This window comes from Candoia aspera, chromosome 1 (genome assembly GCF_035149785.1).
Source record: "Candoia aspera isolate rCanAsp1 chromosome 1, rCanAsp1.hap2, whole genome shotgun sequence".
In the NCBI taxonomy this organism is placed as follows: Eukaryota; Metazoa; Chordata; class Lepidosauria; order Squamata; family Boidae; genus Candoia; species Candoia aspera.
The window spans coordinates 15,958,552-16,102,730 of record NC_086153.1 but is presented as its reverse complement, the minus strand read 5'-3'; the positions used below and the strand labels follow the sequence as shown (position 1 = coordinate 16,102,730).

The 144,179-nt window shown below is 41.3% G+C and overlaps 2 protein-coding genes across 2 annotated transcripts; both read left to right on the top strand.

The window, feature by feature from the left end:
* The first annotated feature begins 25,347 nt into the window (after positions 1 to 25,347).
* Positions 25,348 to 85,864, top strand: LOC134493520 (sarcoplasmic/endoplasmic reticulum calcium ATPase 3). The gene is made up of 19 exons (XM_063298131.1): positions 25,348 to 25,426; positions 29,576 to 29,680; positions 31,208 to 31,346; positions 33,281 to 33,361; positions 33,906 to 33,991; positions 35,817 to 36,281; positions 55,486 to 55,574; positions 62,628 to 62,730; positions 64,294 to 64,425; positions 65,486 to 65,611; positions 67,790 to 68,008; positions 69,657 to 69,992; positions 70,667 to 70,887; positions 72,266 to 72,468; positions 73,925 to 74,010; positions 76,548 to 76,681; positions 77,507 to 77,624; positions 78,140 to 78,257; positions 81,021 to 85,864. Exons 2-19 carry the CDS (start codon positions 29,642 to 29,644, stop codon positions 81,038 to 81,040), a joined length of 2,715 nt encoding a protein of 904 aa, XP_063154201.1. The 5' UTR covers positions 25,348 to 25,426; positions 29,576 to 29,641; the 3' UTR covers positions 81,041 to 85,864.
* A 14,065-nt stretch (positions 85,865 to 99,929) lies between these two features.
* Positions 99,930 to 130,861, top strand: P2RX1 (purinergic receptor P2X 1). Its single transcript, XM_063298120.1, has 12 exons — positions 99,930 to 100,121; positions 113,273 to 113,420; positions 115,146 to 115,217; positions 117,352 to 117,421; positions 120,299 to 120,395; positions 120,527 to 120,607; positions 123,290 to 123,431; positions 124,180 to 124,310; positions 126,276 to 126,366; positions 126,891 to 126,956; positions 128,589 to 128,690; positions 129,609 to 130,861. The coding sequence occupies exons 1-12, from the start codon at positions 99,985 to 99,987 to the stop codon at positions 129,663 to 129,665; spliced, it is 1,194 nt and encodes a 397-aa protein (XP_063154190.1). The 5' UTR covers positions 99,930 to 99,984; the 3' UTR covers positions 129,666 to 130,861.
* Positions 130,862 to 144,179: the final 13,318 nt, after the last annotated feature.

The following is a 144,179-nucleotide window of genomic DNA, read 5'->3' as shown; positions in this document are numbered from 1 at the left end:
TTGCTTTACAGCCCTGCAAAGGTCATAAATGCAAGGATTGGTCGCAAAGTTTATTTATTATATTTTTATCACTGCCCATCTCCCCCACACGGACCCTGGGCAGTTCACAATAAAACAATTTAAAATTCTTTAAAATCATAAATAATATCAATAGTCAGTAAATATAAATATAAATATAAAATATAATGAAATCCAAGTAATGGCAGATCTAATTCCACCCAAAGGGGACAAGACTGGTCCCGGCAACCAACCCTGAGAGTGGTTCTTCCTCTCCCCACTCCAAGCATGGTAACAAAACCAAGTCTTCAACCATTTCCTGAAGTCCAGAAGGGAGGAGGCTAACCTCACTTCCAGGGGAAGGATGTTCCAAAGGGTGGGAGCTGCTGCAGAGAAGGCCCGCCTCCTGGACCCCGTCAGATGGAGTTCTCTTGCAGGCGGGGTCCATAGCATGCCCTCTCTGCATGACCAGGTGGGATGGGTTGATGTAACGGGGATGAAACGGTCCCTCAGGTAAGCTGGCCCCATGCCATGTAGGGCTTTAAAGGTGATAACCAACACCTTGAATTGGACCTGGAAGCAGACTGGCACCCAGTGCAGCTCACGGAGCAAGGGAGTAATATGTGCTGATCTTGAAGCACCTAAAATCACCTGCATGGCTGCATTTTGGACTAGCTGTAGCTTCTGGATACTCTTCAAGAGTAGCCCCATGTACAGCGCATTACAGTAGTCTATATGGGAGATGACCAGGGTATGAGTGACCATTCGAAGGGCCTCTCTCACCAGGAAAGGGTGTAACTGGCACACAACACAAAGTTGCGCAAAGGTTCTTCTGGCCATGACTGCCACCTGCTCTTCAAGCAGGAGTCGTGAGTCCAGGAGGACCCCCAAGTTAGCACCAGGTCTGTCTGGGGCAGTGCAACCCCATCCAGAACTAAAGATGGCAAATTCCTAGGAGCCGAGGGGCTGTTAACCCACAGCCACTCCATCTTACCAGGGTTCAGCTGAATCCTGTTGTTCCCCATCCAGACCCCAACAGCCCCCAGGCACCTGGAAAGGGCAGCCACAGCATCACTTACTTCCCCCGGGATGGAGATGTATAGCTGAGTGTCATCGGCATATTGATGATACCTCATCCCGTGGGGACGGATGATCTCGCCCAGCGGTTTCCTGTAGATGTTAAAAAGGAGGGGAGAGAGTACCGACCCCTGCTGCACACCACAAAGGAGGGGCCGTGGGCCTGATCTCTCTTCCCCTACTAACACCGACTGGGACCGGCCCTGGAAGAAGGAGGTGAACCAGCACAAAACCACACTGGCCACCCCCAGCTCCCTGAGCTGACCCAAAAGGATACCATGGTTGATGGTATCGAAAGCCGCTGAGAGGTCAAGGAGAGCCAGGATGGATGCACTGCCTCCATCCCGCTCCCGCCAGAGATCATCCATAAGTGTGACCAATGCCGTTTCCATCCCATAGCCAGGCCTGAAACCTGACTGAAAGGGGTCCAGATAATCCACTTCCTGCAGGATCCTCTGGAGCTGCAGTGCCACCACCGTCTCAACCACCTTCCCCATAAAAGGGAGGTGGGAGACTGGACAAAAATTATCCAGCACGGTAGGGTCCAGCGATGGTTTCTTGAGGGGGCGCACCAGCGCCTCCTTAAAGGCAGCTAGAAACACCCCCTCCCGCAAGGATGTATTTACCATCGACTGCCCAACCACACATCACCTCCCGAGCTGCCTTCACCAGCCAGGAGGGACATGGGTCTAATTGACAGGTGGTGGCATTTACAGTCCGGAGGATCTTGTCCACTTCCTCAGGTCCAACAGGATCAAACTGGTCCCAGATAACTGGGTAAGTACGTTCCCCAGGCATCTCCACAGTTACTCTTTCATCATTGTCGTAACTGCAAACAGTCACTAAATGAGGCAGTCACTAAATGAGGACTACCTGTATAAAACAGCTTTATGACTTAGAGTCGTGTACGAACTTTGCCAAAATCATGGAGTAACAAAATTATCTTAACACCTTCTGTGTCACACATTAGAAGTTCAGAAGCAGAACAGGAGTTTGAAAGCCTGAAAGCAGAAGTTTCAGAGATGTGCCTGGGCAGGCTGTGATCAAGTCTACTAACTACTGTTGTTGTTTTATAGTCGAAACAACCTTTTCAAGCTCAAAATGGGTTGTTTTGACCATTTTGAAAGCACCTTCTGGTTGAAATAGCTGTTTCTAGTTTGAAATGCTCTCTTTCAACTTGAAACACTTCCAAAATGATCCGAACATCCTATTGGAGACCACTCAGATTTATAATGCTTTGTCCACTCCAGCTGATGCCCACTGATAGACCTGTCCCCCATGAATTGGTGTAAGTCCCCTTTAATCAATTTAAACTGGGAAAGGGTTTAGGAAGGAGGGGAAAAAAAATAAAGGGGTGGTAGATTTGATTGCCCAAGTTGAAGGAATATAACTTGGAGGTAAATATATGAATTCTGGCTGCCTTTCTGCTTTCTGTCCTTAAAATCAAAGTTAATGTTGGTTTTAACTTTGGGACATGGTAGATTCTCAGAAGCATTGAGAGCAGTTATCTATTTAATCTACTTATATATCTTGGGCTAGAGGGTGGAGGCAGAATGGTCAATTGAGTCATACACCGCGCCCCACCCCAGTGGGACCCAGATCTGTTTTAGGAGCAATGGCTTGGCTGTCTGTCAGAGTTTTGAAGCAGTGCCTCCACGTCCCCTCAACCCAAGCTATGTATGTGTAAATAAATTAAAATATTATAAAATGTCAAAAAGTCCTCCCGTGACCTTGCAAGTGGAATGAGTGGGCAAACATTGCAGCCCTAGAACATTTCACCATTTGGTGGTAGGCAGGGGTGGGGATCATAATAATATGTTCAGCTTCAGTTTCAATTTATTCTTGTGTTTGATTTTTCCAAAACCTGCTGTGACATGCCCATATTCTCTCTCTCTCTTCCCCTTTTCCTCCTCAATTGCAAAACCATTTTCTTTTACCTCAGGGATTTATCTGGGAGTTCCTTTTGTTGTGTTTTTGCTGCTGTGACATGGAGCTGGACGAAAGCTCCCTCTTTTAAAGATCTCTCAATAAGTCTATTGCTGGGGTTACTCAAATCATGATTTCGGAATTTGCATCTTTGACTTCCTACAGATCTAAAAGGAGGGAATGGGCTGAAGCTGAAAAAGGGCAGTCAAAATCCTGCATTTGCATGAACAGTACAGAGTTCAAGGGAAGGCATATGTTGATGACTGTGCAATCTCTTTTCCATTCTGGCCCTGCTGTCTGAGGAGATCTGCTCTGTTTTGGTCTTATCTCTAATGTCAAGCGATGAGCTGGGGAAATACTTCCTCCGCCCTACGTCCCATCCACTTCCACTCTGCTGAAACTTTGTAGGGCAGCTTCAGCTGACAGAGCCGTCAGGCTATTTAAGGAGTTCCTCGGCTGTATCTGACATGAAGGGAAATCCTGACCTTTTTAGACATATCACTTTTCTGCGGGGAAGCAGAGAAGGTTAACACCCAGGTTGGCATGCCAACTTGCAAATGCAACAGGAAAAAACAGGGCAGGGAGGTAGTTAGGAAAAAAAGCAAACACAGGAGACATAGTATAGCTGGACCTCACCCTTACTGGGTCTCACTCATTGCTATGGTTTATTGCTGGGGTATATTGCTTTGAATAATATATTTTTGCTATCACCATATGTTTTTTTTTAATCTCTGCTGTTAGCCCTTAGTCTGAATGGTTTGATTGCTTCATTTTAGCGTCTGTGGATTAATTTGAAGTGTTATTAATGAGGATCCCTTCCATTAATGGGCCAGTGAATAAATTTGGACCCTCAGAGCTTCCACCCTGTCTTCACATCAGAGCTAACTTGATCCAAATGAGGAACAGCGCTGCGGGGGATCAGCCGACTGAATGCGCAGCAGGCTGGCACTACAGTCTGGTGCTCTTGAGGCTTAGAGTTGGGGTTCTTCTAAGCTGTCCAAAGAAATACTGTAGATAGGGTTGACATACCAAGCTGCAGTGTAATGTTGCTTGTTTGGTTAGGATGCTACATGGATCTGAAGTTGATGGACTTATGGCTGCTAATAAAATTAAAGTGATGAATTTGTTCTGGCTCCAAGTAGGCTGTCTCAAATAGGGGAGAGAACAGCCTTGTTTGTTAACCCTGCAGATCTTGTTCAAAACCTGGGGACAGATAAAACTGAAGTAAGTGCTGCTGTATTCATAAATACATTGCTTGCTTGATACTGGATGAGAACTAAGAATCCAGAGGAACAATTGTAATATCCTGGAAGACAGTCGCACATCAGCCACAGCAAAATGGCAGACTATGTTCTTTGCAATGAGGAATTCCATTCCTTGGCATCTCCAATAAAAAAAAAATCAGGGAACAACCTACGAAGGAGCTCTTTTCTACTTTCTTCTGCTCAGAAGCTTTTAAACGCACAAGTGTGTGTGTGCATGTGGTTTCCAAGAGAAGTTTTAAAGTTGCGAGTCTCCCCACCTCTTCGTTATGAGCATCAAAGCACACATATATGCCTGGGCGTGCACACACACACACACACCACCTCCGCTTTCGTCTTTCTTAAAGATTTGCGCATGAACTATGAGCCATGTACCTTCTTGCACTTCCTGCATCACTCCTTTTTCCTTTTTATTTATTGTGGCACCACTTCTAATAGTTACTCATAAAGTCAGCTGTAGAAGAAACACAAATCTAGATTCCACAGTCAATGCATTCTCTATATTAGGATCAATTGAAAAGGCACAAATTGTGGACCAATTTTTAAAATCTCTTTATCAGGCAGCAAATTGATAAAAACAACAACAGGGGAATTAAGAGGAGAGGGAAGGGTTTACGCTGAAGTCTGCATGGCCAAGATCTTAGAAATAAAATTAAGTATCCTTCAAGTTGATCTTGACTCTTGGTAATTACATAGGTAGGTCTTTTTTATTTTTCTTGGCAGCTCTATGGATGTGGTTGGCCATTGCCGCCGTATGGGTTGTTTTTCAATTTCTCGGACTAGACTAAAATTCTGGGATTTCCTGGGTTTTCCCATCTAAGTAATAACCTGGCTTGGCCTGAATCTGCTTAGCTTCTGAGCCCATTCATGGTTGAGAAAAGGAGGTAGCACAGACATAAATGAGCAGGGCTAGTTTACAGCTCCATTCTTGAAAAAAAAAATTTAAGGAGATCCAGTTGTTACTTCTATCACTCTACAAACCAGCGGGAAAGAACCAGAATAGTTACTCCATTGCCTTTGCTGAAGGAAAACCTACCTTTGGCCTTTTCTCAACTAACATCTGGTCAACAACCATTTCCTTAGGCCAACAGTTCTCAACATTTGTATTTTAAGATCCAGCAATCCCATGGTTAAGGAGCCTAGGTCCCACCAAGATAGAAAGAACCCCCCGCCTCTTTTCCCAAGAGAATTACTTATATGCATGCACACCTTCAGTTACAGTTTTAGGGTACAGTAGGGCTTAAGTACATTCAAAAACTGCAGTAATATGGATGACAGTAAATTTCACTGCAGTGACTGTGAAACTCTAAGAGAAGAAATAGTTTCTTCCCTAAGAAAGATGTGAAAATAATTTGAACTTAGTAGTGAGAAGCTGTATCTTACCAGCTAGCATCTCAGTCAAAGGGAAACTAGATCTCTCCATATAGTAGAGCACTGTATTTCAACCTCAGCCACTTTAAGATGTGTGGACGTCAACTCCCAGAATCCCCCAGTCAGCATGGCTGGCTGGGGGATTCTGGGAGTTGACGTCCACACATCTTAAAGTGGCTGAGGTTGAGAAACACTGAACTAGAGTAATGCAATGCAATGCAGAGTTTGTCTCAGTCAAAAGAACATCTCAATACAGCTGTCAACAACGATCCAAACACTCAGCCAAAGAGTGACTTGCTGCTGTGTTCTCCTCTTTGCTCTCCTCTCTTCCTCTCTTGTGCATGGATTTGGGGAGATGGTTTCTGCATACCATGCACATACTCGCCAGCTGAGAGTTGCTACGTTACGCCACCTGCATTGTTTTCAGCCCAGGAGACCTGGGAAAGAATTGCAACCTTAAGAATGGGTTTCTGAGTTTTTGCTTTCTGTGGAGTCCTTGGTGCTCTCTGAGCCTTGTTGTTTTCTTGCAGACGTTTCATTGCCACACTAGGCAATATCTTCAGTGCGAACTGAAGATTCGCACTGAAGATGTTGCCTAGTCTGGCAATGAACGTCTGCAAGAAAACAACAAGGCTCAGAGAGCACCAAGGACTCCACAGTTCAACCCTGAGCTACAAATATTTTTGCTTTCTTCCTACACCTTCCCCATCTCCCCATCCCCTTTCCATCTGTGTCACAACTTCTGGGTTGTAATTCTGAGGGCAGGGATTCCCTCAGTTCTGATATTAGTAATCAGTCACTCTGAGGCTGCACTTGTGCAATAAGCTTAGCCTGATTATTAACCCATTTGGCTTTGCACAGCACATTGTACCCACAGCCTAACCCAAAAGACTGGATTTGCACAAAATGCCAAGCTGTAGACATCTTGACTAAGGTTATCACTAGCCATGTTTAACATGTGTAAATATAAATACGTAATTTTTACCCAAAGAAAAATACCCAAAAATTAATAATAAAAATACAAGTTTTGGAAGAGACAGAGATCAAAAGTAAAAAAGAAACCGTTTCTTTGTTTCCAAGGTTGGATAGTAGGTTTTAGTGGTGCACTTTTGTTGATGTGACTTTAGTTGTTTGTTTGTTTTGTGGCTCAACTCATAGTTTACAGGGTTTTTTTAAGAGTTTGTTCTAATACATAATGAAAGTTATTTTTGTGTCCTCAGGTAATATTGTGTCCTATTCAAATTTGAACTGAAGTTTTAACAAAGCTGACATTTAATACTTCTGATTGGAGAAATCAGATTTACATTAAGGCCCATTTATTGAAGCAGCATTCACTTAGAAAATGGTTTTGCATCATTTTGAAGCCATTGCTCTACGCAGCCAGGTGTTTGAATGAAATAGTGGCTGGGCGAATAGATGGCAAGATGAAACATTTTCAGGCTTTGGGCTAATCCACAGAGATTTATTGTGGCATAAAGAGGCTCCACCTACCATTTGCTGAGGACGTGTCCTCAGAATGGAGCTTCCATCTTGTAGGCAGCTGACTACTAAGGTAGGCTGAAGCTGGTACAAGGTCCTTTGGCATAAAAGTAGAACAGAAGAAGACCTCACATAGGGACAATCCATAGTGCGTGGGGAAGGAAGTTTGAAGTGACATAGTTAGGGCAGATATCTGCTCAGCTACAACTGGCCCAGCACCGCCTCCTATCATCTGAGCCCCTGGGCTCAACCTCTATTCAGCAGTGCTATTTCGGCTGCAAGAGAGACTGGGATTCTGGATTCCACAGCCTCATCGAAGCTTTATTTATGCTGTGATTTCACACAAGAATCAATGAAGCGATTTCTCAGACTCCAGCTCTTTACCACCACTTATCAAATGGCTGAATTTTGGGTGCAGAAATCCAGTTGACCACTAGTTGGCAGTCATGAGAAGCAAACACTCCCACTCTTTGCTGGCACCTAGTGGCTGATGGGTTGGTTAGCTGTTGGTTAATAATCATTTTGGGAAAATTACGTAGTTGGACTTGAGAGCATTCCAATGCTGAACATGTCTTTTACACACACTGAAACCCCGTTCTGGAACTCCAGCTCCAAGAATATTTATACAATGTCTGCATCGGCTGCACAAATCCTAGCAACTACTATATTGTACTTGAGAGAGAAACAAACTCTTTGATGCCATCTAGTGGTTCATAGGTGGAGAGGTCAACAGTCCTTTGGAAAAAGTTAGAAATGGTTGGATGGAGTGCCCAGACCTTTCAGCGCAAATGTTCTGTATAACGATTGGTGGCAGCTTTTTTTGTGGTTGCTGATGTTCAGATTTCAGCCAGAAAAAAATCACCGGTTGCTGTCCTTACAGTGTCACACATGTGTTGCAGATGCTCGTTAAGGGCATGCTGTGAGGACACTGTAATTTATGCCAGCAAGATTTCTTCCTGGTTTCAGGTTGGGAGGAAAACACAATGAAATTGCAGTATGGCTGAGTTGCTTACTTACCCATCTGTACCAAAGGAAGTTATTTTTGTCTCTTCTGAATTTCACACATGTCCACCTACTTGTCTGTCTTTTACAGAGATCTGGGCAACTCTGCTGATCTTTCCTTCAACTGTTGCAGCCCCCGCCATCATTTAGAAAGGTTGTAAATCCTTTGCCATGAGCTTTGTTCTCTAGTTGCACGCACACACACAAACAGCACACGTTAGGATCGTTCACGTAAAAGCTGTTGTGCAGCGCAGTGGATATTTAGCCCAGTTAGATCAAAACCTACCGGCTGTATTTGCAAAACATGCTAAACTTGGTTAGTATTAACGTTGGATACATTTTTGGTGGGTTAGCATTTGTACAAATCTAGTACATTTGGTTAGTTCATAATTCGCTATAATGTACAAACCCAGAAAATGGATTAATTCAGTAATGAGGTATGTGGTATGTGAACATAGGCAGCATTTAGGTAAAGAAAAGCAAAGGGATCCTAAGATATTTACAGAGTGGTACCTTACAAAGAAATATACATATACTGTAGATATGTACATTCCAATTAGACCAATGTTTATTTCATTAAATTTATAGAGAAATTTAGGGTGAGAAGCAAACAGAGATAGTAAGAGATGGTGCATTGTTTGAACCGCTGAGAGGGTAGAGAAGAAACAAAGGCCTTTCTTTTTGTGTGACTTGGCTTTGTTTCTTGAATTGTTACTTAGCAGTTCTGCTAATAGCTAAAAGAAAGAATATTTAATTGAGGTTTGGAAAGATGCAAAGCTTGAGAGGACTGATTAGTGATAAAAATCACAATGTTCATATGTAAAATGTCTAAAATAAAGGCATTTAACTAGAATTACTGGAGCATGGAAATGCTTCTTATTAATCAGTGCAGTGTTATGGTTAAACTGTTAGACTGTGAGCCCCAGGTTCAAACATCCATTTGATATGTGAGAATAAATGTCCAGATTGGAATACATTTCTTCAGTACAGGTGTTTGCCCAAAGCTTGCAACACCCTTTTTAACTTTAGGGTTAAAATGCCAAAATACCTAGAAAATGACTATGTTATAATGGAACATAGATACTTCTTCTTCAAGTATGTATAAATGAGTATAGATTTTTATGTAGAATATATGAAGCAAAATCCACATTAATAAAGAAATGGAACAAAATAGGTTTAATAATAAACACTTTAGAAACTGATACAGATTTTTAAAAAACTGTAAAAAAAAACCCTTCTTCAGCCAAATTCTGCAACGGAAAGTGCCCATATTTAAAATTAAAAATTCAGAGTAAAAAATTATTTAATGAGTTGGGCTCTTCCAAAAAGCCTTAGCAATTCCCATTGAAAGATGCATTTTAGTCTTCTTGGTGTTAAATGCATACAGAGATCTTGGCCATGATGAGTTAATTGGTTGTTGATGGTGGCCTGTACGGTAACCATGGCAACAGTACAATTTGTTGGCTTGTCGTGATTGAAAAAAGGGAATAATATTTGATGGTTTCTATCTTTAAAAAAAATGCATCCAAGTCTAAAACTTCTGATATTTCAACAATGACAGCATCAGCATGGAGGTTCAGCCACATCTTGTTTGATCCTCTCCAGGGTCACCAAGGAGAGATGCCTCCAGGGACTTGGTCATCTCTGGAGGCATCTCTCCTTGGTGTCCCTGCCCCTCCAAAACCAGATGGTGGCTACAACGGACAGGGTCTTTTCAGTTATGAGTCCCGGCTTATAGAATGCTCCGTCCAAGAAAGGATACTTGGCACCCACATTAATTTTTTTCAGCATCAAGCAATGACATTCCTCTCCCTCTTGCAGGAATGTTTACAGGTTTTTTAAAGTTCCATTTTGATTTTAACTGTCTATTCTACAGTACTCAGCAGAGGGGGTTTTTAAAAATATTTTTATTTTCACTTATTTTCTTCCTATGTTAAGCATCCTTGAAATCTGATTAGAGAATTCTGATTTTGGGGAGACTAAAAATAGTGGTCTTCTTCTTCTTCTTACCATGCTGGGTGGGAATTTTGAGAGTTCAGTCCTAAGTTTCTCAAAGTGGGGGAGATGGAGGGAGGGAGGGAGGTGTAGTATAGCATTGCTACTTTTCTGATACTGCTATACGGTGCATGTTTGGGTTTAAGTAAGGGCCACTGATGCATGGATGGAAAAGCATGGTTTACTTAAAAATACAAAACCTATAAAAAGAAAAGCAGAAGGGGAAAGAAGAAAGAAGAGCAAAACCAAAACAGTGGCTCAGAGCCAAATTGCAATCCTACTGTCAAAATCTAGATAAAACAATTTTTTTAAAGCTTGGTGTTAGAGAATTGTTGGTGAGACAACATGGTCACATCCCTTGGATTTTGCTGTTTTGCAAGCTGGAGACTACAACAGCTAAAATCACTCCTTTCCTTGAAAAATAAGTACTCAGAGCAAGACTTTCAAAGATGTTTTTAGATGGACAGGTTTCTGCAGAAATTCTGTCCCCAAATTATAAGGAAGTATAAACAACAGTAGAGCTGTGTTTCTGATAATAATTAGTTCGTACTTCAGCTCTCTTGTTCACATCCTTGTTGGGAGAAAAACATTATGATTTTAAGATGGATTTGATAAGATTTAAAATAATTGCTCACCCTCACAATAGAATCAGTGGGTGGAAATTTCAGGGAAAGCAGATTTCAGCTAAACAGTAGAACAAAACTTCCTGGTTGACTTTGCAACAGTTTACTTGGGGAGGTGGGGCTATTTAAACAAATAGCTTCATCTTTCAGGGAAGGTATGGGTTCTGCCCCCATTTATGTGAATGTGTGAGTATGTCTCCTGCTAAGACTCTAAACTAAAAAAACCTGGTAAAGAAGTGTGCTTTAAGCCCCCTTCTAAGTTGTATTGGGTAAAGACCAGCCTCAACTCCAACAGGTTAAAGGAGTTACAGTTAAAGGAGAGCCAGCTGTTGATGCTGGACACACAAATGGCAGGAACTATAAAATAAGCCCTCTAGAAGATCTAAGTGCTCTGAATGGGGCTAGATGGTTTTACTTATAATTTGGGCCTAAAGCTTTTTACATCATAGTGAGCAGTGCCTTCAGCTGAGCCAGAAAAACCATCATAATGCAAAATGATGTGACTTGGTATAGAACAGCTTCTCTCGTATATGTATATATACTTCATCTTTTTTTGGCCTAGAGATGTAAATAAAAATATCTTGATGAGGTACTGGAGAGACTATAACCACAAAAGAAATCATCACAGGCTGCGTCTGAATTTTTCAGTTCAGCAGACTGAAAATCTGCTTGGAAGTTGCCTTGGGAAAAGGTGTGTGCTTCTTTGCTGATAAAAATTGAGCAAAAGCTGGATGGCCATCTGTCAGGGAAGATGTGGATGGATCCTTATCTGAGAAGGACAGGTTGGGCCTTTGCAAGGATCTAAGATTACAAAAGGATTCCAGTGTTGGAGGACACTGGAATCCTTTTGCACCAGGTTGCACCAGGTTCTTGGTACTGAAAAACATTCTTCCCCACTTCATCCTATTTTATATCACATGCAGTCATTCATGAGGGTTATCTGTATGCCTAGAATGAGATATTGCAAAAAAGAAATCCCTAAAAGTGCAGCGTTTGATCCTTTAATCTAGAGCACCTTTAAGAGTGGGTGTTACAAGGGTGCACATGCCCATATAGGATGTGGTGCTTTGGGCCTTGCTGACCCCCATGAGGGTGGTCTCTAAATTCTCCATCCACAACCCTGTTTCCAGCAACTTCTGTAAAAAGTCAGCTAGGTGGATGTGTGATAAAGGCTGGTTCTCTTCCCTGGAATGAATGTTCATTAAGAATTCAAGTCTTCATTATGTTTATCAAGGTCAAAGAACTAGAAGGAAGTTGAACATCACAAAAGGAGAAAAGTGCAATTGTTTCTGGAGATAACTGATCTCAGCTACCTGTTCTCTCAGCCTAGATCTCCTGCAACACCCCACACAGAGAACTGCGTCCAAGAGCTCAAATCACAGCACATAACATAAACTAAAAACTTTATTATGTCTAGTTTTACTGGTATCTAGTTTGCTGTCTGGTTCCCTGATCTCCAACTCAGATTCTACAGGTTGGGGTTTCTTTTCTGAACTGCCCTCCAGCCAGCCCTGAATAAGAGCTTTGATGGGACAAAGACAAAAGGCATGAGCTTCATAGAGTTGGCCTCTCTCACTTTTTGAAAGTCCTGCCATGAGAAGAAAACTCCTACTCCTGATTGGGCCTTCAGTTTTGCTATTTTCATGAACTTCAGATGTGCAGATTGTTTATAAAGATGTCCAATAGCACTGGGTCAAGGACAGAATCTATGAGATCCCACTCAATACTTCCATTCTGGATAACACAGAATAATTTAAGAGCATTTTTTCAGTGCAATTGATCTGTCTGTTGCAAATCCACTACACCATTGTACCACCTAGTCTACATTTATCCATCTTGTCCACAAGGATATCTTGAGAAACTTTGTCATACACCATATTGAGATCAAGGCATTCCCTTGTTATGCCAAACTGAACACTCTATCATAAAAAAGGTATGGCTAGTCTCACTTGACTTGGTCTTGACTTCATAGCTCTTGGTAATGATAGCATTCTTTCCTAAATACCTGCAGACAGATTGTGTCTGAAATGGTCTAGCCCCTTACCCAATATATATGTTGTTAAACTAATTGATCTCTCTTTTCCTGAGTCCCCTCTCTTCCCCTTTTTGAAGATGGGATTGCACTTTAGACTCCACTTTAATCTTCCAGCACTTTACCTGTTCTCCAGGACTTTCCAGCATTGTATTCCACCAGTCGTCTTTATCTAAAAACCCCAGGGGTTGTTCATCTTTCTTGTAAGTTCCTGGAACAGCTCATTTTCCCCCCTTTTAAAAAAAGGCACAGCTATGCAAACAAAACAGGGAGAGAGGAAGAGAGCAGTCAAGATCAACCTGATGGAAATTGGGAATGAGGAACTGAAGGAAAAGTTGGCAATATGAAATTTTGCATTAAGCTGTCAACTTTGGTTGAGACATGACAGGTACCCCCCTTCTCTCTCTCTCTCTCACACACACAGAGACATACATGCACTCCCCCACACACACTTTTTAATTCTTTTTAGCATGTGTAAGATGTGGTTTCTCTCAATGTGTGGGCTGAAATGTAGATGGTTAAAATAACAGTTTATTTTTTGAAAATGTCTTGGCGAGAAGCAGTGTCCCCAAAATGGTATTTTCAGGGAGTACTGTTTTTTGTCGTGCCTGCGCCTGACAATTGCTGTTCTTCCTGTTCCTTTATAAATTTCAGTTCACAGAAAGAAGCATCCGAGTGGTAAAGTTTGAAAGTAACCTCTCTCCCTCCTGCTCTATTTTTTTTAAAACATTCCCTTTTGTCCCGCCTCAGTTTCCCTTCTCACTCCATTTGGGATGGCAATTTGCTTTCTACTCAATTTGGAAGCGTGTACAATGTTCATATAGAGCCACATAGCTCTTTTAATGGAGCACTAACTTGTTTGGTGAACTACCTAAATTGGAACTTCCTGAATGGCAGTTTTGAAGGCCACCGATGGATTCTCAAGTCTCTTGGATTGTCAGTATGTGCTGGTTATGTGGCTAGTGCACATTCTGCACTCAACAGGTACATGCAGGAAATGTCTTGCATCCTGGGAAACAGAGGAAGAGATAATGGGTTCTTGCCAAAGGCAAGCCAAGATGGCAAGCATTGGTCTCAACAGTTACCTAGAGTTGAGCCAGACTCAATAGCACATAATTTAATTCTTATGTCATAGAAACCCTGGATCATTTTTTGTCTCCTCTGAGCCCCACTTCTTCTTAGAAAGTCAAAATAGTAGATGGATAAAGACAAAGGTACGTTGGGGTGGTAGAAGCATCCAGCTTGGGTGGAAGGTCCTGAAAAGTAGTCCCATTGGATTGCTTTATGATAAATAGGTGTTTTGTGACTGGTCAGGCCCATCAGGGCAGCCATTTTGTGAGAACACCCGCAACAATGTCACCTCAGGTCCAGAGTGCCCAATGGTTTTAAAAAAAAAGGTTCTTCCTCACTTTCAGCATATATTGAAAAGGCTAGTGTTACTAGTGCAAAACTGGAATTCTTCCCTAAAACGAATTCTACAAGTCGACCGATCCACCCTGCATGAAAACAGTATCTGCACACAGAAAAATGTTGTGAACTTAAAGGGGGTAGGCTGGCGACATGAGCATTGGGAAAATATTTTAAGAATTGAGCAAGTGGTACAATCTGTGTTGTTGTTTATTCGTTTAGTCGCTTCCGACTCTTCGTGACTTCATGGACCAGCCCATGCCAGAGTTTCCTGTCGGTCGTCAACACCCCCAGCTCCCCCAGGGACGAGTCCGTCACCTCTAGAATATCATCCATCCATCTTGCCCTTGGTCGGCCCCTCTTCCTTTTGCCTTCCACTCTCCCCAGCATCAGCATCTTCTCCAGGGTGTCCTGTCTTCTCATTATGTGGCCAAAGTATTTCAGTTTTGCCTTTAATATCATTCCCTCAAGTGAGCAGTCTGGCTTTATTTCCTGGAGGATGGACTGGTTTGATCTTCTTGCAGTCCAAGGCACTCTCAGAATTTTCCTCCAACACCACAGTTCAAAAGCATCTATCTTCCTTCTCTCAGCCTTCCTTATGGTCCAGCTCTCGCAACCATATGTTACTACAGGGAACACCATTGCTTTAACTATGCGGGCCTTTGTTGTCAGTGTGATGTCTCTGCTCTTAACTATTTTATCGAGATTTGTCATTGCTCTTCTCCCAAGGGGTACAATCTGTACAGCAGCAAATTTGGTTTTTAGGGCTGCTTCCCCCCAGCCCAGTGGCTTAGACTCCTGTTCCCCTCATCTCCAACCAGCCACAGCAACTGACATTGCTGCCGTGCCCATCTCCTTCTGCAGCTTTCTCCACCAGCCATCTGCAGTCTCCTTTTTCTGACTCTCAAGGAGCTAGGATCTTGCCACGCTGTTTCTGCAAATCGGCAGAGAGAAGTGCTAACATCCAACTGCTTTCCTGGGCTGTGGCTTCCTTTTGTCGCTACCTGGGCGTGCTGTGAGACATTCTCAAAATGAATTAAGCTGTCCTTTGCAAGATTCAGTTGGTTCCGAGTCTCTCCTCAGTTTTTGTCTCCAAAGAGTGCTCTTAGTCTTTTTTCAACTTATTCCAGTTGAAAAAAAGCAGCATTATTAGTTTTCTTGTATTTTGTTACTTCCTCTTCTGTTTCCTGAATTTTCATGGGAATATAATCTTAATTGTCCTATTTGCCCCTTGTAACCGAGTTTCCTACACCAAGGGAATCTTGCCTGGTGCACACTCAAGCAACTGAGATATTTGTAGATTCAGCTGTGCCTCTAGACTGAAGACCATTTTCTATATTTGTAGTAGAAGAGAATATCTGCAGCTCAGGGCTGAACTGTGGAGTCCTTGGTGCTCCCTGAGCTTGGTTGTTTGCTTGCAGACGTTTCATTACCCAACTAAGTGACCTCATCAGTGCAAGGGAGTGTGGGGTTTGCTGCCTGTTTATATGCAGTAGCTTGCCCTGCCAGTTTTGGTTCTTCCTTGGTGGTTCCTTGGTTAGAGTATTGTTTTCTGCCTGTTTGTCTGAGCATTAGCAGCTGGAAGAGATGTGTTCTAGTCTTCTTCTTTCCTTTCTAGGTTTTTTTTATTGTCTCCTTTGAATGTACCTAGTTGGGTATTGAAATGTCTGCAAGGAAGCAATCAAGCTCAGAGAGCCCCAAGAACTCCACAGTTCTTATTTCTGTTCTTTGTGTCTCTTTAGTCATATCTCATTAGAAGAAGAAGCCAACCCAATGTTCTCCTTGTTTGATAACACAAACTTGAAGGCATCATTATGCGCTGAAGCTATACTGAGTTGTCTGTGAGGCTCTTTTCCTCCAATGCCAGCAAATGTCAGTGGCTTCTTGGCAGCTGCAGGGAGAAGGATTTGTCCCTCCTGCTAATTTTCAGCACCAGAGATCTTTGTCCTTCAATGCAAAGTCTATGGAGCAAAACCAATTATGGGGCTGCATATTAAAAAAAGGAAAGGATTAGGCATTCCATTCCTACTCACTCACCATGTTCACATGTACATGGTATACTTTGTCAGACTACTGTATTAACACATTTTTCTGGATTCATATAGTACTATTATAAACTGGCAAAATGGACTGAGTTTGCCCAACAGAATAAACCACAACAAAATAACCTAGATTTAGAAGTTGTGGAAATGTAGCTGCTAGATTTATGACCCACCTGGTTAGCTGTGTTATATGAACACAGGTGTTATTGTTTTCCCTGTACAGCCTGGCTTTGAAATGCTGCATCAAATGGTTCCTCAACCTGAGTTGAGAATGAGAGCTTTCATTCCAGAAAGCAACTTTCATTGATGGTTAAAGATTCTAGTCCCTATGACTGCAAAAATCAGTCTGGAGAAATCTGTTTACTGGTGCTGGTGAGTCAACACAATGTCCTGTGGTCAAGGTGGGGTCTCTGTTCTTCTTTGTTGTGACAAACAGGAACATATACGTTACAGATTAGTTCTATAGGCAAATATTTTTAACAGTTGCAACTTGTACTGTAGGTAATTGTGCTGTTTGGTTTACTGAGAGCTAATTTTGAAGGACAAACATCCCTGCCCATATTTATCCATTTCTCCATCACCTGCCTGCTATATGTTTGTTTATAAGGGATGCCAGTGTGAGGTTTCCCTTTGCTAAAGGATGTTTGTTTGAATTGGCAGCAGCTGAAATGTCAGTGCTAGTCAAATAGCAGATGTACTTGGCCTTCAAGTTTCCCAGGTGATTTTTTTTTCCAGGTTAATCTCAGAGACTTAACCTATGCATTGCTTTAGCAGATTTTACCATATTCATCCAAAGTTAAAATAACATTTATTGGTTGCTGATCCAAAAAAGAAGATGATCTGAGAGCAATTCTAATGGAAAATTTGCATATTTCAAATTGATTAAGCAGTGTTAGTTTAATTTAGAAAGCATTGACCTTTTCCTTGGTTCATTTATCAGGCTAAGCAGACACAGTGAGTTCATTGTGGTTGTAAACCATGTTTATGGTAGATGGGCTCAAGTGAAGGCCTCCGAAAACTGCATGTGGCCTGAAGACCACTGTTATTATATTTATTTTTACTAAACTGTAATCGACAACATAACAAAAGAGGGAACTTATTAAATACATGACTGGAAAGTTATTACCTCATTCACTAATTTTTGGAGTGGAGCCTCCCCCCAGCATGACACTCATAAACAAGTGTGGTTCTTAGTCCAGAAAAAGTTGAGCACCTCTGCTTCATGGCTAGACACGTAGTCTGGCAAACTGTTTTAATGCACATGCTCCTTACACGCTTGCATGCAACATCACAATGCAAGTGCAAAAGAGGCAGAGTTTGCATTGCAACACAGTGCTGCATATTTTATCCTTCGCCTCCCCTTGTGTTCCCCCCCACCAAGGCCCAGGAACCAGGTCACTATCTTGCAGCGTTAGCAGTCTTACAATGCGCAGTCGATTAGCCTAATTGGTTCCAAAATTTGAAGAATCTAAAAAGATGGCCTCCAGTTGGGTTAACAGCTCTGTACAGAATGGTTGTAATAGTTGACTGATGGGAGAGATCCAAAAGTGGGAAGAGGTTGTATCTAAAGGTCTGCACGATGCTTCTCCTTTTCCCTTACTTCTCTTGTGGTGGTTGGGACTTCTGGATCCAAACTTTCCTCAGCTTGCCTCTGAATGCCTGCTTGGCAGAAATCCTACATCCAAGAGTTGTATTTTTCTGGCAGGTAAAGAGTCTGTGAAGTCAAGCTTATTTTTTTCCAACCCATCAGTCTCCAAGAGACCACAGCATTGCTGCCTAAACTGGTTGAAATTGACTTTTTAATAACAGTGCTTAAATTGCGGTTGGGACCATCTTCCTCTTGCTTGAGAAAGGCCGGAAAAGGCCTTTGCTGATATGACACATACAGTTAAGGACATGTGATTCCACAGATATAAACAGTGTGTTTTTTCTGTTAGGGATTTCCCACCCTGCACCCTACCACTTACAGTACATACAGTCTTGTATGTTCTATCTCTTTATTTTGTTTGCATTTCAACCTCACCCTACCATCTCACAGCACTTAGGACAGCTGCCAACAATAACATCACAATTCAGATGATAACAATTGTGTGCCAACAAGTCATGGAGATAGATTTTCTCCATGATGATCTATCCTTAACCTGGTCCTTCAGCTCTTCCAGCAGTGCACACATTGCCACTGTAACTGAGTCCATCCTCCTTGCTGCTGGTCATCCTCTTCTTCTCTTTCTTTCCACCTTTCCCAACTTTAGAGCCTTTCCAGAGAGCTAGGTGTTCGCATAATGTGTCCGAAATAGGATAATTTGAGCCTGATCATTTGTGCCTTGCATGAGATACTGCTTTGATCACAGTTCAAATAACGTTAGTATTTTAAAGATTAAAATAACCTTAAACCATTAAAATGTTACTATTTAAAAATACAGGCATTCTAAAAATTATTTCAAAGTAGTTTTGTAGGGCCACCCAAGTTTTGGGAAGGCCAGGTGGGTCAACAAGTGGGTAGAACATTTAGTCCAACCCTCTTGGTGCAGGAGTTATGATGCAGGAAGCAACTCCGGGATCCCTGATTGGCCACTCAGCCTCTACTTAAACTTCAGGGGAGCTCACCAACTTCCAAGGTTTACTGCTCCACTATCAAACAGTTCTGACCAGTAGGACATTTCTCCTCCTGTTCAGCTGAGATCTCTCTCTATCTGGTTTCTACCTGTGGCTCTTATCCTCCTGTTCCTTAGTTACTCTTCTCAGCTCTGGTAATACCTTTTCTGACTAACCAATTTTATTCAAAGGCTCTTGTAAGCTGAAGTTCACTTCATCAGGTGCATAGAATGACTGGACTGATGTGGGGTTTGTATTGGGGTGTGGGGGAAGAAAGGTTGGTTATGTAGTTGCAGATTGCACGTGAGACGGGTTACAAGTACTTTATCAATTAACAATCGTAATGTGTTAAAAACCCATTGTGTTTGTTGAGATCTTCTGAGATTGGTTCTCCCACACCTTTACCCTAATTTAAATCCTATATCAGTCTAGCCACTCTACAGTATGTTATTTGGAAAAGATACTACCATACTCGTGATTTTTTGCATCCTTGACCAGTGTTTCTCAACCTTAGCAACTTTCAGATGTATAAACTTCAACTCCCAGAAATCCCCAGCCAGCATGCCAGTTTCTTCAACTTCCAGTTTCTGGGAGTTGAAATTCACACATCTGAAAGTTGCTAAGGTTGAGAAACACTGCCCTAGATTAACACAGGTCTCTTCTTACAGTGTTTCCCCACTCTGCAGGTCTTGTTGCCTGATGCTTTCCTACTCCAAGCCAACAGATTTCCATTCTCTCTTGCTTCCCTTTGTGGAGAGTACCTAGATTTTCCATCCCAAGCTGTTATCAAGGGTACCAGTTGGGGCAGGCAAAGCTGAAGAAGAGCTCAATTTTCTGGCTCTGTATGAGGCAGACATTGCTCCTGTGGTTGAAAGGTTTGATTCTTTCTGACCTCTTCTGGTTTTTCCTGGCAAGAGGAAATTAAACTTTCAATAAAAATGAGAATCTATTTGTTTTTCCCTTCCACAAGCCAGGCCTTTGCGGCGAGATTGAAGCTTGCCTGTCCTAACACTTTGTGGACAGGCTGGACACCCTCCCCATCATAATCTCATACCTATATGGCTAGAGAGGATGGGAGTATATTCCAATGCATATGAAAAGCAGTGGCTTAGCAAAGAAGCTGTAGTTCTGAGCTTGCCTACAAGGGTCCTTACTGAGTAAATATACTTAGAGTTACAGTGTAAGTATCTGCCAGGTGTCCCATGGGTTATCACCCTTGGTGCTCTCACTTCCTCTGCAGAAGATCAAATTGCTGCCTAACTGCAATGTGATGCTTTATTCTGTAGTTTGTCTGCAGTTGTGAGTCAGCTGGGGGCCTGCTATGAATAGTGAATTCATTCATTGAATATTAATCAAGGTGTGTGTGTGTGTCCATGTGTATGTGACAGTGTTTTAAGAGTGCAAATGAGCAGCTTTCTGGAACCCAGAGGCTTTAATTCTCCCCTTCTCAAAATGTAATTCGGCAATCTGCATGTAATATTTACTGTCACTTAAGAGGCACACGAGAGTGGGTGAATCTGCTGAGTATCATCCCATAATGCTTTTGAGCATTCTTGCCTATTCTCTTGTGTTTCTGTAGCAATCAAAAGATTTTCTTCAAAAAAGCTCAAAACAGTGTATTTAAAATGTCAATTCCCCTCTTCCCCCCACCCCCCTGAAATGTCATATTTAAGAGTTTGTGTTTTATCTCAGTTGAAACTCACGCATAATTATGATGCATTTAGATAGCAAAGAATTGTGTGGTTGGCATGGTATCGTATTACAGTGGGAGACCAGGATGGAAAGGAGGGTTCTAGGTTCAATCCTACCTCAGCCATCAAGCTCACTAGCTATCTTTAGATCTCACCCAGTGGCTTCATGTAATGTTAAATAGAAGAGGAGAGAGAACCAAACCCTGCGGCACTCCATACAAGAGGGGCCAAGGGTCGGATCTCTCCTCTCCTATCACCACTGATTGGTATCGGCCCTGGAGGAAGGAGGTGAACCAGCGCAGAACTACACCACCCACCCTCGACTCCCTGAGCCAACCCAAAAGGATACCACGGTCGATGGTATCGAAAGCCGCTGAGAGGTCAAGGAGAGTCAGGATGGATGCACTCCCCCCATCCCGCTCCCACCAGATATCATCCATAAGCACGACCAATGCAGTGTCTGTCCCATATCCTGGCCTGAAACCTGGCTGGAAGGGGTCTAGATAATCCATTTCATCCAGAATCCTCTAGAGTTGTAACACCACTACTTTCTCAGCCACTTTCCCCAAAAAGGGGAGGTGGGAGACAGGACGGAAGTTGTCCAACACAGTAGGGTCCAGTGATGGTTTCTTGAGGAGGGGGTGTACCAGCACTTCCTTGAAGGCAGCCAGAAACACCCCCTCTCTCAAGGATGTATTAGCCATTGCCTGAACCCAACCATGTGTCATCTCCCTGGCTGCTTTTATCAGCCAGGAAGGGTATGGGTCTAGATGACGTGTGGTGGCATTCACAGTCCAGAGGATCCTGTCCACTTCCTTGGGCCCAACAGGATCAAACTGATCCCAGATAACATGGTAAGTACCCTCACTCGGCATCTCCTCAGACTGTGCCTCATGCTTAGAGTCCAGCTTGGAACGGATCTGAGCGATTTTATCCTGCAGATGCCCAGAAAACTCCTCCACATGGCCCTATAGGTGGGTAACTGAATCCGCCTTACCCAAAAGGGAACAAGTGATCTTAAACAGATCTAGCTGTGTATGGCTTAGGGTTCTATAACCCAGGCTTATGATTCAACAAATCATAATTTTAAAAAACTAGGGTATGTCACCAGCTCATAAGGTTGCTATAAGGATTAAAAAATGGGGGAAGGAATGCTTTGTATGCCATCTTTAAGATCATGGGCAATTCAGAGTGCCAGTCATTGTCTCTAAAGCCTGATATAACTGAGGTTCCCATAAGGCTGTTCCCCACTATTGGCATTGTGAATAGTGCCTCTCCGGTTGGAATCAACTTTTGCATCCCAGGAGAAACACTGGTAACTACTTCTGTGTGCTATGCAGGGTGGAGAGTCATAGGCACTGCATTTCCATGTCAGTGCCAATAGTGGGGAATAGCCTTCTGTTGGAAATCAGGCTCACCCCCCCCCACCCGCCCCAGTTTTGACCTGCAAGAAAATCTTAAAAGCTGAGTTGGTCTATGGTGTATGAGAATGCCAAGGAATGATTAATCCATGGTTATGACTTTTGGATTTGTTTTTTGACCTACCGGGGAAGTTATAATTTTTATTCCTTATTGTGTTCTTATTAATGTAAACTTCCAAGAGTCTGGTGTTTTCAGTGGGTATGAAGGCAATAAGCAAATAAAATGTGGCTGTCATTCAGCTTATCCAAGTTCTCTTCCAAAGAGGTGAGAAGGCACATCATTTTGTACAAGAGTTTGCAAATATCACGTTTTTTTAAATCTCTAAACTAGACTGCCTTCTTTTGCTTGACTAGAAGCCCCCATCTGTGGGGGGCCTGGAGATGAAGAATGGGTTTGGTCCACTTGTGTGACTAGGCAGTAGCATCAGCACTGGGGTGGGCAGCTCTTTGAGGTCAACCAAGCAGTCAGAAGGTTAAGAAGAAAACCAAGAGGCTGAGATCAAGAAGCAAGTTGGGAGGGTCAGAGATCAGTCACAGATGCAGGAGCATACCGGTCTCAGAAAGCCCTTGAAGTTCAGGCAAAGTTTACCTAGTCTATATTAGAAACCCTGCAAGATAAGGAGATTTTCGCTGCTGACCTAAGCAACGTTTGGGATGAAACTAGTTTCACATCCATGTTCATCCCCAGTCAGGTCCTTTTTAGTAGTGGAACACAGGGTCTCCAAAAATTATCCTAATTTATGGGTAATTTATAAGGAAGGTAGTGATGATCTACCTTAAGCCACCATCCAGTATCATCTTTTGAACTGGATCCAGAAATAAATCTGAAATGAATACATTTGGAACAAGACCACAGTCATTTCATTTAAAAAGTGAGCCACTTCTTTGTTTACCAGCTGAATTTTCCAAACTTCCTTCAAGGTCAGGATTGCAATAACCTAAGTTGAGGTGTTGGGATGTCTCCATTGCATCAGGTATAGATCTGGGCTTGGATCTACAAATCATCCCAATTGTTTATGAACTGCAGGTCATTACAGTAGTTCTGCCCTTTGAACTAATATCTTGCACGCAGCTTACCACTGAGCCATAGCATTGCTCCATTTAGTGCATTTTATTTACTTATTCAATTTTTATGGCTGCCCATCTCAAATACATACTCTCAGTGGCTAATAATACTTTAAAACGAGATAAACAAAACTATAAATAACATATATAGCAGATGAGAAAGAAACACCCAGCAGCAATTAACATAGCCATGATATGGGCTCAGCCACACATTCAGGGCACCAGGCTTGATGGCAAAACCAGGTCTTCAAGCCTTACAAAAGGCCAGCCTGGTTGGGGTGAGTAGATCCCTGAAGTTTAATATTCACCCTTACCTTTCCAAAATGATATGGAAAATTCCTACAACAAGGGTAGGAGGATGTTGAAATTTGAAACACTTTCAAAACAATCCCATTGTATTTCAAGGCAGCCAGGTGTAATCTTTGCCCTTGCCAATAAACACAAAACTATAGAATGAAGACTTTCATTAGTTTATTTATAAATTCTCTTACGGCTTTCAAGGAGGGGAAAATATGCTTCAGATTATCCAGTTAAAAAGTTTTCCATGTCATAGTTATTTCAAGTCTGGCTGCAGTTGTTAGATTAGATGTGTTAGATTAGAATTATAAAAGTTTTGATAATCTTTTGTAATATTTTAGTAGATGCCAAAAAGAAAATGAAGGGCTTAGGCATTATAGAAGCAAAAGGTATGTAGGATGATATCTTGATCCAAATCTGCTTATATTTACTTGACGGGGAGCAGAAAAGTTTTTTCTGGCCTCCAGCCAACTTTCCTGTTATACATCCAGGCCTCTTGGACATGAAAGAGTGAATGTGGCACTTCGAAAAGCCTACGTGTAGGGCAATTTCATGCTATGATTTCCCTTTTATGTGTGGAATATTGACAGTACAACATGGGTTTAGCGGCATTGGATGATATATCAGTACACCTTTGAGACTGTCACGTCCATTTGTTAGTATCTAGTGACAATAGAGCTGAGTTGGGTGAATGGGGGAAATATTGGCTGCTCCCCCTCAATTTTGGCAGTTGCAAAATCATAGTTTACATAGAATAAAACATGGAGCTTCTGAAGGACTGGGCAGTTTGTATGTCTGCAGATCAATAATCTTCTATTCTTTTTATCCTTTCTTCCCATTGGCTGCGCTCTGTGGATCTCCCACTGGAAACCTGTAGAACTTCCAGCTGAAGAAGGTAAGGTGGATTCCTATTAGCCATCACTTGATTTTTGGTAGGAAGGGGAAGTCCCATGGGGTCTCTTGGGGGGCAAAGGAGAGAAAGCTGAGTTCACACCACAGGTCATCCCTGAAGTTCTTTCGACTGATCTTGGGATCATTGCTATCTTTTAAACAATCTACTTTGCAAATATGTTGTAGGTATGCTGCTTTTTGCCACCCATAGGATGAATAAAATTGTGATATTTGAGATACCCACCAATTTGATCTGAATGGGAAAAGGTTCATGTAGTCACTCTGAGAGGATCTTTATGTGGTGGGCATGTTTACCGTGAAGGGACGTGGTGGCGCTGCAGGTTAAACTGCTGAGCTGTCGATCGGAAGGTCGGCGGTTCGAAACCGCGCGGCGGGGTGAGCTCCCGTCGCTAGTCCCAGCTCCTGCTCACCTAGCAGTTCGAAAACATGCAAATGTGAGTAGATCAATAGGTACCGCTTCAGCGGGAAGGTAACGGCGTTCCGTGAGTCATGCTGGCCACATGACCCGGAAGTGTCCCTAGGGACAACGCTGGCTCTAAGGCTTAGAAACGGAGATGAGCATCGCCCCCTAGAGTCGGACACGACTGGACTTTACGTCAAGGGAAACCTTTACCTTTACCTATGTTTACCATGACTGATAGAATTCCAATGGTTCCTGCACACATGCGCCAATGTTGTGGCAGGAGGAGCTACAGTAGTCTGGACAGTGTGTGCCTGAATCTGAATACCCCATCTTGGTATTTCTCCGCTGGTGTTACCTCTCTGCATATAAAAAACTAGTGTTAGTGATTACATTCTAGCTTTCTCCCTGACATGTTAAATATTGGGTGTGCCAGGATTTTTATTGGTGTTCTTGTTGGGATGGATGGGGATATAGATATAGATATAGATATAGATATAGATATAGATATAGATATAATAAATACCAGCCAAGAGCAATCCCTTGTTTTTGAAGATCAGGCAAAAGTCCCCTATAGTCAGTGAGATGTATTCCCTAATAAGTGTACATTAGCTTGCAATTTTTTTCCTCTGACAGAAGAAATTACAACTATAGTCTTTTATGCATCCTGCCTTTTAAATACATATGTAAGGGGTATTTCTGGGGATGATTTTTATTATTCTAACAGGAGCTTTAAATTAACTTTGTAGGGAAATCACTTCTGGAGCTGATATTGGAACAGTTCGAAGATCTCCTAGTACGCATCCTTCTCTTGGCTGCTTTTGTTTCCTTTGTAAGTATGTTTAGCTCAGTCGGGATGTTGAATAAATAATTTTGCAGATTAATAATTTTCCCCATGAAGGGGGAAAAGAGGATCCACAGCAAAATAAGTTCTGCAGTAAGAGAATCTGCATTCTGAAGTTTTTATTTATGCGTATTTAAGAGGATTTTCCTCACTCAGGCATTTTTATGATTTAAATCTGAGTCTGTTAACAAGTCCTGGGAGGGTCAAAGAGCTGAAACCCTTTGAAGCCTGGTATTTTTATTCTGTAGACCTCTTGCTTTGCGAGGCATTGCTCACCTTTCACATGTGTCTATGCATAAGGGCTAGAAATTTTAAAAAATTAACAAGTGAAGCTTTTCAAATGATTACCTAGTAACCAAATTTTCAGCTCATAGAACACAAATACAGATGTTGATGCTGACCCAGTTCAGTCCTATCCAGAAAATGAGTTGCTAATCTTACAGAAAAAGCTTGATTTTTCTAGTTGGTTTTTCAAAGAAAGTTGGGCAGCTTGTCATTAGGGGTGAAATGTCATAGCAGCACAGAAAACTGCCATATATCAAGCCAGTTCAGTGGACCTCTAGCTCAGCCATGTTTGTACAGATTGGTGTGGTTCTATGTCTGGGGTGAGTGGAAGCTTTTATCCCTTCCTTTCGGTCAGAAGTTCTTAACCTTGGGCCCACAGATCTCTTGGGGGCCTATGGATAGATTTCGGGGTGTCTCTGAACTTGGATGCGAAAAAAAAATCACAGTTCTATTTTCACATCCAACTGAAATCTAGCTTCTTGTTCTATAATGTATATAGGCAAAGTAATGTATGGCTTCTAGACTCCAAAAATGTTCTTCAATTCGATAAATCTCTCTCAATTACTATACTTTAAAAAGGGTATTATCTTATTGATTTAATGGATTAATAAAGAAGCACATATATTACTTATGTATGTGTTATTTTTTAATAATTGAATAACCAGTAATTTGAGTATAATTGGTTTCCTTTATAATACAATCTATATGAATTTTCTTTTATGCATTTTGAATTTAAATACATTTTTCTTAGACATGATTGTAGGTTTTGCCAGGCTCTTGAAGGGGTCCATGATACAAAAAGTTCGAGAACCCTTGTTTTAACTGCAGATGCTGAGAAACTTTGCATGCAAATAACCAAAAACCTTGATTAGATTAATATGCAACATATCCTGAAAATGTACAAGGGCTACAAGATATAGAAGTATGTGCCTCCAGATTTTTGTTATAACATTTCATACAGGTAGTCCTCGTTTAATGACCATTTGTTTAGTGATGGTTTGGACGTACAATGGTGCTGAAAAAGCTGACTTATGACTGGTCTTCACATTTACGACCATCACAGCTCTTAAGAGCTCTTAAGAGAAATAGTATATCAATAAAGGTGCTAATGATGGACAGTCAAGGGAAGAAGGATTAAAGGTTCAACTGCCAATATAATATCTTAATGTCAGCCTGTGCCATAGTGTACTGTTGTGGCCATCCTGTCTCATGAAGACAATTTAGTAGTGTCCTTTTGCTGATCCACCATCTCTAGTCCAGCAAGGGTATACAGAGAAGCAGATAGGCATGCCACAACCAAGTATGTACTTTCAGAGAAGGGCCCTTTTTCAACTACATATATCCTGGAAATACTCATTTTCCTCTGTTTTCCCCCCTCCCGTTCTGCCGGATTATAACAATTTGAATAAGAAATCATGTATATCCTGCTGGGTTTCTGTTCTCTCTCCTCAATTTTATTTTATTAACGTCTAGGGCTTAATCCGATAGAAACTGAAAGCCCGCAAAGTGGATCTAGATGAGTGGGGATTCAGCGGTGCCTGTTCAATTCAGTCTGTTCCATTTCCAAATGTAGCATTAACTCAAGAGGGACCGTCTCCTTTGCCATCAGGAGAATGAAAATTAAACTCTGCAGCTGGCTAGCTGAGGAATATGGCCAGGAATGTTCAGCTGAAAGAGGAGAGGGTTAAAAAAATCCACAAACAATATTAGAGTCTTGAGGAAGCATCTATTTAGTAACTGCTGCTTTGAAGTATTTCTTTTGGTATCAGGTGTGTAGCTACAGGAGATTCCAGTCACTTCCCTCCACCTGAGAAAATTATTTGCTGGAAGAATTTGGTCTGCTTTTACCACCCACCACTTAGCTAAGCCATTTTTAAAAAGCCCCAATTTTCAGATTACATTTTCCAAGCTTTTTCTGCATGGTCAATGGAGGCTGCGGCATGTGGTAGGCTACATCTGGGCAGCCAATGGCCCTCTGGGCATTATTGAACTACATCTCCCAGCATGCCCCACCATTGACTCTACTGGTTGGGACTGCAGGAAGCCACAGCAAGAACCACTGCCTGCTGTAGACCATGGGATGGTGACTGAATGGAAGAACATTATTTTATTTTTATTTTTTCATCATCATCATCATCATCATCATCTTCATGTTTATTACAGCACTAAGGCCAGGCACAATAAAACTATACAATAGTAACCATCTTACATTAATACATATATATATATATAAACAAAAGCAATTAATGTACTACAATCCAAAATTAATTAAGAATGAAAATACTAAAATGAATTGAAATAAAATACTATGTTAAGAAATTCAAAATCTAAGTGATGGTGCGGCATATTGTGCAGATGGTAGTACAAAACTGGGCAACCTGGGAGGATATTTTGGGTCCTTGTCCGAAAGAAGTAACATTAGATAGGAGTCACTCTCCCCTGCCTGGTATATAAGGATCTGTCTAGAGTCCTTATATAGGGAACAATATAACAACATATGGCTTAGGGTTTCTATTGAGCCGTCACCGCATGGACATAGTCGAAGGTGCATAGGAGTACCCTTAAAATGTCCAAAAAGGACTGCTGAGGGCAGTGCATCCAGCCTGGCTAAAGTGAAAGCTTTACAAAATTTCAAAATTTTTATTTTTTCAATTTTCAATTTGTACAGGTGCTCATCTCACATGTGTGACTCTGGGAGGTTCACAACAATTAAAACGTCAACCAAAACAGCAAAATGCAAATAAAACCAAAATGTACACTGCACCCATATCCACTTTTAACAGGGAGGGGCATTGTCATTCATACTGGCCTCCTCAAAGCGTTTCTTTATTGCCTAGTTCAGCACTTCTCAAGCACCTGAAGGGATGTGATATAGAAGAAGTCCACAAGCTTTCTTTGGCCATGCAGTATGTGAGACTTGAAATTATTAAGAAACAGGAAAGCAGCCTCTGGTAGGACATTAGCAAAAATGTCCAGGTGGTATCAGCAGTTTAATGGAGGAACTACTGTAATTACCAAAGGAAGTTACGGGCCTGTCTTTACTGAATGTCTTCAAACAAAGGTTGGAGAGATGTTTCTCAGAAATACTTTAATCTAGATTCTTATGCTAAGCAAGTATAGCCTCAGTGCCCCTTTCAGATCCAGCTGCTATGTTTCTGTGCTATGAAAAATGTAGGATGAGGCACAGTGGAGCTGCTAGGGAAGGAAAGGGCTGAAAATGTGTTCCAGGAACCAGCTTAAATTAATTTAATTTAGAATCCCAATTTGAGGCATATCCTTGTGCCCCTTCTGACGTTGTTCCTCAGCCCCCTTCCTCCAACTTCTAGGGTGACATTTCAGGGGCTGAAAGTGCCTTCTGAGATTGGGGGAGGAAAGGGGATTGGACACTTTCCTTCTATGAAGTTCTTCAATCTGATTCATGTGAGAATCCAAGATGATAGATTTAAAGTATAAGCTGATCTCTCTCTGGTTCAAAAATAACTAACAAGCAAAATCACACTTTTTTAAAAAAAAAGTAGAACAGCAGGTAAGAATTCTAAAAGTTGCACCTCTTCCATGGGCAACACAAGTCTGTTTTCCCACTGCAGTGCTCCATATGTATGTATGTATATATTCAAGCATCCTCTCCCCATCGTAGGAGGACATGTTCTGTCTTTTCAGACAAGCTTGCTAATGAATAAAAACAATTTCTCCTAAACTACCTCTGAAAGTTACAGTTTTTTGGTCCATTCTTCTTTTGGGTGGAATGAAGCCCTTGGCTATGGCTGCCATTAATCTTGTTTGTTTTTTGAGATGGTTGTTTGAATTCTCCCTTCTCATCTTCCCCCTGCTTCCTCCTCCTTTCCTCTGCAGATTCTAGCCTGGTTTGAAGAAGGTGAAGAAACCACCACAGCCTTTGTGGAGCCTGTTGTGATTATTATGATCCTCATTGCTAATGCGGTGGTAGGAGTGTGGCAGGTATGTTATTGGGCTGGTCATCTGCCTGCTTTGATGTGTCTTCAGGTTGGATGCAGGCTGTAGCCAATGCATGTCAGCTTCATGTGTATTTTAGGAGTTATTTGACATAATTGCAAGTCTGGATCCAGTCTGTGTCAGTTTCACATATATTTTCCAAAAGTATCTGCCAAACAGACGGGAAAAATCTCCTCCCATCCCCACTCCCATTTTCTGTACTTGGAGGTACAGTATTTATAATAGAAGATGATTTTTTTGTAATGATTAAATAAGATTCCTCAATTTTCTCTTATCTTCCCTCTTCATCTCCATCCAGATGGTTCTTCCCTTCTCTTCTCCCCTCCCCTCCCCTCCCCTCCCTGCATGCATAAACATTTTTATTTATTTTTATACCAATTTTCCTTTACATAGTTTGTGTATAATATCTGAGCTGAATGCTGCCATGTACACTTTTGGATGTCGCAATCTTAAAAATAAATGTCGTTCTGCTCTGGATATTAGTTCAATTAGTTTAAGTTAGGGGAGTTTATTTAAAAACAAAGAACATTTTCAGCTCCAGCCTTGCATACTATCACCTCAAATTGATGCAAACATAGGAGAGAATGCAGTTTCAGTTGAACACATGCCAAATTGACATTGGCTAGAAATATATTTTTGGAAGTAAATGAGGTTACAAAAAATAGCTGGGGCAACTTTTTAAAGAAGGAAATTGAGGACAAATTTGTTCCAAATGTAAATATGCTTGCTTTCAGCTAATGTTTCCAAAATAGTCATTTAAAAGAAATTAAAGAATAATCAGAACAATCCAGTATGAAACAATAAACCAAAACAGGAGGAACCTGGTTCAACAACCTAACAGAACAAGTGCACATTTTCTATCTGTAGAACAGCATCACAATACGAGTCCATAGGGTTGCAAAGCAAGATACTGCAACGTTCCTGGGCAGTCACCAAAAAGGCCCTGCATGTGGCAGATGCCATCTGTATCTGGATGGGGCAGATCTTTTATTTGGGGTAAATCTCAACTGGAAAAAGGTTCTGTCATGGTTCCTGTTCCAATGTTCCTGAAACATCGTAACCAGTTCCCATGCCATGCTGGTGTTGACAGGTGTTGTTGCACAGGAGGGGGCTGCTACTGCTCCTTGGTGCCAGGCAGTGAGCTGGATGATGCGAGTACAGAGGAATGCATGTTTGGGTTATCTTGACTGGTCAAGGACGTTACCCAGAGACTGGCAGTAACCATTAGGAACACCTGCAGGGGGATGGGATTGTACTGACTTTGTGGGGATGGGTTTGAGATTGCTTCTGAATTAATTGGGAGAAATCCAGGGCTTTTGGTATTCTCGGCTTTGCCTGTGTTTCTGCACACTATTCATTATTAAATTAGATATCCATAGAATACCTGTGTGAGTCTGATTACTATTTTGAATGGGCAGTCATTACAGGTTCTCCCCAGAGACACCCAGATCATTCAGGGGACTGCTAATTTGGAAAAGCTCCAGTTTTAAAAAGCTGCCCTGTTTTTTGCAGGAGAGGAACGCTGAGAGTGCAATTGAGGCCTTAAAGGAATACGAACCAGAAATGGGGAAAGTGATCAGGGCAGACAGGAACGGAGTGCAGCGGATCCGAGCTAAAGACATAGTCCCAGGAGACATTGTGGAGGTAGCAGGTACAGTCTCAGCCATTGGCTTGCCTTGTGTGTATATGTTGGCCTGTGTTCTTATGTTGTAAGATCCACAAGGAAATATGCCTTCTGCTTATCTGCAGCCCAATGTCAGCAGCTGTAATTTACTTATCCTATAATAAGGTTAATTAGTTATTGGGAATATATTTTTCTCCAAGAAGTTAGTTTACCCATACTAGTCTGTGGCAGCAAACATAACAAATCATCACGTAGCATCTTGAATGGTGCAGTGGCAGAAGCTTTCATCCATGTCATAACACAATAAATTTGTAGTTTTTTTAAAAAGATGCCATAAGGTTTTTTGTTCTAGCTTTTTGGTTGTTTCCAGCGTGGGCATCCACTTTTATTAAAGGAGGATCACTTAAGGTAGTTGGCAAACTGAAACAGGAGCCTTGACAATCAGAAAGGATCATCAAAAGAGCCACTCCCAATACTAAAACTTATAAAAATAGACTGAAAGAATATTTACTAGCGTTGGAGACATTAATGATGAGGATGATTTATTAATATTGTGCTGTTTGTGTGTTTTATAAAGAGATAAAACAGATATTTGATTTAAGGATCTTAGAATCTAAAATAACAGAAAAAGGGGGTGGAGGCAAGAATATGTAATTATTCCATTTACACTTATGCTGCATAAGTACAGTAAGATATAGTATTATTCAGTAAGACAAAGATTAAATATATACAATAATTAACAGCACTTGAACAGGAACTAGTAACTTTTTCAGGCCCAAGTCTGGAAAATAAATAAATAAACCAATAAATAAATTCATTGTACAATTTCATATAATGTCCTGGGCACCCAAATAAAGAGCTGATTTCAGTGAGAATGCATGAGATTTTGACATCATCTTGTGTGATCTCATGAGATTTCAGTATTCTCATTAGAAATCTTCGTAAGATTTCAGTAATTTTTATTTTTATTCTGGAGAGACGAAGTTTGTAGACACCTGGGTTAAAATAAAATAAAAGCAAAACATGATTTGAATTCGAAGTGAGCTAAAATTTAAGAAGATCTTTTTTTTTCTGCAAAGAAAATGTCTGCAATCTTTTCTTTCTTACCCCATACTAGGATTTTCTGAGAATAGCGTCCATCAAGCTTATGAGGCCACCATTTCCTCCTTCCGGTGCATAGAGGGAAGACGTAGAATCTTGTGAGGCTGTTAACACAATTGCTGCTGCAGCTACTTGTGGCAACGGTCAAATAAAAAAAAAATCAAAGACCTTAGGAAAAAGAAATACTATATGGCCAATACTCCCCCCACCCTAAGAAACAAAAAATATGTTTTCCCACTTACAAAAATTGGACAGACAGTTTTGAATGGTTATGGTCATAGTTTGTGGTACTATTTTTGACAAAAATATTTAAAAATAACTGCAGAAGCTCTGATCTGGAAAAGAAATGCCATCCCATATGCTCTGCAGGGATAATTTTTTTGAAAAAAAATCAAAATTAAACTTTTCCTCCCCATAAGGTCTTTTCCTTGTGTGGTGCAGAGTGGTAGGCAGCAGTATTGCAACCGAAACTTTCCCCACAACCCAAGTTCGATCCCAGCGGAAGCTGGATTCTCAGGTAGCCGGCTCAGGTTGACTCAGCCTTCCATCCTTCCGAGGTCGGTAAAGTGAGCACCCAGCTTGCTGGGGAAGGTGACGACTGGGGAAGGCAATGGCAAACCACCCCAGCCTATAGTCTGAGAAAAGGAACAGGAGATAACTTACAAAGGAGTTGTAAACAGGTGCTACAGTCACATCTCTGCATTCTCTGAAGCATCTTTTTGAAATCAAATTCAAAGCACTGAAGATCCCTATTAAATGTTGCTTTGTAAATCTCTCATCATTTTGCAAATGACTGAAGCTGGATTTCAGACACACATCTTTTTAATTTCAAACTGTCTCATTGCCCTTCCATCTTTTAGTTGGTGACAAAGTGCCAGCTGACATCCGGATCATCGAGATCAAATCCACAACACTGAGGGTAGACCAGTCCATTCTTACAGGTAGGCATTCTATTCTACAGGAGGGAAAGTATTTGTGAACACATATGTAGACTTCAACTCCCAGAATTCCCCAGCCAGCATTCCCTATGCTGGCTGGGGAATTCTGGGAGTTGAAGTTCACACATCTTGAAGTTGCTAAGGTTGAGAAACACTGCTATAATGAAAGCAGTAAAATCCTGTAGTCCCCTTTAACAATGTCATCATTATTTGCATAGCAGGTATTTCCACAGGTTGAAGTTAGACAGGCATTCTTGTGGCCTCCAGATGGCATACTTGTTAGTGCAGATGGGATTTGTGGTCCAAAGCATCTGCTGAACACTAGATTCCTTATACCTGGGCTAGTAATCAGTAGAAATGAGAGAATGTAGATATCTGTCCTTTCTGCATTTCCTTGTCTTGCCCTCTCTCTTACCTCAGGGTCACTTCCTTGGTTGTATGTGTGATTTGTAACTCAGGTTTATTCCAAACCTAAAACGTCTTGTTGAACAATTCATGCTTGTCATGTGCAGGAAAAATGAATTTTTCACCCCTCTTTTTTCTGCAGGTGAATCTGTCTCCGTTACTAAACATACCGATCCAATTCCAGACCCGAGGGCTGTTAACCAAGATAAAAAGAACATGCTTTTTTCTGTAAGTGTCCTCAGCTCACCTTGTAAGCATGCCCAGCTTCTGGGGTGAAGCTTCCTGATCCACATGTCTCTGGAGAATCACTGTGTACGACTGACAAATGGTAGAAACCTAAATAGATTGTACTATCTTAGGCTATAAATAGGATTTGCTGTTTTTGAATGCGACCCAATAAAAAAGCAACACAGCCAGAAATAATTTCTATCTGATGTGCTACATATTGTTTATTGGATGTTTGCTATGGAGAAACGTTAAACAATATCTCCCTCTCTCTTCCCTGCAACTGCCATCTAGTTTGTTGCAAATTCTTTGCACTGTCCCTTCTCATTCGACTACCGTATATGAAGGCAAGCCAATCTCTTTAATGCCGAGAATTGCATTGCCTTGGAGGTAATCTATTGGAGGGTGGGCATAATTGAAGCCAGCAGTGGGTGATGTCACAGACAAAGAAGAACTTAGATGGAATTTTGATAAGTAACATGTAGACCAGTGTTTCTCAACCTTAGCAACATACTGGCTGAGGAATTCTGGGAGTTGGAGTCCACACATCTTAGAGTTGCCAAGGTTGAGAAATACTGACATTGACAAATAAATGTGGTTGGGAGGGAGGAGACCCCTTTTCTCTCTGATGCTTGCCTTAATTTTCTCCTTCTTTTATGATCTTCCTCTCAAGCAGCCAGCTGCATAGAAGGTCTGAACTGATCTCCTGCAGATAGATTTTGAAATTAATCTAAGAGTCACCTATAGCCCTATGGTCACCACTCTGATAGTCTGATCTTTCTGGTTGCATACCTTTTGATCATTGTTGGGTTGTATCAGAGGGCCCAACCTGGACCCAAGAGCCACCTGTAACTTCTGAAGAGTTGAATTATGAGGGCCAGTTCAGGTAGTCCTCGCTTAACAACCATTTGTTTAGTGACAGTCCAGACTTACAACTGTGCTGAAAAAACCAACTTATGACTGGTCCTCACACTTAACAACAGTCACAGCAGCCCTGGGCGCTTGGCAACCAGTTCACATTTATGACTGTCGCATAATGGTGACGTGATACCATTTTCGACTTTCCCAGCCAGCTTCTGGCAAGCAAAATCAATGGGGAACCGCATGATCTACTTAACAACCACGTGGTTCACTTAACACTTGCAGTGATTTGCTTAATGACCACCTCAAAAAGGTTGTAAAATTGGGACAGATTCACTTAATGACCGCTTAGCAGTTGAAATTCTGATCCCAATTGTGGTCGTTAAGTGAGGACTACCTGTATCAGAGCTCATCTGAACTTGGGGGGCTCTCCTGAATGGGAAAATGGGAGAAAATGTAAACAAGCATCTGTCATCAGTGGATAATATGAAGCCTTGAAAGAAGAGGAAATTCAAGACTTCTTCTGAGAGCAGCCCTGCAAGGGAACACAGTTTGAGAGCAGAGTGGGTATAAATCTGGACTCTCTTTCTTGCTCATTTGGAAACTGTCAGCTGTCTTTTAAGGATCCCATTTCTTGCAATACTGTATAGACAAGATGTAGTTTTTAGTCATGTTCATCCATGTTTCCGTGAGAGCCCAATCCTCAGAGACCTCTAAATGTTGTTACCAAATTCTAAGAACTTTTACATAACTGGAGAGTGATCATGTGAACTATGCTTAATTTGGATTAAATATACATGAAAATGAAAAATCAAGTTTAGCTGTTTTCTTGGCCCCACATACTCATCTACTTCTTTGTGTGAAACCCAGGAAAGCTGCTCTCAGGCCATGTGCAGCCCTTGGTCTGTCAGAAGTTGAGCAACCTTAGCAAGAGAACCTCATCTAACATGTCCTTTCTCCTCCCAAGGGCACCAACATTGCTGCTGGCAAAGCTGTGGGTGTTGTCATTGCCACTGGAGTGTACACAGAGATTGGGAAAATCAGGAACCAGATGGTGGCCACGGAGCCTGAGAAGACCCCACTGCAACAAAAGCTGGATGAGTTCAGCCAGCAGCTTTCTAAAGTCATCTCCCTCGTCTGCATTGCAGTCTGGGTCATCAACATCAGCCACTTCAGTGACCCTGTGCATGGCGGCTCCTGGTTTCGTGGTGCCATCTACTATTTCAAGATCGCTGTGGCTTTGGCAGTGGCTGCCATCCCTGAAGGACTTCCTGCAGTTATCACCACTTGCCTGGCATTGGGCACCCGCCGGATGGCCAAAAAGAATGCCATTGTCAGGAGCCTCCCCTCTGTGGAAACCCTGGGATGCACTTCAGTTATTTGCTCCGACAAGACAGGCACCTTGACAACCAACCAGATGTCCGTCTGCAGGGTGAGTCTTGAGCGTTGAGTTGTGTGGGATACTTGACCTCAGCTCCAAATTAATGTCTGCATTCTCAGTTTTTTGTGATGCTGCTAGCTTGGTTAATGAGCTTGATTATTTGAAGTGCTGCTTTTACTTGCTCTGCGTTTGCTAGTGTGCTTTGCCAGCAAAACCAAGTGGTTGGAGCAGCCAAGTATGTTTTCTACTGTGACATTTCTCAGCATCCTCATTTATAACACAGATGTAAAAACGGAGGCAGCATAGCCCTTATGGATAGAGCTGTACCACCAGGACAGTGCCTGAATGATTGGGGACAGAGGGAGACAAGCCCCATGCCCACAGTGTCATAGAATTGGAAGGGGGCACATAGGCCGTTGGGTCCAACCTCCTGCTCAGGGCAGGAATTCAAATCTTTTCCATCCAGGAGAAAACAGGACATGATAAATAGATTTATCTGAAAACTCCTTTGTTCCACTATTGATCCCAAACTGCTCCTGGAACAGCTTATGATTCAGTATCAAACAATATACCCCCTGTTCTTGGCCTTACGCACAAAAGGAAAAAAGGGATGGGGAAGGAAAAAAAGGAAAGGCTTCTCAGGCACCAGATTTTAAAACTTCAGAGTTCTTATAAGAACCAGCTGAGATGGAAACTGTTCAAGAGGACGAAGAGTCAAAAGAAGCTACAAGATTTAGGAGGTAATAATTCAAGCAAAGAGTAATTTTAGGTCCATAAGTCTATCTGGAAGCAGCTTTTCAGTGATTTAGATAATCATTTTTGCCATGTAATGGAGAATCTACTTGGATTCATTAAACATATGTGTTTATGCAACTGCTTTTCTCTCTTTCCTTCCAAGCTGGCCTGGGATTTTAAATCAAAATGCTGAATATATACCTGCCATCTAAAAGGGCTCAACATCTAAAATGTTGTGGCTTGAGCTTTGTACAAAATATGACCAAATGAATAGTTTGTACAGTGTGCAGGTCTACAAACTAATTGAGTGTTTTGGTGTTAAGTTCCATATTCCCCAACTTGAATGTTTCTGGTCTCAGAGCACATAGTTCAGGCTGCAATCCATAACTCTGAAATCTGTCCAACAAAGAAAGAACCTTGGCATATGCTTTGCAAGAGGAGAATGAAATTGCAGATCTTAAAGCAACTGATAAAGCTGTTCAGGTCACCTGTATGTTCCTGGTAGCAAATGTGTGAAAAAGGAAATGCCTACACATTACGTACTCGGACAAGCAACCCCCCCAAATTCTTCCCACTTCAAGGTCTCTGGGTCTGTCGAGGTTCACTGAAGGGCAAATTGTATGCACAGAGACACTTCCTATTTGTATTTGGTGCCCACCCATTATCCTAGAAATCCACCTCACGCAATGTTAGATAAATACATGTTTTGCACCACTTACTAAATTAGGATTTGTGTAACCATGGTTTTGTGAATCATGGATTCTCATCTGGTTTGCAGATCTCCAAGTCCAAATAGAACAAAGTATATTATGGTGTAGCACAATGTGTAACCCAGCCCATTTATCCATCACTGTTTACTCCAGCTAGCAACAGCTCTCAATAATTAATTGCAAAAACATCAGAGGCTTCTGTTTTTGTAACTCCAAGAGGAAAGGTAGGACAGCCAACAGGACAGTAGCTATGCAGATTCTGAGAAGGCTAGCTTCCATTTTGGCCTAATCCTCCAGAAAGTCATGAACCACCTGATGTGGTTGCAAGAAGTTTGCACACAAACAAAATAGCATGTTGGAGTTCCCTTTTAAAGCACACCTTGGTCACCATTTTTCTTGTTTTGTTTTTGTTCCAGCTGGCAAATGCAGTATTTGCATGATGCTTTTCTTTGGCATCAGGAGGCAAATTAATGCTTGGACTTGGGGGATGGGGGTGGCTCTTCACTGTTTCCTTAGCAATGCAGCCTCGTGAATGGCCTGCAGTAATTTTGTGCAACCAGTGTGGGGGAGGCAGCAGGCCGTTAGATGATGAGCTGATGGGGTCATACCCAGCAATGGAAGCATCACTTACTAATCTGGTGGTGGGAGGAACAGCTCATCTCTCGAGGAACCTGTTTTTAGCACTTGCATACTGGGGTGGCATATTCTTGGTTCTAGTACGACTGGAAGGCAGCAAATCGGTGCCTTGCCTCCCAAAAAATCACAGCGATGGGTGTCAGATGCTGCATGTTTAAAAAACCAAAATCAAAAACATTTGCACCCAGTTTATTTGCTTGTTTCTTATTTACTACATTTACAGAATGCAAGTCCTTTGGACGATAAATAAAGCAGAGCTTTCAGAAGCAATATACAACAGTAAAAGCATAACTGGATCATTTTAGAGTATAGGATCAAAGCAACGAATGTGGCTGACAGCTAGAGAAGAAAACGGGCACACATGACTTTTTACAAATGCCCCACTTTCAGTTTTACTGTACTCAGAGCAGCCACGTTACATTGTCACTGAAAAGAGGAAATCCCACAAATGTTTCTTCCTTCCAAGGTAGTCAAAATACAGTACCAGTACATTAATTGCTAATAAGTATATTACGGCGTAATATAGTAGTTATAACGGTTCAGTTTTCAGGACTCTGATAGTTGCCAAACACAGCGCTTCCCCCTTCCTAACCACAGACCCCCACTTGGGAAAAAGGCAGCCTGAAAATAGGTTTATGATCAAATAAGTTCTGGATTCTGCGAACATTACACTTTAAACATTTTGGACTTTATTTAAAATTAATAGCCCTACTAGACCATGGAGCTCACTGGGAGATGCTAGGCCAGTCACAATCGTTCAATCCAAACTTTTCTCAGGGGCACTTTGGAGGGATAAAATGAGTAAGACCCTCCTATAAGCCACCCTGAGCTTTCAAGAAGAAAGAGCTACAACATTTACTTGATCTATTGATGCAGATAGTTGCTTCACCTGGGGGAGAACAAGTCTGTGATGTGATATTTTTGGTCTAGTCGAGTAATTGCATATGGTGCGTTGTGGTGGGAGTATGTGGGTGGGCTGGTTATGGTGGATGTGGCATGTAACTTTGTTTTCAGGGAGGGGTCAAGGTAGCATAACTCTGATTGTGACAGACCAAGGGAGACATGGTGGGGGTTGCTGGAGGAGTTGCAGGGGAAGGGAGATCAACAGCTTAATATTGATCTCTGTTTCTAGCCTACTGACTCAATCCTGGGTCCTTGTGGTTGAATTGCTGGTGAACTTCAGCTCAAGTTGCTGTTGGTATCCACCAGATCCATTTTGATTCATGACTTGGTTGTGGATGAGTAGATGTACATGGTGTATGGTGGGTAAAGACAGGATATCACTCTCTCAGAGATCTGCTCTTCTGGTTTTCAAATCCTGCAACAACCATGAGCTTGAGGCCATAGGGTGGCATTGATCTTATGGGACAACTTATTGATGATCAGGAGCCCTGCTCTTGATTTGGCAAGATATTAGTCCCTACATGTTAAGTCAGGCTATAGAGGCAAAGGTAAACTGGGTAACCTTCTGACATATGACTGACCTGCTGTCCAACTGGATCCCTCACTGGACTTCTTGATCTAGTTTCTGGGCTGGTTTGAAGTTGTCTCACTTTGTGATGTTGGATAACGTCAGTCTCCATGCCCTCAGTTGAACTTCTTGATTGAATGTTCACCAACAGTATTTTTTTGATACTGTATAAATGGTGATGGGTATTTATTTGGTATTTATTTCTTTGAATACTAGGAAAAATTCTAAATACCATTGGTCTGAACAGCCAGGCAGCCTATTTAATAAGGGTTGAATTAGCTGGGGGTGTAATTCCTTGTAAAATCTGTTCCTCGGGAAGACGTGTTCTAGGGTTTCATTTCATCAGAAGCAATGGGGTATCTGTATCTACCATCCATGATTGCAGAGGGAAAGGCATTGAAGATGCTCTAGAGAAGGCCCGGCCATATTTGGGACAGGATAACTTGTATAGGTATTGTGTGGGTTCCAGTTTCCTTCTTTCGTTATAAAGTTGGTATAGCCTTGGGGCAGCTGCAAGGTTATTCTGGAGTTTCATATCTTCCAGGCTTTGTTTGATAGCCTCCTTTTCTTTATCCAATCTCATGGTTAAAAGGAAATCAGGAGACATTCCCAAATGGAGCAGCTTGTGGGCTACGGTTCTGAGCCATTTGGACTGGAAGATGTTCTATGCTAAAAAGAGCAGTAGCCCTGTAGAAGATAGATTAATTTTGAGCCAGTAAGAGGTCATTAATTGCCAAGCTCTATGCTAAGTAGTCCAGCCTCCAGTCTAAGTAAAGCATTAGGGACTTATCTTGGCATAGAAAACATGGTTCTAAAAGTGTGACTGAATTATTTCATATAAATGAAAGTTTATATAGGGCTGCAGTTGTACATACTTCACTTTTCCACTGTATCTGTGGAAAATGTACCATTTTTATTAGATTGCATTCATAAAGTGCTACTTCTTTATTGCAAGCAAATTTTATGGAGTCATTTGATTAATCACATGCATTTTGATTAATAAGCAAACCAGTAGTTCTTTAATTGAGTGCTAATTAACTAAAGACCCTGACACCTTGGAGAAGAACCAGTACAGTGTTCAGAGTCTAGGCCAAAACTAAGAATAACTGACTTGCTAAAATAGTTGATGGTTGGATTTTAGAGAGTCAAATAATGACTCCCTTAGCTAAATATTTATTATTCCAGACACTAAACAATCCTAGGATGAAGAAAAAAATTAATGTTTAACCTTCAGGAGTTCCCTTGTTAAACAGAGGCAAAAGTTTAATGGGCAGGAATATAGTTGTTGTTCATAAATTTGCAGACATGTTAAGAAGGTTAAATATTTGCCTGGGTGTTATGGAACAGCCCTTTCTCCAAGGGAGATTATATTTATTGCTAAACATGTTAGCTTCTGCCCTGCCTTCAGCACTATATAACCTGAGGCACTCCTGAAAAAAAGTTTAGTTCAATCCTGCTCTAGCCAAGGTGCAATAGCTGCCAGGCAGGGATAGACAACCAATGGCCCTGTAGACATTTATTTATTCAATGACTAGACCAGTGTTTCTCAAAGTGTAGTCTGAGGACCTCTGGGGGGGTCCCCCATGATCTTCTCAGGGGTCCACAAAATCAAAATTATTTGCCAGCATATGTTGAAAAACAATACAATATTAAAATCCCATCAAGCAATTGTGAGAAGTGGATGTGTCAGCCTTACAAGGTGGACCAGACAGGAAACACAACCAAATGAGCTAATTCTACTTTATTGTCAAGCTACATTAACAGAATCTTGCAAGTCTGAGAGTACAATTCTCCCCCTGTCTCCTTTATACCCCAAGAAATTAGGAAGGGTCTCTTCTGAGCCCCTTACCCTGCACACTGTCCAGCTGCGGGCTATGCTGTCTCTTATCTGACCATTCCCTAGGCAGCATCTCATTGCCTAGTCTCCCAAGGTCATTCCCACATACCATTACAGGAAGTGTCAGCGAATACATCAATTTTAATTTTCAATACGGTAAAATATAGATAAATATAACCCATACAAACAAATGCTTTTTTGGGGTCCTCTATAATTTTTAAAAGTGGGAAGAGGTCCTTAGAGAAAAAAATATAAGAAACACTGGTTTGGCCCATTCTAGGACTTTCAGCTCAGCAACATTTGGAGGCCACACATTTCTCATTGCTGCTGTAAGGCAATGAATGACGATAAGAGCCTGGAAATCTTAGAATCAACCCAGTTCCCCACATTGCGTGGATCACCTTGGCCGCAGCAAGACCAGTCATACCAGTGTTTCCAAAGTCATCACTCCCAGTGATACTCAAAGACACTGAAGGCAGAGATGGTTCAGGAAACCCTAAAGAGCAACTGTCCAGGATTTTGACATCAAATGCCATCCTCTACACTCATGATGGCAGCAGATTTTGCTTGAAATATTATTTCCCACAACAGGCTTTAAAAACAAGAGTATTCCAGAGGGGCTGCTAGTTGACCTCAGAAGCAATGGCCAAATAGAGGAAGTGGCCACAGTGGGTGGCCAGGCTGCCAGTGGATGTGGATGAAGACAGAATTGCCTGGTTCACAATGAAGGTGATCTGGCCACTAAGGTTTCTTACACTTCAGTTTTCCAACCAACTCTCCATCCCGCTAAACAGGGATAACTCTGCTCTGATGTATCTGCTCTATCTGACACTCTTTTAAGAAATCTAAGAGATTTTTAATGTTAAAAACAAATGAGCAAAAGCATAATTGTCCAACGATCTATTGTCAGTGATACAAAATTCAGTCTTGCCAAGCAAGGTGAAATGGCAGGCAGTGCAATGATATAATTTAATGTTCAAGCATGTGCATTTAGAGCAGGTGTGGCAACTTGTGGTCCCCGCCTTGTATGTGATGCAAGATAGATTATTATTATTTTTAGTTAAATTTGTATGCTGCCTGAGTCTGGGCAGCTCACAAGTAGATTTGACGTGTATGTAGCATATGCATCAAAAGTTGCACATCAGCCATTATTCTTGTAAGGATTAATATCAGCACTTTACACAGACCCTAGAAATGAATCAGTCACTAAAATAAGGGATGTAAAACTAGAACGTATGTGTCTATCTTGACATCTCCATTTTCAGTCTATTGTTTTGAAACTATACTTAAAGACGTGTACGTATTTTATCAGAAGCAAGTCCCACTGAGCTTCAGTCACTCTTCCAGCTGTGCACAGAGGGATTGTATTGTAAGTGTTTCAGTGCTTCATATTTGTATCCACAACTCACATACCTGTTCTCCCAACAGAAACTCAGAAGTATAATGAAGATCCCGGCGTGATAATATAATGGTGTGTTGAATAATGGTGTGTTGTTATTGTGGTTTGTGGTTTTGATGATTTTAAGCTTTAAATTACACACACTCAATAAAAGTTGGATGTGACCTGGACATTTTTTGCCAGGTGATGAAACTTGTAGGTATTGAATAATCTCATTTCTGGCAGTCACTGAGTAAAAGCAAAGACCTATCGAGAACATTTAGGTAAAGCCCCATTTTATTTTTCAGGAAATCCTAAGTGCTTTTGGTTTCTTGGATTTTGCTGGAAGTTCTGATTTATCAAGCTGAGCTTTGCTGTCTTAAAGATTAAATTGTCTCAAGTCATTAAAAATATTCAGGTTGATAGATTCTGACCTGAATTAGTCCCTGCATTTGTGAATTCTCTTTGTCAGAAATATTGGCTCAAAGAGGCAGAAAATCATTACAATATCAAAAAAAATAAAATATAAATCCATCTCCCCTGATAGTTTAATTACATCTCCTCCAACTATTTCAAATTACAACTATCAAACCCCCTTGCCATTGGTTGATTGATGGGAGTTGAAGTCTAAAACATTGGGAGAGCTACAGGTAGCTTATGTCCAGAACAGGTAACTTTTTAATGTATTCAGGGAGAAGGGGGAGGGCCAAATTGATGTGTTCAGTGTTGACATGGCCCCATCATTCAAGCAAGTGGTCAGGATTCTCTGCTTTTTTTCCCCCTTAGTTTTGGGTGTATTTGGTGAAAACAGATGGCGTGGTTTCTCAAACACAGGGAGTGGTGGGTCTGTGAATCGGAATAAAAAATACTTGTACTACAGGCTGCCCACCTCTGTATAAAGAAGTATTTAATTGTATATAGTGATTAGATTGGACAACATATGAAGACAAGGATCTGACAAACCACTTACTTGAATGTCTTTGTTTTTATTGACACTGGGCATTAGACAGCCAGAGTAATGCTTGGTTAAGACAGAGTTATGCCTAGTGTTTTTCTTCACATCTCTATGCAAAGGGATAGAATCTTAAATGAAAACTGAAGGTTTTGGGAGATGCAGGGGTGTCCATGGGGTGTGGTCAAAAATGTCAAGAGGATGGCCATGACAGTACACATAAAAATAGGTGGAGTTTTGATTGTACCTTTGTCTCTACCTTCTTGACCTTTCTTTTTACCAGACCCTCCAGACATCCATGGAGAGATGTCTTAAAACCTTTGGCTGTGATGCTGTGCCATAGCAGTATATGCAAAGTCCTGGGTATCCCATATAGGTTGACCTTAGAAGTTTTTCTATGCGTGAAACTACACTTTCTTTCTAACAAAAGAATCTATGCCCTTGGATGTAAATAGTTAAAAAGACTATTTAATGGCTGAACTTGTAGGTTGCCTTCCAGGGTGTGCTTTGCCTTTTATCTCAGTTTGATCAATCGGTTTAATTCTTCTTCTTCCCCAGCTTAGTTGCTACATGAATGTGTAGGTTGTGGTCAGCAGCGTGATTCACCCTCCCTCTCCCTCTCCCTCTCTGATTTCATAGGCAGGACTATTTTTATTTAGTGCTGCTTTGTCAAGGAGACAGTCTTAAAGGTGTGTTGAGAAAAACCACATGGTACCACATTCCTAGACATACCACTTTAAAAGGCAAGGGAAGAACTTCATTTTTCAGTTTCTTCCTATCGGAAACTCCTTGTCTCCTGCCTCCGGCAAATGCAAAATGCTTCGTTTACATTTTGTCTATGCAAGATGTTAGAGATGGTCATCTGTCAACTCCCACGTCTCTCAAACAGAGATGGGCATCCTGGGCCCCTAAGTTAAGAGCCCTTTGTATGCTGCCAGTTCAGACCACCAGTTCACGAGCTGCCCTTCCTTGCCAGCCTAGTCCCTTGATCCATCTGACATTTTATATTTCAGAGAGAGAAAACCTCCAGCAACCTGTCAACAACTCTGGGCCCACCCACTACCACTGACAAACTATACCTAAAGGAATGTGATCTTCAGCTAAAACAACAACAGTGCAGGTCACCTTTGTTCTACTGTAGTAGATTTCGTTCCTTTCCTTAAAAATAAACTTTTCAAAACCTGCTTTTCACAGCACGGCCCTCCTTAGGAATTTCACAGAGATGCCTGAAAAAGTCAGATGAATAATTTACCAGGCATGTTTCCTAATTAATGAGCAGAAATAAAAGCAAAAAAAACCCCCTCAAGAAATCTGTATCCACCTATGGGAGGCAGACATGTTTAAGAAGTCATCCAAATCCTTTTGAAATCAGTGGGCATAGCTTTGTGGGAAGAATTCCTAAAATTTAAAGCCCCTGTCAAAAAAGTCCTGTTTCTGTGAATGGTATTGTACAGTGTTTCTCAACTTTGGCAGGTTTAAGATGTGTGGACTTCAACTCCCAGAATTCCCCAGCCAGCATGGCTGGCTGGGGAATTCTGGGAGTTGAAGTCCACACATCTTAAACCTGCCAAAGTTGAGAAACACTGGTGTAGTAGATAGTAAATGGTGAGCTTCAGATCTAAGCCTCTAAAATTGATCTTAAAATTAGAGCAAGATTATAGTTAGAACTGTTGATAATTCATGCCATTTTCCCTAGTATATATTTACTGAAATTAAAGCAGTGCTTGATGTTTGATTTTATGATTTGGAAAGGGCACCAGAAAGCCCCAGTTTCAACCTGAAAGTGAATGCCTGCTTTAAAAATCTTCACATCATTTTGCTGCATAGCAACCTGTTCTCCTGTTGACCAGCTCATACTTCTGAGCCTCTTCTGAAGGCTGAGTTTTGGGCTACATTGCCCCCAGGAGGCTTCCTGCTCCACCTAAGGTTTTATTTGTTTAGGAAAGATGTTTCCATTTTTTTTAATGGAAATTTATCTTAAATTTTAAAATATTGTATTTATAAAATTGGCATCCTGCCCTGCAAAGCAGGTTTTCCAAGGCAGGTTTTCCAAGACAGTCTAAAATCATCAAATAAAACCTAGACGCTTAACATATACACAAAACAACCCAGTCATTGGAATACATAGCACTAAAATTGTGGAGCAGTAAAAGCTAGCATGCTTCCAATATCATCTGTATTTCTAAGAATGCTTCTGGCCCTAAATAGTCCCCAAAGCTATTTTAGGATATCAAAATAATGGACAGCTGTAGTCCAGTGTTTTTTTTTTGGAAGTGTGCACACATGTCTGAAAAAAAATGGAGCAACAGGGCTCATCCTGAGGGAAAAGTGCTAGAATTGTGGTAAATTGATGTTTTGTTACTAGGTACATTCTCTATTATACAGAACCATCATCTCTGGGCTGCAAAAATCTGAATAACCAATAGACGGCAGCCTAGGATCTCTCTTTCCTGCCACCTAGTGGTCATCTGGATACTTGCAGCCCAGACATGGTGGCCCTATCATGATAGCCATTTAGTGAATTGGCAAGATTCCCTCTCCCAGCAGTTGTGTTGTGCAAGTGCAAAGAAAACATTCTCCATTTCCAAATACAGCATCCTCATGAGATCAAAAGGGAATCTGTTGCCATAGATTACATCAGCTTTCTCCCACCTGATGGGTGAGGATATCAGCTCCCACAATCTCTGGCAGCATGGCTGTACTGGCTAAGGATTATGGGGGCTGGAATCCAATATACTTATATGGCACTGTTTGGGGAAAGACTGGGCTAAATTTCTGCTGTTGGAATTGGAACTGGTTGTTGGTTTAGGGCAGTGTTTTTCAACCTTGGCAACTTTAAGAAGTGTGGACTGCAACTCATAGAATTCCCCAGCCAGCAAGCTTTCCATTTTTGCTGGGGAGAATTGGAAAAGGTGTACATTCATAGCCATGTTCCTCTCTGCATTGGCTGTCGCATTCTTAGCCAATATTTCTAGGCATCATTTGTGTTTCTGGCTGTGTGATTGACTTAATCCTCCTCCTCCTAATCTTTTAATCTGTTCTGGAAAGCAGAGTAAGGGAGCCTTTGTGTCTAGCTGCCTCCTGGCGGCCTTTTTGATTAACCAAATTGCTTCTATCTTTCTATTCCAATCCCCACCTAATTAGCAAGGTGTTTACTGTATTTCTTTGAAAGGATGCTGATGCTAAATTTAAGTCAATTCATCCCCAAAAGAAATAATAGTCAGAAAAGAAGTGTAGACACAGACATGAACCTTGGACAGTGCCCAGCTTTCCTACCTCTTTAATCTTTTGCCAATGCCAGCTGAACCCCTCTACCCATGATAAATGGGTACAGGTGGCACATTTATACAAGTGTGTGCATATATTTTTGTACATACGTATTTTTCCAGGAAGCTGCACTAAAAATAAACCCTAAAAAATAAAATGAATGAATACTAATTGGATTAATGACTACCAATTAAAATCAATTGCTTGTAAAGTAAGCTACCCACTGACGACATTAATTTACCCTTATCTGTGCGTACTAACTATTCTCTCTCATGCACACAGAAACATACATGGGAAAGGAGGGGAAGGGGAGGCATGAACCGGAGAAGGAAAAGCAACCTTGTTTAAGCCTTGCAAAAGGGGTTTGATTCATTAAGCCAATAGTTCCCCCCCCCCAACAGTTCATCTTTCAAGGCATTCACTTTTGCAAAAGCTGTTTGTAAACCATTTTCACTTTTTGTTCATTGTTTTGTTTTCAATACACCCCTCCACTTCACAGGTTATTATTTGGGGAAAAAATACCCAGGACTTCCTTTGGGTCAATATACTACAGGTAGTCCTCAACTTACGACCATTTGTTTAACGACTGTTCAAAGTTACAACAGTACTGGAAAAAGTGACTTATGACCGGTACTCGCACTTATGACCATCTCAGTATCCCCGCGACCATGTGATCAAAATTTGTGTGCTTGGCAACCAGCATGTATTTTTGACAGTTGCAACGTCCCAGGGTCACATGATCACCATTTGCAACTGTCCAAGCCGGCTCCCAATCAGCAAAATCAATGCAGAACTGTGTGATTTACTTAACAACAACAGCAAAAAAGGTCATAAAATTGGGTGCAACTCACTTAACAACCACATCGCTTAGCAACAGAGGTTACGGTCCCAATTGTGGCTGTAAGTTGAGGACTGCCTGTATTTTAAGTATACACTTTAATCTGCTGTGTTGGTGATGGGTGGATAGTAATAAGATGGGTGGAGGCAGAGGTGTTGCTTCAAGCACTAGTCAGTATATCACATGCTGGCTGGGGATGCTAGGAGTTGTAGTTCCAACATACCTGTTGAACACAGGTCAAGGAAGCTGATTCTGGGAACTCCTGCTGGGATGATTTAGTCCTGACAAAGGACAGTATATCCCCAGAAAGTTGGCATGGGGGTAGTCCTTTCTAAGAGGCTGATTAAATAAAACACAGTTTCTGCCTGTGTGAATCAGGTCTGTTTGGATCACACATGGTTCAGAGAGCCCATGGTAGTATAATGGAGCAACTCCATCTGAGTGAAACTGCAGCTGCTTGGTGCTTTGAAGGTTGTGAGAAGGATCTCCTACCAGCGTCTCTAGATGAGTGAGCAATTTGGTACACCTTTTCAGGTAGATGGGCCCTTGTGTGTATACAGAAGCTGCATGTAGATGGCTAGGCTCTAGGTCTCCAGTGGTTTAAAAAAGGGCTCTTGGATAATCAAATACTTTCCTATCCGGTTTGGGGATTAGCTGTCTGCTATTTCCGCCCCTCTGTTTACATTCTGATGAAAAGTGGGAAAGAAACCACATGGAAGGGTGCAGACAAGAGAACATGATCAGAACTCTCCGTGCTGAACTTTCAGCCTCATCCTCTCTTGCCTTCGTGCTTTGTTGACAGAAGAAATAGTATGCAAAGCTTGGTTGCTATGGGATACAGAACTCCTTTCCATACATTGTAGGCCAAACCCTGAAGTGGGGTTGACTTCAAAATGTCCAGGCTGGTGCAGGAATAACCCGAGCGAAGAAAATACAGGGAGGGATGTGGGGTCAGAGAAGGAGACTGGTTTGCTGAAGTGGGAAATCCTACTGTTGGAAAAAATAATTATTGCACAACTGTATGGTTTAAGTTGGGATAAGATACATTAAGAAAGAAAGAATAGCATGCTTATAGATAATGCTACTGGGTGAGCAGAATAAATATAAAAAATGTAAATCTCTGAATTCACTATGTGCTGTGTGTTTATTTTGAATTATGGAAATACTTTTGTGAAATTCCCATTTACTTACAACTGATATGCTCAGCCATAGCCAGCCAGCCTCACCTGCCAGAGATCACGTAACTCCTCGGCCTTGCAATTTGTTCCAAAAAACACACACAGCATTCGAAGGTATGGTAGCTCGGTTAAAAGCCACAAACACTGACACAATGAGTTCAATAACAAATCAACAGGGATGAAAATGCAACATTCAAAATATGTTGAATTAAAATGCCTAAGAGAATCAACCTCCTTTGCCTGGGCATCAGATGAGTGTTTCAGCAGAAGGGAGCCCATAGCTGGAGGGCTAAAGAGGGTGACCGATAGAAGAGAATATCTGTAGCTCAGGGTTGAACTGTGGAGTCCTTGGTGCTCTCTGAGCTTGGTTGTTTGCTTGCATAAATCACCCTAAAGAGGTGATCTCAGCACTGTAGTAGCATCAACTCATTCAGGAAGCAGTGCTTGAAATGCCTTTCTACCCTGTACCCCTTGTAGGTTCAATTCCCATTGCTTCCAAGCTATGTAAATGTACATTTAATATCATTTTCTTTTAATTCATGACCATGTATACTTCAGCAAACTAAAACATCATCTCAAGTTAGTTAGAAGCCACTATTTTGAGAGAGGGAACCTCACCTTTGCTTCCAAGCTGATGGTACACAATCTAAGTCTGCTATTAAAGGTGAGGATATTGAGAAGAACAGATAAGGGAGATCAGGAGTGTACTTTCTGCATGGAATGTGTCTCTCTGCATGGAGCTAAGCCACAACTTCCAGCAACCCCAGTCATAGGCCACTAGTGAAAAATGTTGGGAGCTGTACTTCAGCAACATCAGGTAGGACGTAGGAGAATTTAGAGCAGGGGTTGGGATCTTCTGTGGATTGCTCTGTATTTATTTTTTCCTTTCACGTTTTTAAAAATTGCAGTGCTGGCTTTTGTTTTCAGCAATTAAGCATCACATTGCCTTCCCCCATTAATCATATTCCCTTCACTGCTTTCTCATTGTTTGGAACATTAACCAGGTTTCAGCAACAGTGACAGCCCGATTTCACAGAGCAAAACCTCCACAGGGATCCCAAGAATTTGTGGGATAGGATGGCAGGGTGTGCTACACAAACCTATAGAGTTGTTAAAAGTTTGCTTTTACCTGACTAAGTGGCCAGGTCGTTTCATTCTCTTCTGGGCCAGATCAACGCAAGTCCAAAAATGTGGTTAAAGAATCCTTGGGTGCTGGAATAAACCTGCTAGCCTAACATTTAACCAAAAGCTATTTCCTTTCCATTTCCACATCCCGGTTCTGTTTCTGCTCTCTGATGTCGGTCCTTCAGGAATCTAGAGACTGTATTATGCAGTTCAACTTTTTCACTTATTCCTCACAGATCTTTGTGTCCAAGCCCCTTGTCTTCCCAGTCACTCTCTTTTGGCCACATTGCAGCTTGTCCATGGGCTTCTTAGAATACAGCATTTAGAACTGGTCACATACCCAGATGTGGCAAAACCAGCAGAAAAAGCACCCCTGAAAGCCTTAAGAGACTCCCAGATGGCAACCACCACATCCCCACTCCTGCCTTGGAGTCTCAGCTGATGCCACACCTGAAACCCAGCTGGGCACATTTCCAAGAGGGGAAACCTCCCCCCCGGACCCAACTGGTCTCGGCAATACACAATTAAGGGGCAAAGTCTGATGATAGAAAAACGGCTGCATTCGTGTTCTTGTAGAACCCTAGGATTCTGAGGAACACAGTCTGAAAAACTCGATATTATCACTTCATCTGCAAAAGTGTGGTAAAAATAACCTTATTTGTGTTGCTCCATTTAGTGTTCAGGTCACAATTTAGTAAACTGCCAGATTTTGCATTTTCCCAAATGCTGCATCTCAACGCTGGACAGTTTTAAGCATATCAGCTCATGAATTTAAGGCGTTATTTTGGGAGATTGTAAGCATTTTAGATAAACGACAGCAGAAATTGTTATCATGGGTACAATAGTAAAAGCCATAAATCTGAAGAGGCTCAGAGGAAAAAAAAGAACAGCTCTCTCCTCGTTGCTCCAGAATTTGACAAATGTGGGAACTCAACAGTGAAAGTTCCCATGCGCTGGGAATTGCTTAATACTCTGATAAAAGCAGAGCAGATTTTGACACGAGCAGGAATCAGATTGCATTTAGTTGCAATGACATCAGCTCTTTTTGCTCCCTAAGTGCAATGGGGAAGCAAAATGAGGCTTTATTTCCCCACCCACTGATTGTCCTTTGGTAACCTGCCCTTGGCCTCATCTCTCAGTATGGCAAACGGAGTTTTAAAGAGCACAGCAAGGCCAGTTCCAGGCCTAGGCAACTTAGGCAGTGGCCAAGGTACCAATTTTAGCGGGCGCCAAAATGGAAAAGACTTCCAAAATACACAGTATGAATATACAATCTGATAATCTTTCCTCATTGCTTTAGAATGTTTTATTTCTACATTTTTTGAAAATGCTTACCCTGTCATGAGTGCCGTTGAGCTGAAGACATCAGCGCAATGGCACACATGACAATAGCAAGGAAACAGGGGAAGGGGCTCAAGATAAGTAGCCATCAACTCACAAAGACTGAAGGTCAAGAAACAATGGCTAAACGGATCGCGAGGCACACCCAAGCTGTTAGCGCTAACGCAACGGAGATCGCCCAGCTGACAGCAATCACCGGAGGAATAGAGAAACCGATGATGGGCGATCCCGGAATGCCAGCGGGGCCTCGCAACCCCTCACCTACCGGCAGGACAACGTGTTGGACAAAGGGGGGTGACGTAACCGCGAGTGAGGGGGCGCTGACCGGCGCGAGGTATTTAAACCCCGCACCGGCGCGCTCCTGTCACTCTCAGCTTTTTTTCCAATCTGCATCTACGCTGTGAATAAATCAGAGCCTGTTCCACAGAACCAGTGTCTGAGAATTATTCAGAGGTAGGCAGCGCATGACAACCCACAAAGTTGGTTGAGTGGTAGTGAACAGTACACTAATCAGACATTGCAAGTCACAAAAAAGGAATTATTATTACAGCTATGGACCTCAGGAAGTGATAATATTACCGAAGCAAGACAAAGATCTGATAGGAAGGTCCTGAGCGAACGAGTCACATGTCTGTCGATTGAAGTTCTACCGGGAAAAGCAGTAATGGCGCACACTGTGTGCCAGTGTGCCCACTCAAGGGTTAAATATAATTTTGCAGAATTGTTGCCATATGAGAACAATTGGCGCTGATGTAATTAAAATACAATACTGTGATTCACAGTAAATAGGGTGAAAATGTCCGAGGAAAGGAAAAAAAATTGGGGCTGAAAATCCTAAGTGTAAAGCTCAAAACTCAAAGAAAAAAGAAACAAGGGTGCCTTTTTGAAATTTGTAACAAAATCAGAAGTTGAGCCAAACCATGGGAGTGCCAGAATATAACTTTGCCCAGGGCGCCAAAGTGTCTAGAGCTGGCCTGGGGCACAATCTGCCCTCCAGAATAATGCCAGGAGGGACTATGTGTTCTGAACCCATATTTTACCCCCGTTTTACCAGAGATATATCTCTATTAGGGATGCTTTGGACCCCCTCCATGTTTTTTTTATAAGCTTTCATCTCCACCCACAGAGGGATAGAGAATTGACTGGCCTTGCAGTTTGCTCCTTGTTCCCTGATTTTAGAAATGGAAGTTGGATATAGCGGAAAAGGAGCGTTTTTCTTTCCAACCTTTCGTAGCAGAAAGGGCAAAAGGCTTTGTTTGCATTTGGCTTTCTGGAAGGATCCTTAGCTGAACGGCAGGGCGGCAACATTTCAGAAGGTCCCATCCCACTGTGAGGAATTCAGTATAACAGTCTCTTTCAGGTTTAGGGGTGGACAACTTCTGTTAATCTTTCTAAAAAGATCATCACACTTTGGTTCCACTAGATGTTAATTGCATGTAAGCAATTAACAGCATGCACAGTTATTTAAATTTCAGTGGCTGCTGAACAGGATCGCCCTGTTGTTCCTCTGTGCAAAGGTCTGCAAGATGTTGGAATTAACTCTGGGATTCTTGTCAAGACTACATGGAGGAAACATGCTCCTCATGCACTGTGGTGGAAATTAAATCTCTGGTGTGAGGATCTAAGAGGCTTTGGATGGCCTGCTTACCAGAGGGCTGGATGCATTTGCCATGGCAAGCTGAATGAATGAACTTGTCGGTATCTCCTTCTATCTTTCCAATACAAAAAATCTCATGTGTGCTGATAAATGCAAGAAGCATAGGATCCACTCACACATGGACATACACAAAAATGGCAGTTCATGCCAATTACATGCAGCCACTTGAAAATATCTTAACTTTGGATAATTGTAGCAGCACCTTTTGAGGGCTTCTCTAGAGACCATTGATTGATTGATTATGTGCCATCAACTTGTTTTTGACTCCTAGAAACCACATAAATAGATCTTCTCCATGACAATCTGTCCCTAACCTGTTCTTTCAAGTCCCCCAATGATACACTTGTTGCCACTGTAACTGAGTCCATCCACCTTGCTGCTGGTCATCCCTTTCCTCTCTTTTCTTCCACCTTTCCCAGCATTAGAGCCTTTTCCAGAGAGCTGGATCTTCACATGTCCAAAGCAGTGAGCCTGGCCATTTGTGCCTCAAGTGAGAACTCTAGTTGATTTACTAGATGATCCATCGCTTTATTATCTTGGCTGTCCACAGTATTCTCTGGAGTCTTCTCCAACACCAAAGTTCAAGTGCGTCAATACTCTTCCTATCCTGCTTCTTTAAAGTCCAACTTTCACTTCCATTGAGTGTCACTGGAATACCATGGCTTGCACAATTCTGATCTTTATAGGTATATATCTAGAGACCAAAGGTTTTCTGAAATTCCAGGCTTCTTTGAGTAGGCTGTTGCATTAATCTATCATAACAGCAAGAATTAGGGTGCTTGCTTGCAAAATCATCTTCTGACAAATTTCTTCTTGGCTTATCAAGTTTTGCCTTCAACAGCATAGTTTGCTGAAATAGCACTAATAATGTTGAATTCTGTGGAATCCTTGCTAGGTGAAGAACAAGCAGTGAGGAGAAGGTGTGGCTAAGTACTAGACTAAGACCACGGAGATCCAGGTTCAAATCCCCAATTAACTGTGAAGGTCATGGGATGACCTTCACCTTGACTGTTGTGAGGATAGAATGGTAGAAAACAACCAACCAGAGCTCCTTAAGAAAAAAAGACTGAGAAAAAGAAAGACTATTTATTTATTTTTCAAAGTTTATTACCCCCCATCTCCCCCGAAAAGAGGGACCCTGGGCTGTTTACAATAAAATTAACATTAAAACCATAAACTTATAAAATACAAATACAAAGTACCAAATATAAGTAGAAGATAAAAATAAGTATAAAATCCAAGTGGCAATGAGATCTAATTCAGTGGGGAGGGCTCTATGGCGCCAGCCACCCCCAGGAAGAACTATTCCCCTTCCCACCCCAGGCATATATAATAAAATCAAAATAAGATACCAGCATCACCTCACAACAGCTGTATGCTAAGAGCTAGTTGTCACAATATCTATATCATATGAGCAATATTAGAGACAATATAGCTTTCCTTACCACTGAAGGTTTCATTATGCATATCCCTTGCTTGTGAATGCATAGGCATCTAAGTGGTCATTGTGGGAACAGAATACTGGACCAGTAGACAGTTGGCTTTATCCCACTTGCTACTTCTTACCTCCATATAGTTAGTGCTAGCAAAGCTTGAACGTGAACTCTGAATGCAGCCATTGACTTCGTTCATTTGTCACGCTAATCTGTGATTCCATGACACATACAGTAGCTGATCCCTTTTCTCTTCCTCTGGCATCTCAGAAGATCAAAAGCTGCTGTTATTATGTCCAATCTGGGAAGCGCTTGTGGTTTGAGCTATGGTTTAATTAGGATTATAAGACACAATTTGAAGCCAGTTTGTTCAGACCAAGTGTAGTTAAAGCTAATCATGGTTTCTGCCACTGCAGATATATTTGGCTCAGTGTAAGTCTCATGGTTACTATGCTAGAGAAGGTTACACCAGTGGGGTGAGGGCTGTGTGTGCAAACGTGAGTATCATTCATGTAGTGTAGTGATTATATCTGATTGCAGGCAGGCTCAGATGCGATGTCTTTATCAAAATTGTCCCCTTTTTCAGTGGCAAAGCAATGTACAGATGCTTTAAAACCACTTCTGACTTGTAAATGGCCCTTCAACAGTGCAATCTTCCAATTGCTCACCTCTTTCTTTCTTTCTCCCTTTGTTGCAGATGTTCATTGTGGAGAAGATTGAGGACAGTCACTGCAGTTTGCACGAGTTCACCATCACTGGGTCCACATACACCCCTGAGGGACAAATGTGAGCCTGTGGCAATTCTGTTCATTTTTATTATTAAATGAGAGATGTCAGCCAAAGTTTCCAAGCCAGGTTATCTGCAGTGTGTGTGTGTGAGTGAGAGAGAGAGAGGACAGAGACAGAGAGAGAGAGAAAAGATGGTGGCCATATCTGCACAATTGCCACACCCCTTTTTTACCATGTACCACGTTGAGCACATGTAAAAAGGACCAGGACTTAGATTTAGAGTCATGGCTGCCAACTTGGCATTTTTCGGCCTCCCTGTGGGCACCCCTGTTTCCAAGTCATCTTTGGGAAAGAACGTCAGAGAGTCGTTTTAGGCAACCTCAGAGGAGAGGCAACCTTTTACAAGTCCTCCAGTTCTTTTCCATCTTAGATTATGCTTTAGTATGCTGTGCGAACTGTGCCATTTGTGGCTTGTTCTGTAACTGATGCTCAAACAACCCAGGGTTAACATGATGTGCAAATCCACTTGACTGGTTCTTACATTGTCAAGGATACACTGTAACACAGTGCTTCAAGGAAGTATTTGACATTGTATTAGACAGCTCCATATAATAAATCATTATCTATTATCCAGTCCAAGGAAAACTTGGACTGTTTAAAACAAGGTTGAAAAAATGGTGGCCCTTTTGTGTTTCAGCTACCACTATGCCTGTCCACTAGCCATACTGGTCTGAGACTGATGAAATGTGGAATGAAACAATATCAGCACAGGTTTGAAGGAACTCATGAGTGTAGTACAAGCTAATGATACCATTTCTAAAAATCATACTCCTTCAAGCATGATAAATGCTTCTGATTTGCTAGCCAGTTACAAATCCTGGTTTATTAGTTTAGATGTGCTGCTGAATCACTGTAATCCCAAACCATGATTGAAAACCCATTGAAGCCATGGTTTCTGACAGTGGATTGGTTGGCTGAATTACCAACCATCATCTAGATGCTATGAATGGTACACCTGCCTTTCTTGTTCGTTTGCACTTTCAGACTAAAGAGCTGTAGGAGCAAAAGTGTCTGGGCTTCATACTAGAAGCCTCAAGACCTCCGCTTAAGGGGGATTTATAGCTTTATATTACAGTGGTTATGTTCACTACTGACTACTAGGAGGCACTATGCATTTTTGTTGGAACTTGTCAGGCATAGATTTAAAATCTTCCCAATGTGTTTGTAGATTGGTAGATTGATTGATTGATTGATTAATTGATTGAGCCTTTGAGTCAGTGTTCTCCTGGCAACTGCCTGGACAAGTCCCTGCAGTTTTTTTGGCAAGATTTCAGAAGTGGTTTGCCCTTGCCTCCTTCCTAGGGCTGAGAGAGAGTGACTGGCCCAAGGTCACCCAGCTGGCTTCACCTCAGGCAGGATTAGAACTCACGGTCTCCTGGTTTCTAGCCTGTTGCCTTAAACACTACACCAAACTGGTGCCCTTTCAAATTATATTAAAAAATTAACATACAATTCATTTTTTTTTTAAAAAATTGCTGCGGCTGTCAGGTGATCGTATTGTTTTCAGTGTGCTAAGCTGTTTCGGCACCTGTTTTCGGAAAGTCTGGTATTGCCAGCAAATTTAGAACCTGCAGGATGGATACCGAAGCAGGAGGACATTAAAAGAGGTGCCAGGACCGAAGCAAACAGCATCGTGTTTATTTAAATTGTCCCCTTTAATTACATACAGCACCAGGGGCCCTCCTCCATCTACCACGGTGAGCCTGCGTGGTGGGAACGGTCTCCAGAATTCGACTCACAAAGGGGTTGCTTTCGTTGGGCAAGTTTTATAGCCTGCAGCCTCTCTTTCCCCCACTACCCCCAGAGCTGCTCAGCTGAGGCATCAGCAAAGGAAGGCTGTTCATCTTAATGAGGATTACGTGTCTTGCAGGCCCTGAGCGCCTGCTATGATAAAAGGGGAAAATAATTAACTGATTGCGGTTGGAGCGAAAAGTTTGTTATCTCACAGCTCGCAAAACTAAATAGGAAGAGCTAGCTTGTCTAAGCAGCCTCTCTTCCAGGTGTTAAGTGAAGAATACAGGTCAATCGCAGGACAGCATCCTTATAGAACTTTTTAGGGTTCCCCCCCTCCAAACCTTGTGTGATCACACATGCACACATAACTATACCCAATAATATGACAAACTAGTATGCACTATTTATTTATGGCCATGTTTAGCCTGCTTTATATTAAAGTCAATCCCAAAGTAGGGTGCAGTAAAAAAAGCCAGGAAAACTATCCACAATTATGAAGTGAAAACCATAAAAGAGAAGCCCCGGGAACAGTTAACTGACCCAGGATCATAAGCTCAACCCAAAGCCTTAAGCAAACAGGTTGCCTTTAGTGAACACCAAAGCAAATTAGTCTCAGCACCAGACAGAACTGGAGAGGGGTGACATTCCATAATTGAGGTACAGTACACCCCACAAAACTATGTTAAACATGAACAAAAAGTAAAGTAGGCTCATCCCCAAGGAATGAATTCAATCAAAGAATGGCATGGGGGCACAAGATTAAAACATGTTTTCCACTGTACCCACCACAAACTTGCACCCACCACAGTTGCTTTATGTATAAAATAGTTTGGACTTTGTGCCAACATGTTAATTTAAGGGATTCACTTTTCATCTCTATTTTATTTTTGATACAAAATACTCTGATGACTTTGGAGATGCAATGTTTTGAGTCCTATGTGCAGCAGTTGCCAGGGTAAGATACATTTTGCACAGCTTTGAATTATTACTTCATTGCTGTTTAAAGTCCATGGGAAACTACAAGCAGAATAAATTTCCACCAGAGAATGTGTGACAATTTTTTTTTTCCCAGCTCATGTATTATTGAAGGAGCTGAAACTGGCTATATTCCTTCTATCTGCATTCCTTGGATCTGTGGGAATCCACAACTCCCACCCCAAAGGAATATACAAATAATTGTGATAGAAAGTTGGATTTACTATGTCAGAGATGGCTCGTTAGAGTAGAGAAATAATTCTTTTGAGCAGGGTCCAGAGAAAATTGAATCCATGAACGAAGGAACAAATAGCAATGGAAAACTTCAATATGCAGTAGATGACCTACTTACATTATCCCACGTCACAGAAAATTAGTTAGGATAACTCTATCCTGTCTTTCCTTTCTCTTGACTTTTAGGATGAACAAGTCTGCACACTTCGATTTTTCTCAATTTTTCATTTTTTTTGCAGTCTTCGGTTCACCTTGTCCCACTCCGCATCCCCTGTTTGAAGGGTTTTAACTGCACAAAACTGTATACATTTTCCTTGTATTTCTTGCAAATACACATTTTTATGTATCTTGTTTTAATCAGATTTTTTTTAGATCTGAACGATTTTCTGAAGCTTCAGTACATTGGCATGTTTTTTCTCTTCTGATTACCTATGTACATGGATGAAACATTACAGAAAAGTCAGCTCAATGGCATCATATATCAAAGTTACTTTTCTTCAGCATTTTACTGATGCATCCAGGTGCATCTGTGTGCTGGAAGTGCATCATACAAGTAGAATGCAGATACTACTTGTTCATATATATGCATTTTATCAACATATATGAGTATAAAATGGTGAGAAAAGGAAACATATTTTTAGAAGCACCTTAGAGATTGACATCTCTTGCATTTACTCAGGGGTTACCACATGTTCTATGATGTATATACCAATTTTTCCCCAAGTTAATGTTGACCATAAAAGCAGAAGATGGTGAACTATTAGCTGCTACAGTTTGGAGCATAGTGCAAATATGTACAATTTTCCTATTTTTCCCATGTCACCATTTGTTGTGCAATGTGCAGAATGATCCTGACTCCTGATTTGCTAGGTGGAAGAGTTGGGATGGGGTGACCTGCACACACCTTCAGTGATGTCCAGGGGGCATATTCATATGGACCACCCCCAAGATGCTCATGCAATATCCTATGTCATCCTTTTACCAGTGGCTCCCTGGAAACAATTATAGAAGCCATGGGATCCAGTGGATCCCAAGGTCCTCCACTCCTGGCATGTCCTAGGATGAAGTCCATTGCAATGTCTGATAGGGGAGTATTTAATGAGAACAGAATTTTATAAATCTCCAGTAAAACCAGTCCCCTTAGTTCCCACCGTGCAAACCAATTGGTTATGAAGTGTTACTCTGTCATTTCAACCTCCACATCCCCCCACAACCCCCTAGGGTTCAGAATTGTTCTATGACTCTGCTTTTGCTGTCCAGGAACATGAGTGTCTGCAGTGGGCAAATGACATGTTGTGGTGAAGTCACTCAAATGTTTCAACTGACATCCTTGTATCAGATATCGGGCTTCAAGTACTTAATCATGGCATTTGCATGATGGTCATGTTGCATGATGCTCGTGTTGACATTTGGTGTCATGATGATTGGCTGCAGATGCTGCTCTCCAAAAAAGACTTAAATAAGCTCAGTGAAGCCTTACATAAAATTAGTAGCAACATGATTTACCCAGTGGTCTTCCTTATGAGATTCTAGCAAATAAGGCAAGGCAAAAACTCCCTTGTGTCCAGCTTGACTCTTGGTGACTTCATGGTGAAGTCCATGTCGTTTTCCTGGCCACAGTATGACAATAATATGCCATTACCTTCTTTACATGTTTTTTCAACTTTCCATCCAGCTCCAGCCCCGTGATTTTCTCGTGGTCTCCTATCTGGATTTTAACAGACTCCAACTCTTAGCTTTTTGTGAGACTTTTAGGCATTTTTGAAATAATCATAAGGGCTTAGAAATAGGAAAAAATAGGACTGTGATTCCCCCTCCCCACTACCACCCCACTTCTGCTTCTCTAGGATCATTTCAGCACAGAAAGGTGTTAATTTGCCTCTTTGGGATATGTAAACTTTTCTTTCCTGTGAAGATTCTTGTGTGCCTTTAATTAGCAAGTTGCTTTTCCATCACACATACTTTGTCCGAAACATTTGTTAATGTCTGGGGAAAGGGTACAATTTGTCAGTCACATAGGAACTGCTCACTGACAGACTGGCAGACAGCCTTCTTCTGACATTCCTTCAAAAAGGCTCTTTCACAGGAATCTGTTTGGACAAATGTGTGTGTGCGTGTGTGTGTGCACATGGGCTAATTTGAAGCTGGCCATCCCAGAAGGAGTTGTCAAGAGGTAGGCCTTCGCCTAGGATATGGACAAAGCTGTCATTTTATGCAGCAGCCACAGCTCAGAGGCAGAGCGTGTCCTTTGCAGCAACCTCCACATGAGAGAGATGAGGAGAAAGACGGTCCAAAACCTTAAGAGAGCTGTTGATGATCAGCAATATACCTGTGAGGTGATTCAGTATGAAGAAGACTTCTGAACATGTGTAAAGGGCATTTTGGGGCTTTCAGAATAATTACAGACTAGTGATGCTTGTAGTTCCCTGTAGTAACATATGGCTGCGAGAGCTGGACCATAAGGAAGGCTGAGCGAAGGAAGATCGATGCTTTTGAACTGTGGTGTTGGAGGAAAATTCTGAGAGTGCCTTGGACTGCAAGAAGATCAAACCAGTCCATCCTCCAGGAAATAAAGCCAGACTGCTCACTTGAGGGAATGATATTAAAGGCAAAACTGAAATACTTTGGCCACATAATGAGAAGACAGGACACCCTGGAGAAGATGCTGATGCTAGGGAGAGTGGAAGGCAAAAGGAAGAGGGGCCGACCAAGGGCAAGATGGATGGATGATATTCTAGAGGTGACGGACTCGTCCCTGGGAGAGCTGGGGATGTTGACGACCGACAGGAAGCTCTGGCGTGGGCTGGTCCATGAAGTCACGAAGAGTCGGAAGCGACTAAACGAATAAACAACAACAAGTGATGCTTGTAAAGGATCACCAAATTGCTGATCCATCTAATCTGATTGTCACTAAATCCCTGAAGTCTCAGGTGGAGGGATGTTGGCTGAATGTCTTTAGATCAGCCTTCCCAAACCTGCTGTTCTCCATGTTGGATCTCAACTCCCAGAATTTCCAATATTGTTATCGACTATGACCGTATTGGCTAGGAATCCTGGGAGTTTTACTTCTTGCACATTAGGAGGACAGTAGGATGATACTTGCTGCCAGTGACTTTCCAGAGTTTTAGATTAGAACTTCCTCGCATCTGGAGATGCTGTTGGCACCTTCTCCTTGCAGTGCTTGTGCTCTACCATTGCGCAAATGTTCCTTTTCTATGAATTTCCTTATCTTGATTTGGGATCCATCTAGCTTAGTTCTGTCCTCTCTGACTTGGAAACCGGTCTTGCTACCTCATATTCCTTTTGGATCACCATGTCCTCCTTCCCCCTCACTTATGGTTTCACATTGTCCTGGAGAATCAAATGTTGTAGCGTTAGCTGGTTGGTGGCATTTTAGAAGAGGGACGTGCTGGTTGGAATGGTTCTTCCTTTCCCCTGCTAAGAAAAAATCAAATAAATAAATCCAAACCCAGATAACAGAAAAGTTGATATATTTGGAAATAAAGTACTTCCAGAAGCTGGAAGACATTTTTCTAACTGTAGGTGGTCCAGTTATTCTGAGATACATCTTTTGAAACAGGAGATAGCATGCTTTTCCTGTCTTACCTATAAGCATAACAAAATCCTACTGGGTCAGTCTCCAGGGTCCATGCTGAGCCTGGAGAAACAACACCCAACCTTATGGCCCTGGGAAGAAGGCTTCATATTACTGTTGAAACAACGGCCCTGGGTCTCCATGGCTTCTGCTGGTTCCAACATCTTCATAAGATCCACCATTATGTTACAGCTTTTCTCTTTTGAATTCAGTTCCACAGTCAGGGCTAAGGTCCTGCAGTTGGCTTAGGCAGGCAAAAGTTTAAAACGGTATTTTGTAGAAATACGCTACTGGATGATTGCAGGGACAGATTCCCTGGCAGATATGGAACTTGTCCTAAGTCTCATTGACTATTTTCTTCTAGGAAAAGTAGGGTAAGGTATACTAATATAAATAAATAATTAAAAACCAGTGTACTGCCATGTTATATTTATTACTGCATCTTGGTTGCAAACTATATGGGTAGATAAAATTTTGCTTCCTTTCCCCTCCCTCCCGCTTTGAAATGGCAGCTTAAAGAATGACCACCCAGTTAAATGTGGAGAATTTGATGGCCTAGTGGAACTTGCAACCATTTGTGCCCTTTGCAATGATTCCTCACTGGATTACAATGAGGTGAGTGTTTTGTTATTAGTGTTACGTACCAAATCAGTCAAATCAGGAGCAAAATCCTACAGTAGTTCGGGCTAATGTTCCTACTTGGAACTGCCAAGTCTGCCTGGGGCTGAAGGGAGTTGTGATCTGGGTCGAAGAAGGCTTCACTTTTAAAACTAATTCTCCACTTCTTTTGATGTGCTAAAATGAATATGTTACAAGTGTCAATACCTTAATTTTCAGGAAGAAAAAGAGCATGCAAAAAAGTATATCCTGTTATGTTGTAAAACCTCAACATATTTTTAGAAGTTCCATTAAAAAGAATTTCCCAGTAAAGGTTATAATCTGTTTGGATGTAAGTGTTAAAACATTGATAGTGCACTTCTTTACTAATCTAAGTCCAAAGGAAACCCCCATAGGTTCCATGAATTTTGCAGCATGTAGATGAATTGCAGCCTGGTTAAACCCTGTACTCAGTCGCATGGAAATGTGTCACAAGTCACAAGTTAGTGGGGTTTCAAAACTTGATTTCCAGTCAAATAACTCAAATGATTTTGGTTTGGGAAAAATGTTTGACAATATTAGTAGAGTAAGGATGACTCTATTAATATCAATATCAGAATCAACTCAATATCAGAAGCATTTTGCAAGGGTTCACTCCAGCAAAGGTGTCCATTGTGAAGGCAAGGGGGAGCGGGGAGCATCAGATGACGAAAGCAGCATCGTGCCATCCTGACACAAGCTCCGCCCCTTTTGTCCATGCTTTATGATGTCACACACTTGCACAAAAGGAGTTGCTTATGGTGCAAGGCTGTTTTCATCCCTTTGATGAAAGCCTTTGATCCCACTGATGCCTCTGAGTCCAATTGTTTGTCCTTGGCCCAGCAGAATCACAAAATAGGGGAAAAGGAACATGTATCCCTCACCACCAGGATTTCTCAACCAGGGTTCCATGGCACCCGAGGGTTCTGTGAGAGGTCACTAGGGGTTCCCTGGGAGATCACAATTTATTTAAAAAAAAATTCAAATTCAGGCAACCTCACATTAAAGAGGCAAGTTTCATTCTTTAGTTTAGGAACACTGTTAATGCATATATACAGACCTACCCATGAAACGAATATAATAATTTTGCAATTTCTGCCTTATATTTGAGCCTGAATGTGCAGGGGTTCCCCGAGGCCTGAAAAATATTTCAAGGGTCTCTCCAGGGACAAAAGGTGAGAAAGGCTGCTCACCACTGTTTTTGTATCTGGACCTATTTAGAGCTGATGTGTAAGCTCACAAGAGATGATTTCTAGGAATGTAGCCCCTGACTTTTTTTTTAAAAAAGACTTGTCTGTTCCATCATCTCATGTGCAGAATTAACATATCCTTTTAGAAATTATTATTTCCTACCTGCGTGTTAAGTAGACATGCTTAATCGGATTCTTGATTTCACCGTTTCTGTTCTTGCTTTTAACACTGAGATTCAAACATCCTTCCTCACCAAACCAACATAATCACTTCTAACAAACAAGGCTGTAATGCTTATCATGAGGGGTCTCTTGGTTTTGTTTTAACCACACCTTCCCTTTCTGCTCCTAGTCCAAGAAAGTCTATGAAAAGGTGGGTGAAGCAACAGAAACAGCCCTGATTTGCCTTGTAGAGAAGATGAACGTATTCAGTACAGATACCAGCAGTTTCTCCAGAGTAGAAAGAGCCAATGCCTGCAGTACCGTGAGTAAGGGGTTTATTTATCCAGGTAGAGACAAAATAAATTATAGCACAGTATTTGCAATCTTTAAATGGGGACTGAGTTCACAGATCATGTTCAACCATGGCTGGCCCAATGAAAGCCTGTTCCTAGGCATAAACTGCAGCTCTGCAGAGGAGAAATGGGTCAATTCCAGAGCACTAAGGCATTGCCAATTGCTGTTTTAATTGTTATAAGCTGCCTTGAGTGCTTGCATAATGGAAAAGCATGGCATAAATCCAATCAGTCCACAAATAACTAAATATGAAATTTGGTGATTTCTCGACGCTGGTTGGTAACCCATTCAGTCCATTGCTATGCATAAATTAGCCTTGTAAATAAATCCAGAGTTGTTGTTAGCTTGCAAATTATTTATTATCTGTTAGAAGTGCTCCATAATTCTTCAGATAACCCTCTTAGTTTCAGTGCTGGGTGCAAAATATTTCTAGGCTGTGTAACCAAGTCACTGTTTCAATGCCATAATGCTTTGGTCTGGCAAGAAAGCTCTGCAGCTGGAGTTGGCAGCTAGTGAACCAAATGCATTTCCAGATCATGCCACTAAACTTTGGCAGCAAAATATCAACGTTCAGATCATGGTATTTTCATGAAATAAGAAGCAGAAGAGGAGGATTAAACTTTTGAAAAGCTTAATGTGGCTTTTTTTTAAAAAAATCCCTCCTGTACTGTCCAAAGGGAGCAGGCAAACAGAGCACTGCTATTGGCACCAGCCAATATTTTCTGTAGGATATACTTTTGTCCAGACAGAGAAAACAAAATGGCCCTTTTACCTTTCCCCCCCCCCTTCTAATCCTTTAGGGCTGAGAGCAAGTATAATACCCTGAAAAGAACTTGCATGGTGTAGACACTATATTTTGCATTCCAGACTCAACTCTGTGTGTTTTGTGATCTATGCTGCTGGAATGCCTATTTATACCTGTAAATTTAAAAATTGCTCAACAAGAATATTAATCTATATTTAAGGAAAATTCCTCTGGCTGGGATTCTGATGGTTCCCTACCTTCATTCCACCCTCCCCCCCTCCAGGTGATCAAAAAGCTGATGAAGAAGGAATGCACCCTTGAATTCTCCCGCGACCGCAAGTCTATGTCTGTGTATTGCACACCTGTGGCCTCCAGTCACAATTCTTCAAGCAGCAAGCTCTTTGTCAAGGTAACAGCTGGCACCAGGTCCCGCTGTGGGGAAGGCATAATTAGAGGGCCCGCTGCTGTAGCTTTCTCAATGCATTGAGCTTGACAGGTAAAATGGCGGTGTGGTGATGGTGCTTCACTTTCCAGTGAGACAGGTGCTGGCTTGTCAAAGATTGCTGCTATGGATCTTTTGGAGACATAGACCTTAGCAAAATGTTACAGGGCAATGTCCCTGTCCAGAATCCAAGCCAAGAGGCCAAGGTGCTGGTTGTCACCTTTAAAGCCCTAAATGGCTTGGAACCAGGTTACCTAAGGGACTGTCTTTTCCCAATAGTTTCTACCTCTCCAATTCAGTCTGGCAGGTTGGGCATGTCGCAGGTCCCATCAGCCAAGGGATGTCGGCTGGTGGGGACTAGGAGGCGTGCCTTCTCTGCTGTAGCCCCTGCCCTCTGGAACATTCTCCCTCCAGAGATCAGGATGACCCTGACCCTGTTGGCCTTTCATAAGGCTTTAAAGACCTGGTTAGGTACTCGGGCCTGGGGCCCCAAATGTGTTAAGGGCCCTGTTTCTTGGCTATACTCTTAATTATGGGGATAATTTTTCTCAGCTGCCATATATACTTATTTTTGTATTGTATTGTAATTGTTCTAACTGTTTTTATAATCGTTTGCCACCCAGAGTCACTTGGTTGAGATAGGTGACTATAGAAATCAAATAGGAAGGAAGGAAGGAAGGAAGGAAGGAAGGAAGGAAGGAAGGAAGGAAGGAAGGAAGGAAGGAAGGAAGGAAGGAAGGAAGGAGGGAGGGAGGGCGGGCGGGCGGGCAGGCAGGCAGGCAGGCAGGCCTTTCTCCAGGATGCTCCATTCCATCTCTTCCATTTCTCCTTCTTCTTCTGAATAGTCATTGCTTAGTCCTCATTACATGTTCTAATTTGGTTCTTCGTCTCCTCCCGCCCACCCTTAGGATAGTTCTCTTTATTTCTAAAAATATTTTATATTTCTAGAATTTAGATTCCCTCAAACTCACCAGTACTTCCCTCTAATGCATTGATGGAGTCTTTTTGGCTGGCTAAGAACTCCAGCTGCAGAGTGAGTTTGCTGTGATGTATCAAGAAGAGGAACTCCGTTACGGTCTAGACCAGTGTTCTCAACCGTGGCAACTTTAAGATGTGTGGACTTCAACTCCCAGAATTCCCCAGCCAGCATGCTCTAGGGGACAAACTCTGCCTGTTTTGAAGAAAAAAATGTTTTTCTTTGAGCAGGGAAATGATGTGTGCCTTTCAGATTTTTACCACTTCAGTCTTCCTTTTCTCTGATATCTTTTGACACACAAGCTGGTCTTTTAGATCCTGAAAAAAAAAGGTTTGCCTTTCAAAATAAATGTTGGCTCAGCTTCCAGAGATCCCCTTAATGCCCTGAGTTTCCACTAGGGGGTGCTCTTTGATCAGTTTTCTTTTTCTTTTAAAATAAATTTTATTAAAAGATTTACAGAAAACATAAAAATTAACACAAACTAATAAAAAGTAAAAGGAGCAAAGAAGGAAAAAAGAAAAAGTGCAGAAAGACAGAACAAAAAGAAATAGAAAGAAGAAGCTTCCAATTTCTTCTGCAGCAAATAGAAGTACAATTACAAAATTAATTCTTACTCTATGATTACAGACTCTTTGATCAGTTTTCAATGCAACTTCAGCACAACTTATTTGGAGAGAAAATAGGCATCCTGCACTGAAAACCGTATCCTTCATAAACTCTAGTCCTTTTTGAAAAGGTCTAAGCCAGTGGCTGTTCTGATAAATTAACTATCCTTTGCATGAAGAAATACTTATTTTTCACATGGGGTGCACATCGGCAACGTGTAACCTTTTTCAGGCTAGGAATCACCTTTGGCCTTTGAGTAGTATGCAGGGCGCCACATTCCCAAATGTAAGCTAGTCAGGTCAGAGACAAAAACTAAAATGGATTTTTAACTTCCAAGTACATTAAATACCATTAATTTCTTTACTACCCAAGTATTTAATAATTTCCTCTTCTATTACATGAATAAATGACATTAGACTAAAACTTGTGGAGAGTTGGCAAAGCTTCACCCAACCCAAGATCTGAAGGCTTAAAAATCACACACAGTTTCCCTAAGTCTTTAATAGTTTGCCTGCTTGATCACCTGGTTCAGTCCAGACATTTCATTTCTTTTCTTTCTTAAGGGTGCTCCAGAAAGTGTCATTGAGCGCTGCAGTTATGTCCGTGTTGGCACAAACCAAGTCCCCTTGACTTTTTCCATCAAAGAGAAGATACTTTCCAAGATCCGGGAATGGGGTACCGGCATTGACACTCTGCGCTGTCTTGCCTTGGCGACGAGAGACCATCCACCTCGGAAAGAGGACATGCATCTAGATGACTCCAGCCAGTTTGTTAACTATGAAGTAAGTAAGACTGGCTAGAGGGTCAGGGTGTCTTTATAGACCATAAGTTAAATATCAGCCAGTAGGATGATGCAGCTGCTAAAAAGGCAAAGGTGACTTTGGGGTACATTCACAGGGTATAACATCCAGATCATAGGAAGTAATCATCCCTCTCTCCTCTGCCATGATCAGACTGCATTTGGAGTACTGTGTCCTCTCCTGGGCACTACAGTTCAAAAAGGACAGGGACAAGTTGGAGTGGGTTCAGAGGAAGGCTACTAAAATAGTGAAGGGTCCGGAAACTAAGCCCTATGAGTAATGGTTAAAAGCTCTGGGTATGTTTAGCCTACAAAAAAGACAATTAGGAAGTGAGAGATGATAGCAGTCTTCCTATATATGGAGGTCTGTCTCATAGAGGAGGGAGTGGACTTCCTCTCGGTTGTCCAGAGGGCAGGATGTTAAAACTACAAGAAAGGAGTTTCGGGTTAGACATCAGAAGGAACTTTCTCACTGTACATGCAGTCAGCCAGTGGAACAAGCTGCCACATGACATGGTGAGTTCTCCTTTGCTGAGGTCTTAGCAGAGGCTGGATGATCATCTGTCAGAGAAGCTCTGGTGGGTCTTATATTGAGCAGGGTACAGGTAGTCCTCACTTAACGACTACAATAGGGATTGGAAAATTGGTTGTTAAGCAGTGCAATCATTAAGTGAATCGCCATGTGACGATCCGATTTTATGACCACTTTTATGACAGTCATTAAGCGAATCATGGGTCATTAAGCGAATCCAGCTTCTCTAATGGACTTTTTTGCTGGCAAAAAAGGTCACAAATCGTGATCATGTGACCGCAGGACACTGCAACTGGTCGTAAATGTGAGCCAGCTGCCAAGCACCTGAATTGTGATGACCCGACCACTGAGGTGGTGCAATGGGTTGTGACAGTTGTAAGTGTGAGTACAGGTCGTAAAGCACTTTTTCCAAGGCCGTCATAACTTCGGACCATCGTTAAACAAACGGTTGTTAAGCGAGGACTGCCTGTATTGGATTGGATAACCTCTGTGGTTTCTTCCAGCTCTGTGATTCCATGAGGGGAGTTCATGATATTGGCTTACAAGAAGTCCTCCGAAAGAGATGTCTTTGTACATTCGAAAGCAGAGGCGGGCTGGGTAACCTTTCAGGCCAAAGGGAAGGCAAAGCTGCACCCCCAACGTAAAAGCAAATATGCTCCCCTTACAAAATCTATCCACCCCCATAAATCTAAACCAGCCACAAATTATACTTAAAAGTTAAGTCTTTTAAAGACTTCGGTCCTGTAAAATAAGTTTGTCACTTAAAAATAGTTCACACCAATACATTTCAAGAGGAATTGTGGAGGGGGCCTCTGAGTGTATTGCTGGGAGGCCTGTGGCTTACCCATTTCTACTTTAAGGCATCCTCCTCCTCCTGGAACTGTCTAGGTGTGTCAGAATCTAATCAACATCCCAACTGAGTTGCTACCTGACTAGTTTACTCTGAGGAGCAGGGGCCCCATCCAAGGCTGGTTCCCATTGGTTCAGCCCCGGACACCTCCTGCCTTTTGGGACAAGGCCTTCTCCCTGTATCCGAAGTTTAGAAAATAGAGAATCAAACGTTTGACCTATGTATTCCTCCATTCCCTTTTGCCCGCAGACTAGGTTGACCTTTGTCGGCTGCGTGGGAATGCTGGACCCTCCTCGGAAGGAAGTGGTGTCATCCATCGAAATGTGCAAGAAAGCGGGCATCCGTGTCATCATGATCACCGGAGACAACAAAGGAACAGCTGTGGCTATCTGCCGGAGGATTGGGATCTTCTCAGAGAGCGAGGAGGTGGCGAACAAAGCCTACACGGGCAGAGAATTCGACGATCTCTCCCCAGAGGCCCAAAGCAATGCTTGCCGTTCAGCTCGATGCTTTGCTCGGGTGGAGCCTGCGCACAAGTCCAAGATCGTTGAATACTTACAGTCGTTCAATGAAATCACAGCTATGGTGAGTTCAGATGCTCCCTCTTCTCTTCTTGGATCTCACCCTCCAGATTTACCCAGAGGTTTTGGAAGATAGCTTGGCGGTATAGATGAAAGGCGAGATATAAATCAAATAACCAAGGAAATGGGGTCGCGTATATTCCTCACGTCAATTTCCCCCTTCCTTGGACCAGAATCCATCTATAGTCTAGCCTTTACATCTGGTGCTATCCAGATGTGTTGGACTTCCATTCCCAGAATTCTTTCCTAGTGGGCATGTTGGCTGGGAATTTGGGGAATTCCTACTCCAACACACCTAGAGGGGACTAGGTAAGGAGAAGCTAATATAAATCTATCCGGTTTAATAACAGATCCAAAAAGATAAGAGAGAAAGTAGTAGAGAATTGTCTGTCATTGCCATAGATATTGACAGGCTAGACCAGCGTTTCTCAACCTTAGCAACTTGGAGATGCGTGGACTTCAACTCTCAGAACTGAAGAGTTCACTGGGAGATGAAGTCTACACATCTTAAAAGTTGCCATGTTTGAGAAAGACCGGGCTGAACTGAAGCTTTAGATTTTGAGTTAATTTATCTTCTGGTTTTCTGGAGGCATCAGGCTGGCCAGGGTTGGGAACAGTACACAAACAAGACACTGGATTAGGCAAATCTTTGGGCAAAATTAACTTTGCTTTCCCTAGACTGGTGATGGAGTGAACGATGCCCCTGCTTTGAAGAAAGCTGAAATTGGTATTGCAATGGGCTCTGGAACGGCTGTGGCCAAATCAGCGGCAGAGATGGTTTTGTCAGATGACAATTTTTCTACCATTGTGGCTGCTGTGGAGGAGGGCAGAGCCATTTACAATAACATGAAGCAGTTCATCCGCTACCTCATTTCTTCTAACGTTGGAGAAGTAGTCTGGTAAGAGCATTAAGGCAGAGTAAAATAATGAAGGGTAGAGAACTACCAAGTGTTATGGGACTGCAGATTTCATCCATCACAGATATTGGACATTCTGGTTGCAGCTGATAGGAGTAGGGTCCTGGAACACTGGGAGGGTGGTATGTCCCCCCACATACAGGTAGTCCTTGCTTAACGACTACAATTGGGACAGGAATTTAGGTTGCTAAGCAATGTGGTTGTTAAGTGAATCTTTGGCAGTTGTTAAGCAAATCACAGTGGTCATTAAGCAAATTACATGGTCAGTAAGTGAATCACGTGGTTTCTGATTGATTTTGCTTATTGGAAGCTGGCTGGGAAGGGTGAAAATGGTGATCACATGACTGCAGGACATTGCAACCATCATAAATGCATGATGGTTGCCAAGCACCCGAATCATGATCACATGACTGCGGGGACCCTGTGAATGTCATAACTGTGAGGAATGGTCATAAGTTGGGTTTTTTTCAGTACCGTCATAACTCTGAACGGTTGCTAAACAAACAGTCCTTAATCAAGGACTACCTGTATAGGCAAGTGAGTTAAGAAGTCCGCTGGAAAATTCAATAGAAACAAAAGCAAACTATGTCAAATATTGTTCTTGGGAGACATTCAGCTCAGAACTGGGAACCTCTGCTTTCATTTAATTTTAAAACTGTAAGTGTTCCATTTGAGCTGGTGCACAGAAGGCTCAGGGAGTCCCCAGATGTGGGGGGCCAGGTGTGCACATTGTAATTGTGAAGAATTTTTCTAGACACTCACGAAATGGCTTTCTAAGAGTTACACACCCATTTACAAAGTTGCTTGTGGCCAGCATGACTGATCACAAGCCCCCATTTCAGAGAAGTCAAGCTGGTGAGGCTGAGAGCTCCACCACTTGTCCAAGAACCTGAGCAGAAGGTAGAGGTGGTGCCTGGAACCTGAAACATAAAAATGCGCCTTCGCTGCTCCAACTTGAAAATACCTTTCAAAGAAAGTGAAGTGAGCCCAGACTACATCTGGACTAGTTAATGCTGGCTTGAGTATCTTTGATCTGATGCTTCTGTCATTGGGTTTTGTTGTATAATTTGAATCTGCTGGCTTGAAAGTACAGTGTATTCCAAGTGTATTTGCATACTATGCAAACATTGTGCCAATGTGTAAGACTGATGTCGGTTGCAGAAAGCAGCTTTTTAGGGTACACAATTGTCAACTCTTTAGGCCCTTCTCTTGGGTGCTGTCTAGCTCTGTTTCAATTTATAAACATTTGCCAAGGATTTAAACAGAGGTGGATTCTGGTTTACTCTGAAAAGGTTAGCCCTGCCCTAATAAAGGAGAAGAAGCCACCTGGTGAAGGCCGTTCCTTGTATTCCATTTTCAGCATCTTCCTGACAGCCATCCTGGGCCTTCCTGAAGCTTTGATTCCAGTCCAGCTGCTTTGGGTGAACCTGGTGACCGACGGGCTGCCGGCTACGGCCCTCGGCTTTAATCCTCCTGACCTTGACATCATGGACAAGCTGCCCCGGAATCCCAGGGAGCCTCTTATTAGTGGGTGGCTGTTCTTCCGCTACCTTGCAATTGGAGGTGAGAACATTGTTTTGATGGCCATTTTGGGTGCCTTCCAGATGGGTGGGTTTCAAATCCCAGAACGCTCCAGCCAGCATGACTGTGGCTGGGAATTATAGATTGTGGAGGAAGCCTATATTGTGGAAGGCAATTTTACATGTACAACAACGGTGGCAAGTTATAGAGCCCAGCTTTGGTTTCTTTCTTGTAGAAGCCCTCTCCCGCTGATCTTGCCACCAACACCTGGTGACACATAGTCATAGTAATGAAATGAGTAACTGTAAGTCATATACCCACATTTCAATTTTTTAAACTCACAAATTACAAAGTCAGGAAATTTCAATTCTTCCTGTCTCAAGGGACATCACTGAGTCATCACCCCACTCCTGTAGACATCTGCAGCAAACCAAAATTACCTGCACTTTCAGATCCATTAGGACACAAATTCTATCCTAATATACTCGCATATATATACTTGTGTCCCAACATCTGACAGAAGTTCATAAGTCACAGGCTTTGCGTTGTGTTGCACATTTTATCACTAGCCTCTCTTGGATTTCATGCATACTCCCTGCTGTCCTCCAAAGTGGATTTTTTTTAAAAAAAATCTGGTTCCATAATACTTATATTATTATTATCATTATTATTGATCGCACAGTCAGCCAGATGTTTTTTAGACTGGATTTGTCATTTTTATCCACCTATCAAGTCCTACCCAAGGACCTGGTATAGGCAGATGCTGTTGTTTAATGGTGTTAAAGGTATTGCCGCAGGAGTAAGCTACTCCAAGTAAAGCGTTGTTGTTGTTGTTGTTGTTATACAGGCCACCCAGGCTCGTTTGGGATTGGGGCAGTTAATAAGTACTATAAAATGAATGCAGATAAATAATGGTTGCCTGCTGCTTTTCCATATCACACTTAGGAGTGTTTCTTTGTCTCATGCAGAGAGCTATCACTTGAGACCAGCTGCATCCAGAGACAATTAAATATAAAAGGGAATTAGCATTATATAGGTGACACGGGAGATGATTTCAGAGTACATCCCTGATGGGGCTGGATTGTGGAGAGCCTTTTGTGGCGGCTGAGGAAGAACCTGTCCTCATGTTGGAATGCACACCTTTGAGAATAGCAACAAGCAAACCCTCCCTTTTCCAGCCCCTCATGAATATTCATGAATTAACCCTTTTTAGTCCCAATGCAATGTTGACCTGGCTGCAGTACCCTTTCAACACCTTTTTTAGATACTGGAATACTGGAAAGGTTTTAGCTGCTTAGATTCTTTGATGAAGCAGGGTACAGAATGAATGAAGGATGTCAACCGACCATTTGAAATGTGCCTGGTGGTGATGGTGGTTGGAATGAAACTGGATAGAGTGAGTTGGGTGGGCTTCTGAGATGAGCATCATATCACGAAGACCAAAAAGCTATTTAACCTGTTCCCAGTTCCTTTGTTTAATTTTCCTTTTCCCTTGCAGTTTATGTTGGGTTTGCAACTGTAGGTGCAGCTACTTGGTGGTTCTTGTACGATGCTGAAGGACCTCAAGTTACCTTCCACCAACTGGTAAGTTAGAGATCTAAATTGAGAAAAACACAGTTCGCATCTTTATATCTTGCTTTAGTTCCAGAGCCAAAAAAGGTGCTTCAGAGTGAGTGTGGATGCAACATCACTAACGTACTGTTTTTTATCCAATTGTTTCAAGAAGGTGAAGGTATTATTGTTAATTTATTTAGACAGCTGATATGAGACTTAGATTTGTTTTTTAGTTTATTTGATTCAAGTCTCCCATAGGAATTCCTTTGCATCCAAGGAATTTGTTCTTTATATCTGCTGATTGTCATTGAATTGTGGAAACAACAGGAGTTTCTATAATGGGGAGACTTTGAGGATGTCATGGAGGCAAAATTTACTAGTTGGATAAACAGGGGAAAACACTAATTCCTACTTTTGCTAGAATATGAGGCTTTTGATTGTTTAGCCAATGTGACAAATCTCACATAAGCACATGCAGAAAGAGGAGAGGTATAGTCATCAAGCTTGCAGGGAACTCCATCTTTTTACTGAAAAATACAATATTTAAGGGGAAGAAAAACAGTTCTGTGAGGACCAGATAGACTAAGTCAATGTTTCTCAACCTTGGCAACTTTAAGCTGTATGGACTTCAACTCCCATGCTGGCTGGAGAATTCTGGGAGTTGAAGTCCACACAGCTTAAAGTTGCCAAGGTTGAGAAACACTGGGCTAAGCAGTTGTGAGGACACTACAGAGAAAATTAAAAAGAAGAGAACTGGAGAACAGAACAGAATAGCTGGAATCTGGAACAGGGAGCACATTTCATTGCAAACCTCATTGTGGATATTATATCAGGAGGTATAAAATGGCAGAGCAGAGCTGCATTCTGATCCCATGACCTTAATATGCTTAAATAGGTACTGCCTGTGTGTCTTGAATGTTGTAAAGATGAAACGCGTCCATAATGTAGTCTCATTTAGCCCCATGTGTGCATTTGTATGTAATCACTTGCTTTCCTACAAAAAAACATTCAAAACAGGGAACAAAAATAGGTCACAGTTAGGTCTGTAAATATTGCCATCCCTTGCCTTTTTATCTGGGAATGAGTCCTGAACGTACTGAGGTTAATTTTTGCGTATAAACCTAGAGGATGTCACTCCCAGCTGATTAATTGGTTGGAACAATTAACTAAAAATCTTGGACTGAGATTTTTAAAAAATAATTTGTTTTAAACTGAACTCTTTTAATAGTTAGTGCAGAGGCATCCTCTCTTCCCACTCTTATGAGCAAGAAAGCATCCCTGCAGGAAGACATATAGCATCTAAAAATCAAACACTGGTGTTTTTTTTCCTGAGCTTTTGTGTTAACACAAAATAGGGGCTTCTTGGGGGTGAGTTGTAGAAATCTCCTAGGATAATTACACCATTCTTCACTCAGTTTTAGAGATGCTGTTAAACTTTGTTTTTCTGTCCCACATGTTTTCAGAGTTATTTGAGTTTTGTTAAATCTTTAGATTTACAACCTGTCTTTCCTGCAGGAGCTGAGTGCAATATCCATGGCACATATCCTTACCTTTTGAAAAGGTTATAGTATTTTCCTATTGCTTGTAATATTGGCTGCGTGCTGAAGTTTATGTTTTTATTTATCATGCTCTATGGACGCCTCCTGGTTTATGATACAGTGATCAAGACCATAATATAAAATACTGTTTTCCAAAGTGTCAAGGCAGTGATCAAGTGCCCAGACAACTGGTTCTGTTAGATCCAGAGACAATGATCACACCAGTGAGTAAAGAGATCTTAAGCTTTATTATTAACTCAAGCAAACAGATTTAAACAGAAACACAATTTAGGCAGATTAAGCAGAAACATGAAAAGTATAACATAGCAAGCAAGATGATAACCAATCTCCCTTGCAGTTGGGAGATCCAATAAGGTGACAGTGGAGAGACCCCAGATGGCCCAAGTAACACAGCTCCTGGTACCAAGGCCCGTGCCCACGCTCAAAAGCGTAAGGGGCAATCTTAAGTTTTAACTTAACTTTTTATCAGAGTTTGGCACTAAGACCTCATGACTGTTTCCATGGCACTGAAGCTGTCAGATCCGACCTTGACCAGATAGTTCCCGGAGTCTGGGAACTATACAGATAAGCTAGGGCTAGCTTAACAATCTTGAGGTCTTCACACAACTATGTGAAGATTCCTCCCCACTTTTCAAGCAAGAGTGAAAAACAAGCAGGTAAAGTGTTGAGCTACAACACTGTCAATGAAGATTCTCAGTCATCCAGGTGGAATTGTCTGTAGGTTGAGTCATGGCAACTGTAGCTCAGAATGAACTCTAAATTTTGATAATTTTCTTAAAATATGAAAGAGAAATCAAAATACGTCACTTGACTCCTCGAAATACAATGGTCTTCTGCATTGCCACATGTTTTCATTAAAACAATAATAAGATCTCTCCCGTAATGACCGTCCCCAGCAACATTAGAAGTCTTCACACCACTGCAAGCTTTAGAACACCTTAATCTCCAAGCCTCACCTTGCAGCAGTCTTTGCGCTGTAGCCTTGTGGTTGTGTTTTTCTGCTCACAGAGGAACTTCATGAGATGCACAGAAGACAACCCCATCTTTGAAGGCGTCGATTGTGAAATCTTCGAATCTCGTTATCCAACCACCATGGCACTCTCGGTGCTGGTGACAATTGAGATGTGCAACGCACTCAACAGGTATAGTGTCCCCAGCTGGGTGTCTCTTGAAGAAGAAGAGCTACACACTTAGGCTAATCTTATTTTTTGAAAAAGGCTCAATACATTGAGACCAGGATTTAGAGTAGAGCTTTCCCAAGAAATCTTGAAGCTGGCGTGTGTTCTTGTGGATGCCTCTGCAGTACATGGATATCTATTGTTAATCAAAACCAGCTTGCATAGATATTTTTCTTCCATGGCATAAATTCTAGAAATCACTGCCTGTCCAATCACTGGAGAGAGTAAAGAGAAGGTCATGTCTGACAGCACGTTGTGGAGAGCAACGAAAGAGCAGCAGTTATTTCATTTGTGCTTGTTTCGTAGAATCGTAGAATCATAGTGTTGGAAGGGACCTTGGAGGTCTTCTAGTCCAACCCCCTGCCCAAGGCAGGAATCCTCATATCATCTCGGATAAATCCATTGGTTTGGTTTATTATGTTTCTTGGTTTATTTCCTGGGTATTTTACTGCCAGGGATGGGTTGAGATGCTGGTGGGGTTTTCTACCCAAATAACTTGCCAGGGTATTGAACGTGTCTTGTAGGGGCAATGGAACTTGTTGCCCCTTTTCAGGCTGCAACATATGTTGGAAGACCACTGACATAGTGACCTTCTTTTAATAATTATGTAGCATTGGTGTACCTTGTGTGGTTGTAGGTGCTGAGCCATCAACTTTGGGTAAATAATCATGATCACTTAGAATTGTCTCCGTTGCCTCAAATGATGTAGAGGGAAAACCAGATCAATGTAGATGCCCCCCAAAAGCTAAGGAATTGGGGATGCATGATTGGCTTCTGTCTCTTCCACAGTGTGTCTGAAAACCAGTCGCTGCTCAGGATGCCCCCCTGGCTGAACATCTGGCTCCTGGGAGCCATTATCATGTCTATGGCCCTGCATTTCCTGATTCTGTACGTGAAGCCATTGCCTGTAAGTAGTGTCCCTCGCACCCAAAGTGGTTAACTGGCTGAGATTTGGAAGGATCTCACTGAGCCACATCTCAGCATCTCCATTGCTCTCTTTGGATTCCTGGTGGCAATGGTCAGCAATGTTGGTCTCAGGATCCCAGAACTGCTTCTGATCACAGTGCAGAATTTGGGGGCCAAAATTGCCAAAAAACCAGCAGCAGGGCTCCCTACCATTTTGAAGCAGGAAACGCACAAAAAAAAATAGTCTACAGTAGTAAAAGAACTCAGAAATGCAAACGAACCCTGGCTGCACCCAGGCTTTCTACCGTTGCCATATGCGTTGTGGTCCACGCCTCATCCCCCAAATATGGGTGGCTCCTGACTCCAAAAAGTTGCCCATCTTGAAGTTTCTTGGTGTTTTAGCAAGTCTGGGAGTCCTTCAGTTCCTTCTCTTTGGAAGGCTACATCAGCAACAACATTCCCAGGCTGAGCTTTGGAGGTAAAGGACGTGATCCATATCATCTTCTTATCTTGCAGCTGATCTTCCAGGTGACCCCACTTAGCTGGCCTCAATGGGAGACAGTGCTGAAAATCTCTTTGCCAGTTATCCTGCTGGATGAAGGCTTGAAGTATCTCTCCCGTAACCATTTAGATGGTGAGTGCCCCTGTAGCAGATTGCCCATCAGCTTCTTGGCTTGTTAATTGTGTTGATGTAGTGCACAAACCTGAATCACAAAGGTAGAAGACACAGTGCAAAATAAACACCAACACCTTCCTGATCTAACTAAGATAATATTTTAAATTATGGCCTTCCTCTGCCAGCATTGTTTTTTGGAGCTGTTGTGAGCGAGCAATAAAATAAGTAAAAACATGGAGTGGGGAGAGATCAATAAATACCAGCCAAACAGCAAGTGTTACAACAGAGCAACTAAAAGAATGAAATACAGGTAGTCCTTGTTGAACAACCACTCATTCAATGACTGTTCGAAGTTATGACAGTGCTGAACGAGCAGACTTATGACCAGTCCTTGAAGTTGTGGCCATCACAGCGGCCCCATGGTCATGTGATTGCAATTCGGGCGCTTGGCAACCAGCTTGCAATTATGACAGCCACAGCATTCCACAGGCACGTGATCGCCATTTGCAACCTTCGCAGATGGCTTCTGACAAGCAAAGTCAATGGGGAAGGCAGGAGGTCGCTAGTCGTGGTCATGTGACATTGCACTTAACAGCCGTGTGGGATTTGCTTAATGACTACAACTGGAACTGCCGTTGTAAGTTGGTGTGGTTACATGACATGCTTTATGACTGCATCACTTAGCAACAGAGTTCCTGGTCCCAATTACCATTGTTAAGCAAGGACTACCTGTAACTCATCCAGCTGGCATTTTGAAAGACCTGTGAAAATTAAATGATCTTAAATGGCAAGACTAGAAGTCAGCAGATTCTCCTTGGAGAAAGAACTTAGAGAATGGGGAAAGTTTATGCAGGACACTCACAGCTCCGCTTCTTATTCTCGGATGCTACAGATTGTTTCCTAAGTCTGGGTTGGCTAGCAAGAACACACTACAAAAGAAACTGGAACCATCCCAGTTTCCTGTTAAGTGAGTTTATGGAAACACTGGGAGCTGCCTCATATGAGCTACATCCATTGATCTATCTGGATCAATTTTTTTCTGTAGTATTGGCAACCCCATAGCCCATCTACACCTATATGAAACCAAAATTATTTTCTCCAAAATGCATGTCACTCAAAATCTCATGCAATTTTGGAAATTTTGGCTGTTTAGCAGACATGACTCAGGACCTGTAACAGTTGTTGACCTGTGGTTTATAATCACTGGCAGCATTCCTCCAGAATTTTGAGCAAGATTCTTTTCCAGATCTGCACAGCTATGCTAAGAATTAAACCTGAAACCTTCTCCATGCAAAGGATATGATGCACTCTGCTTATTTGGCTCAAGGATTTGTTGGGGGGGAGGGGGGTGTTCTTTTGACCAAGGAGAGTGCCGTCTGCAACTTGGTCTTCTTTGTAGGAGAGCATCAGACTCCACCAGCAACTTGCAGAGTCTTCTGAAAAGGATAGAAACTTTAAGGAAGGTACAGAGAGCCCACTCTGTGCCACTCTGAGATCCACAGAGCAGTTTTCCAGGCCAGCCCTTGGAAAGGGCAAGAGTGAGCCATTCATTTAGTAAAGGGCTAGTACTCAAGAAAATAGTCAACTAACCAAAAGATTGCTTGGGAAGTCACACCATGTAACACTGCTACTGTGTAAGTTGTTCTAGTTGCCAGTCAGCTTCTGGGTATAATTCAAGATACTGATTGTCACCAATAAAGCCCATCAGGACAAGGCCTGGTTATTTATGGGACCACCTGTCCCCGTTACTTTTGCACGTCCAATAAGTTCTGATAGGGTTGGCATGCTCTGGGTCCCGTTATTCAAGCAGCAGCATCTGATGGGACCCAGGAGACATGTCTTCTGTGTCACTGTGCTTGCCCTGTGGAGTAGCATCCTTGCCAAGATCTGGATAACCTGCCTTCTGAAAGGCTCTGAAGGTCTCACTTTTCCCCCAGGCACTGAGTTAGGAGGTTTTGTGAGCCCATTTTGATTGGTCCTAGTTGTTTGAATTGCTTCTAGTTCAGTATGTTTTGTTTTGTTTTATTTTATTTTTCCCTTGGTTGTCATTTATTGCTTTTAATTGTGTATGCCACCCTGGGTCACATGTCAGATGGGCAGCTATGTAAATGGAGTAACTAAATAAGGCTAGAACTCCCTCCCATGATATATTTTCTGGGTATGAGATGAGTGTGTTTGTGTGTGGTAGATATAGAAGAATTCTGTAAGTCCCCAAGAGTCAGACTGAGAACAATCCAGCCATCAAAATCTTAGTCTTTGCATCTTAATAATGCATTAATTTTGTCCCATTTGTAGAACCAAATTAAGAAAGAACTTAGAGCACTTTCCAGCATCACTATCTAATCAGCTGCCCGTTCTTGAGTTGGGCAAGAATTCCTGGAAATGCCAGTGTATGAAATGACATAAAGCAGAGGCTTAATGCAAAGTTTCTGACCCCTAAATTTCCCCATCCTTCCCCATTAAGTTAGTTATCTTGAGATAGTGACCTGCTTCACCTATTGCTTTAAGCCATGATTTGCTTAACTATAATTCATTGAGCAAATGACCATAGCTAGGTTCACAGCATGCATTACCCCAAAACCAAACAAACCACGTTATGGCATAATGTAGTGTCTGAATCTATTTAATGAGATAAAAATGTTTTCTGCAAAGAAAATCCTTTCTTTTGTTGTGGTGCCCATTCACTTCATTGAATTGTGTCAAGTTAAGGAAAGGTCAGAGCAAGTGTTAATTTTTTTTAAAATAAAATCTTACAGTTGTTTCCTGTGTCCCTGTCCCCAGGCAAAGAGACCAAGGAATGACCAGCACAAAAGAAACTCGGTTTCTCCGCAAAATGAATTGTAGACTCTTACCTGGGACTGAAGAAATTGCATGCTTGAACATTTCCAAAAGACATCAAGGAATATGCATGTTTTTGAAGTCTCGGACTTAATGCGGGTGAATTGTCAAAAGAAATCAAAAACTGATATTTTTGTTTTGTTTTTATTTTTACTTTTGTTATGTAGCTGGGTTGTTTTTTCTTGTATATAGTTGTGCAAATACTGGACAGTTAAATTATGGCTGGGGAGGGCGGGTAGAGTTTACTCTTTAATGGAGGCAGAATAATTCAAACCCTTAGAAATCTTCTTCTGAAGATTTAATTCCTTTTTTATCTCTCTTTTTTCAGTGCCCTATGAACTGCATTTTTCTTTTGAAACAAAGTTTTGTGATAGTTGGGGATGAGATCTAATAGAGTTCTTGTCAAAAGTAGCTGCTGGTGGGGTGACTCTGTCCTTCACTAGCAAGACCCTCTTTTGACACAGCCCTATAAGTTTTTATAGGAGTCAGGAAGTACCACATGACTTGAGGTAGCCTATCAGGTTTTTTGAGAAATATATTTGGCCATCTGATTGGTTACCATATAGTTCATCAGGTCTTACTAGAGACTGGCTGCTGAAATCATGCTTGGCTTTGAGTAGATGCCTGAATTCTAGAATTAGAAGTTGGCTGCACTCTCGTGCTTGCAGGCTTATGAGAAAGAAGCACTCCTGGGCAGAGAAGTTCAGTATGGCCTTAACCATCTACATCTGCCGTGTTTCGTTCTTGTGGGAATCCTTTTTCTCCCACAATTTTTTTCAGAGCTTTATTTTGTGGAGGGGGATGTTCAGCTTCTTGTATACCAGAAAGCTGAATTCAGGAGTAAAGAATCAGTGTGGAAAGCCAGTATTTTAGAAAGGAAGATTCTAGTCTGGCCATTTCCCTGCTATGCCAATTCTCCATGCATAGAAACCCTCTTTTTGTGTAAGGTATTGCCTGGAGACAGGTCTACCCATGTTTGTGTGAATTTAGACCGTAAGTATATATCTGGTTATCTCATTACAACTCAACTCATTGATCCATTTAGCCTATCTGACTAGTAGCGGCTGTCATTTTCTTGCTTGCTGCCTGAGATCTTTTTAACTGGAAATACTGGAGGCTCAATCTGTGCACTTCTACAAAGAAGGAAATACTTTGCCACTGAGCTGACATACTATCTTTGGGTAAACTATGGCTTCATCTTGGCTAGTATTAGTTTCTCCGTGAGAGACAGCAGCTGTCCGAAGTGGCCCACAAAGATATAATTGGGTGCCATAAGACCAGAATAATCGTAATGGTGACTTCCTAACAAAATGACAGCATGATTTAAATATCAGCATCCCCTTTGCATAGTTTATTCTTCATAGGTCACTCAAGATGAAAAAGTGTCAAGCAAATCAAGAGTCTTGCAGTGAAAAAGGCCCAGAAAAAGTTCATGCGTTATATGGCACAAGACAAAGCAACTCTGTCTCTCTGCATCCTAAGACACAGATGACATTTATGTAACTTATGTCTGTGGTCCTTGAGTATTTAGGGGGTGCAAATTTGAGGCCAGAGTATGCATTCTCATCACTTATCAAACTTGGCTGTCCTTCAGGCCAGGTGCCTGGAACTGTGTTCAGTGCGATCCATAGTTCGTACAGATGTAACGGGGGGATTAATGGCATGGGTGCCTGACTTTAAATTCTAAACATGGATTTCTGTGGAAAGCTTCCACACTTTAGCTGGTTATTCTCACAATAGCAGCAAGTTCAGGTACATGGAGAATCATAACTGATGAATTCCAGCCTTTGGAAAGAAGAAGAGATTTCAGAAAGGTCATCTTGAAGCCTGTTTTTGCAACATTGCAAAGCTTTTTTTTTCCCCAGGGAAAAAGTCCTACAGTAATTATTGAAATGAAGTGTGGATGTCCTACCTGTCAACATTTTTTAAAGAACAGTAGCTAAGAGCAGATGATGATGATGGAGGAGGAGGAGGAGGAGAATTAGATTCATATCCCGCCTTTTCTCCAAGATTACAGGGCAGCTTACATGAGCTTCTCCATTTTATTCTCTCAGCAACAATCCTCTGAGGAGGTAGGGTGGGCTGAGAGAGGACAACTGCCCCAAAGTCAACTAGTGAGGTTCCATGACTAAGGGGGACTAGACCAACTTCATACACTGACCGTCTAATGTATATTGAGTTCACCTCTTTTTTTGCGCACAACAGTTGATTTTTGAAATGAACATAATTTTGAAGGCAAGTACTTTAGAAGGCTCTAAAGGCTTTTTCCCACTGCTGTGGAAATGCTTCCTACCCCCGTTTGAGTCAGCGGGAAACAAGACTCGCAGAATACTGACTGCCTGTCTTGCCTCTTTTTTCTGTCACAGCCAATCATCTGACTTTCTTGGAAGATGAGGGGTAATAAAGCTTAACTGACTTTATGTCCCCAGACAGGGGAGAAAATGCAACTTTAGCACAGTATATCTAAGGATGGCTTGAGGCTGGCAACATCAAGGGGACAGGACATATTTGTGCAGGTGGGGAAAGGCCCCAATTGTTTTTCCTTATTTTTTTTCTGCTTCCAAGTTCCAATGGCTACTGGCTGTTATGTGTTGTAGCTTATTGAATTAGATGCTTCCTGAGGCTATGTAATATATTAATGAGCTTTAAAGATATGTTTTCACTATGCATTTAAGCCCACTTCAATCTTATTTAGTTATTCTCATTTTCAATCTGAAAAACCTGGAAAATGGAGTATGGCGGAGGAAGAAATTGTCTGCACATGGCAGAACTTCTGTCCCCTGTGTTATTTGTCTTGGTGTGATTGGTTTGCTTGCTTGCTGGTTTCTCTCTTTGAGGGAGTGACCTTGAGTTTACATCAGTTCCACTTTAAATGTGCTTTCTGGGGCTGTGTTACTGAATGGGGGGCAGTTACCATGAAGCCAGCGTGGCATCATGTGAATCTAGGCATTTGCATCGCCAACTCAGGGATCTTTCTCTGGCACTTGTGTGTTTCTTGTATCTGGGCAAAGGTTTGTCTTGAAGTATTTGGAGTCCTACCCTGAATATGTCTTTTGTAATTAATTTTACATCATTCCTTTTGAAGGGGAAAAGAAGAATGTTTATACATGGTGTAGGAAGACTCTACGTCCTGGCACTTTTTTAAAAAAAAGAATGGTCTCTTGAATCATTGAGGCACATTTCAAAATCTTCCTAGAAAAGTCTAATTGTTTATCCTATCAGCTTTCTTAATAACAACAATAAAGATCCAAGTAGTTATTTTAAGCAAGACAGGCTTGTCCATGGTATTCAGAGGGAGTAAAAAAGAAGAAATAAGTTAGTGCCTATGGATGTTCAGTCAGAGCCCACCCCTGTTTTATATGTGTCAACGCACATAAAAAGGGCAGGGCTTTGGATGTGAACCTGTGGCCACCATCTTGACTTTTTTGACTCTTCCCATCTCTTTCAGATGCCCCTGAGCAAAGAGCAGCAGAACTGTGAATTATGCATAAGTGTGAGGGCATTTAGTCAAATGTTGAATTAACATTTTTGGTAGATGAAGTTTCCTAATCCCTCTACCTCTTTGTTGTGTGTGATGAGATCTACATCTGTCATGCAACAGGAAATTAAAATCACAGGCGTGCTCCGTTGAAGGCACAGGAGCACTGCCCGAAAAGGAGATGCCAACTGTTGAATATGTTGCATTTCTGTTCCTGATTTCTTTCTTTTGGTAACCTTGTTTATGCTCCGGTAGTTTTAAACCATCTTGTCTGGAGCAGGGATGACTTCTGTTCAGAAAGGGCCCGTTTCTATTCAAAATCAGATCTGGAGAACTTTTTCTGCAGTTCTCCTTGAGTATGAGGTTCTCAGCATCATCTCTAAAAACAATAAAACCTACAGTCCCTGATGAAAGCTATGATACTTAAACATGTATCTAATATGAACAAAATGTGATGTGTTTGTTTATGTTACAACATGCCTATATTCCTATATACCTGGAAATTCTTCCCTTTGTACATAGTCAGGCTGAGTAGGGGTGGATAAACTTGTCACTTCTGATTTCATTTGGCTTCTCTTCTTCTTCCTGTAGTATCATGTTTATTTCATCCTGTTTCATCCTCGTGAATATTTTTTATTAAAATTCCACAGGAACATTTTTGTACACTTCCCCAATATGCGTGTTTTTGCACATACTTTCTTAAATCGCTGGACTGTATCAAAAACTTTGGGAATGTGCAAATATTGACATACAACTACATTGTGGTTTGTGTCTGGGTGAGGAAAGAATATATTACATTGTAAACTGAACAGATTTTTCCTCCTGACCTAACCCTTACTGAATGCCACTGCCCACATGATCTTGGCAAGACTAAGTCACCCACTATTTCCGCAGCTCAAGTTTTTACAAAATAATTTCAGCTAAAAATTTGAAAAAATCCTGACATTGCTATCCATTTAAAAGAGATCCCACATTGTCTGCTGATTCACAGATACTGTTTAAGATGACAATCGTTTAGAAATCATACACCACCACCTTTCTTCCTTATCACCAGCATTGTATAAAATAAAATATTTCTAAGATAGGGAACATTGCTAAGCCTTTGAGAATGTATAGATTGAAATATACTACTGAGCTGGCTGAGCTGTACAGAAAAGAAATTCTTGCATGAAATGTTGTTACTGTATTTAATATATACTTGTATTCAAGAAGTTTTAATATGGAGCTTTGGGGAAGGGGTCACCTTTATAGATACGTGTGGTTACCAGAAAGTTTTAAGAAACAGAAAGAAAACGTATTCTTCACTTTCCGAATGTCTCATGTTTCTTTTGTTCTACTGGCAAAATCCTTGGCTTTACAGTATTTTTTCCAGAGTAATTTATTTAGTGTAATAAAACATTTTCTATCCTACTTTTCAATCCCTCTCCCCGTCCGTGGGCACCCATGATGTTCACTTTCAGAAATTCAGCTCGTCTCTAATAAGAGGTTTACCAAACCAATAACAGAGTGAAAAACTGCTAGAAGGAATTTATTTCCTCTTTATAGTTAAGAGCTTTATTCAACAAATAAATTATACAGAAATCCATAATTCCAGTCCATTCTGTGTTGCTCTGATCTCACCTCAAGTTCTGTTTCCAGAAGGATTCAGAAAAGAAGAACAAGTGCAAAGATGGTCAGTAAGAATTATCAGGTGACCAGCAACTAAGGCTTATAAAGAGACGTTAAAGGAGCTGGACATGTTTAGCCCTGGAAAGAGAAGATGGGTGTTTGCATGGAGGATATAATAGCAGCCTTCAGAGAGCTGAAAGGTGGTCCCCCAGAGAGAGTTCAGACCTGTCCTCTATCTTCAAAATGCAAGATAGGAAATAGTGGAGCCAAATTACACAAGGGCAGATTTCAATTGAATTTTTGGGGACAAAACAACTTAAGAGCAATGCCACAGTGGATCCAGTTGCACAGAGAGGCGGTAGGCTCACTGACTTTGTTCAAGCATCTGTCTGGGATGCTTTAACTTGGATTTTGACACCGAGCAAGGGACTGGATGTGATGGCCTAAATGGCCTCTTCTAATTCTGTAATTCTGCCTGAACAGTTGAAGTCAATGGTGTTTCTGTTAAAATCAATTAACACAGCTTGGAGCGGGTTCAAGAGTTATGGATCAATTGATACCAATTTTTCGAACCTGATGCAGAATTAATAAATGGTTATGCTTTCATGTAAGTCCCACAACAAGGATTTGTTGAAGTCTTGCCGCATTTTGAGGAAGCTAACAAGGTAGACATTGTCATGATCGCCGTTGCGATGTTTGCGACATCATAACGGCTCACATGACAAAGTGTGGATGCGTGTCAATGGCTGGAGAGGTGCGGGTGATAAACCGGACAAAGAAGGTAATGGGGTTGGGAGATCTACTGAACAAACAAGGTCCCATCACCCGGTAGTCGGCCATTAACGCCCCTGATAAAGAAAGGATCAGGGCGAGGTTCGGAAAGGCGCGTCCGGGCTTTCGAGGAATATTGAGGTCTAATTGCCCGGTAATGGACCATTACCTCGCAGGAAGATAAACAGGGCAATGCCCGGGGCGAATGGGGCTGGACGACCTCTCACCTATCAAGTCTTGATGGCCTGTCACTCCGTGGAACTCGTGGGGCACACCCGGGGAGTGTGGGGGTGGAGCGCTGTTTGGCGCGAGACTATTTAATTCAACTTTTGGCACGCTTCCCTCACTCTCAGCTTTTTACTGGTGTGCATTCTATTCTAAATAAAAGCCAGAGCTTAAACTTGATTTAGAGTCTGAGTCTTTTATTTGGTCTTAGGCATTCCTTACAGACATTGAATAGAGACACGAAAAAAATCTGCATTTAATGTTAAATAAATATTACAAGGGTAGGTTGCATAAGCACTAATCTTATCAGTATGTTCAATTTTATTACGGTCACTGACCAGTACAAGATACAATTCTATAAACATATACACATTAGCCTTAGCCTTAAAATATGAGCCATCTGATTTAAAAGAATTTTAAATTTGAATTTACAAGTTCCAATTAAATGTTAAAATACATTTAGATCACAATGTAAATGAGTCCCTTAATCAAATTTAAAAACAACCTTATTAATTTGCATTATCATGACTAATATTCTATCAAATATAAGTGTCTATAAAAATATATGTAAAATATTAAAAAGAGTAATAAGAGTAAAATACAGTATATAAAATGTGATACATAGAGCACAAAGTTATTGCAAGGAGTACATTACTACATTATCAGTAGAACAGCTCACCCAAGTTATACAGTACAGACCAATTTTTTAGGAAGAGAAATCTGGCTATGAAAAAGTTATCTGATGATACAAATTGTTTAAAAAGATTAACACAAAAAGGGACTGTGAAGGGCTCTGAAGGAATCTCTCCAAACAGGTGTATGCTTATAAAAATGGTAAAAGTGGTTCAGTGTTAAAGCCTGGGCAAGATGTAACATCTATTTAGCAGATCTGCAACAGGTTCAAAAATTATATACTATAACAAGTGTTTGTGACTTGATTCCTATCAAGCTGGAATGAGTCACTACGTCGCATGCCAATAAATTCATTAAAGACTTGGAGGAGGAGGCAGAGAAAATGCTTATCTGATTTGTATATAAGACAAAACTTGATAGAATATCTGTTACTGTAGAAGACCCAAACAGCATTCAGAACAATCTTGACAAGACAGAAGTGGATGGAAAATAACAATGAAATTCACTAGAGACAAACACCAAGCTTTTCGTTTTGGAAAAATAAATCCAAAGCGCAGGTATAGCAAGGGGAATACCTGGCTTGCTAACAGTATGCGGGGAAAAAGAGCTGGGAATTTAATTAATGAATTGGAAATTAGTTAGTTGATCATTTGTGGGCAGAGAAATAACTATTTAAAACCTCCCTGGCAAGTTGGAAACATTGGTAGAAAAACAACATTTTATCTCATCTCTGATCTGTGCTTTTCCATGCAGCAAAGTATCTTAGTCCTGGGAAGCAGCGCATTCTGCCTCTTATTTTCCCAGAGGACTAGTTGATGATGCACAGTTAAATGCAGGCTTAAATAAATTAATAAATCTTAGTAATATAATTCATGCAATGCAAATATAAATATAATTAAATAATTCTGTAGCTGCTCTGATTCTAGGCACTTAGGTTAATGAAACTGGCCCCGAATGCTCTATTACAGAATAAGGAGTCACAAGTGCTACCAGTGTTAATTTATTGTTTTAGATATACCGGTTATCTCCTTTCCTGTTCCTTTCCCTCTTTTTATCTGCCCTTTTATCAACTCCCTCTCACTTCTCTTAACTGCCTCCCCCCACCACACCTTTTCTTTCTCTATTTCTTTCAATACAAGAAAAGTGGCTAATCCCTACAAGAAAGTGGCTAATCCCTTTATTTGAATTATATTTGTTTTTTTTAAACCATTTATAAAGCCACCCATCTTACAGCAGTGACTCTGGGTGACGTACAAAGATTAAAACCACCATCACAATATAAACCAATGTTTCTCAACCTTGGCTACTTTAAGACCTGTGGACTTCAACTCCAGAATTCCCCAGCCAGCATATAATACATGGCTGACTGGGGAATTCTAAGAGCTGAAGTCCACAGGTCTTAAAGTGGCCAAGGTTGAGAAACACTGATATAAACCCACAATGCCTGGGGAAACAGCCAGGTCTTCGGAGCCTGACAAAAAGCTGGCGGAGGGGAGGGGGCTGAATTTACCAGCAATAACAACCCTTTCATCACATGGAGCACTACTGTTCTACGACTTCTGTGCTTGCCAGAAATTTGTTATTCTTTGCTATGAAATCATTCCCCTACTTGCAGACCAAAAAACTTTAGTCCATCTGTCACCGCCTCTCATTCCAGTTTTCACACTGCTGGTTCAAGCACAGGAGTTATTCCAAGGAGACAATCAGGTGGACAAGAAAAGGAGAAAAAAATATCTGAATGAACCAACCTGAGTGAGGATAGGCAGAAATGTTTGCAAGCTATGGACACAGTTCATAGATTGATGATGATGATGATGATGATGATGATGATGATGATGATGATGATGATAGCAGCCACAGACCTCTAAGCTGTTCCTCAGCTTCTCAGAGCAAGACAGATATAAAAATAACCGTAAAGACACAAAACAGCGTGATGGGTTCCTGTTTGTCATTAATTTGAAGGGAAGGGGAAGTGCATTAGACTAAGATAAATTGAAGCAAGTTTAGAGAGATAACAGTTTCTGTGCTGGAGGAAATTTGGTCAGTTGACAGCTGGAAGGGAGCAGAATGAAGAAGTTGTCCTAGATGGCTGCAAATGGGATTAGATTAGTCCTTCTGATCACATTTATGCCAGCCTTCATAGTAAACACCATTTGTTTTCATTGTTCCTCAAATAGACATTCTGTTTTTAAGACTGCATACTTTTTCATGCAGCTGATTCTGTCTGGGACTTCTCCAGATATGGCTGGAAAACTCTTGCCTAAAATCCTGAGGCTGCCAGTCATTTTTCGCTAAATGGACTAAATTTAGAATGGCTAACCTCATAACTTCCACCTTCCTTTTCTCAGGTCCATTTATCTTTCCAGTTATTTCTTCCTACTTACAGCTTGTCATAAAGAACAGTGGCAATGGAAGACTTTTTCATGGGAAAAATAGATCAATTACAAAATATATAGAATCTTGTATGCAGTGTCTGAGCAAGCATGTACTGAAACCACACAAAACAAGACAGGAACCCCACAGCAGTGTTTCTGAACCTCAGCAACTTTAAGATCTGTGGACTTCAACTTCCAGAATTCCCCAGCCAGCCTTGCTGGCTGGGGAATTCTGGGAGTTGAAGTCCATGTATCTTAAAGTTGCCGTGGTTGAGAAACGCTGCTCTACAGACACAATATATCTCCCAAAAGGAAGAGAGGGGGAATAACTTTTGTATCAACTGGCCAGGTAGACAAAAATGGGTTGGGGGATTCTAAAGAGTTCTTTGTAGATGAATCTCAGCTTTCCAGGCTGTGCTTCCATCTTTGAACTTCTACAGGTCATAGTATCTGTGTTGGTTCTCCCCATGCATGTTAACACTGTGTTAACACTGTGTTCAGGTCTACCACATTTTCTTCTTGTTTGATATTTCAGTTCCTTTCTCAAAGAAATAATGTCATATTTATTAGCACCTGGCATGCAGTCATGACAGATAAATGTTTTCTTTACTTTGTCTCTGTTTATGAGCAATAAATTTTGCTAGTTGATGGTTTAATCTGTACTCTTCAGCTCTCTTATCTTCTCTTATCTATTCTTCCTTTGCTTCCCTTTTCTGGTCAGCTAGGAACAGAAGGATAGAGAGAGAAAGAGCATAGTAGGATTCATACAGAGAATAGAATATATAGAGATATAGATACAGATACAGATATAGGCACTGTATAAATATACTGGTAGATCTCAATTAGTGCTGTTAATGAATCCCACAAAATGGTCACATTATTTGAATTCGCACTATTCAAAGGGATATTTCTATGGAAAACACGGTAATTGGTTCCAGCTCAACAGAAATAGGCAACAAAAAAAATTAAACATAAATTTTTATATGTATAAAAATGGATGGATTAAAAACCCTAAATTTATGGTTAAAGTCACAGAGTAGTTGTGGAAAGCAAAATAAAAACCAAAAAATCCTAGCATAGTCTCAGGCATTCCAACATCTCATCCTTTTTTAGCATTGCTATGGCCACATTCATGTTGCTCAATTTACATCAAATTTTTGCTCTAATGTAATAACAAGCCTCTTCTTTTTAAACTTGTACTGTTTTCCTCTGACGGAATCTTCCTTTTCTCCATTTTGCATACACAGAGATTAGTGCAACTGTGCATGCACTAGCCTCAATTGTGCATGTGTTAGCTTCACATTAACTGAACTGTGGGTCACATTAAACATGACCTGGTATCAATGTACAATTTGCACTAAATCAAATATCACATTATTCAAACTTGTACTAATCATGACCTACCTGTATCAAGATTACAAGTTTACATTTCATATGTTCATCTTTGTCCACTGAGATCTTCAGATCATCTTGTATATATATTTTTAAGTATTATTACTCCTCATCTAAATGGTTGTCCCACCTTCCCTGATATTGGTCTCTGATCTTCATGATAGTTTCCAACCCCACTTCCTTAACTTGCCCACCCCAAAACACACATCTTAGTTTTGTAAACTTTGGGTCAGAAGTTTGGCATAGCATTCACAGTGTTGTTTCTTAGTAATACAAATATGTATATTGGTTATAAATGGAGATGGAAGGTTGTGGAGAAGTAAATGAACTAAAAATTGCAATAAACTGAGAGTACTCTCATTCTGGAAATAATTTTATAAATTCTCTTAGTTTCTGTTCCATTCAGTAAAGAGTGGAATGCAAACCACTCAGAACGATAAATGTCAGGAAGAGGGTGAGAACTGCTGAATCCGAGGATTTAAGGCATGTGCCCAAACCACATACAACATAGAGGACTTATGATGACTTTAAAAGGAAGTAATGCTTTGAATAGGGGAAAATGGGACAATTCATAGAATCATGGTGGGGAGTATGAAATTTTCAGATACTTCAGGATGGCAGTGAATGATCACTGCTTGTGATCATTCAAGCTTTTCACAATTTGATTGAAGTACCTGTTTTAAAAATAGTCACATTTTCTCATTGGTTGTTAATTTTTTCAAAAGTTCATTCTGATAACTGGCCCTTGAAAGTTAGCTACTTTTCAACATTATGTTATATTTTTCTTTGTTTGAACTAACTTTATGGGATTTTATCACCACGATAACAAAAGCCTTAAATGCAGTGATAAGCCATTTACAACCAACATCCAGACTTCGATAGGTGTGTGGAAAGTATATCTCTTCCCACCCAAGACAAACAAGGGTTTATACTAGACAGCTGTTGCAGATTGCACATGTACCACCCTATTTTCTCTGAAGTACTGGTTATTTAGCAAAAATAATAAATTTGAGACAAAAAGTAACTTAAGGTCAGAATATATGTACGACAAACGAGAGGCTGAGAAGACATACATTTCGTCCCCCAAAGAAAACTAGAATTGCCCATATTAGGTGCATTTATTTCAAAGGCATTGTTTTTGCTTTCAGAATAGGTAGTGATTTCAAGTAAGATTTAAAACACAACTCTGCGAAGTATGCACAATTCCTTTTTTAAAGCACTGGTTCTGCTATTTTTATTAGGATTGAGTCACCCAAGTATTTTTCTTTCCTTTTTCCAAAATAGAATTTGGCTACATTAAGCAATAGAGGGAGAAAAGGTAGAGGCAGTGAAAGACTTTATATTTCTAGGTGCGAAGATTACTGCAGATGCTGACTGCAGTCAGGAAATCAGAAGACGCTTAATCCTTGGGAGAAGAGCAATGACAAATCTCAATAAAATAGTTAAGAGCAGAGACATCACACTGACAACAAAGGTCCGCATAGTTAAAGCAATGGTGTTCCCCGTAGTAACATATGGCTGCGAGAGCTGGACCATAAGGAAGGCTGAGCGAAGGAAGATCGATGCTTTTGAACTGTGGTGTTGGAGGAAAATTCTGAGAGTGCCTTGGACTGCAAGAAGATCAAACCAGTCCATCCCCCAGGAAATCAAGCCAGACTGCTCACTTGAGGGAATGATATTAAAGGCAAAACTGAACTACTTTGGCCACATAATGAGAAGACAGGACACCCTGGAGAAGATGCTGATGCTAGGGAGAGTGGAGGGCAAAAGGAAGAGGGGCTGACCAAGGGCAAGGTGGATGGATGATATTCTCGAGGTGACGGACTCGTCCCTGGGGGAGCTGGGGGTGTTGACAACCGACAGGAAGCTCTGGCGTGGGCTGGTCCATGAAGAGTCGGAAGCGACCAAACAAATAAACAACAACACATTAAGCAATATCTCTTTTCTTGACAATAGTTTGGCATTATTTGTGAAACAATTGCCCTGTTGGTTCATATGGTTCTGACTTGATGTCACTTCCAATCAGTTTCATGTGTCTAAATAATTCTCTAGGAGTGTCAGCACCTTCACTATGTCTTCCTTGTTTTGGGAAACATCAGCTCAATGATTACTTGAGATATTGACCACATTCGCATTGGCATTCTGCTGTCATTAGCAACGTCATGATATCATGAGCAATGTCATAAAGTAGACAAACATCTTCTGCTTCATTCTCCAGTTCACTAGAAGCTCCTTAATTGGCTGGGAATCACCCATATATTAATCAGCAAAAACGGTTAAGCCCTAGTCTCTCCCTACTCATACAATACATTCTATAATTTTACAATTCTAACATTCTATGAATTTTGCCCTTCTAATTATATTTTTAAATTCTGAATCAATATTCTTTTAATAAATCTCTAAGACTAACATTGTATAATTCCCTGTGCCAGGAATATTACATTAATTATATAAACATATGTTAATGTTGTATTTCTGTTGTTATACGTCACTGTTGTTATTGCAATAACTGTAGTTGTTAGCTTTTGTACACCACATAGCCTTGACTGAAGTGGCTTGCAATAAATAAATAATGAAAACTCAGCAGGATCAAGGGAAAACGCTACTTAACAGATTCAGAAAGAGGCAAAATAGGATTTTTACTAGCACATCCCTTTTCCTGTTTTCAGTCTAAACACTAAGAAGAGAATATGCAAAAAAGCTAATATTTTATCTATATGTGCATATTTAAAGTTCACAGCTATGTATGTGGTATCTTAAGAGAGTTAAAATAAAAGTTTAACCAAACCATTTTTGAAACAAATTCAGTTTACCTGTTGTACCTGTCACTTACAGCACTGTTAGCAATATAAACAAAACAGTTCTTCATCTTTGTATTATATGTTTAAAATCCACACTGTCAGAAACATATATTCAGCAGAAATGAAATAAGAAGTGGGGTTCAGGGGCAAGAAAAAGTTTTAACAGATTATTAGCGGGAGACAAACAAGGTTGCTTTGGCAAAATCTGAGCATTTATAGCACAATTCAAACAACAACAACAAACACAAAAGATGGCTTCCAACAATTAGTAATGTATGCGACATGAATCATAATTATCTTGGTAAAACATCGGAAGGAGTCTGGTGACACCTTTTCCCACTAACACATTTTATTAAAAGACATAAGCTTTTGTGACAAAGGTGTGACCAGACTCTGATTTTTTGTCAACATAGACTTAATATGGCTCTCCTCCTACAATCATTTTTTTAAAATTACTATTATTATTTATTTGAATTTTTTGGCCACCCAACTCCAGTGGACTGCTGTGGACTCATCCAGTAGACTCCTCATCTTAGTAGGATTCAATAAACAGGGGGAAAATATTCTGCAAACTCCTAATTCTGTGCAAGTTTGTACAAAAGAAGAGCTGAGTTGAGTAACAGGAGAAACGGTGGTGTGTTAAAACTTTTCATCCTAAGATACAAGTTTCTCCTCACATCCCCACAGTTGTAAGTTCTCACAGTCAACATTAGGACATTGCTCTCACACCATTTTTAAAAAATTTATCTTAAACCCCAAATATTTGGTTACACAGCCTTCTGATAACACTGTGTCACCAGCAAGACTCCTACTTGATCTGCAAGAATTCTCTTCCTTATAAATACTATATGTCAAAGAATATACTACTATGAGAAGTAGGAATGAACAAAACAGAGGGGGAGAAGACCATCCTTTTACCTCAAATTCCCTTGTTTTAATTGAAAACATCTGCCCACAGAAAGCTGTAAACAAAAGATAGGATTAGCAAGGAGAATGCCTTTAATAATACCTTTAAGCCCAAGAATAGCACATTTATTAAAGATAATTGAGGTACCAGAGCTTTGTTGCTTATTTGGCTGTTTGCATAGCAACAGTTCTGCATTTAAGCTTACCCATCTAAATCTGTAAAGGAGCTGAACAAATCCATTTAGATCTTAGATTCCACCCCCATCCTTGGGCCTCCTACCCCATGGAATACATTCAGGAGATGCAGGGCGGTGTGGGGAAGAGCAGACATTTAAAATGGTTGGAATTGATCATTTGGGGCCTGAAGGAAAAGTGATGCAGAAACAGAGATCAAGCGATAATCAATCCCTCCTCATGACACTGGCCAGGCCCCTAAACTTGAAAGAATACCTGATAACTATCAGATCAGCCTGCCAAATACAGACTCTACGGAACCTGATAACCATCATTTATGATCTAGGGATCAAGTAAGGCTTTCTAAAGAAAGCTCTAGCCAAGTGAAGACATGAATTGCAACCATGAGTATGAAATGTAGCCTTCTAAGGAAGGTTGAGTGGACCACCATGCCGAAGTGGTGACAATGAGGAAAACAGGACATCTAAATATAACTGCAAGGCTTTTGGTAAAAATGCAGTCTCTTATGTAACAGAATCTATGACCTTATCCAGCTCATTCTTATGGGAAACGTACAACAGTCTCTTCACTGAGGAACCATATAGCCTAAGCCTAAACTTTATGAGTCAGACTGGGCTAACTTAAACATCCATACCTACTCCAGCAGCATCTGCTACGGAAAAGTTGTTCAACAAGAAATTTCTTATGGAAATTTAGCCAAAGGTGGCCTAGTCACAATTATCCATGCTTTGATAATTTTCACTAAACTACCACAATGCATTACACATGGGGTTGCTCTTGAGGACAGTTCCAAAACTACACCTATTTTAGAATGCGACTGCCAGCTTTTTGATGGGGTCAAAGGAAAGACATTATTAAGACCATACAAGGAATCATCTTATTCTCTTGGAAACATCTTATTCTCTTTTGGACTCGGGGATATCCATGAGAGGGGAGGGGTCTCAAAAAAGTCAAGATGGTGGGTACAGCTGCATGCTCAAACCTTAGCTCAACCTTAGCAAGTTTAAGATGTGTGGACTTCAAACCCCAGAATTCCCAGAATTTTATGTCCATTGCACACATAAAAAGAAGGTGGGGCTTTGATCATGCCTTTGCCCCCACCATCTTGAGGGGGCCCTGAGCCCAAAAGAGAACAAGGTGATGCTCAACTACAGATTTATAAACTGTAACCAAAAAACCCCCCTGCAAATATCTCAGTGGGGATCTGCCCATGGTACTACCACAGATTAGAAAATACTGTTGTCCCAGCAAAAGAGCTAATAATAAAATGGATTAACTAATTAAAGTTGCAATTCTGCAAGACTGAAATTAAACCTTGTTGAAATTGATGGAACTTCCTTCTGCATAGACATGTGCAGGATCACACTATAAATTATGTAATTTGCATCTCACACTCTCCTCCTCTTCCCCACCCTCCATTTCACTTCCTTTTGCAACCAGTCTCTTGCTTTAGGTCATTCTCTTGTCTCCTTCTGAGATTTTGTAATATTGTAGAAAAGGGTTGTAAAGTTCACTAGATGAAAACATCACCTAGAAAACCCCAAGTATTGCAGTGCCCAGTAAGAGAAATAGTCTTTTAAGAAATCATTTTAAAAGGCTGTTTGGTGTAATTGTTCCTCTCTCACTCAATAGGAAAAGGCTAAAGCACAGAATATTTGTTTCTCAACAGAATTGGTTACCTCTTCCTGTCACCACAAAGTGTTTTAAAACAGGGTTTTCCCCCAGGCACTGCTGCAGATTAAACAAACTCCTAAATAACCTATTCATTTACTTAGAAGCACTTTCTTGCCAGGCACATTTCTTTTTAAAATTGTGTTTTCATCTGGATAACTCAGAGTTCATTGGCTATATGAGTTTTAGGTGAAATGTACTGATTTCATCTCTGCATTTATGGATATTGGGAAGGGAGAACATTCTGCCAAAAAAAGGCCTTCTTGCATTAAATAAAAGCCAGATGCTCTCAAATACTGAGAACAAGAATGCCACCATTACAAGCATCTGGCCTGCACATATGAAGAGCATTTTTCGCATGAGATCAGCCATCTATATTTAACAGAAGAAAACATCTTGGTACTGACATATTAGGATAGTGCTGTACTAGTACATATGGCCACCAGTTTATGTCTTATCTTTGATATATTTTAACCTACTTTGCATACTTTTTAAAATTGAGTATTTTATTCTATTTTACATGGTATCACAGGTATGCAGAGGCTATGCCTTGCAACTCCAGAAACACATTGGATAAGCATACAGGTAGTTGTCACTTAACAACCACAATTGGGACCGGAATTTTGGTTGCTAAGTGAAGAGGTCATTAAGCGAATCCGACCTGATTTTACAACCTTTTTTGTGGCAGTTGTTAAGTGAATCACTGTGGGCATTAAGTGAACCATGGGTCATTAAGTGAATCACATGGTTTCCCCATTGATTTTGCATTACAGAAGCCAGCTGGGAAGGTCGAAAATGGCGATCACATGACCATGAGATGCTCTGATGGGCGGTAATATAAATTTAATAAATAAATAAATAAATAAATAAATAAATGCAAACTGTTTTCCAAGCACCCACATCATGATTATGTGACCATGGGGATGCTGCAACAGTTGTAAGTGTGAGGACCGGTCATAAGTTGTTTGTTTCCAGCATTGTTGTAAGTCTGAACTGTCACTAAATGAATGGTTATTAAGTGAGGACTACCTGTGGGTATGTAAAGAATTAAATAAAAAATAAATAAATGACACCAGGCCTGAAATCACATCCTAATGGGGCCCAGTCCTGAAGCTCATTTAAGACAATAGGACTTGCCTGCCTTCAAACTTCCATTTCAGTATCTTGCCCAAGAAAGGCATATTACACAAGCCGACAAGACTCAGTGAGAGGAGAAAAGGGTGACAAGAAAGAAATGCCGCCTTCTCTCAGTTCTGGATCCTGATCCTACCTTCTCCTGGTATGGGTGGGTCTCTCTTTCTCCCCACTGCCAGAAAATGTGGCCCTTGACTGAAATAAAGTATATACAAATGAAAACAGCTCGGTTCCTTGTCTGTGGTTAACAGTGGCACACACTTCTTTTTCAAGTTATTTCTCTCTGTACAGATTTTTGGTACTACTGTGAATGAAAATTCAATTCTCCACCGATGTCAGACCTGCTGTTACTCTAGGGTAGTATTTCTCAACCTTTGCAAGTTCAAGCTGTGGGGACTTCAACTCCCAGAATTCCCCAGCCAGCATGTTTGTGTGTTTGTGTGTGTGCGTGTGTATCTGTAGATGGTAAGTGTAGTAGTTGCAGCAGAGTCTTAGAAGAAGATACTACAACATGACCTTTTTGTATTAGGTCAAGGACAGAAAATTGGCATCTATGAATACTCAGTTAACTCTTTTCCCACAAACATGCACTGCAAGACCATGTTAATAACAGAGAAATCAAAAGGACCTGCCCTGTATCAACAGACTCTGCCCATCACCTGTAAGCTTTTTTTTTTAATCTGTCAGCACCAAGGGCTAAAGCTAGTAACTTTCCGACAAATGTGCTCTATTACTCAGTTTACTTTAAAAGCAAGAATCTAGTCCTCATGACATTGAATAAATTGTTGATTTAAATAAGAAATGCAGGAAGTTATCACATACCTTCTCTGGTCCATTTTATCTGCATTGGTTGGTATTAAATCCTGTCCGAAGATGCTGGGAATTAAATCTGATGGAGAGAATTAAATTCTACATGGACAGCTAGTATTTTACCATTAAACTACAGTTTGTCCTGTGAAGACAGAGTCCAGACCCTGTTCCATGTAGATTTGCTGTGATAAGGTAGTTTTTTATTCCATTTTATTAAGCCCTTCCTGCAAAGACCTTGAGGAAGCATTCATGATGTCTCTCCCCTTTGCATTTAATCCTCACAACCACCTTGTCAAGTCACCTTGTAAAGTAGGCTATGCTTCTCACCCAATGGTTATCTAGAGTTTTCTGCATCCAGAAGCTTGATTTTAGGTCATGTTTTCCTGGCTGCTTAGAGATTTGAACTGCATTTTAACCTAAAAACCCAAACACCTTCTGAGCTTTTAATCCTGCAAAGTAAAGTGGTACCCCCTGAAGTCAGGGACATCTGGAAATAGACTTGGGACAATGGAAGCCTTTTCCTACTTTGGATTGTGAAACATGGGGAGGTTGTCACTCATAAATATCATTCTAAACTCTGGAGTCTTCACTCCATTCTATCACTGTCCAGAGCAGGATGCAGAAATGAGTCTTTCCTGTTCAACTGTTCTTGCGTGGTGTTTTGTGGCTGACTCTACTTGCTAAACACACCCTGTCCCACCCCCAGACCATCTAAGGAGATGTAAAGTAAACTACTACACCCAGAAAGAGAAAGGACTCTTTGCTGTTGCTCACAGGGAAAGACAACAGACCCTGCTGTGGAGCCAAAGAAAAGATTAGCAGAACGTGAGAAAGACACACATCGGGAGAATCAACCAGCGGAAGACTTTTGCCTGCAGCAAGCGAAGAAACAGCCCTGGCTATTCCTTATGGGCCATAAATTCACAGAAAAAATCTCCTCCTTTCTCTTTGAATATGACACACCAAGGATGGTTCTGGTGCACAACAAGAAGGTGGGCTTAACCTTCCGGCTGATCCAGCTGGTGGTGCTCACCTACATCATCGGGTAAGTGAGTGTCGGCTGGTTTAGGATCAGGCAAGGGAGCTGTTCAGTTCTCCCCCAGGCTCTCTTTTGTTTCTCCTGTGACTTGGTGCTGAATCCATGGACCCCATCTGTTTCATGCTCTTGATGAACCAGCTAACATTTGGTCAATCAAGGTCATCCACCCACGTGATACGTAAGGAAGCAATGAGACTTCTCATTTTTTGATGGTGGGGAAGGACCTGAAAATGCAATTGAGGGGCGTAAGTCCTAAATAGGGTATGGAAACCCACTAAAAGCTATGGAGCTGCACATGGCAGCCGCCTCCCTGCTGTCTGCATATGTGTCCCCCTCTCACCCGATTCTTTGGTTTCCATGGGAAGCAGCTAGATCTAAAGTATGGGGCTTCTGCTCACATTTGGAACAGGAGCCATCTCTTCCCAAGATAGTGCTGTTGCTTAGCAAGACTTCCAGTTGTGCTAAGGTTTCTACTCCACTTCACTTTAAGCCTTCTTTCAAAACCTGCCCAGTTGCCACTCAGCTTGGCAAGGTCAGGACCATGGGGCAGGAACCACATTACAAGTCTATATAGGTAGTCCTCACTTAACTACCATAACTGAGACCAGTATTTTGGTTGCTAAGCGAAGTGGTTATTAAGCAAATCTGACCCAACTTTATGACCTTTATTGCAGCAGTAATTAAGCAAATCACTGCAGTCATTAAGCAAACCATGTGGTCATTAAGTGAATCATGCAGTTCCCCATTGATTTTGCTTGTCAGAAGCCAGCTGGGAAGATTGAAAGTGGCGATCATGTGACCACAGGATGCTGCAACGGTCATAAATGCAAACCAATTGCCAAGTGCCCAAATCGTGATCATGTGACCATGGGTGATGGTCCTAAGTGTGAGCACTGGTTGTAAGTCGGTTTTTTTCAGCACTGTCTTAAGTCTGAACTGTCACTAAACAAATGGTCAATAAGTGAGGACTACCTGTACTCTTGGTCCTGCTTTAAATACCCTATCCCTGGTTATCCATTTCATTTTACCTCAAGTGCCTCTTTCCTCCAACAGATCAGTGTGACCTATAGATACAGTGACCATACGTCCTTTAGCATAAAGGACAGTCCTTTTATTTTAGAAAGCCATCCTTTAGATTTATTTATTTTTCAAAAACTCACTTTTGTCCTTTATTTTGATCATTTAACTTTTACCATACCAATGGTCCACTTAATGTACACACTTTCACGTTCATGTGTAAAATATGGAAATTGAATTGTCTTTTTAAAATAAATGTACATACACTGTTTGATTTTAGATATTTTTATTACAATATGCGTTTTTGTAAAGTTTTTCTTTGCATGGCTCTTGAATTTTCCTTTGTAAAGCAGAGTTATAAACACAGACATTTTTTTTTTCTTTCCTTACGTGTGGGGTGGCAATCCAAAGCTTAAGGACAAAGGCTTTGATGCACTGAGGTCACTGAAATAGATTGGCCTAGGATTTCTAAACAGATGGGCTTGGGGAGAGTTGGTTTCTTATTAAACCTTAGATGTTGCCACTGCTTCTTGATAATTTATCTAAAATGGGGGTGGGAGGATTTACGGGCTGCGGGAAAAAACCTGCGGTTCACACGCAAGCCATGTGTTGCCCACTCTTGAAAATATATCACTATAAACCAGACAGCCACCAGTTGAGGTCTGAGAAGATGGGTGGAAGCAAAAATGTTGCACTTCCCTTCAGTCCTTCATCTGCTAAATGGAAACAACAACGATAACAACCGTACATGACAAGAACCAAGTTAGGGAACAGTATCTAGCCAACCCTGGCTGATCTCAGAAAGCTAAACAAGGTCAGATGTTGGTAATGCTTGGATGGGAGACATTCTAGAATTCCTAAAGTCGGAGGCTAGACTGGAAAGGTGAGAAAACATCTCAGAAGAAGAAAAAATGACCAACTCTATGGACATACTCAGGTGCCCTCTAGAGGTCAGCTTGATACCAAAAGCACTTTGCCTTTACGTTATAAGCCAAAGTGTGATATAATATTATGCACATGATTGCTTCAGGAACTAACACCTTTTCATTCTAAGTCAGATACATTTTTCTGGGTAGCTGAGGATCCCCAGAATGCTGGGCAGGAGTTTTTCCCAACACTGTCAGGAGTGCTTGAAGCAGAATTCCTTTCCCCTATTAAAGAAAGGAAACCTATAAGTTGTTGCTGGTGCCATTTTATTGACTATTTATTGTATTCTATTTTGCACGCTGATTGTCTCCCAAAGCAACTCGCTTCAGTACTAAAGAGACATCTGAACCTAATATCAAGTGTAACAGTGGTCCGTTTAGTTTAGCATTCCCTATGCTAATTGAAGAGGATCCAGGGGCATCCAGGGTGGTCAAAAAAGGCAAAGGCAGCTATGATAATATGATCTATGTTCTGCTGCTTGTCTACCCGTGGTGTGTTTATGACACATATCCAAAATGAGTGGCGCTTTGACCGTACCATTGTGGCCAACATCTTAGAATCATAGAATCAGAGGGTTGGAAGGGACCTTGGAGGTCTTCTAGTCCAACCCCCTGCCAAGGCAGGAATCCTCATACCATCTCAGACAAATGGTTGTCCAGTCTTTTCTTGAAAACCTCCAGTGATGGAGCTCCCACAACTCAGGGAGGCAAGCTGTTCCATTGCTTAATAGTTCTCACTGTCAGGAAATTCCTCCTTGTTTCCAGGTTGGATCTCTGCTGATGAGCTTCCACCCATTGCTTCTTGTCCTATCCTCAGGCACTATGGAGAATAAATTGATGCCCTCTTCCCTGTGGCAGCCCTTCAAGTATTGGAAGACTGCTATCCTGTCTCCCCCCAGTCTTCTCTTTGTTAAGCTAAACACACCTAGTTCCTTTAGCCATTCTTCATTGGATTTAGCTTCCAGACCCCTTATCATCTTTGTTGCTCTTCTCTGTACTCTTTCTAGGGCCTCAGCATCTTTTTTGTATTGTGGTAACAAAACTGGACCCAGTATTCCAATTATGGCCTCACCAATGTGGTATAGAGTGGTACTATCACTTCCCGTGATCTTGATACTATCCTTCTGTTGATGCATGTGATGATTGCCTTAATCCAAATAAAACTCTCAGACTCAAAATCACAATTCAGGTTCTGGGTTTATTTAAAAAAGAGTGCAAACAGGTAAAAAGCTGAGAATGAGAAAAGTGCGCCTAAACTCAAACTAAATATCATCGTACAAACATCATCCCACCCCCTCCTTCGCATACATTCCCAGGTGCTCCTAACGAGCTCTGCTGATCAACGGTTAAAAAGACCTTGACATTTAAGAGATAGCCAAAACACATTCCTCCCTGGCACAGTCCAGCACGTCTCATGTACAAGGCTCTCAGCAGCACCCTCCCAGCCAGCACACGTATCAGCACCTTGGCAAGTAAACCGTTACGATGCATAAACATCGCAACGGTGAACATGACAATGCAGCCCAGGATTGCATTGGCTTTTTTGGCAGCTGCAGCACACTGCTGGCTCATTCCTAAGCGGTGGTCCACCAGGACACCTAGATCCCTCTCACAGGCACTACTGTTGAGTCAGGTACTGCCTATCTTGTACTTGTGCATCTGTACTTGTGCATCTGTGCATCTTGTTTTTTTCATACCCCAACCCTTCCCTCTGTTCCCCCCTGAGGGGATCACTATGATTTTGGAAACCATTCTCAGATTTAGCTAAGAAACTACAGCCCTTCATTGTTGTCTGTGCCTATAGTTTCTCTCCTCTCTCTAAATCTGTGAAAAACAAATTTAAAAATTTAATTGTATATATGTAGGACATTTATCATAGCTCTCTCCCTGATTATCTAATATACTATATACATGTGGTTGCATTCAAAAAAATACTAACCTCTACCACCAATCTTTATTCTCAAGTGGTATGATCCAGAATTCTAACATTGTTCATTTTCTATGTTCAGATAATGGATAGAACAGCTCTCTGGATGCTGTGCTTGCATCCCTTCTTAATGAGGCAAGAAATTACCTTGTAGTAGGTCTATCTAACACTCTTATTTTATTTTCCCTTTGCATATCCAAGGATATGAAAAAATACAGTGGAAGTAAATGGTGCAATATATACCTATCATTAGCTGATGGTTAAAAAATGTGAAAAGCAAGCCAGAAATACTTTATTGGGTGCTGTGCCACTATCAACCACTGTGCTAGGTCAAAAGTTAGTCTGGTGCTGATGCTCCTCTGGAACATCTATATCCCCATTTGCCCCTCAAAAACAGGAGGACAAATTAGAGAGTATAGATCCTTGCTGATCCTATGGACCGCTTGCTCAAGGAAGCAGCTGTTTGTTCTGCCTGTCTGAGCATCCAACACTTAGGAGTATTTCTCAAAACAATTTTTGGGGGGTGGGGGGAGAGAAAAAGTGCTGAAAGCTTTTTGGAACTCAGTATTTGAAGACAGAAGCTCTTAAGATTTCAGGTTCCTGTTCTTGGTAGGTCATCAGTCAAGGTTTAATTCTATTAGGCAAGGTTAGGGAACTTGGGGCCTTCTAGGTGCTGCTGGATTCCAACTGCTATTATCCCCAGCCAATATGGTCAAGAATGATTGGAGTTGCATCCAGTGGCGATGCAGCTGAGTGGGAGAATGTAGGCTTTGCCTGGAGAAACTACTCCCAGCACGAAGGAGGACACACATTGGCCTAAAAGCTATGCTTCTCCTTCAGTCATCTCAGAAGCGAAGTCAGATCAGTCTTGGATGAAGGACTGGCTGAGATGGGACAGTGGACAGGAAAGTTCAAAACATCCCTAAGGAAACTTTGAATTATAGTTTTCATAAAAGTGTAATTTAAAGAGATGTAATACATCTCATCCAATGGAAAAGGCTGGGGCTCTTCCTCACAGCCCCACTAATGTGCTTTCCTCTCATCTTGGAGTCAGGAGGAAAGTGAAGAATAGAAATTGTGCTGATCATGCAGCCCACTTTACTATGCCAGAGAATAGGAGTATTTCATGGGGAGGGTTAAAAAAAAGGCAATCTACAGCCATGGCTGCATGATCAAAACCCTGCTCCTTTTCTGCATATGCTGAGCAAGCATGGTCACGGGCACCATTTTGATTTTTTTTTTTATACCCTCTCCCTCTGATGCCCCTGCCAGGCAGTATTGCGGCTCTCACACAAGTTAATGTGGAGTAGTTTCCAGGCTGCAGTTGGTGGATTCTCTATTTTCCTCTCTCTTCCCACCAAGGTTCACCTACCTCAGGAAAATCAGCCACCCAGCACTTTCCTGAACGTCAGCTGGGGCAAACTGGTGAGCCCAGCCATAATTATTACCTCTTTAGATAATAGAATGGATCCATTTTGGCTGAATTCTTATTACTGACTTCATCCTTCTGCTGACAGAGCTATCAAGGAGCTTGATAGTCCAATGATTCCACCATTCAGAGGTCATCCACAATATTGCAGGTCAACAGACAATAGTCTTATTGCCTCCTTCGCTCAAAAATCTGCCTGAGAGATTAGAAGAGCTACTTTGAAATATGAAACAGACAAAGACAAACCAGAGAGCTTTCAATGCTGTGGTGCCTCTGGATTTTTTTTTTCCTTTCCTTTCTCCCTCCAGAAGCTCTTTCCCCTACAAATCATTTTTGGTTAGGCAACAAGCTTCTTCCCTTTCCCATGCTTCCATTTCCACATTTGTGTGGATGTGTCTTACACACTTTCTGTACTTCAGGTTCTCCCAACACACAGCTACCATGAGTCCTCTGGAGCTTTTTAAGGAGCAGATACTTTTTAAGCTTACTTTTGTTTACTAATGGGAATATGGATCTCCTGGAAGATGTGAAGATTCCTAGGTCTAAAAAGAAAGAATCTTGGCAAATTTGCTGTTTGTTTTTTCTCGCAGCCATGGAGGCACAATGCCAGTGACTGGTAAAGTAGAATATTTTAGGGATGCATTTGAACCAGAGATCAGGACACATTACACAGAGGCACAAATTGTTTTATTGATAGTGCTGGAGGCAAAGAGAAGCCTAAAGAGGGTTATTTTGCCCATCCCTCTTTATAGTCTTATGCAAATTAGAATTGGCATGTGATTGGCTAGAGCAACCAGCTGTTTCATTGGATATAACTCATCATGTGCTTAGTGAAGTCAGCAAGATCATTTAGGTGTAACTATGAGGTAATGGGGCAGGACTACAAAGACAAGGAGCTTTGGAAAGAAGAAAGAGGCAGTTATTCCATGAACACTGTTCTTTCTAGAGAGTTACTTCCATTTGTTACTCCCTAGAAGTACATCTTTTATAATAGATCTTTTATTGGTAGTATTGTAATTTCTTTGTTTGATTGTTGTGAACCACCCAGAAATGTTGGGAGTTGGGTGGTATATTACTACTACTAATAATAATTATTATTATTATAATCCTTTCCCAGAGCTCTGCTTGCCTCCCAGGATCTTTTCCCCCTTATGTTTTTATGGAGGAGCTGACAATGTAATTTTCCTGGGAAAATGTTTTTGCAATGGGGCAGTTGCCTAATTTGACACCATACAGCTGAGCCTGTGTGTTGTTTCTTCTGGGAAGATGTGTCTGGGTTACTCAAGTGTATTTGGGAAGATGCATTCGGTGTAACTGGGCTCCACCAAACCTCCTGAGTAGGAGGGGAAGTCCCACAGCATACCTGCCAGGCCAGTGCAGCCAAGCAGATCCCAACACCTGACCACATCATCCAAGAGGCCTCCTCCACGAACCTTAGATTCTCCACTTGAGTTTTGTGTCAGTATAAAAGCAAAACACCACTTTCACACCTAGATAAAACCACCTTCAGGCTGCTTCAGCAGTGGGCTAGCACTGAAGGGGAGGGGACATTGTGAGGAGTGACCCTCTACACATAGTGGGACATCTTGGTGTCAAGCAAGGAAGATGTGGCGACGCATCCTCCATCTGCAGTCTAGGAGCTAAGCATAGATGGGCAATTCCAGCACCCTCCCTACTTCTGTCCCACCCATTCCTTAGAGCTGGCTGGGGAATTCTGGGAGTTGAAGTCCACATATCTTAAAGTTGCTGAGGTTGAGAATCGCTGCTCTAAAGCTCCTTCTTGACTTCCCTTGAGTAAAACCTCTTGAAGTTCTGTTAAGAGGAAAGAAGAAGGATCTGCTCTCTCCTCTAGCACAGTAATAGCTCATGGCAAGAATGATTCCAGGGATGAGGGATGTGTGGATCTGTATAGATGCTAGGCAGTAATTTAGATTGGTTCGGTTTAATAATGGTGCTTTTTAAAAGTTGCTTACAAATATCTGGTTTCATTCAGAACTTTTCCTAACACAGAAGGCATCTCTAGGTAACACTAAGGTCCATAACTGTATACATTCCCCCCAAATCCTTTTAAAATCCAAATTTCTCTAATGTTACCTTTTCTTTTATAAATTTCCCTCAATGCAATCTTTTCTTTAACTTGAGTTTCCCTACATTGTTTTTTTAAATGTACTTACTCTTTTTTTATCTGCAACTTTCCCAAACGTATCTTAAACTCTTTCAAAGAAAGTTGGGGTGATTCAAAGAAAGTTGGGATGAAAATATAAAAAGTAAAAGAAACAATTTCTTTGTACTTTTTCATTCATCCACCCCAGAGGTCCACAACTTTATTTAGCCAAGGGTGACACTTGGCTTTGGGGCTTTGCCTTTAGGCTGATTTCCAACAGTAGACTTGGACAAGGACAGAAAAAAAAATAAACATAATTTAATTTAATCCAGATGAGGAACAAATATTTAATGATTTTTATTTAATTGTAATTGTAATAAAAATAGAAATAATTAAATATGTGTTCCACATCTGTTTAATAATTGGGGGGAGTGGTGCTTGGGATCTGCAACCCAGGCTTTAGGAGTACCCTGTGGCTTCAAGTTTCACATGCTGATTAATTCTTTCCACCTCTCCCTTGCAATTTTGGACTACAAATTGCAGATGCATTCAAATGGTGTTTTATTTTTATTTTAACCATATGCATTTGTAGCCTGGACTGTGCAGAGGAAGAGACAGGGGAATACACTGGCTTAACCAGGCAGCTAGTCCCAACTGCTGTCTTCACATAATATACTATGCTTGGTTAGTTTTAATATTAGTGATTTCTTTGATGGCTAAGGACATTCTGTGAACTCAGCCTGATTAATCTGGTTTAGCATTCAGTGCATTCAGAAATTCAGTAGCCAAATTAGGGATGTTGTACAAACCCAGTCTGTAATCTTGTACAAGTCTGTTTAGAAGTAAATCTGAGTTCAGAGACTTACAGCCAAGCATCTGTATACAACATTGCAAGAATATAAACTAAAGCCGAAATCCTATGTGCAAGTAGGTGCCTGGATAGGAGTCCTTCCCACCGCAATGAACTTTCCTCCCTTAACTTCTACTTCCACAGTTCTAGAATTCAGGGCCATCTAATGAGATCAGCAAGACGTAAATGTGGGGCAGGCAAAAGAAAGCATGTCTTGGCACAGCACACAATTCCTTTATGGAATTCACTATTAAACTGAATTCCAATTGAAATAGCCAAAAAAGGGCTAGACAGATTCATGGAGGAAAAGCCTATTAGTCTCAACAGCAAAATGGAACCTCCATGTTTAGAGGCAATCTACCTGGTAGGCACACTGTTTATTGCTGGGGAGCAACAGGGTAGAAAGCCTGTTGCTTTAAGCCTTAACTGGTGAGTTTCTTCAGAAGCACACGCCTGCGACTATTGATGGAAAATGGGATACTGACCTCACTGAACATCAGCCAATGGCTTGGCTTAATTGAAAAATAAATCAAAGTGTATGTGGGTGTATCAACCACCTAACCTTTTTAGTGACTGAGAGGCTGACTGAAGATTCTCAATTTTAGGATTTGAATTCCAAAGTTGGTATATATAATACAATTCTGGCTGCTGTGTGCAGCTCAAGCTTTAGTTGATTCCTTATCTATGGAGATCTTGAATAAGTCAAATGTCCCATAAAGGGGCATTTTCAGAAAACAAAAAAACTTCCCAGACATTTCCCGCTTGTAGCTTAACTGGCCTTTGCCCCACTCTCAAAAGCCTGGGAACAAGAATTTGGCATGCTGAGGGATAAGGGTGAATTCATTTTACTCCTCTATCTGAAGTAAGTTTTGACGTCCCAAGGATCTATAGTATGTTTCTCTGGAAAACCTTGCAAAAGGCAGATTGCCAAACTGGGATGAAAAGGCATTTCAGTAAGAGAGGAACACAGATGGCAAAGCTCCTAAGCTGTTCATGGTTGCACTGTTGTCTTAGACACCAAGAAAAGAACAAAGGGTTTCACGCTATGGCCTTCTCATCCGTAGCACCCAGGATGTGGAAATTGCTATTTAGTTTGTCCTTGTTGGTTACATGAAAGTTCTGCCTTTCTTCTAGGAGCTCAAAGCAGCAGGGAGAAAATGGCTGACTCAAGGTCATCCTGTGAGTTTCATGGCTGACTCTGGATTTGGACCTGGACTTCCATGGTTCTAATCCAATACCTTAACCATTAGACAACACTGTCTCAGACTTGGTTGCCTTCTTCTCTACAACTAGTTGGCAGGAGATTTTCCTTTTAGACAGCCATCTGGCCACAGCAGTGTTTCTCAAACTCAGCAACTATAAGATGTGTAGATTTCAACTCCCAGAATTCCCCAGCCAGCCTTGCAAGATTGTTGTCAGACCTTCCAGGTAAACCAGGCAGGAAACACAACTAGATTAACTGATTCTACTTTATTGTAAGATTACATTAACAGAATCTTGCAAGTCTGAAAGTCCAATTCTCCTGCCCTCCCTATTTATTGCTTGAGTAGTCAGGGAGGATCTTTCCTAAGTTTCTTCTTTAGACAGTTACTGTCTTGTGGACTTCCTTTCCTAGTTAATAAATACCCCAAACATTCCAGTCTTCTGGAAGTCCAGGTGACTGTTTTTGATTGGTTGGTTGGTTGCTTGCTTGCTTGATTACATGCCACCAAGTCATTGCTGACTCTTAGCAACCACATAGATAGATTTTCTCCATGACCGTCTGTCCCTAACATGGTCTTTCAGGTCTTCCAACAGTGCATTCATAGCCACTGTAACTGAGTCCGTCCACCTTGTTGCTGGTCATCCTCTTCTTCTCTTTCCTTCTACCTTTCCCAGCATCAGAGCCTTCTCCAGAGAGTTAGGTCTTCACATAATGTGTCCAAAGTAGGGTAATTTGAGGCTGGTCATTTGGGCCTTGAGTGAGAACTCTGGGTTGATTTGTTTGATGATCTGGCTGGGGAATTATGGGAGTTGAAGTTCACACCTCTTAAAGTTGCCAAGGTTGAGAAACACTGGGGTAGAGTAACAGCATCTTGAAGACCTGACTGTGTTTTTCCTTCCCTCCCTCTTATAGTGAATGAGGATGGAGGCAGTCTGAGCTTCTTTATAATGCTTCTGTTTTCTGAGCTCAAAGCATGCTTATGTTTTTGCAACCCTTTCTGTATATTTTCTCTGAAGTCATCTCTGGGGCTCTCTACAATACTGTCACCAATAATTGTCAAGGTTATCTCTGCATTCCTCTACAGTGGGGCGTCTTCCTGCCATGGTTAATGGGACTGCAGGTGAGCACTGAATCTAGCTTAAGAATTAAGCATTGTAAGAAGGGAGTGCAGTGGTATTTTGAAGTTGCCCATCAACATCTGGATAGTAGACACAGATAACTGATGTCTCCCCTAGTAGGACTAGATGAATATTCCTCTTCAGATTATACTTTTATAATTATTTCTAAATCTGCATCCACCCATACAAATAAGCACATCATCATTTTTTGGATATGAATATTGCCTTTTTTGGAAGTGACATCCAGTAAGCCACCATAAACAGCAAGGAAGATCCCCAGCTATTTGAACCCAGTGAATGAGTTGAAGATCTCTAGGGGAGGGATGAGCTATAGCTTGAATAATTAAAACTTGAAATTTTACTTGAAGAAATAAAAATAGGAGGAAAATGGTGGCACTGATTTACCAGGAAAAAAAAACACTGCTGCTACTATTTTTAAAAAAGGGAAGAGCTGGAACATATTTTATGCTGAGCACAACCATGTGTATTTAATACAGGACCTGATCTGTGATTTGCAGCAGTACACTTCTGTCATACCAGAGTTAATTTTTAAGAATAGCTGGTGGTCAGTGAGAGAAGTCAGCCTTCTCCAGCCTGATGCTCTATAGAAGTTGGAATACATTGGCTGAGGAATTATAATCTAATACATATGCAGAACACAGGTTGAAGAATACTGCTTTGTGGTGTAAGGTCTGCAGCAGTGTTTCTCAACCTTGGCCACTCTAAGATGCCTGCAAGGCCCCAAAACATTGCAATTCATCACTGCTCTCCAAGTATACCCTGCTATGTTACCCACCAAATATATGGATTATGCTGATCAGTTTGGAAAAAGGGAAGCACAGACCCTATCTCCCCATTGGTTCTATGACTGCACAATCAGGCTAATATCTGGAGCACATTTTCCCACAAAATGCCACTATCCTGTGAAATATAGTTAGCATACCTGAAGAAATTCACTGATAAAAACTTTTAGAAAAACTTATTTTACCTCTCCACCTCCCTGCCAGCGTTGCTATTTTGTTTTTCAAGAAAGAAGCCTCCCTACCCATGATTATCAACTCCTGAAATCCGTAACCATTAAGGATAATTACCCACTGCCCCTCATTTCTGAACTTTTGGAAATTTTTATCAGATTGAATCTCAGAGCAGCTTAGAATCTGATTCACATCAGACTCATGAATATTTACAGTAACTGCCTTTGATCTGGTTATGAGAAACTTGAATATATGGAAATGCATTCAAAGTAGCATGTAGACCCTTGGTCTCCATGCAATTTATGAATAATATTTTTTCATTACTTTGAGGACAAATATCTAGGTGTTTATCAAGGTTGTCTGCTGATTTATTCAAAGGATCTTCCTCTCCTCACTGATCAAGTTGGAGCAGTTCTTCAGTGCCTTCATGAGTACAGCCTCTATGCTAAGCCAGAGAAATGTACCTTTGATCTGCCTGTTTGAAGTATTTTGGATACCGTATTTCAGATCAATCCAACTAAAGCAGAATCTATTCAGTCTTGGACCAGAGAGAACCACCACCACCCTCTGCCCCCAATACACAAACTGTCAGAGATATAAAACATTTTCTGTGCTTTGCCAGTTTTTATCATAAATTTATTCTTCATTTTGCTGCCCTGATAACACCACTGACTTGCCTTGCCAAGAAGGGGATTCTCTGTAAGTGCAATTCTGATACTTAACAAGCCATTCTTCAACTAAAAAAAAAAGTTCACTTGGTGCATCCTCAGTCCTCCAGATTACACCCACCCCTTTGTTCTACAGGACGATGCTTCTGATTTTGTCTTGGGACCTGGACACTGAATCATCATAGGAAGCAGCAGAGGACATCCACAAAACACATTTTCTTCATTATGTCAATTTGCAGCCTCCTGACTGCACAATCAAGCTTCAGTACCTGCCAATGGTTCTGACTGAGGGGGGGAAGACTTGACTGGGGAGAAGAAGGCAAGCATTTGATGACTAACAAAAGAAAGGCAGAGCCTGCACCACACAAATGCAAAATGAAGAGTTCTGGAATGAGGGGAGTTCCTGACAAAGAAATAGAAGAAATGGAGATGACCCTCCCTTTCTGCTGTCTGGTGCTGGGAGGGGTAGAGAGGCATGAAAGGAATGAAATCTCAACCTTTTGGGCTGTAGAATCGGTAATTTATCCCACTTTTTCTTGCTCTGGCAGGAAGAAGAAGGTGTAAGGTATCATAATGAAGAGTTATCTTTCAGCTCCAGATGACAAAGAGATGGAAACGGAAGGTGGAGAACAATGCTCTTCAGCTACTCAAAACCACAAAGTGAGAAGGGAAGAAGAAAATAGAGAAGGAAATGGTATTAGAAATGAACTGCCAAGCCAAGAACCAGTGACACAGCTCTGACAGTTGTCGACTCTACAATGATTATGACTCGGGTTATAAGCAGTAAAAAATATAAAATATTAAGACACCGCTATCACTTCAATCAAAAATATTATCAGCATGTTGGAAATACTGTTTGTTTCTTTGCCGGATTAGTTTTCCCTCTTGTTTTTACTTCCCAAGCATGTTAATGACCTTTTGTTAAAAATGTCTTCCCTAGGTGGGTATTCCTGTACGAGAAAGGCTACCAGTCTAAGGATGGCATCATAAACTCCGTCTCAGTGAAGCTCAAAGGGATTGCACTTACAAATGTTAGTGAGATGGGTCCATACATATGGGACGTGGCGGATTATGTTTTCCCACCTCAGGTAAGACACTGGGAGGGATGGAAGAGTCATTTTCAGAGAATGAATGTGCAAGACAAGTTCTTTCTCTCATTCTTCCTCCTTTAACTTGGAACGTAAGAAATTGCCATATACAAAATGGAGTTGTAGGCCGAAGCAGCAGTGGGGAGGCTTCAGATGTGTGGAGTCCACTTTGTGTTTTACCAGAATCTCAAAACTCACCAGCCAGAGATTTAGAAGCATCAGTATCTCTTTGAGGAATACTTATTGCTTGTATTGAAGTGAAATGCTCACTACCAGCTGCATCCATGAGGAAGGTCAAAAGATATAAGATGACTGTTATGACAGCATCATCAAAGCCCTGTACTTTTTGTATGTGTGTCAATGTTACATGCTTGCACAAAGGGGTGGGGTTTTGAATGAGTTGTGGTGCCCACCATCTTGCCTTTTTTGACTCCCCCTGCAGATGAGACTGCTTTCCACTCATCCTTGAGTTGGCAGAAAAACTATACTGGCATGAAATTTGCTGTCCTTGTTTCCAGTCCATATCCTGATTCTCTTGCCTTTGTCCCTGACGGACAACTGACTTCTCTCCAAGAAGATTTTACGCACCTGAAGATTGCCCTTGGATGGGGTCACAACAAAAGGAAAATTCCACTTTAACACAGCTAGGGATCATTTCAGCCTGTCTCCCTCATGGACTGGGGACAAGATGGAGGCAATGGCTCTGCATACAACAGAAATTTTTTTTTGCCAGGGCGTGTTTATGCCAGGGTTAGGTGCAAGTACATAAAGTCCTCGGCAGTACAAATTTGGATGCCAGAAATTTGTTTGAGTCTCAGAACTGAATGGAGCTCATCACACAAAAACAGAACACCAGATATACTGGACTGTGCTTTTCAGATTTCAGCTACAAAATTTAGGGCAGGATAATTTTTGTTACTGCTATTTATTCATTCACTGACAGAGATCCTTGTTGCACTATTGTTTTACCAAAACTTCCCCTTTTGCTTGTTACTGCTCCTGCAAAGGCTAACTCCAGGGTCCTGCTGAAAGAAACACAGCACTTGAAAGGAAAGATCAGTGTGCTCCTATTTGGGATGAACATTCATAAGTTGTATTGATATTAAATTAAATTAAATATTTAATTTAATATTACATTAATATTTTAAAATCTTCCCAGTTGAACTGGCAATTGTCCAGTTCTAATTTTGAAGCTCCAGGGGGACTCCAAATAGATTACCTACATTTTTTTTCTCACCTTCCACTGCCCCTGTTGTGAATGGCAAGAGAGTTTTGTCCACATTCTGACTTTAGGTTTCTCAGTCATTTAGACCCAACTCCTTCTTAATTCCTTGGTTTATGCACAGAAGAACACTGAGATGCATCACTTGTTGCTTTCCTCTGGGATTTTTTTTTTTAAACTTTCCACTTTTGCCCACAGCCCTGGGATTTTCTGATGGTTTTCCATGCAAATATTAACAAGGTTGGACCTTGCTTAGGTTTTTCAAGATGAACCGATTGTCAGTCAGGTGCTGCCCTCTGCTTTGTAGCTGCTACTACAAGAGAGGGGGTATAAAACTATGAGCTCCAGAGCTTTTGGCTACCTAACTTCATCACTACAGCCAAGGGTCCAATGGTGCAACTCCAAATGTGATTTTTAGCATTCCGTGCTAAGCCAGGAAATCAAAATGAGGATCTCCAACCGTCAAATGAGTCATTTCATGTTCATCTTATTTTCCTCTGCAGGGAGACAGTTCTTTTGTGGTGATGACCAACTTTATTATCACCCGTGGGCAGAAACAGGAAACATGTCCAGGGGTATGTAACCTAATACTGACATTTTGTAGCATTTACTATATTCATGTTCTGTATAGTACCACTGAGATGACCTCAGAGAAAGAATGCAAAAACAGTTAGCAAAATATGTATGAAGCCAGAGGAGACAAGATAGTGTGAGAAAGAAACTGAAGACTGCCCCGCCTTGACTCTCTTGAGCATTGGAACAGGAAATGCTATCAGGCTTTTAAGATTTATTATTGTAGCCTATATCCTTATAGTAGAGTTTCAGTATGTCTTGTGGCATCTGCTTCCTGATCTGGCCTACCTCAAAGAGCTGACATCAGTCTTGAAAGTCTGATGTTTCCCCTCAATGAGAGTCAAGGTGGGGGCCACATTAAGTTTCTTCTTGTGCTATCTGGTCTCCCCAGATTTAATTCATAACTTGCTAATTGTCTTTGCATTCCTTCTCCAAGGTCATTTCTGCAGTTTTCTACATGTTCTCACTGGGGAGAGGGTAGCAAAATTCCCAAAACACAGCTGAGAATTGCAGATGCAAAACATCTGGGGAGGCACCAGGGTGGGGAAAGCTGGTAAAACAATTTAAATTGTCCAAGGAACAGCCCTTCACCAATTAAAACAGCACCACCCTGCATACAAGATGGAGGTAACAAGAACCTCAGCTTTGCTCTCATTCAAACTGTGGAAACCCCAAGATTTTCAGGAGTCTCTCTTGGTCATTCATACACACACTCTCACACACACGTGTTAAATAGGAAGTGGGAATAATTTCCCCAAAAGCTTAATGAGAACTGAGCATGCTTTTATGCAACCAAAATTTATTTATTTATTTTTATTTATTTATAAATTTATTCACCACCCATCTCCACCTCATGGGGAGGGCAGAAATGCTTGGAGGGCAGAAAAAATGAAGAAGAGAAGGAACAAAATGCAGTTTGTTGGAAAACAACAGGGTTAGATGACTTGAACACCAAACAGAAGGGTTTCACATGTTCTAGGAGGTCCTACTTGTTTCCACATCTAATTGGATAGTCTTCCTCACACCATCTGTCTTGACCGTTTGTAGTTGATGTCTAGTTAAACATTTGTTGCAGTGAATGGCAGACGTAGTCATGTTGGGGGATTCCTTCCTGTTTTCTAAAGAAAGACCCCTAACTTAGAGGCTTTGCCATGGAACCTGGAAGAAGAATGCCAGTGTCCTCGCAGAAACATCTTTTGATACTCCCCCATCCTCCATCATCTCACTCTCTGTCGACCTGGGAGGGTAAACCAGATAGCAATCGCAAGCAGATGAGCTAATTCTACTTTATTGTAAAGCTACATTGACAGAATCTTGCAAGACTGAAAGTACAATTCTCCTGCTGTCTTTCTTACCCCCGGGAAATTAGGGAGGGTCCTTCTGAGCCTCTTGCCCCACCCACTATTCAGCTGCGGGCTATGCTGTGTCTTATCTGACCGTTCCCTTGGTAGAGCCTCTTTGCCCAGTCCCCCAAGATCTTTCCCACATACCAGTACACTCTCTCTCTGAAAACAGAAAGTAGAAAGGCTGCAAAGCATATACCCTACAGTATAATTGATATTTCCAAAAATGCCTCTGGCCTCTGGCCCCCACATGAGTTCCATAAACTTGCTTAGAAATAACAGTGGCATCCAGCAGCTGCCATCCAGCAGTTTGTTTGAAAGGATACCATCTACCCCTCCAGAAAAAGGACAAAGGTACTGTAAATAGGGGAACTGCGGAGCATCCTGCAAGAAGGGGGGCTAAAGAGGGGGGCAAGTTGCAGGCTTTGTAAGTGGTGATGTTCTCATGGCAGCCATTTTGTGAACAGGCAACCATCTCCCAAACAGTCATGTTGCAACAGTACACCAACACATCCACCAGCCCAGAAAGGTTGTGGACCCCTCGCTTAACTACGCCAAACACATAGAATTGCTGTTTTCATGCCAGTTTTTAAAAACTGTTTATTCAATAATATATTTTAAAAGTTCCACTTTCTACCATTTGCACAACTGAATCCCTACGTTCTCCTTTTTAAAAATAGAGTGCTAAACATCCTGTTACTGGGTGACGATATAAAGGCAAGAGTTTGAGGAAGGCTTGCGGTCAATCTCTGCACTGCTTACTGAATCACTTCCATTTTTCCCCTCATTGCAGCATCCTGAGACTGGGGAGTGTAACAAAGACACTAAATGTGTTAAAGGAGAATTTCTTCGTGGAGGTCAAGGTGAGAAAGAAAACTCACATTCAGATAGCTCTAGATCAGTGTTTCTCAACCTTGGCCACTTTAAGATGTATGGACTTCAATTCCCAGAATTCCCTAGCCAGCCATGCTGGCTGGGGAATCCTGGGAGTTGAAATCCACACATCTTAAAATGGCTGACGTTGAGAAACACTGTTCTGGATGCACAACATGCTTAACTAGGTCAGGTATACCAACCTGGTGGCTGTATTTGCACCACATGCTAAAAGCTTGGTTAGTGTTAACCTTGGTTTGCTTGTTTTTGTGACATAGTGTCTTGTATGAACTCACCCCATTGGGTTAGTTTGTAGTTCAGTGTATTGTGTGAACACAGAAAATGCTATGTATGTTGGGTGAAAGAAGTTACTTCCTTGTTTATATTCCTTGCAATGTGATTGGTTATATGTATTTTTTAAAAAGTTTAAAAGGATTTTCCTGGGAACTGTATAATCCAACATTCTGTTTTCCATCATGACCAACCAAATGTTGATGGGTAACCCACATGCCGCTATGAATTGTGGGTGAATTGTCATGAATTTTTTCCCTTAGTTTCTCATTTTTGAAAATATGCCCGTTTGGGTTCTTTTAGTGTTTCAGTTTGTTAATATATTTTTAAAATTAGATTCATATCTTGCCTTTCATTCAGGAGCTCAAGGTGGCTTCATGATGCTCCTATTTTTCCCCATAACAACAATCCTGTGAGGTAGGTTGGCTGAGAGAAAATAACTGGCCCAACATCACCCAGGGAGCTTCCATGGCTGAAGCCTGGGTGTCCCTACTTGTAACCCAACACCTTAAAAACTACAAGACACTGTGTGATTCATCCAACTTAATATTTGTTTCTATTCAGATGTACATTTCTCCAAACATATCCATTTTGGGTTGCAAAACGGATGCAGTTTTGCAAATTACTTCCCTAATATAACATATTTCATGAGCATATGTATTATATATATATACACACACACACACATACATACACACACACATACATTCATACATGTCCTAACAACCAGGAAACACACTGAGACAATGAACTGGTCTCTAATATTTATTACTAGTACTTAACAAGAATCCTAACAAACTGAAGAAGCGTGGGAAAAACCCAGACATATAACCCCCAAGGGTTAAGGCGGTCCCGATCTGTGTCTCTTTGAATGGCTGAACAGTTCCTCAGTGCTACGCATGCGCTTGACAGTCTGGATGGGAGCCCCCTGCTCGCCTTCCTTACTCATGACAATACACACACACAGAGTATGTGTATGTATGTATGTATGTGTGTGTGTATATATATATAATATCATTTTTTAAATTGCTGACACACTGCATTGCCAAATACGGAGAACTGTGAAATTTGAATGATACGAAATCTTCAGTTTGTATGTTGATTCAAAAATGCTAAATTACAGAGCATTTAACAAATGTACAAAAAGAGGAATTAAGATGCAAAAAATAAGGACTGATAAAAAAACCAATGGCCTTGCAATGTTGACTGATTGTTTTTGCAGAAATTGGGGAGAGGAAGGAAGTTGAAGCCGAAGTTTTGAACAGAAGCATTTATATTGTGACATTTTGATGCCCCTCTTCTATTCATTGCTTGTTGCTGTTGATATAAGTGCCTGGAGGGATAAGAGATGTTAGCAATACAGGAACATAATTATGCGGACCAGTACAGAAAGTGCTTAATGATGATGGATTGAATTAATAAGTTCTAAGTTCTGAATGAGGACAAACAATAATGATAACATTCAAAAAGCAGTTTCAAATATTAATTAGGTTTAATTTTAAATGGAAAAAGACAAAAACACATTGCCAAAAATGAAAATAAGATAACTAATTTTCCTGGGAAAGGGTTTTATTAAATGTGATTTTTAATGAAAAGGGGCCAAAATGACATACGTTAGAAGCTGGGTATAAATTAAATATGGCGATGATCATCAGCTGGAAACTCAGCTGGGATCATACAACACGCTAAACCAGTGTTTCTCAACCTTGGCAACTTTAAGATGCGTGGACTTCAGTTCCCAGAATTCCCCAGCCAGCATGGCTGGCTGAGGAATTCTGGGAACTGAAGTCCATGCATCTTAAAGTTGTCAAGGTTGACAGACACTGTGCTAAACCCAAATAAAGATGTTATGTGTTCCCATAATATGCAGTAGCCAAACAGATAAACCAAACAGTTGGGTTTCCATAACAGAATTACAGAGTTGGAAGAGACCTTAGACGTTATCTAGTCCAATGCCCTGCTCAGTACAGGATCCACTGCAGCCTCTCCACCAAATGATCATCCAGTCTCTGAAGATCTTCAGTCAGTGACTGATCTATGATCATGAAGGTCTTCCTGACATCTCTAGCCTGAACTTCTTTCCTCAACCCCTTGGTTCTGATCCTGCCCTCTGCACCCCCTCTTCTCTGTGATAGCCCTTGAGAATTTGAGGAGATCGCTAACATATCTTCCCTCAGTCATCTCTTCTATAGGCTAAGTATACCTAAATCCTTTAGCCATTCCTTATGGGACTTGGTTTCCAGACCTTTCACCCTCTTAGCAGCCATCCTCTGAACTCACTCTAGTTTGTTACTGTAAACTTTGAACTCTGGTACTGAGAACTGGATGCAGCATGCCAGGCAGTGTCCAACCAGGACAGAGTAGAGTAGAATTATTGCACCCTGAACCACAAATTACACAACTGTTAGCTTTGACTAATGTGTTGTGTAAACGTAGCCCTAATTGCATCCTCAGTCCAAGAAGCAATAACACAGAGAAAGGAGTAACACAGGGAGGTCCTTGGTCCACAGGCTCTATTTGGTTCATACAGCTGTCCAGGGTGATCTTCATTCACTTCTTGACTATGCTTTTCTCAGGAATCATGACTGGGAAGTGTGTGAATTTTAGCCATTCACAGAAGACCTGCGAGATATTTGGCTGGTGCCCTGTTGAAATTGATGACAACGTTCCGAAGTAAGAAATGGAGCAGGGTTTGTCTTTTTGTTCATAATGGTGCTAATTCTAAGGGAGGGGGAATCGCCTTCTATGGACACGAGTATTTTCATGCATTTTCACACCTAGGCACCAATATTTATATCTTTCAGTCCACCATTGCTCCTGGAAGCTGAAAAGTTCACCTTGTATATAAAAAACAGCATTACTTTTCCCAAGTTTGGAGTTTCCAGGTAAGCCAAAGATTCTTGTGACCATGCTTTTGGGGGGGGGATGGGGGCATTTTATCATGTTTGGTGATCCATCCATCCATCCATCCATCCATCCAAGACATTTACAATCTGTCCTTCAAAATACAGTTTTAACATGGTAGCTTGCAAGCCCTTTGAACTATATTTCAGAATTTTAAAGTGTGTGTGAGTATGTGTATGTTTCTCCGTGTATACACACACACACACACACAAACACACACACACACACACACACACACACAGGGCTAAGATCCTGTGGGACTTCCAGATCCAGATGGCAGGCAGGTACTGGCCAATCAACCAGACATCATGGTAGTAGACAAGGACCAGAAGACAGTGGTGGTGATAGACGTAGCAGTGCCAAGTGACAGCAACATCAGGAAGAAGGACTATGAGAAGATGGAGAACTACCAGGGCCTGAAGGAGAAACTAGAGAAGATGTGGAAAGTGAAGGCCAAAGTGGTCCCAGTGGTGGTAGGAGCACTCAGGGCTGTGCCTCCCAAGCTGGGAGAGTGGCTCCAACAGATCCCAGGAGCAACATCAGAGCTCTCTGTCCAGAAGAGTGCAGTGCTAGAAACAGCTAAAATGCTGCACAGAACCCTCAAACTCCCAGGCCTCTGATAGAAGACCCAAGGTTGAAGAAGACACATACCACCCATAGGGGTGAGAAGGGAATTTTCTTTTTATACACACACATACACATATACTAAATATACAGAAATAAATTCTGTTGCATGAGATCCCATGGAAATGGGAAGCCTGTGAAATGGTTGCATTGTATGTGCTCTCCCATTTTTTTTTGTTTTATATTTATATTTATAGTTTTTCATTGTTCTAATTGTTTTTAATAGTTTTAATTGGTTTGATTGTTCCTGGTTTCTTTTCATTGGGTACAACACCCAGAGTCACATACTGGAGGTGGAGGTTGCTATATTAATCCGATAGATGATAGATAGATAGATAGATAGATAGATAGATAGATAGATAGATAGATAGATAGATAGATAGATAGCACCATTGTTATATACACATGATTAAGAGGTTTTAAAGAATTAAATGAATCAAATTGTAAAAAGTTTCTAAAAGCCATGGGAGGAAAAAGAAGAGTTTCTCCCTGGTGCCAGAGGAATACCAAATCAGACATTCTAGAGATGAAGGACACTGACGGGCAGGGGTGCCACTATCTTCAGAAGTGGGAACATATGGAAAGAGGTGCTTGTTCAGATACACTATCTCAGTGCATGAAGGAGTTTATACCCAAATATTAACACCTTGAACTGGGATCAGAAGTGAAGTAGAAGTCAGAGGAGAGGATGTAAAGCTGGCATAACATGGTCATAAAACCTAGTCAGTCATCTTGCTGCCATATTTAATGCTAGCAATCTTGAATTTCCTTCTTGCTGTTTTTCTCTTTTGCTCACCTCTTTCTTCCGTTGGACAAGAAATGCGAAATGTTCAAGTGGCGAGGGATGGGTTATAATTCCACTTGATTATTTTGTTAAGTGCATGAGACAGTTAGGGATTCTTTGATTTTCTACTGAATTTTAAAACGTCACATATTCATACAAGTTGGGGCTTCACCTGGGGAAGCTTCCTCTGGATCAGTGTTTCCTGGAATGCCCACACGCTCATGCAATATTGTGCAACTGCATGAGCTTTCCAAGAAGTGACATCCAAATGGTAAACTTCAATTGGCAAGTCTAGCAGGGCTGCAAAAACACAAAGCCTTGCTGACAGAAATGCTTCTATGAGGAGCCCTCCACCTGTGTGCATGTGGGTGGCATTTTTGGAAATAAAGAGAACGCTGAAATAAGAAAGCACAACAGTCCTTCCTGTTCCCCAGGTAATTTTCTGGCTAATCATGATTTTTCTGTTTCTTTTTTAAAAAAAATTTAATTCAAGAAGATGGAAATTACATTACAAAGTGGACAGTAAAATTTAGCAGATTTTTAGACTATCATATAACCTTACAGTTCATCTTACTGAAGTGCTGAAATGGCCTGCTTCTCAGCTATAACACTGCCATATCCCAACCTTATCCTATTTTTAATATACCTATTATTACCTATTATTATATACCTATTTAATATACAGGTAGTCCTCGCTTAAAGACCACAATTGGGACCAGAATTTTGGTTGCTAAGCAAAGTGGTCATTAAGTGAATCCAACCCAATTTTATTACCTTTTTTGTTGTGGCCATTTAGCAAATCACCATCGGTGTTAAACAAACCACATGGTCATTAAATGAATCACACAGTTCCCCACTGATTTTGCTTGCCAGAAGATGGCCAGGAAGATAGAACATAGTGATCATGTGACCACAGGATGCTGTGATAGTTATAAATGTGAACTGGTTGCCAAGTGCCCAAATCGTGATCATGTGATCACAGGGATGCTGCAATGGTTGCAAGTGTGAGGACCGGTTGCAAGTTGGTTTTTTCAACACCATTGTAAGTCCAAACCATCACTAAATGAATGGTTGTTAAGCGAAGACTACCTGTACCTATTATTACCATCATTATTCAGATCTTTATATCTTCCCTCTCCGGTTCATGTTGAAATGCTTCAGGGAGCTAACATAATTTGAAAGTTGTCATACTGTGAGCCAAGAACAATGAAACAAACTGAGATAATTGGAGTTTGTTTGCTTTCCTCTAACACAGGCGCAATCTTGTTGAGCGAGTTAATGAACGCTATCTGAAAAGCTGTGTTTATCACAAAGACAAGGATCCACTGTGTCCTGTGTTTAAACTTGGACACATGGTAGAAGAATCTGCACAGAATTTTTCTCAACTGGCTTTTAAGGTGAGGCCATTCTGAATGATTAGAGGCATCCTGGCTAGGGAATTCTGGGAGTTGAAGTCCGCATGTCTTAAAGTTGCCAAGGTTAAGAAACGCTGCTCTAGGCACACAGCTTAGGTGTCAAACAGTGACAGCACTACATTTTAGAAAGTCAGAGGCCATCTCTATATCTTGTGCTGATAAATTCCACAGGTTAAAACAGTGTCATGTGGAAATATCCTTTTTTTCCTAGTCTGAATTTCCCACTATCAAGCTTTTATTGCATGACCTCATATTAAGAGAGCAGGAGAAAACATCTATTTACTTTTGCTACATCATGCACCACTGCATTTATTTATAAGACTTATATGACTGCCCATCTTAGTAGATGACTCTTACATACCTCTTTCCCTTTTTGTACCCAGATGGGTTGCAGAAACAAACCAATCTTGGCACGTCTCAAAAGGTCAAGTGGGGTTATACTTGATTAGTATTTGGAAGGGACTACCAGGAAATAACACGGATTAAAGTTGGATTGAAAAGTCGAAAAAATTTTCTGAAAGTAGGCAATGACAAGGAAGTTGCCAAGAAAACTGCATGGACAAGTATAGGAAGTCACCAGGAGCCGAGTTCACCTTAAATGAAATTTCAACTTCACCTTGCACCTATGCATTTTTGTCTAAATAGCCTCAAATATTCTAACCAACTCATGAACAAAACCTACTATAGTCCAATATATCACTTACAAAAAGTGCTGCTTCTGTCTGGACAGGGTGGCATTGTTGGAATCACCATAAACTGGGACTGTGATCTTGATTGGTCTGTGAAATACTGTGTGCCTGTTTACAAGTTCCATAGGCTTTACGATGAAGACAACAACATCTCAAGAGGCTATAATTTCAGGTATGGTACGACTTTTTGTGGTTACTTCATTTAACACCCCACATTCCAGCTAGTATAAAAATCAGTGCTGGACTATACACAACTAAGGAGAAGGAGTGAGGAAAGAAATATTAGGGAGTCAGGGCCAAAAGTCAGGAGCCAGGAAGCCCAGTGGGAATTTAGGATTGACCTGGAAGCTTTACTGTTTCAGCCTGGGTGAACTGAGTGACTCCAGAGCATAAGGACCTTTCATTGTCTAGACAACCCAAACTAGCAACTGTGGAGAAACAGAACACGGAGCAATGGATTATTTGGATAAGGGCTCCTTGGATATGGTCTCTCTTCACTGTCCCTGTACATTTGCTTTAAAAAATAAGTAATTGTGATGAATGTCAGCCTATTTTCCCCATACTTCAGATGTTTGCCAGATAGCATTTTCAAACTATATATTCTGTTCTAGCTCACTAATTATAGAAGACCAGCACCATCTTGTGGATTGCTGAGAACATTGCATGCATGTTTGTAAACCAGGTTTCATATAGTACAGTGGTTCTCAAAGTGTGGTCTGGGGATCCCTGTGGGTCCCCGAGACCCTTTCTGGGGTCTGCAGAATCAAATAATTATTTTAAAGTGTCTTGGTTTTAATTTCTAATATAGTAGATATTGATAGATATAACCCATATAAACCAAAGCTCTTTGGGGTCCTCAGTCATATTACATTTTAAAGAGTGTAAAGCAGTTCTGAGACCAAAAAGTTTGAGAGCCACTGATATAATATATCTTCTAGGATACTTTTTGTTAACAAATTTTGATTTTGCTTATCTCTTGTGAGATAGTTCTAGTCCCCATCTCCACTGCACCACACACACAAAAAAAGATTGGGCTGGGAGAAGGGCTGATACCTCTAGTTATATGCTACAGGTTCAGGAATAATTATTTCATTCTTGTTTGCATCTTTACCCTTTTATACACTTAAGTAGTACAGGTTGTTAGAGTTCAGTCTCTCTCATAGATTGGGATTATGAGTGAGGACATCAGGAAAGGCATCTCTTGGAAAATAGGTGGTAGCAGTAGAAACTACCAAGTGGCTACTCCAGAACAGGAAATGTGCATAAACTCAGTGGGCTTCTAGGAGAACTTTAAAACTCCCAGTCTTTCACCCTACAGGCTCAATCCTGCCACTACAATGATATTGACAATATAGCGGTTATGTTCAGGCAGCTCTTAATGTGAGCATTGGAGGATTTCAGAAGTACCTGTTTTCTGTGATTCTGTGATTTTATTATTCTCTTCAATGTCTTTATATTTATCCTTGTTGTGATATATAGCCAATTGAAAGAGGAACAAGAAGGATAAAGCTGTAATCTGTTGTTGTGCACAATCATCTGCTGCATACATGATCCCATAGTTCACGGCCAGGTGAAAATATTTGAGAGATTGTGACTGCAAGATGAGATTTCAAAACCAAAAAGTAGAAAGAATGGTTTACTTTTAAAAGAGGAAGGAAGAAAAACTGAAATACTGGTAGAGATCACACCAAATCATTTGGGAACCGGACCAAAATTGGCCAAAAGAATCTAGGTGATAAAGTTTCAGGGTGCACATTGTGGAATCCAAAGTGTTAGCTTTGGCCGTAGGGTGCTTAGGACCAGTTCATAGGAACGACTGCCTTTGTCCATATGAGCCTGCACATCCTTTTGAAGATCGGTGCTGGATTCTGATCCTTAGCTGATCTTTATAGCTTAGCAATACAGACGTCTTCTTCTTTGTAGAGGCTCTATTTGCCTAGAACACTCTCCCAAGGGATGTAAGATAGGTCTACTTTTTTTTTTAATTAAACATTTATTGTATGTTTTAGTACCTGCTTTAAGTAAGCATTGTCTAGAGAGGTCGCTTACAAATATTTTAAATTAATTAGTGCATCATTGTTAATAATGATCCTTTGTTCCAGCCAATCTCTTGTTTTCTCTTGTTTGTTTTTGGAAGGTATGCCAGATATTACAGAGAAAATGGGAGAGATCTAAGGGTTCTCTACAAGGTGTTTGGCATCCGATTTGATATCTTGGTGAATGGAAAGGTAATGCTTGTTTTTGTAAAATAACTCTTATCATTGTCTTAGTCCCCTGGCTTATCTCTAATAAAACTATCCTTCTCACAAACAGAAATTATGTTGGCTTGTAATGTTAGATTACTTCATCTATGTATCACGACCTGTGTCAGGTCTTTGTCCAACCTATCCAGCTAAGTAGGCTGGATTTTATTTTATCTTTATCCAACCTATCCAGCTAAGTAGGCTATCCAGCTAAGTAGATTTTCTTCAAAGAAGTTCAAGGTAGCATAAGTAGTCGCATAAATAGTCCCTCCCTGTCCTGTTTTATTATGATAACAAACTGTACGATAGCTAGGCCAAAAGAGAGTGATTGACTCTAAATCTCTCAGTAGTTTATGACTAGAGGAATATCTAGACCTTTTGCTACTTTGGATACTTAATTAGTCAATCAAAGCTCACTTGAGGTCTTTAATTGGTGACAGCCCTGGTAATAACTATTTCCTTCTCCTTCCCCAATATCTATGAACTTTCTTTTTACTCTGTTTATCCAGGCAGGAAAATTTGATATTATTCCAACAATGACTACTATAGGTTCTGGGATTGGTATCTTTGGAGTGGTAAGTGCCTGTATTTTGTCTGTCTCTACATTTTCTGCAAAAGCAGGCAATAGTGTCTTTCAAGGACTGCATCACCTGAGGCTGTAAGTGAACTTTGCTAGTTCCAGAACCTAGCAGCATGCAGTCCAATGTTGCTTCTGTTTGAAATGGATCAGAATGCTCTACTGTTTTCCAAAGTTTGGATGTTTTAAATTGGTGGTCAACGATCTTCTCTGCCCCCAAGATTCCATTCCCCAGTAACTAGCCACCTCACTCAGAAATGGCTGAAATCTTAAGATTTTACTGACGGTTCGTAAGTTCCCTAAAACCTTTGGAAATCTCAAGTTACTAGCTTCTTAGAATCACTGTCTCAGTTTCAGCTCGTGTGGCCCTGGCTTATGTGTTGAGCAGCTCAAGCAACCTGCTACTCTGTTGTTTTAAATGTTGTCATCAGCTCCATTTAGCATGTTAGATAGCAAAGAATTACGTAAGATGCCATCCAAAACAACTAAAAGCCTTTGGTTTGGCTGCCCCTGTCTAAGCTGAACTCTGTTCCCAGATTCCGGTGATGGATCCTAAGATCTATTTCTCTAAGACCATATGTTCAATTCCACCACCACCCCGCCTTCACTAGCTTCAAGCTTTCTCCTTCAAACATCGACAGGGTTATTCCGGGGCCTTTTCATATCAGAGAACTTCTAGTACAGCTATATTTTGTGCTTTAGAGTTGCAGACTAGATAGAATTCTAAAAACATGGAAGAAGGAATAGGAGAGAAAAGCACAGTGATTTTTCATAACAACATGCAGAGTGGCTACTTACCCATTGCCAAAAATAAAGAAATGCATTAGCAGAAGGAGACACAGCATGGAATGTACTAGATTAACTGAGATATTTAAATGCAAATTTAAGAAACATTGCTGTAATTTAGAAAGGAGGGAGCATCTCCCCATCATGGAGAAGACAGGGGCTGAATGAGCTGTAACTCTTCAATCTGCTGCCTGGGTACCAACCACTTGTGAATGGGCAAGTGAGGACAAGCAACATGTATGAAGAAAATTATATTCTCCAAAAGAAACCATACATTTGTGAGCTTTCTGTCTTCATGGTGGAGGAAAGAGAAAGAAGGAAGCAGGTTGAAATGTAGACCTTAAGAATATCAGGCTTCTAACTGAGAGAAAGACAAAAGGGGGAAAAAGCAGGTGTCTCTTGGGTGATTTTTGTATTCCTAATGTCCTTAGTGGTCAATGGGATAAAGGGGGCAAAGAGTTGATGCTTCTGTAATTTAGATCCACCAGTATGCATACCGACACACTTGCCAGTAAGTCAAGATCCATATCTTTTCCTGGTCAGAACTGTAACTTGTAGTCACACAACATTTCCAAGAGAGAGAAAGAAAATGAGAACAATTTGGAGCTACATCAGGACAGTAGTTTACAAGACTACTTACTGTCTAAATTATAATGGCTGCCCATCTCATTCATATTAAAAAGCAAAGATGATGCCTGCCAGCCAGCCAGCCAGCCAGCCAGTAGAAATCTCTATGAGAATGACAGGAAATGGTGCCCAGTTCTACTTCACCACCTCTTTTAGACTATTTCAATACTGTAACTACATTGGTTTGCAGGTTTCCAATATGTTTTGTTTCTGGTAGGCCTCTGTACTTTGTGATCTGCTTCTACTGAATTTCCTATCTAATCGGAACTACTACAAGCAGAAGAAGTTCAAGTATGTAGAGAGGAATTCTATCAAATCTGTGAGTAGACACCAATCTTCTTATTCAGCTATGCACTGGAACCTTGTTCTTCCCTTTTTGAAAAGGATTCCAAACACACCTTAACACGGAAATCAGAACTGAGAAGATTCTCCTGTCCAGTGACATCCTTTCTCATGTTCTGGATTTCTTCTGCCTAATCAGGTTGGCCATTGAATCCTCACAGGTAGGAACTGTTGCAAGAGGCTTTCTTTTGTGAGGTGATATCTTTACAGAGCACCAGTAATTTTTCTGATTCTGATATATTCTTATACATTCTTCTTCTGCCCTGGCTCTCTGATTTAACTTTCAGCTTTGATTCCCTATCAACACCCAAATCCTGGCTCTTAATCTCCTTTGATGATGCTTCCATGCAGGAAACATTAAACGCAATATCCCTCCATGTAGAAATACCAATTTCAAGAAGAATTCTGTCAAGATGTTTTCTCCATGGTAAGGTCTGTGTATCAGGTAGGAGTAATAGGGTATACCAGGAGGCAAAATGAAAGGCTAGTCAAAGAATACAAGAAGTCACCAGAGCTCAGGAAGACTATGTTGCTTAAGGAAGGGTTAATTAGAACAAAAGCCTTATTGTACTCATGCCTCCCAAGGATTCAATGGCCAGCCTTAAGATTCATCCCATGTAGAGTGCAAGGTATTTCCCATCTAGGCACTGATTAGATCCAGATCTGCTTAGCTCCCAACATATTTATTTGCTGGGTAGGATATTCTGTGGGATGAAATCTTCACATCTGGAAGACAAAGGTTCCTGCGTTATGCACCTTCCAATCAGACCTCAATCCTGAAATGCCCTAGCTTTTTGTATCACTCATATAATGTTAGATAAAGAAATACACCTCCAATTCATTTTATTGCATAACATTTATTTATATCTTATAATTTTTTTAAAAAAATTCATAGGAAAAAGAAGACATTGTCATGGACAGCTTACAAGGGAAGGAAAAGAGTTCTCCGTGAAATTGTAAGTGGAAATGAAAAATAATGATCATAGGAGAAATAATCCAATCCTCCGTCATGTTACTTAAATAATGAAATGTATCTTCCCTCCTCTTCTTTCCAAACCTCACAAACGGCTTAGTTTCTCTGATAGACAGAAAGCAGAATCTAATAAAAGAGCAAACATCATTGCCATCAAATTCTATGCAACAGGTTTATCCATGCCCAGTAAGTGGGAAAGCCAAGATTCCCCCACTTATTTCCCCAATTTTAATTACTCAAATAGCGAGTCTTAATGTGAGTTCTTAAAGATGTTTACATAGTGGCTTTTTGAGGGTGAAAATTCTATCTATGTTTGTTCGTTTCAGGGCTCAGAGTTCCAACCTTGTCTCTTCTTCCTTTCTTTCTGGTTTGCTGCAAAAGTATGGGGATTTAATCAACCTTGTTCCCTTACACGCTGGCCTTACTTCCTGGGAATCCTGTTTTACAGAATCCTTCCATGCTTTCAGCATAGAACCCTGGAACCACACTGAGAATGTGGTTTTAAAATCACTCAGTTTGGAACAGTTCAGTTATGTACTTACCACAAGGTGGAAGCCTCTGTCTGTGCCGCAGTTGTGTCAGTCTGAAGGATTCCCAGGAGTGCACAAAACAGAAGCTGTAAGTGATACAGTAGTTGCTATCTTGTAGATCTAGACAAAATGCCAGGTTTCTATCAGGAATTCGTGAGCTGCCTCACATTTGTCAGTGGCTACTAAGCTGCTGTAATTACTTGGAACTGGGCAGCCCCCTGTAAGGGCTGTGTGGACTTTTCTCAGATGAAAACACTTGTGCAGCCTTTCCCAACCAGGTGCCTTTCAAATGCACTGGGACTACAACTCCCAGAATTCCCAGGGAGCTACATTAGAAGAATCTTGCCACATAAGCATCTCTACACACTTTGGCTGGTAGGGGTTCTAAGCACTCCCAAGGGTGACAGTACTTGTGACCTTAATGGCACAGCTGAAGGACTGTGATATGCACACACACTTATACACACCTTTTCTACACACACAAACCCTCCTATTCTTTTCAATCAATGGCACCAACTCCTGTTCATATTGCATGAATCAGGCAAAAGAGCTGCAGAGGTGTATTTTGAAAGAAGTAATTGTATTTTGTTAAAAAGGGAGGAAGTGAGAGAAAGAGAGCAATAAAATTAGTTTTGGTGCTACCTCGACTTGCTTTGTTCAGTGATTCCCTTTGTAAGTGTGTACATATTGTCTTACTGTTGTGAGTTTAACATGGGATGGATGTATCAATAGGGATACCAGAGAAACCTGCTCCGGATTTTGTGTATGGAGTCTGCAGCCTTCCCTTTCTTTCTGTCTCAGTGATCAAAAACTGAACACCAACACTGTGGAGAAATATATGAAATGCAATCTATATGGGGAATATTGTGGACAAAAATGAACATAGATGTAGATGTAGATATGAAAAAGCTGCATATGAAAATGTGCAGATTTCCTTCTGATTTCAACAAAAGTTCAGGGTGATACAGAGCATTGGCAGAACACACTAGCAATGGGATAGGCAAAGGCCTGATGTAGCTGGATCTCTATGATGCTAATTCAAAACAGCTTCAACACATTATTTTTGTGTTTCTTGTTCTTTACATATTACTATAACAGCCTCGTGTGGCGCAGAGTGGTAGGCAGCAGTATTGCAACCAAAACTCTCCCCATGACCCGAGTTTGATCCCAGAAGAAGCTGGATTCTCGGGTGGCTGGCTCAGGTCAACTCAGCCTTCCGTCCTTCCGAGGTCGGTAAAGTGAGTACCCAGCTTGCTGGGGAAGGTGATGACTGGGGAAGGCAATGGCAAACCACCCCGCTCTAGTCTGCCAAGAAAACTTTGTGAAAGCGGCGTCCCCCCAAAGGGTAAGACATGACTTGGTGCTTGCACAGGGGACCTTTCACCTTCACCATACATATTAGTATACCACTGAGGATCAGTCTCCACAGTTTGCAATAGCATGTAAAATAAAAAAATACCAGATGCATTTAAAATAATTAAAATCAAAGCCAGTTTTCAAAAGGTGCATGGCATGACAGTGGGGAATGCCGTCAAGAAACAAGTCCAGGATAAATGTAGGGGAACTTGGTCAAATAAGCAGGATTGATCAGATAGGAAGAGCCACGTGATCCCAAGCCATGTGGAGCTTTAAAGCTAACAGCCAGCGCTTTGTCTTCCAACCAGAAATAATTTTAAGGTCATTTTCTTCTAGGAAGGAAAGAAGTTAAAGAAGCAACCAAAGCTGCTAAAAGTCACTCAGGTCCATTTCCCACTGCCTTGGGTTAGCTGAAAACTATAAGAAAAGTTTGTCTCCATTGCTTCCATTGCTTCATCCTGCTCCTCTTGCCTCTTTTTCAAGTCACCACCAGTCACTTGACTTTCCTCCAAAGCGACCAAGGGGTGGATGCAACTTCAGGCTGCCTTGGATAGTGTCAGAGGAAAGGGGAAAATGTCACTTCAACAGCAGTACAAGGACAAGGCCTGGGGATGAGATGAACACAATGTCCTGGGGGCATGGCAGAAAAAAATGTGGCCAAGATGTGCAAGTAAGGAAAGGCCTTCCAATCTAAGAAAAAGCATCTTCAAATTAAGCAGCACCCACAAACTGCTCCATTTTGCAGACTATGATCTGATCCAGAAGAGGGAAGCCAACTCCTTGCCTAGAATTGTAGACCCTCACAATGAGCATTTCCATCTTGTCTTCATATATATATATATATATATGTATATATATATATATATATAGAGAGAGAGAGATAATTTTACATAAAGTAAAAGACAAGTCTAAAGAAAAAGAAAGAAAAGGAAGAAATAAAGAAAAAGATGCAAGAAAAACAAAGAAAGAAAAGAAACTAGTTATGAAATGTAACGACTTCCAACCTTCTCTTCAAAAGATAAGTGCAATCTTATAATCCCTCCTCCCTCGTGGATGTTATACAAATCCCTTCAGCCCCACACTTAATCCACATTTTTTTAATCTTCAAACCCATAAATCATCATATGAGTATTTCCATCTCGTCAAGACTGAACTTCATTTTATTATCCCTTATCTAGCCCATTACCAGCAGAAGAAAGACATTCAGGGGAGCAACATACAACCTGGAAATGTTACAGATTTGAGTGTCATCAGCATACTGATAGAACACAGCTCCAAATCTTCTTATGAAGTCTTCTAGCAGTTTCATGGAGATATTGAAAAGCTTCAGAAACACAATAGAGCCCTGAAGACACCAAACAATTATTACAGAAGTAGACATGGCCAGCAGGGGGAAGAAGAGGACTTGCAAAAGGCTGCTGAAAGTTCATAAAAAGTTTTTTGAACTGCGGTAACAAGGCATTTGGAGAAGCAACAAAGATTTCTGAAGGCTGTGGCATCTCAAAACTCCCCACTTTTAATCCAGCATCATTTTTGTAGGGCCACTTCAACAGATAGGAATGCTTCTAAAAATTCTCCTCATCTGATTTCCTCCCTGGATTTCACTGTTCCAGTTCCATGGTCCTCTTTTTTGGAGCGGATGCATTAGATAATCCTCCTTTGTTATTTTAATTTCCAAGATATGTCCAGCAGATACTTGGCTTGCCTCAACTTGCAATTGCTTCAGTTCACTAAGTGATGAAAAAATAATTAATATGCCGCACATATTATGATCATTCCCTTTCTTTCTGATGACTAAATATGAGTTATCAGTGCACACAAGGGAACAATCAGCAAGCCCAGGAGGGACTCCAAGGTAAACATTTTTTAGGGGATTGGAAGGGACACCCCCAAAATTCAATGAGGACCAAGTGTGCATAGTGGCCATTAAATGCTGCATGTTGGCTAACACCCACCCCCCTCTGAAAAATGAGAAGGGATGGGAATTGAAATAGGTGATCACAGAGAGAAGCACAGTGGTCTAGGTGGGATCCCAATTATTTTTGCAAATCTTACTTTTCTTTTTTCATGTGCCATTTTACTGCTGGGATGAAATACAGAAGAACAAGACAAATATTCCAAGAAAATCTCAATGTAGCTAAACATGCTATCAAATCCAAGCTGGGCTTCTGCAGTGTTTTCTCCATGTCTGAATCTGGGATGTGAGTGGGGTGCAAAGCCAAGGAGCTAAAGGAACTTAGAAGCACAAAAGATGCATGTGATCAGCCCACTAATTAATTTTAGGATGGCTTCTAAGCCATTTTCAAATGCTGGCTTCTGAATGTCTGAAGGATCCTGAGTGCAAGGGGGAAGGCAAGCTCTACCACCACCACCCCTTGATAAGGCTGAATGTGCTGGCAACCTTCCTGAGACAAAGTGCAATCTGTTGAGCTTGAAAGAAATCCAGATAGAATTCTGTCCATAAAACTGATGCCTGCTATTTTAGATCATGCCTTAGCTAGGGAGCACTGCTAAAGCACAAAGCATCATCTGGGATACACAGCAGGGTTTATCCTTGAAGGCATTTGGTGGCCTGCTAGAACCACACAATGGAACAGAGTTTAACACTGTTAAAGCTGTGCACAGAAAAAGAATATTACCTTAGATAGCTTTAATGAGCATGTTAAAGAAACACAAGTTATTGATCTTACACATTCAGCCCTCCCAAGCATAAAGAATTACACACTTGGACAGAGTAGGTTAAGAAGTAAAAGGAGTATCTTACTGACCTTATTCTTGGTTCGGTTACATCCATGTTTGGTGGAAAAGATGAAATCTTTGTTCTTCTTCTGTCCCTAAACATAATTCACCCGTAGCCCTACAGCTGCTAAGAGCTGCATGAAAAAAGGGGCAGAATCCTTCTTTTCTTAGGCCTAACCGCATGGCCCAAGATGGAGGGAGGAGCAGCCAAAGCATGCTGCTTCTCCCTCTGCGGAAGGAGGAAGTGAGAGAGAGAGGGGGGAAGTGGGAGTGGCAAAGTAGAATTTTTAAAATATAAAGATGCCCTCCAGTTAAGGTTTGATTCCTGGGGATCCATACAACTAGCTGGGAAGTGGTTTGCCACTGCCTTTTTCCAGGATTTCTTCTTTAATTCCTAGTCTACCTACAGCTCTGGAATGCTCATATGGTCTCCCACCCAAGTACTAACCAAGGCTGACTTTGCGTAGCTTTTGAGATCAGCCAAAATCAGCTACTTGATGTCCCTATAGGTTCTTCTATGTATCCACAAGAAAATATCTAAGACAGCTGCTGCTAAAATGGAGTTTAGAAACATAGAGCAAAGATCATGCACAATAAAGAACAAAGTGGATGAAATCTGCTAATATCTGCAGGATGCATAAAGCCTTGCTTGCAGTTGCTGAAGTTTCATATTACATATTTGCCTCAATGAAAAATGACACTTCTCCCAAAAGGACAAGTAAGTAGGAAAAAATTATAAACAGAGGTACAAGCTAAGCTAGGTGACCTTGGGCCAGTCCCTCTCTCTCAGCCCTAGGAAGGAGGCAAGGGCAAACCACTTCTGGAAAAACCTTGCCAAGAAAACTGCAGGGATTGGTCCAGGTAATTGCCAGAAATGAACCATGACTTCAAGGCACACACACACACAACCATACACACATAGAATTTATGGAGTTGCCCATGAGCTAAAATTCTCACAACACAATAAAAAAATTAAGTGCAACAAAAAACTTAAGAGCAAACACAAACATAGCTAAACCTAAAATCTAAAAAAATAAAAAAAAAACCCACATTTTAAAAAGGATTCACTATTATCCCTAGAGATTTTTTTAAAAATCTAAAACATATAACAAGTTAAAAGGCCTGTTTTCTTAGCAGAATATATTTACATGCCATTTGAAGCAAGGCCATATTAAATACTGTTCACTCTTAATGATTTGCTTTTTTTTTTTTGGAAGTACAATTAGGAATAGAAGTTACACTAATACAAATGTTACAGCAGATCTGCCTTTACTTTTTTTTTTCATCATAAGTGAAGTAATAGAAGCAAAAGGTTGGGATTTTCCACATCTGAAATATCCTTTGAGGATTCTTTTCATAATGGTATGAGAGAGAGAGAGAAAGCAATGTTCATTCCCCCGAGTCCAAATTGCTATCCCTGAGTCATGTTCCATAGAAAGTGTGGGTGTATTGTGTGTCAGTACCTGAAAAAAAGTGCCTGTGTAGCTGTGATCGCAAGACTATCGCCTTACCAATAAGGGGTGATTGATAAACACAACTGGTTTTATATATTAATGGGGCTGTGATTTGATAGGATACATTCCCCATTTTCCTTTGCTTCCATGCAGCCAAGCCTGCCTGCCTTTATGCTATATTTTAGTACATTATGTCTCGTTGAAGATCAAGAGCAGAGCATAAAGAGATTTACATCCTCTGTGGTCCACGGGCTTTCCTCTCCTGAAAGGTGTGCTCCATGCAGTATTCCAGCCAACAGGACATTTAATTTCTCACCTCCCAAATTTTGTTGTTTTACTTTTCCATTTGTTATTCTACATTCCATGGCTACCAAGCATACTTAGAGTTAATGCTGGGCTGTTACTTGGTGGGGGAGGTGGATATATTACAAGTAGTCCTTGACTTACAACCCAGTTGGGACTGGAACTTCCATCACTAAGCGAGGCTGTCATTAAGTGAGTCACACCCAATTTTATGACCTTTTTGCCATAGTTGTTAAGCAAATCACTGCTGTCATTAAGTGAATCACATGGTCATTAAGCAAATCTCGCTTCCACTGTTGACTTTGCTAGTTGGAAGCCCCCTGGGAAGGTCGCAAATGACGATCACGTGACCCTGAGACACTGCAACTATTGTAAATACATGCCAGTTGCCAAGCAGCTGAATTTTGATCAGGTGACCTCAGGGATGCTGCAATGGCCATAAGTGGGAGGACCAGTCGTAAGTCACTTTTTTCAGTGCCGTTGTAACTTTGAACAGTCACTAAACGAATGGTTGTAAGTTGAGGACTGCCTTTTTTTTTGGAGAACTTCTTTGTTTTTGTTCCTGAGTAGATTTTCAGTTTGCCATCCTTCTTATAGCTTGCTGTGGTTTCTTTTTGTAACCATCCTATGGGCATTCTCCATCTGAGTTGATTATTAGAAGAAGGGACCCATCTCTCTTCTGTAAATATACGTAACCCATTTTGATAAAGGCACACCAACCACTCTTCATGATCTCCTCATATTCCATTTACAGATAATGTTTGGTTATTGATCCAGATGACTGCAAACATTACTAGTTTTTGCAGTGTTACCCTGATCCTCGAAATTCCAGGAATACTGAGATATGGTTGGATATTTTAAAAGCTCAAATGATGATTTTGATTTGTCCAAATGCCAACTTCTAATAAAAATAGAAACATCAATCACAGAATCAATAGATACAACACCTGGAAAGTAGAGGAAAGGCATTGGTGAAGGAAGTGAGGTTCCAGTAGAAATTAGGGAGTTATAGGTGTGTCTGAGAAGAGAAACAGCATGGTGTAGTGGTTAAGGTGCTGGACTAGGTGCAGGAAAACCCAGGTCCTAGTCCAGTGTTTCTCAAATGTGGCAACTTTAAGACGTGTGGACTTCAACTCCCAGAATTCCCCAGCCAGCATGGGAGTCGAAGTCCACACGTCTTAAAGTTGCCACGTTTGAGAAACACTGTTCTAGTCCTTCCCTAGTCAGGAGAGCCAGCTGGGTGACGTTGGGCGAGTCATTCCTTCTCAGCCATAAATAAGCATCAGTCTCTGGGTGTTTCATTTTTCTGGGTGAAAAATAAAACACCTCATTGCATCATGCACTGAGAGTTTCAGAATAAGAACTGCAGCACGCACACTGCAAAAGAAGCAGATTCCGCAACCCAGAAGTCCAAACGCTAGGAACAGCAACAGCTGTCTCCGAGAAACACCTGGAGTGCATGCCAATTGCCTCTCCTGTCTTATTCATCAAATTGGTTCATTTTGGCCTACCATTGAGCATTCTCAGTGCATGTACAACAGTCCCTGCTGTGGATGCTCCCTGCTCCGCCCAGATCTTGAAGAATGCAGGAGGTGATCAAAGGCACTTTGCTCTCGGATTAAAAGCTTAGCAGTACTCTATATCTCATATTCCCCAGGCCGCTGCCTCCCATACTTTATCTCTGTTTTCCTACTTTGCATACTTTCTTCTTTTAAAAAGCTTCAGAGGCTCTCCCTGATTCACATTCTCCATCCAGATGGAACCTTGTCGCTTTCCAGATATGCCGTCAGCCAGAAATGAAATGAAAGGGAGCTCACAGTGAGTCATAGGCTGGGGAGATGAGCTGGGGGGGATATGGAAAAAATGAATGAAGCATGTGTGAGAGAGACAGCAGCAGCTGACCTGTGTTCCATTTATGCCTGGGGAAAATTGAGCAAGGGGAGTTACAAATAAAGCTGAGATTTTGGGGAGTCATCCTGCAAATGCTTAATCATGCCCTATTTACTAAAAACAACCTTGATTATATGCAGGGATAGCTGAGAAGGTTATGCTGAGTGGGGAACTGCTCATCACACGATGGGATAGTGGCCACTAGTTTAGGCAGTTTTGCGAAATAAATAAAAGGGGAGTCAGAAAATTAATAGGGGATGATCTCACTAATTTCCCACAATTGTGAGATCGATCCTCCATGTACAGAGGCAGTCTGCCTCTGAATCCCAGTTGCTGGTGGATAAACAATAGGGGAAGATTCTTGCTTTCAAATGTCATGGAACATCTAACTGAGAAGTCTATGCATGATATGCTGGATTAGATGGTTTGTTGGCTCGATCCCCCAAAATCTTCCATGGTTACGTGATTAGCTGAAGCGCAAGAAGGTCAGCCTGACCTTTTAGCAACGGAGACCCATGCAGTGAGTAGCCTTTGGTTGAGGATGTCCACACCATTGATGGAATGGTGATTTTAGGGTTAATTTAAAGAACCCATTTGCTCTGAACATTTCAAAGGCTAATAGATAAGACTGGAGGTGTTCCTGGGTGGATCCGTTATCATACAGGTGCAAGCAGAGAAAGGCAAGGAAGGGAGGAGGAAGTTGTCAGTTGTTGCATGCAGTGGGAACAGATAGGTAACAGCTAGCTCATATTTCTCCCCAGCTACAGTGAATGTGCCCACCTTTTGAGAGTGTTCTGCCTACCCAAGGGTGTGAATAATTATTGTTTGCCAATAATCATGTACCTCTTTGTATAAAGGTAAAGGTAAAGGTTTCCCTTGACATGAAGTCCAATCGTGTCTGACTCTAGGGGGCGGTGCTCATCTCCGTTTCAAAGCCGAAGAGCCGGCGTTTGTCCGTAGACACTTCCGTGGTCATGTGGCTGGCATGACTACACGGAACGCTGTTACCTGCCCGCCGAAGCGGTACCTATTAATCTACTCACATTGGCATGTTTTCGAACTGCTAGGTTGGCAGGAGCTGGGACTAGCAATGGGAGCTCACCCCGTCACGCAGATTTGAACCGCCAACCTTCCGATCGGCACGCTCAGCAGTTTAACCCGCAGCGCCACCGCGTCCCTACCTCTTTGTATAAACATGTACAAAAGTTGTGTTGATTTGCAAGGTTGGTGTGCCTATGGAACTAAAGTCATGGGTGCCCTTTCTTCAGCAGAATAAAGCTATAAAAGAGATTTCTGCCTTGAGTGTTAATTGGCAAAGCATGCTGGGTTTTAAAGAACCCAGAGTTCCTGGAACAGCACCGTAGATGAGGGAGACATTTTCACAGCCTTTGCACACTCCCACCTTGTTTGTAGGCCTGAGGTCCAAATAGATCATTAGAGCTAAAGGCTCTCTACATTTGAAGGCTGACAATTTCACACTCCCCTGAAAATATTCAATTCACACCTTCAGGCAGGCAGGCCTCGGGCTACTAAATCTGGAGTGGGAAAATCCAGATGATCTCTAGAAGGCAGCAAAGAGTTTGGTTTTGCTGTGCCACTAACTGCTGGTCATGCAGATTTTTGCAGCATAGAACTGGTACCTCCAGGCAGGACCCCAGAATTGGTGGAAGAAAAAAAAAAAAAAAAAGAGAGGGCAGGGTAGACCCAGCCACTTTTATCACTGACTCTTTACTGGTAGCATGTGATCCAACACCCAAGAAACGAATGCTTAAAAAGTCTTAGGCCTTGCCCACCTCTCCCACAAAACCTTTTACTTTCCTAATTAACTGACCATTGCCACACATTTGTTTTCCTGAAATGTATTTGGATAAAAGAGTTGCATTCACCCACCACAATTCTCTTACCAAATAAACCCGTTATTTGGAACTGCATAATTCACTGGCCCATAAACACACTGAGCCATTAAAATTCCCCCTCACAAAGTCTGTTGAGCAAATATAGTCATTCTGTTTGTAACTAACCTGGTTAAGCATGTGTCCTGTGAACAGGAACACCTACAGAGCACATATAGAGCCTCAGCATGACTCACGTATTCTGATAAGTCATAACAGAATTTATTTAGTTTTGGTTTGGCATGTTATGTGAATTCAGCCACTGTGGGTTGGAACCCATGATTTATGGCAGCCTTTCCCAACTTGGCACCTTCTAGATGTGCTGAGGCTGTTGGAGTTTCAGGCTGGAAGGCATCAGATTGGAGGAGGCTGATTCATTGTTTAGTATATTGCGTGAGCCTAGTTAATTGTGTTTTATTCAATAAAATCTGATTAAACAAGCCAAACTTTAGCATGATGTATGACCAACTAGATTACATCTTGCTTTCTGCAGGAGCTCATTAGACATCTACAGGGAGCTCCCCATGTGAAGCAATATATGAGCGCAATAATTCCCCTGTTTCTAGTGTTCTTGGAGAGCAGATCACGCCATTTATCTATTTTTTATTTTCACCATTAACCTGTGGTTTCTTCCTTTACTTACACGGGAACATTCTAAGGGGAGACAGCCTTTAAAGTAGGGTTTCTTAACCCGGGTTCCGTGGCACCCTAGGGTTCTGCGAAAGGTCACTAGGGGTTCCCTGGGAGATCATGATTTATTTTAAAAATTATTTCAAATTCAGGCAACTTCACATTAAAGAGGCAAGTTTCATTCTTTATTTTCAGTTTAAGAACACTGTTAGTGCATATATACAGGCCTACCCATGAAACCAATATAATGATTTTGTCACTTCTGGGCTATATTTGAGCCTGAATGTGCAGCGGTTCCCCGAGGCCTAAAACATATTTCAAGGGTTCCTCCGGGGTCAAAAGGCTGAGAAAGGCTGCTTTAAAGGCTCTTGAAGCAAGTTCATCTGGCTACCATGCAGTCCCAAAACATAGGGAAACAAAGGAGGCGATTTAGAAGGAGAAGTGAGAAGCAAACAGGATAAAAAGAAAATGTTATGGATATTAGTGCATAGGTTGGCTGATTATATGAGGTGTTTGGTTTCTGAAAGGTGCAAAATGAATGAAATGAGTTGGGAGACAACTCCAGCAATTCCACACATGACCTGACTTACTTTAAACAAGAAGGCAGAGAAATGAAGTGTAAAAAACGCAAGGCAACAACAACAGAATATTTGTAGCTTATTTTTTTGCTTCTGCTCGGGGGAAAAAGAAACTCCCCAAGGATCTACTGAATGAAGCAACCAATCACAGCAACAATAAACCAGACAGTGCGGCTTTAACAGCTCACTCTTTTTTGTTGGCAGTGATGCCTTAATTGTGCCATGATAATCCTAATTACAAACTCCAGTTTCTTCCAGCAGAGGTCCTTGGGGGTTTCCATTGCTCTTTTTATTTTTTGACAGGTACAATGAGAGTACTGTGACACTAAATCCAGGGCAGGTGTCATCTTTGCCTCTTTTAGTGATTTAATATTTATTTATTTCATTCAATTTATTTCCTGACTCCAAACTCACTCTGGGCAGCTCACAATACAATGAGCAACGCAAGCCTAATACAGAACACAACAAGATGGGAATCCAGTCGCCCAATACAAAAACATAGACCAAAACACATCCACCATAGAGCTCCATCTACAGTATCTTAGCTCAGAGCCTGGGAGAAGAGCTTTACAGAACACCAATGGAGTGGGAGCCCCATGGATTTGGGGGGATCTCATTTCAGAGGGCAGGCCCCACAAAAGGGAAGGTATGCTTCCTGGTCCTGATACATGGCACTGTTTCACCAGTGTTTCTCAACCTTGGCAAATTTAAGATGGATGGACTTCAACAACAGGAATTCCCCAACCAGCCATGGCACTGATGATATTACCTAGTTGGGTAATGAAATGCCTGCAAGCAAGCAAGCATGTTCAGAGAGTACCAAGGACTCCACAGTTCAACCCTGAACTGCAGATATTCTCTTCTATTGTTAAGCAGGGGTTAGCCAGATTCATAGCCCATAGCCCACCTCCTTCACTATCAGTATAACAAGGACTAATGATCTGATCATGGTTTTACACACTAGTGTCTTGTCAAAAAATTTTTTAAAACCCAACTTGGTTGAACTCTTGCAAGCCTTTGCAATCTTATCTCAGATTCCACCTGTTCATGGGTGTCCTTGCTGAAATCTCTTGCAATCTGATGAGACACCAACAGAGGGCAAGATTTGGCAATCCCTCCCAATTTCAGAGATGTTTATTTTCTAAAAATAAACCCAAATATTTAATTCTACTTTTCTGCAGACATCTAGAGCTGGTGTGGATATGTTGCAATCTATTGGCGCTGCAGCATACAAGTTGCTGTGGAACACAAGCCCCAGAAGGCTACTGTGGGTTTTCTGCTGGTGATTAACCAGCTTGGAACCACAGCGCTAGCAGGAAGTTTCTTCAAAATCAGATTCTTCCTCCATATCATTGCGGATGATGTGAGGCTTAAATCTAGTGAATGACAAGGTGCGAGAAGACAAGAGAACACAGATCAAGGAAGCCTTCATGGGCAATTTACTACCACGCATTATTTTAGAATAGTTGCATGAAAAATAATCATAGCTGACAAATTCAGCATATGGTATGTGGAAGAAAAGAATGTATATCCTTGACCTATGGGAAAAAAATTAGGAACATGCCAGTGCTTCTAGCTGTAAACTGTGGGAGGATATACACCATTTGTTCCTCTTGCCTCCACTCTCTAAGGATGAGAAAGAATGTAATTAATTTTTCAGACCATCTTTCCTTAATATAGCATACTGTAGCGGTGATGGCTTAAAGTTCCCATCATCCCCGAACAGCATGACCATTGTGAGAGTTACACTCGAACACTTTGGGAGATCAACAGGTTGGGGAAAGCTGCTTCAGACTATACATCCTTAATAATGCTGTAATTTGATATGAAAGCTCAATATCTCAAACAGCCTTCACCAACCTAATACAGTTCAGGAATACTGTTTGTCTGTTTAAACCATTTAGACGAGTGCTTCTCAACCTTGACAACTTTAAGATGTGTGGACTTCTGCGGAAGCACTGCAGTTTTACATCACCCTAGGGCAGAGTTTTTCAACCTGGGCAACTTTAAGATATGCTGGCTGGGGAATTCTGGGAACTGAAATCCACACATCTTAAAGTTGCCCAGGTTGAGAAACACTGATTTATATGGCTGTCCATCTCGCCAAAGCAACTCTGGGCATCTAATAATACGTTATAAACCAAAAGCAACAACCACCCCAAATCCTTAAAAACAATTATAGCAACAATCATATACAGTATGTGCTTGAGGTCCAACTAATCCTTTCCAGTTTGCAAATCAAATAACAGGCGGACAAACCAGCCAGGCTCATGTAACATCCTAGCCCAATGCTTGAGGGAAAAACCAAGTCTTTAGAGCTTTACGGAAGGCTAACAGGATCACAGAATTCCCAGGCAGATTGAGAATAAACAGTTTAGTAGACAAAATAAAGGCAAAAAGCACACACAAAAATTCAACAGTTGTTTGCACAACCCAATGAGAATGCACTATATTCACACAGCAGGATAAGCTTAGTTAGGGTTAACCTTGGTTTCTTACTTTTCTGGCTTACTGTGCTATATCAACTCAGCCTGTATGGTTACTCTACAGTTCAGTACAGATTGCCATTCAATGAGTTGTGCAAGCCCCGTATTTTATACTATATTTAGTTTGTTGGTTTGACGCAGCCTGCTAAGCCACAAACAAGGAAACTACATTATGGCTTAGCATATAATGTGAATGCAGCCTGTGTGCAGCAAAAAAAGAGGAAGGCATAAATCTCAATTCCTCCAAATCAGTGTTTCTCAACCTTGGCCACTTTCAGATAGGTGGACTTCAACTCCCAGAATTCCCCAGCCAGCAAGGAATTCTGGGAGTTGAAGTCCACCCATTAGAAAGTGGCCAAGGTTGAGAAACACTGCTCCAAATGCTTAACCCGATCCCATTTTACTTTGCTTTATGAATCTATAAACCGCTTCTGTCAACCTTACTCCCATTTGATGGGTTGGATTGCAGGAAGTAACAAATCAAATCAATAAATGGACCACAGGCTAATCAAACGGGTGCTTTCGCACCACACGCAAATCACACACGTGCACGCCCGCACACTTCTAGCCAAGGTGATCCGTAACCGAGGTTCGCAGGTTGCATAAACACAGCCCCACAGAGAAAGAGGCGTGTT

Coding starts and splice junctions, on each gene's coding strand:
- P2RX1 (XM_063298120.1), top strand. CDS start 99,985: ATGGGCCATAAATTCACAGAAAAAATCTCCTCCTTTCTCTTTGAATAT. Junction 124,311..126,275: donor TCAAGAGGCTATAATTTCAG/GTATGGTACGAC, acceptor TGTTTTTGGAAG/GTATGCCAGATATTACAGAG. Junction 126,367..126,890: donor ATATCTTGGTGAATGGAAAG/GTAATGCTTGTT, acceptor CTGTTTATCCAG/GCAGGAAAATTTGATATTAT.
- LOC134493520 (XM_063298131.1), top strand. CDS start 29,642: ATGATCCTCATTGCTAATGCGGTGGTAGGAGTGTGGCAG. Junction 72,469..73,924: donor CCGCTACCTTGCAATTGGAG/GTGAGAACATTG, acceptor TTTCCCTTGCAG/TTTATGTTGGGTTTGCAACT. Junction 76,682..77,506: donor ATGTGCAACGCACTCAACAG/GTATAGTGTCCC, acceptor TCTCTTCCACAG/TGTGTCTGAAAACCAGTCGC.